General features: G+C 39.9%; 2 protein-coding genes across 4 annotated transcripts in view; one reads left to right on the top strand and one right to left on the bottom strand.

Moving 5' to 3' along the window:
* The window catches only part of PAQR9 (progestin and adipoQ receptor family member 9), an 8,436-nt gene extending 8,085 nt beyond the window's left edge, over window positions 1-351 (bottom strand). Inside the window, exon 1 of the mRNA XM_043999195.1 lies at window positions 1-351. This exon is cut by the window's left edge and continues 8,085 nt beyond it. Within this exon, the coding sequence (XP_043855130.1) occupies window positions 1-215 (215 nt within the window). The 5' untranslated portion in view covers window positions 216-351.
* A 44,537-nt stretch (window positions 352-44,888) lies between these two features.
* LOC122746492 (U2 snRNP associated SURP domain containing) lies at window positions 44,889-142,607 on the top strand. Of its 3 annotated transcripts, none has more exons than XM_043992129.1 (28): window positions 44,889-45,123; window positions 63,641-63,688; window positions 69,785-69,916; window positions 73,448-73,546; window positions 73,883-73,997; window positions 76,146-76,279; window positions 77,422-77,489; window positions 78,093-78,187; window positions 78,284-78,319; window positions 78,410-78,492; window positions 80,078-80,243; window positions 80,380-80,591; window positions 81,562-81,605; window positions 84,861-84,965; window positions 86,242-86,308; window positions 86,389-86,552; window positions 89,173-89,335; window positions 89,774-89,853; window positions 91,090-91,177; window positions 92,158-92,280; window positions 94,385-94,541; window positions 96,264-96,359; window positions 97,075-97,141; window positions 100,653-100,815; window positions 108,913-109,023; window positions 110,974-111,092; window positions 112,218-112,394; window positions 114,589-119,043. In XM_043992129.1, exons 1-28 carry the CDS (start codon window positions 45,079-45,081, stop codon window positions 114,725-114,727), a joined length of 3,096 nt encoding a protein of 1,031 aa, XP_043848064.1. In that variant the 5' UTR covers window positions 44,889-45,078; the 3' UTR covers window positions 114,728-119,043. The 3 variants fall into 3 exon arrangements, with proteins under 3 accessions (XP_043848064.1, XP_043848062.1, XP_043848063.1); XM_043992127.1 differs by having other exon boundaries at window positions 44,890-45,123; window positions 78,284-78,316; XM_043992128.1 differs by lacking the exon at window positions 114,589-119,043 and adding an exon at window positions 141,950-142,607 and having other exon boundaries at window positions 44,891-45,123.
* Window positions 142,608-144,179: the final 1,572 nt, after the last annotated feature.

Raw genomic sequence — 144,179 nt, 5'->3', positions numbered from 1 at the left:
AAGTCGTCGGGCACCTCGTCCCAGCGCAGCAGCGGCTTCGGCCCCGCCGCGGGGTCGCTGAGGGCGGGGGGCGGCGGCGACGGCGAGGGGGTCGGAGGCGCCGCGGCCGCCCCCGCGGTCAGCGCCGGGGAGGAGGACGAGGAGGCGGCTGGAGGGGCGGCGGACGCGGCGGCGCTCTTTGTCCCCGCGCCCCGGGGCTGGAGCCGCAGCGGCATGCTGCCTGCCCCTCGGGCGCGGCGCCTCCTCTCGGCCTCCCCGCCCGGGAGCCTCCCGATCCCGGCCGTCTCGGCGGCGGCTGCGGCTGCTGCTGCGGCGGCCGCTGCAGGTGAACAATACCTGAGCCTCCCGGCAGCCGCGCCAATCAAGAGCAGCAGTCGGTGCTGCCGCGGCTCGGCTCGGCTCGGCTCGGCTCGGCTCAGCCCGAGCTGCTATTGTCGTCTGCGGGGGCTGGCGGCCGCGGGAGGGAGCTTTGAGGGGGTGGGGAGGGGGGGGAAGGGGCGGAGAAGAGCCGAGCTTGCGGGGGGGGATTTAGCTCTTCTCCGCCTTCAGCATCCTTCCTGGTGGCCGGGCTCCCGGCGCGGCGGCCGCGCAGGCTAATGCTGCAGCTAACGCTGCTGCCGCTGCTGCTAATGCTAAGACTGCTGATGCTGCCGCTGCTAATGCCGCCGCTGCTGCAGCGCTGCGACTGAGCATCGCGGTAACTGCAAGCGCGGCGGCGGCCGCGGAGAGCGAGGAAGGGAGGGAGGGGGGAGCGAGCGGGGAGAGGGGGGGAGGTGCTGGAGGGAGCCTCCCCGGCTAAAGTTTCACCGCCCCTAGAGATAGAGTTTTCCCTTTTCTCAGATTCCCCCCCCCGTGCCCCCGAAGCGCTCGCCCAATGGAGCTCGTTAATGATTCATGGGGAGAGAGCAAAGGGTGCGGCCCACTGGCCTCTCCCCCCCCCCTTGGGAGGAGGGGGCGAGGGTCAGGCTGGGGATTCTAAGGCCAACAGCCACGCTGGAGTTCCAAGGGGACAGTTTGGGTCATCGATCATAGATGGGGGGAGGGCTGATAAGGGCTGCTCCAGTCTGGCTGCTCAAGGAGAAAGCCCCGGCGGAAATTTCGGTACCTGCAGCAATCCTAAGTAAAATGAATGAATTCCAAGAGATAACAGAGAAGAATCAGTCAGCACGGAATTGAGGTGGGGGGCGGGAAGGGGGGGAGGGGAGGCTGTAAAGGAGAGATGCTTTAAAAGTATAACTCGTCAGGCCCATTTTACAGGAAAACTGTGGATTTAAACATTTGTGCCCTTGCCCCTCTCTTCCCTTCCTCCCTCCTCTCTTTCTTTCATAGATCAAGGTTAGATCTGTGGTATCCAACCTATATAAATGTCGAGGTGGAACGTCAGGGTTAGCAAAAGAAGCAAGAGAGACTTTTTGCCATTTCTTCTGCAGTGTGTTTCCCTATACTAATTACTGTTCAATACTTTCAAGACCCCCACTCAATACTTATCTCCTGATTAGCCCTTCCTGTAGTTCAGATCATTTATTGTTTGGGTCTTAGTTAGAGACACAGAATATTAGACATGTAAAGGACTATTTCTGGCCCAGTATCCTTTAAATTACAAAACAGAAGTGAAATTGAGCTTTGTTCAATCTCGTTCTTAGTGCATATAGACTCAGGGAATATTAGACACATAAAGGACTTTAAATTACAGTGTCCTTTAAATTACAAAACAAGTAGAGTTGAGCTTGATGATTTCTAAGATCCCTTCCTGTTCTGTAATTGAAGGGGCATAGATTTAGAGCTATTAGGGACCTCAGAGGTCATTTCAAACAACCCTCATATTTTACAGATGAAAAAACTTAAGGTTGAGGGAGGATGTCACTTGACAAAGGTCATAGAGGCTTTAAAGTGACACACAACTGGGACTCAAAACCAGGTCTTTTTGAATTTAAATCCCTGCACCATCTGACCCCCATGTCAATAAATGTGACACAGACTGCATTCATAAACAATGCATATCCCTTTTCCCATCCTCTCTGCCTTGCTCTCACACCATAAAAGGTCAGTCAGGAGAGGAATTTTGAGTAGGGTCTTGAAACTATTGTTCCCACACCTTAAACTTTGGAAATCCCTCCTCTTGCCTTCTGTTTCCTTGAGACTTAGAGGATGTGGTAATTCAGGGAGGGGGTATAGAGTAGAAGGCATTTTTATAAACTTTGAGCCTCCAATAAAACCCAGCACTTGCCATGGAAGTAATCCTGGGCTCTTAAATGGTATGCCTGCAGAATTTAAATCCTAGCAGGTCCTACAGAGTGGGGAGGAGGATGTCTGCTGTCCTAAAATGAGCCCCGAGTTGGCTGCATGGGGATGCCTTGTTGGACAAGAGTCCCCCTTAAAGACCTTCTCAGAGAATTCTCACCATCTCTGTCAGGGTATTGACCGTGCACAATAATGAAAGTGCAGATACTGTGGCATTGTTAGCTACGATCACTTGAAGTTTTGCCATAATAAACATTTATTAAGTGTCTGCCATGGGCAATTCAGTGTTCTGAGAACTTGGGGGAGATAAAAGAAATAAAACATAGACCCAGAAAAATACTAATTGGAATATGAGTGCACATGAGATCAGATAAGAGAGAAATTACTTCCCTCTCGAGGAATCTGGGAAAGCCGTCTTTGGACTTGGCCTTAGTTGGCTTACTTTGGACCTTGAAGATTGGGTAGATCTAGGAAGATAGCAAATCAGCAGGTGGAGAGGACAAGGGATGGTGTTCCAAGTGCAAGGAATAGAATGAGCAAAGGATCAGAAGTGGTAAAGCCCTGGGGTATGTTCAGGGTACAACAAGCAATGAAGTTTGGCTGGAACACAGAGAACAGGACTGAAAGTAACATGAGATAAGGCTGGTGAGGTACGAGCAGGAAGACCAACCTAGCTGCACTGTGTAAAATCACTAGGTAGAGCTTGGAAGTGGAAAGAGCTGTATTGGAGTGGATGGCAGTCAAACTAATGAAAGCCCAAATGATCTTAGAAGGCAGTTGGGAACATGAGGGATTGATTTGGTAGGTAATTAGGAAGTAGAATTGACAGGATTTGGCAGGAGGGATGGAGGAAGAGCCATAAACAATCCTAGGTTTATGATCAAGTATGTCTGAATGAACAGTCTTTCCACTGACAGAGCTGAGAGAGTCAGGAAGAAGAGCAGGATCTGGAGAAATATGATCAGAGCCATTTTAATCACTAATCTCAGTCAAAGGAAGTTTGTTTGTTTGGTTTTTTTTTTTGGTGGGGCAATGGGGGTTAAGTGACTTGCCCAGGGTCACACAGCCAGTAAGTGTCAAGTGTCTGAGGCCGGATTTGAATTCAGGAACTCCTGAATCCAGGGCCAGTGCTTTATCCACTGAGCCATCTAGCCACCCCCAAAGGAAGTTTTTTTAAAAAAAAAAAAAACATAAGTTAATTTTTTAAGACAGTTGGGGTCAAATGACTTGCCCAAGGTCACACAGCTAGTAAACATCTGAGGCTGGATTTGAACTCAGGTCATTGTGCTCCAGGGCCAGTGCTCCATCCACTGTACCAACTCCCTGCCCTGGAAGTTAAAATGTTTTAAGTCTATGAATTTTAAATGGAGGCTTAAAGAAAGTGGCACAAATTACTGGAAGAGATGTCATTCCATCTGGGAGAAATGATATGAACCACCAAAAAAATGTAAGAGCAAGCCAAAAATATGGAGACAGTAGATAATAGAAGACAAATTAAAGTCAGTTAAAGGACAAATGAATTCATTTAACAAGTATTAAGTACTTCTCATGTAGAATCACCCTGTTTATGAAATGGGGAAGATACAGAGGTAAATGAGACTTGGTGGTGATGCTTTTGTAGGCAGGAAGGAAACAATCGTTTATTAAGCTCTAAGCACTTTACAGGTATCTCCTGTGATCCTTATAACTGTCCTGGAAGATAGGTTCGATCTTCAAACCCATTTCATAGTTGAGGAAACTGAGGCACAGGTTAAGTGACTTGCTGGAATCACATAGGCGATTAAGTGTCTGAGATCAGATTTTGAACTCAAGTCCTGCATTCTTATTCACTGCACCACTACAGGATCTGTAGTCTTAAATTGATATTGATATGTAGAAAGATTAAAAATATTCATTAGACTATAGGTCAGAGAGGGAGTATAAAGTGCAATGAAGTCAACAGGTGGAGGGGGGGGATGGGGAAGAAGAGCAATTGGAAGTAACTGAAAGACTGAATAATAAATGATTGATTGAATTCCATCCAACAATTATGTATTGAGCATCCTCTATGAGTAAGGCACTGCCACAGGGGAGGTGCCTGGGAATGCAAAGAATTTACAAAAAGTCTTTGTCTTCAAGAAGCTTTGAATCCAATAGACAAAAAAGAAGAGACCGTAAATACAAGGTAGAATATGAACAAGTGCATAAACAAGATCTGAAAGAGCTGAGAGATTGGGAAGGGATGAGAGAAGACTTCATGAAGCAGGCGGCCTGGGCTGACCTGAGAAGGAAAAGGATGTCTGCAGATGGGGATGATGGTATTTGAGGCAGTGATGTGCTGGTAAAGATTTTAACAACTGGCTTTCTGGGGGGAAATTGTATGCAGAATGTACTTGTAGTTTAAACTGCACTATTTTCTCCATTTCTTAAGTTTAGACGATCCACCAAACAAAAAGCATTGACTTGTAGCATTTGCCCATTAGTGAAGTGTAAACACTTGTCAGTGAAATTTAACATTTGGCCCTGCTGGTTCGATCTGCCTCTAGCAGTTTTCCGTCTGAATAAGTCTGATAGAGCCTGGTGCAAATGCAGCAGGATAACGGTGGTCATGGACAGCCAGTAGATTGCTCTGAAAAATGGGAAGTACGAAGGGTGATAGAATATGATAAGACTGTAAGGGCAGGTTGGATGCAGTAGGGGAAGGCAATGTATACTGGGCTAAGAAGTTGGTATTTTACTCAGATACCACTGGAGAGCAACTCTAGAGATGGTTTTCAGCAGAGGAAAAACACAATCTGACCCACCTGTGTATTTGAACAAGAAAAAAATGCAAAAATATGGAAATATCAAATAAAGGACAAATTAATTAACCTGTGTATTGGAAGGATTACTTCAATAGCTGTATAAGGATGGATTGTAAAGAAAGAATGGAAGCAGGGAGAAGAGTTAGGAGGATGTCATAATAAATAGTCTAGCCTTGGAGGCAGCTAGGTGGTGCAGTGGATAAAAGCACTGGCCCTGTATTCAGGAGGACCTGGGTTCAAGTCCGGCCTCAGGCACTTGACACTTACTAGTTGTGTGACCTTAGGCAAGTCACTTAACCCTCATTGCCCCTCCAAAAAACCAAAACAAAACACAAAAAATAAATAGTCTAGCCTTGATGCATGGTGCTGAGGGCTTAATCTAGTGTGGCTGCAGTAAGAGAAGCAAAGAAGGGCACAGAATTGAGAGAGACTGCAGAGGCCGAATGGACAGGGATTTGGCAGCCGATCAGACTGGTGGGGGAGAGATGGGGAAGGAGAGGAATGAGTCAAGGATGACTCAGGTTTTGAGCACAATAATGACATCCACAGAAATAAGAATAACTGCAAAGCAATTTGTAAGGCCCAAGTGATATCAGCCATCAAAAAACTTAATCATGCTGTGACATTTTCTCATCATATTGGCACTGTGATGTCCTAGAGTCAGGAATACTTGGGCTTGGATTCAAGCCTGGACTCTGACATGGGTAACAAATTGTATGACCCTGGATAATTTGCTCCAAGGTAACACTTCAAGGCTTGCAAATTACAGATGACTTCCTGGAGGGACTTTCCCTATCCAAGAGTACCTTACAAAATCTCCCACTCTCCTCCCCCCAAATAAAAACAAACAGGAGGTGCTTAATAAATGCTAGTTTAATTAAATGAATGTTACTATTTTGACTGAGATGATGCTGATTTAAGATGCCTTTTAAGTCAGTTCCAGTAGCTTGAAGATACAGTATAGTAAAACTTCGCCAATTCAGTCTTTAGAGGGCAGAAGGCTAGACTAAATAATGCTAGGCTTATCTTTCTTTATGTCATTCTTTTACATTCAGAGACATATAGTAACCAGAAGTAGGCTAACTGTGTGTTGCTTTAGTAGAGGATCTTAAGGGATGAACTTTAATGAATATATACAAAATGATTTGTAATTAACAGTGACTTTTGGGGTAGATAAATGGTTCTGAATTATAGTCATTCTCCTAATTAGTTTAAACATGCTCTCTGAAATATGCTCTCTTAATTGGTTTAGCAAATGATTTCTTCCTTGTAGTGCAAAGGTAAAGTTCAACCTATATTCTCCACTAGGTCATATTGGTGTGCTCCTAATTAATAAGGCTTTACAATTGGGGGGGGGTGGTGGTGGAATATTTTATTAGTGTTCTATTTTCCATTGTCTACAGCCTTATTCTTTTCATACCAAACCTAATATCTTTTGATCCCTGGACCTAAGGGTCTGTGCTAATTTGTAAAAGGGATTTAAGGCTCAGGGATTGCTAAGGCTTGCTTAGCAATAGTAAACCAGAATCTGGCAAGTACAAAGAGAATATGAGCCTGGGCATTTGTTTTTAATGCTCCTTGGCCAACCACATAGGGCTCTCTGGATAATACGTTCGACCTTTGATAAAACCTGTATTTATCAACATCACAGTTGCATAATCAGTACACTTAGACAAAGAGGACAAAATAAAATGATGGAAAGTGCACATTAAACACAATTACTTTTTATTGTTAAAAAAGGAAGGAAAATAATCACTGGAATCAAGAAAATACTATTTTATTGGGAGCTAGGGTCAGTTGTAACTAAGTGTGACCTTTATGAAGTTTTTTAAAATTCCGCAAACTACCTTGGAAAGTCAGAAACTTGCAAAGCATTCTGGTAAGTAGAAAAATTGCCTGGTGTAAGGTCTGTCTTTGAATTATTTCTCTCTTTTTTTGTGTGTTCTTACCCATTCTCTGAGAAAATAAAAATGATAGACAGTTGCAATATGGTCATGGATGCCCTCTGGTGCTAAGCTCTCTCTACTGCCATTGTTATACCTTACAAAGACCAAGCAAAGAAGAAAAAGCCACTATTCAATCTTTTATTGTTGTTTTAAGGATGACAAAATATCTCCTGTGCCATTGTTCCTGAACCTCATTTGTACTGTATTATCTTTTCTTGCCCTCCCCATTGACTTACAAAAATGTGTTTCCAAACCTCTGTGTTTTTACAAAACTTAACAACACTGACGATTAGGACTGTGTCTTTCCTCCTTTCCATATCAGTTAGGCAGGTCCTCATGAAACAGAAGCCACAGACTGATTTCCATTCCCTGGATGGTACATTGAGTGATAAGATATTCCTAAGGCAAAGCAAGACCTAACTACACAGCCCTTCGCTGAGAAAATCACCTTGTGTCACATTGGGAATCGAGCACAGTTCTTTCACGGTTCATTTTGGCCAGTTGACTACAATCATGGCATGATCAAAACAGAAATGTAAAATTGGATCGTGTTTACATTAGTGTGACTCCCTAGAGAGTCCCTAAATATTTGTGTCTCTGGGGTCCTTATCACCAAATGCAGCTGTATTTGGAAGCTGTCCAATTTAATTTATAACCTGGCTAGTTTGGGCAATTTTCCTATAAATACAATCAACAAACAGTAAGGTAATACATGTTTATTTCTTCAGTAGCAAAGTGGAAAGGTACTATTTGTAAAAATCCCCCAGAAGTTGGTGCTTCCTAGAGAAGCATAGTGAATGATTCATAAAGCCCTCAGAAAACAACTCATCGTTTTCTGTTGACCAAGCCCCAAGAAGCCTACTGCATTCCGGTCTACAAAGCTTTTATAAATGACTATAAAAATTTTCCAGATCTTAAGTTTCAGAGAGTGGGGTACTGAACCCTGTAGAAAGAAAACCACATTAGATATTGACCCTCCCCTGTTGGAGTTTGCTATCTATATGGCATACTTCCTTTTGGTAATTGGGGAACAGCCACAACTCTAACCAAGAGATTGGAATTTCCAGATGCCAAATTAGAGGTCTGTGTTTTGTTAAGACTGGAAGACAACCCAGTCAGAGTGTTCCCAGGGAGAAGATGGTTGTAGCAGCATCAGATGTAACCATGGCAACCCCTAGGGAAGCCTCTAGGAGAGATGCTCGATTCTGAGACCAGGTGGAGAGGGCTGGGAATTAGCAGTTGAAATTCTCATCTGAGACTATTCTTATTCTTACCTCTCTGCCTATTTGTGATTTACTCATTGTGATTTGCTGGGTGTTTTTGTCCCTTCCCCCAAAATGACAGCTCTCCCAACCAGGTTCCCCATAGCTTTTTTTTGTCATGGGTTAACTTTCTGCCAGAGATAGTTCCTTTAGAGAGTAAATTCCTTGGGTTCTTGAGTTTTCCTCACTTCCCCCTCCTTCTCTGCCTGACTCTTTCTATTGTATCCCAGCACACTAGGTCTAGTATACAACAAAAACTTTATTAGCATATGGAAATTCTAAGGTACAAGCAAAGTAAATTGCAAATACGGTCGGTCAGCCAGCCAGGAAACATTAAGCACCCACTTTGAGCTAGGTACTATGCTAAATGTTGGGTATACAAAGAAAGGCAGACGACACACAAACAAACAACCGCGTACAACCACACTATCGACAAAACAAATAGGAAATCAATAAAGGGAAGGCACTGGAAGTTGGTGAGGCATTAAAGCATCAAACAAATAGTCTTTTTCAGGTTGGCAGTATCCCTTGAGACATTCGGTGGCGGAATGCAGGGAACATGGAGCAAGAACACACTCAGATGTATAACCTTAGGCAAATTGCTTAAGCTTTTGAGCTTCCGGTCTCTGTGACTAATATCCTTTATGCTCACTGCCTCACTGGCTTATTTTAGGCATCAAGTAAAGTGATGGGGGGCAGCTAGGTGGCGCAGTGGATAAAGCACTGGCCCTGGATTCAGGAGGACCTGAGTTCAAATGCAACCTCAGACACTTGACACTTACTAGCTATGTGACCCTTGGCAAGTCACTTAACCCCCATTGCCACACCAAAAAAACAAAACAAACAAAAAAAAGTAAAGTGATGTATCTAATTTGCACTAATATGATTTGCATATAGAATCAAACCGTTTTGGAGTTGGAAGAGGCCCCTGTGACCATCTAGTCCAATCCATCCTGGAAAAAAAGCCATAAAACATTCTTACTACAACATAACCAGACAAGTCTTCCACCAGTCTTTACTTAAATATACCCGCCAAAGGGGAACTGGCTGTCTCCTCAGTCCATCCTACTTGGGGAATCACTCTAGTTGAGAGAGTTTTTCTTGACATCAAGCCTGAATTTTTTTTCTTTTTGCAACATCTACCCATTGTCCCTAGCTCTGCCTTCTGGAGCTATACAGAATGTCTAATACTTCTCACACATGACTGCCTGTCTGTATGTTTATATGTATGTATGTGTATATGTAGTGTATGTATCTGTGTATATACATATATACATGTACACACACACATATACACACATATATATGTATAAATGTATACAAGCACAGAATGTCCCTGAAGGCACTAGCACATGTGGAGACACGGAGGAGCCTACTTGTAAGAGTCATGCTGACATGGAAGTGCCTTTCTGAGACTTGAAAAGGTGAAGACATCCTATACCTGGTTATGGTCTTCAAACCACGGGATTAGCGGGAGCCTTTTTCAACTGACATCACAGAATTAGGGCTATCTTAGCTTCAGCCTAGGCTTGTGGGTCATTTCTTTTCAGCTGTGCTCCTAGCTGGACTCTGACTGTAGCATCTGGTGAGATACAGTGTGAAGGTGGAGAGGCCTTGGGGCCTTCTCCCCACTGAAGAATGGAGCTCCAAGAAACAGGCCTTGGTCCTTGGTCTTTATTCTTTTCCATTCTAGATCAATGGAGAGTGAGTTTCCAGGCTTCCCTGGTGTCTGGTTTTGTTCGCCTCTGTAACATTGGTACCTATAAGAGCAAGAAGTGACCTTCATTGGTGACCTTGGTAACCCAGCCCAGTGGTAGCTTCACTAACTCATCAAACAGCCATTGTTGGATATGAATTGGGTTGGACCAATGCTGAGACTGAGCTATATTTATACCAATGTGTGGTATAAAGGAGACTCTTTCCTCTCAGATACTGAAGGAAGGATTTATATTTCCGGTCTTACTACCCTTTAGAAGTAAATGAACCTAATCAACATTAAGTGGTCAGATAGAATGGAAGTCACTGGCACCTAACAGAGTGGGGTACACAGATGGTGGAAACTCAAGCCAATGGCAATAGGGAAGATATAAGGCCAACCCTCTTGATACCCTAGAATGCCAAAGGGCAGTTGTAGCTGGCCTGGCTCTAGGAGAGTGGGTACTGGCTATGTCCAGAGAAATAGAAGCTATCATGATCAATCATCAGGTGCCTCTCTTTTTAACTTCTAACTCTTATATATCTGTTGGGGCATGGGAGAGTATTACTATTCTTGCTAGACAAGCCTAATCTGAAGCTCTCTTTTCTAGGATCCTAAGGAAGCAGTGCCTATTACCGGATAGGACTCAGCATTATCTTACTTGGGACCTGAGGCCAAAATTATTGTCCTGTTAGAGACCTACCTTCCTTAACCAACCTCCTCTGGGCTGTGCTCACAGAAAATCTCTAACTGTTCTTCAGGTTATGATCCATAGCTTCTCACTCAGTTCCCCTGAGCTGAACCTTCTGTCAGCATTTTTTGAGATACATTATCCCCATCTCTAACCTTCCCATTTGCTTTCTGCCTCCTCTGTCTTGTTCATTCTCCTAAGACCTTCAAGTAGACTGTGACCCGAGCTTATTTATCTGTGCTATTTCAACTCATGCTGTATTCTCTTAAGCCCTTCTCCTCCAAAACTATGCTTTCACTTAGTTCTTCCCAACTTGGGCCCTTGGAATCATGAGCTCAGGTAGAGGTCCCACCCCCTTAGCAATGGCAGGATTGCTATATACCTCAGCACATTAAAGATTACCAAAGGTAGCAGTCCTTAATTTGCTTAAAGCGCCTTTAAAATACTTAATTCTACCCATTTAGTTATACCTTAACCAGCAATTTGAGGAAGGGGAACAATTTATGACGGTGTTATTTGCTTATAGCTGAGAAGTTTTGGAATATTTGGATTATCTTTAGAAATAGCAATCATACTATTTTGGGACACAGTGCTTGTGGCACAGTGACTTTGGTATAGTAGACAATAAACATGATATTGAAAAAATCTGGAGGTGGATTTACATGTGTGAAATATTTGGGGAATTAGAATTTTTTTTATTTATGAAGAACAAATGAGTTGAAAATTGAAAAGTCACTATTGGTCTGCAAACATAATTGCTGTCACCCTTCCCTACCTGAAAACCAAAAGATTCAATAAATTGTGTAGTATGGATTAATAACATGTCATGGAATGAATATGCCCAATCATAAAGTCTGTGCTGTAGGAAGCAGCTGAGGACTGCGTCTGAGAAGGATTCCAAGAAGAATGAGATCAGGAGGCTCAGGTGACCCTGGAATGTGATTGATTAGGTCTAGACAGAATTGTGCTTAACAGTTTCTTTCCAAGAAAACTGAACCTGCTTTCACCACAAGGGCAAGGTACCATCAAGATCGCTATGTGGGTGAAAAGTAAGCAACCTCCCTTGGATCGTCTGTGCTCTCAGTCCCATTTGAATGAATGCAACGATGGATTAACATATGAAAGAAAAGAGCTGATTAGTGTATCCCTCCATTTTAACTGAAATGGCGTGCTATTGGCCCACAGTAAATACATTGGATGGATGATGGTTTCATTTTAATTAAAGTAGCCTATTGCTGGAGCTACTGAATAACATACTGTTGTGATTTCCATTATCTCCAAGATTTGATATTTTACTATTGTTTAATATTTATTAAAGGTCTACAATTATCTAGGAGCTGGTTATTGAACTCATATTAAGGCTGAGTATCACATGCTCTACCTGGTCCAGACTGTCATGTGAGCAAATGTCGCTAGTTGCCTTTCGATAAGCTGCTTTCTACATCAGCCGTCATTCATGTGAGAGTCGGGAGAATTTCCTGTTAGCCTTACTAGTCTTTTCTCTACACTGGCATAATTTCTGAATAAGCATAATATGAGTAATAAATAACTCACATGGAAACAATATTTCATAGTTTGCAGAGGGTTTGCAAACATGATTAATTTGATCCTCATAACAATCCCACGGGACAGGCAGTGTAAGGACACTGCCCATTATGCCCATTATGCATTCTGTAAGGATGAGATAAGGAAACAGGCTCAGAAAAGCTACAAGACAACAATAATAATTGGGTGCTTTTACATTTGCACAGCTTTTTATGTATTATCTTCACGCCAACCCTGTGACAAAGATCATTTTACTATCTCCTGTGCTGAGAGAGAGGGTTAAGTGACTTTCCCAGAGATGAACAGCTAAGTGTCTGAGTCAGGATTAGAATTTGGGGCTTCTGGACTCATATCCAGCACTCTCTTCATTGTACCAAGTAGCCGACTTAGTCAAGGCCACAAGACTATTGGGAGTGCACCCAAAACTTTGAAAGATCAATGCCTTCCAACAAAACTTACAAATTTTAGAAATTCAGCATTAATCCAGGGCCCTGTTTTGAAATGAAAAACATATTTTACTCCTGTTTGCCTCTCAGAGCTGGTAATCCCTGATAAACTGCTCCAGTTAAGGCTATAGTAAGTCTGAGTGGATAAGGACCTTGATATGTATAGTACAAACCTCTAAAACAGCTGTACAATTTTGATAGTCTGTTGGAAAAGTTTTTCATTTATTTTTCATCTTTGGTTACACGTGTACATACATATATAATGTGTACATTTATACATCTGTGTCTAAAGAGAGAGTCAACACATAACCTAGCACCTGGTGATAGGAAAGGGTGACAGAGCTATAATTGTCATTCTAAAGGTCATTTCTAACAAAGTAGTTTGTATCAAAGAGAATTCCTAAATTCTCTTCTATTAATAGCACTGCTCGGCCATGCTACAGCCCAAAGGACTCTTACTTCAGATGCTCTCACACCGTGGTTTTTACCTTTCCTGAAATATGGAGAAGAAAATGTCAGCAGAGACAGAATTCCTTGAAGAATTTTTTTTAAAAAAGAGCTTTTTTCCCTTAGCCTATAAGCCAGAGTTTAAAAAATTTAACCCAGGTTATTCTCCCTAAAGATTTGCTTTTGAACTTCTAAAGCAAAGTCCCCTCCGAATTTTGTACCTTTCTCTCTTTGAAAGACATTGAGCCCTACTTTTTGCTTCAAAGAGCACTTGCTTCAGAGGAAAACTTCGAGTTTACACAGAGGTTAGACAGAGTGTTTCCCTGCCCATTTCCTAGCACGTGCAGGCACAGACCCAAGGAGGGGCTAGATTGGCAGTGCACAAGTCTGGGTATTTGCCTGCACTAGCTTGAAGCCAAGGTTTAGAGGAAATATCACTGATCCTGACCTCTCTGTAGTCACTGACACTGTCCATCATCATCTTCTCTCTTAGTTTTTGGGATGCCCCTCTGCCCTGGTTCTCCTATCTGTCTGACGAATCTTCAATCTCCTTTGCTAAAGCCTTATCCAAGTTGCTGATGATTCTCAAATCTACCTATCTAGCCTTCCCCGTTCTGCTGACCTCCAGTCTCTTACCTCCAAACTGCCTTTCATGCATCTCAAACTGGAGGTCTAGCGGACATCTTGAGCTCATCTTGTCCTAAATTGAACTCATCTTTCCCCCTAGACATTTTTTTTTAATGAGGCAATTGGGGTTAAGTGACTTGCCCAGGGTCACACAGCTAGTAAGTGTTAAGTGTCTGAGGTCAGATTTGAACTCAGGTCCTCCTGACTCCAGGGCCAGTGCTCTATCCACTTCGTCACCTAGCTGCCCCTCCCCCTAGACATTACCCCCTTCCAATCTTACCTATTTATGTTGAGGTCAAGACTACTCTTTCCAGACCCTCAGGCTCCCAACCTAGACATCATCCTGGACTCCACTATCTCTCACCCTCCATCACTAAGCTGTTACCAAGGCCTGTCGATTTCACCTTTGCAGCATCTCTGGAACATGCCTGCCTCTCTTCTCTGATGGCGCCCCTCTCTTAGTGCAGACCCTCTCTCACACCTGGACTATTGCAGTAGCCGCTGGTGAGTCTGCCCACCCCATTCCAATCCATTTTCCTTAGCCTCCAAAGTGATTTCCTTAAAACTCAAATCCAACCATGTCACCACCCTCAACCCCTTGCCCCGCCCCTCACTCAATAAATTCTAGTGGTTTCCTGTCATCTCCAGGCTCAAATACAAAATCTTCTATTTGGCATTTAGAGCTCTTCATAACCTAGCCTCTTTTAACTTTGCAATCTTCTTTCTTTCCCTGCCCCCATACTCTTAGATCTGGTAACACACAAGACACTCCATCTCTGGGAATCTCCTCTGGGTGGCCTCCATGCATGGAATACTCTCCGTTTTCATCACCACCTCCTGACTTCTCTAAATTCCTTCAAGTCCCAGCTAAAATGTCACCATCTACAGGAAGTCTTCTCCAATCCTGCTTAATTCTAGCACCTTTACTCTGTTGATTATACATCTCGTTTTTACATATTTGTTTGCTTCTTGTCTCCCCTGCTAGATTGTGAGCTCCTCGAGGAGAGAGAATGTCTTTTGCCTTTCTTTGTCTCTTCAGTGCTTAACACAGTGCTTGGCACATAGTAGGTGTGAGGCAAGATTTGAACTCAGGTTTTCTTGACTTCAAACTCAGCTCTCCATTGTACAACCCAGAGGCCTCAACCAATTCTGAATGCCTTTAATTGTATAATCTAGTGTACACAGTTTACTCTCATCTACCCTGGTGGCACAAGAATTTATCAGATGCTTTGCTCAGATCCAAGTAAGATATGCTACAACATTTACCTAATTCAATTCAGTAAATTTTCATTAAGTGCATATGACATACAAAGACAAAAAAATGAAACAGCCCCTGACCTCAAAGAAGCTAATGTTCTTCAGGGGTGGGGGAAACAGGGTACAACAAATACATAGGTGAGTGAATACAAAGTGATGTGAGGAGGGGGAGAACACTAAAACCTGAAGGAAAAGGAGTGGTAACAGGAAAGGCCTCCTGCCTGAAGCAGCATCTGAGCTGAGCCTTGAAGGAAGCTAAGGCTGAAAAAGGGGAGGGAGCAAACATTGGTCAAGGCTAGATGACCATCCATCAGGATGTCACAGAAGGAATTCCTACCCTGGGCTGGAGGTTCCATTAGAATTTGATGACCTGGGGTGGGTAGGTGGCATAGTGGATAGAGCACCAGCCCTGGATTCAGGAGGACCTGAGTTCAAATCCAGAAGACACCTAACACTTACTAGCTGTGTGACCCTGGGCAAGTCACTTAACCCCAATTGACTCGCAAAAAAAAAAAAGAAAAGAAAAAAAGAATTTGATGACCTCTGCAGTCTTTTCCAACCCCCAAGAGACTGGAATTCTCGCCCTCCTCTTCTGTACACATGTGAGTGACTGAGAACAAAATTGTAATATGGGCATTGTAACAAGAATAATTGTGGCATTCCCAGGCATAGGCCTAAGCAAAATAGAGAAGAAGGTAAAGCAAAGTTTTTCTTTGGGCACCTCCCATTCTCCCTCCAGGCCTCTCCGTTCTCTCTGGATGACTACTCTTCCTGCCATGTTTTTCTCAGCATCTTGCTCTCAACTCAATAGACTATCAACCCACACAGCTAAGGTGCTTGAAGTAAGATATTTCCTGGGAATAATTTATTGTAATAGGAGACTTAAAGATGAAGGAATCAATCTTCAAGAAATGAGCAGCGATCGGGGCAAGTATTGGGAAACAGGGCTTGAATGAATGCTTTCCCCATTCCACCATATGGAGTAGCCCATTTGAACAGAGAAAATTCACCTTTACTAGGATGTAGACATGTCAGTTAATATTTGCTCTTCCCTAAACATATCAGAGGCTTTAAAAAAATAAATTTACAGGGGAAAAAAGTACATGATGATCATTGGATTCCAAATTATTTACATTATTACTGCAAATTCTCTTTCCATCTTTATTAGTGTTTATACATCTTAACATAGTTTTAATTTGTGTATATACTCGTTTTCCTTTTTAACTTGGCTTTACTTCGTTTTCATGTGTTGATACAGTACATATATGTTTTATTTTGAATTTCTAGGCTGCATAGTATTCATCTTGGCTCTGTGATGTCATTGGTTTAAGGCATTCCAGTGAATGAGCTCCCCCTATCAATACAGATCAGCACCAACCGAATGAGTGAAAGGAGTCTTCATGAGATGCCTGAGCCACTGAGAGGTTAAATAACTGTCTGCTGACCTCCAGTATTGCATCTCCAACTGCCTTTCAGACATCTTTAATTGGATGTCCAGGCGACATCTCAAACTCAATATATCCCAAACAGAACTCATTCTCTTTCCTCCTAAACCCTCTCTTTTCCTCCCTTCCCTATTTCTGTGCAGGACAACACCATCCTCTTGGTACCTCACACTCATGGCTTAGGAGTCACTCTATATTCCTCACTGTCTCTCACACTCCATATCCAAGCTGTTACCAAGAACTACCAATTTCACCTCTGCAACATCTCTCCAGTACATATCCTTCTCTCTGACACTGTCACCCCACATCTGGATTATTGCTTGGTCTTCTGGTGGGTTTGCTTCTGGTCTCTGCAGTCCAATCTCCATTCAGCCACAAAGGAATTTTCCAAAAACTGCTGGTTTGATCATGTCCCACTCTCAATAAACTAAAGGTGCTTCCTTATTTGTCTCTAGGATCAAATACAAAATGCTCTGCTTGGCATTCAAAACCCTTTATCACCTGGTCCCTTTCTATCTTTCCAGCCTTCTTGCATGATACTCTCTGACATGTGTTGTTGGGTTTTGGTTTTTTTTTTTTTTTTGGTGAGGCAATTGGGGTGAAGTGACTTGCCCAGGGTCACATAGCTAGTAAGTGTTAAGTGTTTGAGTCTGGATTTGAACTCAGGTCCTCCTGACTCCAGGGCCAGTACTCTATCCATTGTACCACCTAGCTGCCCCTGACTTGTGTTTTTTGATCCACTGACAACGGCCTCCTGGATGTTTCACGAATGAGACACTCCATCTTTCAGTTCTGGGCATTTTCTCTGGCTCTCCTCTATGTGTGGAACACTGCCTTCCTGGCTTCCTCTAAGTCTCAAATAAAATCCCACTTTCTACAGGAAGTGTTCCCTAAATCCTCTTACTTCCAGAGCTTTCCTTCACTTGATTTGCATATATTGGCATGTTGTCTCTCCCACTAGATTGTAAACTCCTAGAGGGCAGGGACTTTCTTTTGCCCCTTTTCTATCCTCAGTGTTTAGTACAGTGCCTAGCCCAAAGTTGGCACTTAATAAATGTTGATTGCTTCAATCTGGGGAGTGTGGGTACTCCTTGTTTAAAGGGCCCTCTCATGCAGTGCAACTCCTGTCCATCTCTTCATGTGAAAATATTCTTTAAGGGATCCTCCCATAAGGCCTGAAAACTTTCTTCTGAGTCTCTGGACATTATGCTGATGCCAACAGAGTGCCAAACCAGACCTAAAGTTATTCCTTGCTCCTCCCCCATAGCCAACCTCCTCCTCTTTTCTCTTCATAAATCTCTCTAGTGACATGTTTTTACCCTGATTATTTCTGAGCAGTTCTTTGTTGGGAATGTGTTGCAGCCTGCTCTTGTGTCCCTGATGTTCCCCATAGCCTTTTGGGGGCACCTATAGCTTTCATGCTTTGAAAATGTGGTACTCCATAACACTGCCACACAGATTTAACAGACAAGTATTGGTGGCAAAAAGGCGGATGTTTAGCTTGGAGTCATTAAAAGAACTGCACAATTTCCCAAAGGCATAGTCAGCTTCTTTTTTTTTTTTTTAACTGGATTTGCAATTTCATTCGTTTAAGGAGTTCCAGTATATGAACTCCTTCTATCAATGCAGATTAGCACTTGCTCTGTAACTTGACTCACCGTGGGGCAGTGAGAGGTTAAATGACATAAGGTCACACCGCCAGGAGGGACTTAACTCAGTTCTTACTGACTCTGAGACCTTCTCTATCCCCGAGGTCATATGACCTTTCCCTATACGTTTTTATGAATAAACTCTCTGATGCTTCCACACACAATCCACAGCACACTGTGTGTCAATGTACAGTTAGCATCAGCACATGCTCTGTGGAAAATGCTTTCTCAGACACTGGAGAAAGTTCCAAGAAACGCACAAGAGTGCATTCCTTCCCTCAAGGAGTTAAAAAAACCCAAACAAACATTTTTTTCATCCAGACTATTTGTAGCCCGTTTTTAATTGTTAACAATAAAAAAATGTTTAATAGGCAACAATGAACTCTGACAATGTCCGTAGGGCCCGACGCAGGCTGAGTCAAAACAGAACTGTCTCAGTATCTTTATTCTGGGATGTAACTAAACTAAGGCCTCAGTCACCTTTAAAAGACACTGGCGAGATGGGCCAGTATTGTCTCAATTGTACTGATATAAAAATTGAGGTAGAAAGGTTCAATGATATAAATAAGGCCACAGAATGGTTCAATTGTAACTCAGGGTTTTATCTAAAAGCTGCTAAATCTTTTTATTATTAATGCTAGAATTAATCATTTGACCACCCACAGTATTCCACTAATGTGGACTTTCTTCTTTTTATGAACCCTTTTCACAAATCTAATTACTTCAGAGCAATGGTAAGACTGTTGAACTTGGCATCCCATGACCTGAGCTTAAAGGCCAGCTGACACCTAATATTCGTGGGACCGTGGCAAGGCCTCCATCAGCCTTACTTTCTTTATCTGTAAAACAAGGGGGTTGGGCTAAATGATTTCTTTTTTTTTTTTTTTAGGTCAGGCAATTGGGGTTAAGTGACTTGCCCAGGGTCACACAGCTAGTAAGTATCAAGGGTCTGAGGTCAGATTTGAACTTAGGTACTCCTGACTCCAGGGCTGGTGCTTATCCACTGTGCCACCTAGCTTGCCCAGGCTAAATGATTTCTAAAGTCGGCTTGAGCCATCATATCCACTCTTTCCGCACCAGGGAATTAGACTCCCTGAAACCACCTCCATCTTGGATAGGCGAGGTCTGGCATAACCTTGCTGAGTTGTAGGCTACCACAGTACTTCTTGAAATCTTCAGTCACATCACTACCCCTTTCAGCTCCCTTTTCTGGACTATCTTCCCCTATTAGAGTGTAAGTTCCCTGGGGGCAGATCCTCTCATTTTATCTTTGCTTCCCCAGCACCTAATTAGTCCCCTCGTCAACAAGCATTTATTAAGTGCTTATGTGCAGGCACTGGGCTAAGTGCTGGGCCATAGTACAGTGCCAGGGACTTGGTAGGCATTTAATAAATGCCTGTTGAATTCATTGAGTGAGATCACAGTTTCCATTTGGGTAACTGAGTATCCCACCCAGGAAAAGATCTAAGTGCTCATATTTGAGAAGCCCAAACAGATGGGTAGTATCAGAGAGTCTAAAGGGATCTCTAATTTCTATTTGAGGTTTAGAAGAATTCTTGGAAATAATGGCTTCGATAGAAAGAAAGTCCTTTTCATCTTTGTAATATCTTTGTGATATCTTGGAATAGAGCTCCCAGGCCTATTGGCATCTTCTCATGTGCAAGCTCATGAACAGAATCATAAGGTGATGGCTTTTAAGCTTGACCACAGAGAGAGAGCTCATTAAAAGTCTCACAGAACAAAAAGGCTCAAAGCCACAAGATTAAAAAAGATTCTAACAAAAAGCAACCAAATTTATTAATGTCTCCTGAGAGTTGTGGTCTAAACTTAAAAGTATTGTAGCAGACATACCAATCAGGTAAATGATTTCCCTCATTTGCTATTTCCTCTGAATACAGAGACTGAAAAATGTTTTCTTTTTTAAATTAAAGGGAAGAGAAATGTTTGATCTGTTTTGTAGAAAGTACAAATCCAGTGACTAACATAGTACCAACGCATAGTAGGTATTTTAATAAGTAGTTGGATAAATGATTGAAAGATCCCAAAGTACACCAAGAACAATGAAATGGTCTTTAGTAGTGGTGGCTCACTATATGGTGACAAAGTTAAGATTAAAGTAAGTCACAGAATAAATGAGTTAATTCAACAAACAGGTGTATGACAGTTTGTTAGATGGTGAAGATAAAAATGGGTTCCATCACTGCCCTCAATTTTTTTTTTTTTTTTGCAGGGCAATGGGGGTTAAGTGACTTGCCCAGGGTCACACAGCTAGTAAGTGTCAAGTATCTGAGGCCGGATTTGAACTCAGGTACTCCTGAATCCAGGGCCAGTGCTTTATCCAATATGCCACCTAGCCGCCCCTCCATCACTGCCCTCAAACATTGTACTGTGGGGAAGAAGGTAAGGAAATATAACGTGTGTAGACACATAGGGATACAAGATAGGAAATGATGGGGCAAAGAAGAAATCCAGACAAAGTATCCTAGGAAAATTTGAGGAGAGAAGAAACAAAACTTTCACAGCTAGGGTGAATGCTGAAGGCTTCATAGTCTAAGACTTGAAGGAAGATAAAGGAACCACAGAGGAGGAAATACAAAGAGAGTATGTTCTAGGCATAAGCAGGAGATGGCATACCAATGTTGGTCAGGCCATTAAGTACATGAAGAAGAGTAATGTGAAATAAAGTTGGCAAAGTGAGTCAGAGCTAGTGACCCTCTAGTATCACTAGTGGAAGTAGAAAAATGGAAGGCCTTAAATGCCAGGGTAAGGAATTTATGTTTTCCTGTAGGCCTATGAGCCATTGAACTTCAATTGTTGAGCAAGGACTTGGTTAGAATCATGTCTTAGGAAGAAACTCTTGCTCCAGAAATTGTTCCTTCTTTCTCAAATGTCTTTCATCTCTCCCATTCCACTTCCTTGTGTCTACCAATGTTAACAAATCTTCCCAAACTTAAAAGAAAAAGCCTTCTCTTGAACCTCCCACCTCCTCCAGCTACCAACCAATCTCTCTTTCTGTAAGTCACAAACTTCTGATGTCCACTTCCACAATGGTAACTCTTTCCTCAGCCTCTGACATTCAAGTATTTATTTTCCACGTTCTTCTGAACCAGCTCTCTCAAAGATTACTAATGACCTCTTAATTGTCAAATTCAGTGGTCTGTTTTTAGCACTCATCTTTCTTGACCATTCTGTACTCTCCAGAGTATTTAACACTGTTAATAATGCTCTTCTTCCTGACATTGCTGCTGCCACACAGACACCTTCCCCAACCTTTGCTTCATAATGAATAGAAGAAAAATGAATGAATGGAAAAACATTTATTATATGCAAGCACTACAAAAGTTAGGTATATAAATACAAAGACAAAGGCAGTCCCTGTCCTCAAGGAGCTTACATTCTAAAGATGGAAACAATCCACACAGGAATGTGATGGCTAAGGAACGACTTTTTGACAGGAGGATACAGGATGAAAAATCCTTTAGGGTACTAATCTTCAGTGTGGGCAGTAAGTAGGTTGGTAGGGAAGTTGTAGAGGAGGTAGCTGGAGAAGGCAGAGACACTATTTTTTCCTGGGGTAGTGAGGTGGCAAAGTGTGTAGAGTGACAGGCCTAGAGTCAGGAAGACATGAGTTCAAATGTAGCTTCAGACACTACTATTCTCAATATTGCTTCCTAGATCACAAATTTATGCCATCAGCTTCACCATCAGTCAGAAGGTGCTTAAGCATTTACTATGTGCTAGGCATATAAGGACAATGGATACAAGTAAAGGGCTGAGTGTTGGATTCAGAGGGTTTTGGGTTAGAATCCTGTCTCTGCCATTTATGAGCTATGTGACTTAGATAAGTCACTTCCCTTCTGTGGACCTTATTTCTTTCCACTGAGGGACTTGGAGAATAGCTAACATTTATATAAGTGCTTGAAGGTATGCGAAGCACTTTACCTATTGTCTCGATTCTCTTAACCACCCTGTGAGGTAGGTGGTATTATTATCCCCATTTTACAGATGAAGAAACTGAGAACAAAAGAACTTAAATGATTTGTTTCCGGTTAAGTATCCAAGGAAAGATTTTAACTCCAGACTTCCCAAACTCAAAGTCAGTCACTTTCTCCACTGAACTACCTAGCTGTCCTTCATTGTCTTCCTTATATTCATCTAGTATAGATTCATTATCACATCTGATAACTGTCTTTGTAACTCTTTCCCACTCTTCTTTAGACCTCAGCTAGACTGAGTTCTTACTCTTGGTTTGCTGCTGTTGTTGTTGAGTTGTTCAGTTGTGTCCAACTCTTTGTGACTCCATGGGTCATTGCATGGCATGCCCTTCTATTCTCCACTATCTCCCACAGTCTGTCCAAGTTCACGTTCATTGTTTCCATGACACTATCGACCTCATCCTCTGTCATCCCCTTTTCCTTTTGCCTTTAATCTTTCCTGGCATCAGGATCTTTTCCAATGAGTCCTGTCTTTTCATTATTTGACTAAAGTATTTAAACTTCAGCTTCAGTATCTGTCCTTCCAATGAATAATCTGAATTTTTAAAAAATTTCTTAGTAAATGACCTTATTTTCCTGAGATCCTACTCTATCCTTTTCAATAACTGGAAATCTGTCTCCATCAGCACTGTTACTCTAGGGGCCAACTGTTAGACTTGGTCTTTTGGGGCAGATGTAAAGACCCAAGTTTATAGTAATTCTGCCCTTGGAATTGTAGTGATGAAACATGAATGGATCATCTCCTTGTTAGAGAGAAAAAACACTAGTGGTCACTTTCTCCTGAGGGGCTCTCAGAGCTGTCCCATGCCCTCAAGTCATGAACAAAAAGGACACAAGGAAATGCAAAGGGAAGGGTCAACCCCAGGTATTTATGGGAAATAAGATTTGCTCAGCCAGATAGAGTCTTTAGTGGAATAAAAGTACAAGATTCGAAAAGGGCTGCCAGTTGTCCCCAGTGAGAGGAAGGCAAAGGAAGGGAATAAAGACTAACACTTTTGTCATATGTTTGCCCCATACTTTTGAAAAAAACACAAAAACCAAAAACAAACCCCAGCTTTATATCTCACTGCTTTATTTTTGGTCCCTTCTATCTCCCTGAAAGCCATGAAATGGGCCATCACCGATGATGCCGTTGCTCCTGTTGATGTTATGTCACTGTTTTGAGGAGATGGGGTTGGGGGTAGAGGTGGGGTACCCCGATCTCCCTTTTCTCAGTGTGTACTCTCTTATCCCTTTTTGTTCAGTCCTATGTCCAAACCACGTGATATTTCCTTGCCTTAGGAGATAAGCAAAAGACCCTCCAAATCCTAGAAGTCCCTGCAATTCCAAGCCATTCTTACCCCTCCATGGAAGATGTTTTAATTTCTTCTCCTTATCATGCAGTTGGAATCTTTTCTCCTTTGTGAGGCCAGATTGAGCCTGGCCTCTTAGTACAACCTTTTCCTGATTTCTTGGGACCTTTCTTCCTCAGTTATCTCAGTCTAACATTTTCTCTAACACCACACTGTCCCCTAGAGTCATTCTTTTCTTTATCTCTCCTTCCTTTCACTACTATCATTCCCACTGAAATCCAACTGTCAAGGGCCCTTCTCCTGTTTCTGCCCTGGGGAAAGGGGAAGGCCTAAGTCCTCCATATTCACTTAACTGGCAGAATGAGGAGTATCTTCCAGGTGGATCCTCCTTGTTGAACACCAATGCCCTGGGCCTTTGTGCTATTTTTGTAGCTCATATTGACATAACTAACATTGATTCCTGGCTGCTTCTCTCTATGGGGATACCCAATTTAACTAGATGAGTCCTTCAGGGAGACACAGGCGGCACTTACATGCGGATGAGGACCCCTGGGCTTTCAAAGATGCTGCAAAATACCTCATGAGGGAGACCACTTACCTGTCTCTCTAATGTTTAAGTCACTCATAGTCCTACTTCACTGCTACAGAATGATGGGGGTGGGAGGTTAATTGTCATCTCTAGCAACCCTCTTTTGCCAGGTTCCCTGCTGCATGTTCTGCAAACAACTTCCTCCCTCACAGAGGGGACTTGCCCAGTGGCATGTTCCCAGATGTTAAGCTCCAAGAACCTATCTATTTTCCCTTTGTTATATTCATTGACTTAAAGGTCAACAACTGGTTACCGGGGTGTGTATACACATGCACACGTATATGTATGTATATGTATGTGTGTACATATATGTGCATATACATCCCAGTGATAGCATTGCAAGGTCAGAAAGAGGTAAAAGTCGATTTATATAAAAATATGTATAGCAGCACCTTTTAGAGTAGCAAAGAAATGGAAAGAACTGATGCTCAACAAGTTTTTTTTTATATTTTACATGATTGTCAATTTCTGACGACTCTGCTCTTCCCTTATGTATTAGTACAGCCATATAAAGCAAATCAACATATTGACTAGATCTGAAAAGATATGCCTCTTTATACCCCTGAAGTCCACCATCTTTCTACCAAGAGGCATGTTTCACCATCAGTTAGTAAATATGCATTCCTTTTGTTGTTGTTTAGTAGTATACAACTCTTTGTGACCCCCTTTGGGGTTTTCTTAGCAAAGTTACTGGAGTGGTTTGCATTTCCTTCTCCAGCTCATTTTACAGACAAGGAAACTGAGGCAACAGGGTTAAGTGACTTGCCTAGCATCTCCCAGCTAGTAACTTTCTGAGGCCAGATTTGAGTTTAGGAAGATGAGTCTTCCTGACTATAGGTCCAGTGCTCTACCCACTTTGCCACCTGGCTACCCAAGCATTCATTAATTATCTCCTGTGTTTCAGGTACTGTGCTAAGCTCTGGGGATGCAAATATGGAAAAAAAAAAAAAAGGAAACCAATCTTTGCCCTTAAGGAGCTTACAGTCTAATGGGGGGGGGGGTGGATTGGAAACAACACACAAAGGAAGCTGAAAGCTGGGGTAGGAATACCCTGTACCCTGCTCAGGATCCAGAGAAGTACCACTAGGTAAGAAATTAATCATGCCTCTGAAGCTATGGTTGGTCAGTGCCTTGATCCGAGTTCTGAAGTCTTTCATTCATGTTTTCTTTACATTACTGATCACTGTGTAAATTGTTTCCCTTAATCCTTGCTTTGTTCTACCTCAGTTCCCCATCATCCCAAATTTCTCCAAGTTCTTCATATTCATGATTTCTAATGGCATAATAATATTCTATTTCTACATATCATAGGGTTTTTTTGGTTATTATCTTACTGATGAGCACCTCTTGTTCAACATCAGTTCCTTCCAGTTCTCTGCTACTACAAAAAAATGCTGCTATACGTATTTTTTGTATAAATTGACCTTAACTCAGACCTTCTAGGGTTATATGCCTAGCAATGGTATCATTGGGTCAAAAATGTATGTAAAGGGGGCAGCTAGATGGTGCAGTGGATAGAGCACTGGCCCTGGATTCAGGAGGACCTGAGTTCAAATTTGACCTCAGACACTTGACACTTACTAGCTGTGTGACCCTGGGCAAGTCACTTAACCCCGATTGCCTCACCAAAAAAACAAAAAAAACAAAAACTAGGCAAAAAACTGTATGTAAAGTTTAGTGCCTCTTTTAGCCTAATTTTAATCCTTCTTGATTGACTTTTTGTTTGTTTTTTTGGTGAGGCAATTGGGGTTAAGTGACTTGCCTGGGGTCACACAGCTAGTAAGTGTTAAGTGTCTGAGGCCAGATTTGAACTCAGGTCCTCCTGAATCCAGGGCTGGTGCTCTATCCACTGCACCACCTAGCTGTCCCAATTCTAATCCTTCTTACAGAATGGCTGGAGCAATTCACCATTCCACCAGTAGTGCATTAATACACCTCTCTTCCTCAAGCGAATGTAATTTCAAGATCAGACATTTGTGCAAAGTCAAGTGATTGGTGAGTTGGAACAACGATCAAATAAACATCACATTAAAAGAAATAATAAAGATGAGAAGAAATGGGTGCGATTACAGTCATTCTAACACAATCTATTTAAGCAAGATTCTGATGCTGAAAAAGGAAAGAAATAAAAGTAAAGACCATCCCTACCCTCATTGCCCCCAATTCTGATGGGGGAAGGATAAACATAAAAGAGAGCTGAAAAGGTGGAAAAGTCCAGAGAGTCAGTATCCATGCTAGGAGAGAACTAAACATGGCTAGCCAAGATACTTCCTCAAATGGAAATACTGAGGAGGAACACATCAGTCAGAGGTGGGAGCTGCAGTAGTGTCAACATCTCCAGGGTGAGAAAACAGGATGGGGGGTGGAGGTAAAAGAGTCTGGAGCATCAGGCTTAAAGCCACAATCATACAAAGACCTTCCAGTGCATACAAACAATGTTCAGAAGGTGGTGGGCTTCCCCCTTCCAGGAAGTCTTCAAGCAAAGGCTGCTTGATTGCTTGTCTGAAATCTTTAGAGGGGATTCTTGTTCACAAATGGGTTGGAGGAGATGGCCCCTTGAGATCTCTCCCATCTCTTAGATTCTGTCATTGGCTACATAAAGTTTGAGAGAAATATCATTCCATAGGCTTCCAAAGGCAATTTTGGAGTTGAAATCTCTGTAATGGAAAGATGAGGCACAGAATCCATTGCCTTTCTCGACTATCTTCTTTTCCTTTGTGAGGACATTTTTGCACTAGAATGATCAAGTGACTCCATGAACTCTCTCTCAGTGTCTTTGCCTTAGAGGGTCTTCAGGATGCTCCTCAAATTGGTTTTTGGTTGGTCAGAGAAGAAAAATGCAAACTCTTTGAGGGTAGGGGTTGTGTAATCCCAGTCCCTAGCACAGGGCCTGGTCCAAGATAGGCACTTAGTGAATACTAATTGACTGGTAGCTGATTGGTTGATAAATTTCTATTCTCCACCTGATCTATTGAACTTTGTATGATACTGTTTTGTCCCACTGAGGTTTGCATTTTACTGTTGAAAAGACTGACCCTTCCTGCCCCATGGCCTCTTTGCTTTCCACTAAGCCATGATAATTATTTCCCCTCCTTTTTCTTAGTAACTGGTTCCTTTTTCCCCTTTGTGACAACATTTTTTTTTTTTTGGTGAGGCAATTGGGGTTAAGTGACTTGCCCAGGGTCACACAGCTAGTAAGTGTCAAGTGTCTGAGACTGGATTTGAACTCAGGTCCTCCTGAATCCAGGGCTTTATCCACTGCACCACCTAGCTGCCCCTGTGACGATATATATAAAATTTTTTTTTTTTGCTGTATTTCAAGTAAGCCTGTTTCAAAGGTTTTCCAGAAATTACTTTTACCAACGCCAGGATTGTTTCAATTGCATCCTTTCCCCCCACAACCACCAATGGATATCCATGTCCAGTGCTACAGTTCTCTTGAATCACTTTATGCTATGTTTTTTTGGCTTTCCCTCTCTTTCTAGAAAGTCTTTCCTAATACCCTCGTGGTAAGTTTTCTCTCCCTCCTCAAATTATCATCCACTGATATATCTATTTACATGTTATATCTCCAAGTAGAGAGTAAATTCTTTGAGGAGTGAGACCATTTTTCATTTTTGTCTTTGTAGCCTCATTATCTAAGATAAAGTCTCACACCTATGACAGAGCCTTCAACTTCTTCAAAGGTGCTTAATCCCTATGCATCACTCTTTTACATGGTGGTTTGCTTACGTGCAAATTCTGCTCTTACTAAAAATAAGTCATATTTTCTCTCCTGCTAACATTTAGAACTCCTTTCAAAAATGTCTCATACAAAAACTTTATTTTGACATCTCATTTTGTTAAAGTATATGTAGAAGATAAGCTCCTTGAAGGGAGAATTGTTTTATGTATGCCATTGTACCTCCCATCACAGTACTTGGTGTATACTGGATTCTATCCTTGTTGATTGATTGATTGATAAAGTAAATCCACTACCACAAGCCTAGTTCAGCTCATTGTTATCTTCAGCCTGGAATATTGTTATAACCTATATCTCTGCCTCCAGCCCCTCCCCTCTCTAATCCAAACGGAACACCAGCACCGATTTTCCATCTACTCTGATCATGTCACTCTCCTGTTAAAATAGCTCCTCTTTGCCTGCTACATAGGTTCATGCTCCTCAGCAGATGGGAAACCAGCAAATTTTGGCACCGGGAACAAGTAGCACCGTAAGTAAAAATTTAAAGACAAATTCAGCTGATGGTGAAGGAAGACCCCAATATACAAAGTCCCTGGGTACAGAACCCTTCACAGTACCAGAGAGGAGCAAATCAGAGGTGTGAATAGCTTCCTATTGTAATTCATCATTCTTGCTAAGTAGATGCTGAGCTTGCTAGGTGCCTTGGCCCATGCCTTTTGCTCTTCAAAATCCAGAGTGCCTCCTAGGTGCAAGATGTCCTGTTACTATGGGTGATAAAGACAAAGACAAAGACTAAGGGGTGTAGGTGCCATCAGTGTCCTCTGCATTTTGGTACCCTGAAGCACAGCCCCAGCTGCCCCATCAAGGACTATACTCCCTAGCTTAGCATTTAAGTCATCAGTGATCTGACCTGAATATGGCTTTTCCAGTTTTATCTCTCATGCTATCCTACTTGAGTCCTACACTCAGTTAACTGTCCTCTTTGAGTTTCATTTAGTGCAATTTTGTCACCATTTGAGGTCCTAGTAGCTATGGGATGCTCTTCTTTCCCAATGCGTTTAATGCTTGTTTTTCGATCCAGCTCCTGCTCTCACATTAGCATATCCTGCAGTCTTTGACACTGTTGGGCACACTATTCTCCTTGATACTCTCTTCTCTCTGTAACACCATTCCATTCTTCTACTTTTCTGACTCTACAGCTCAACTCCACATAGTCCCTTTCCCCACCTACACCACTAATGATCTTGTCTTACCAGGCTTCAGTCTTGGATTACTCTCACTGTCTACTGTGGTTGTTCTTATTCACACGCTGCCGAACAAAGCTAAGGGGATCTCGAAACCATGCTAACTAGGTCTAATATAAATTGGTTATAGAATTTCAAATGGGCCCTCACTGAGGCAAGGTAATCCTTCCATACCTCTCTATTTGACTCAATATCTCACTCGAAGCCTTTCCAAACTTTTTTGTCAATCTTCAGATTTCCCATGGTTCCTCCTCCTTCTACTCTCTTATCTGGGACCTTTGTCTCATCCTTCACTAAAACATTGGGAGCACATGGGACCATTCTCTGTGAGTTCTCTCTTCTACCCTTCTCATCTCATATCCTTTTGCCTTTTGCAACTATCTCCTTCACTCTCACATGAAGAGTTGGCCTTTCTTCTTTTTTTCCCCAATCAAACAAATATTTATTAAATTCATCTAGGCACTAGAGATACAAAGACAAAAATGAAGACCCTCAAGGGTCTTACATTTTACTGGATGGGGAGGGGAGGATACACACAAATAAATATAAAACAAGGAAAGCTGAGATGGAAGAGATCCCTGACACTGGGAGAGGGACTGAAACAGTTTAATGGAAAAGGTGTTAGCTAAGTGTGAAACTCAGTTGCTTCTTTTTTAAAAATTAAAAAAAATTAATAGTATTTTATTTTTTCCCAATTACATGTAAAGATAGTTTTCAACATTCATTTTTATAAGATTCTGAGTTTCAAATTTTTCTCCCTTCCTCCCTTCCATCCCCCTCCCTAAGACAGCAAGCAATCTGACATAGGATATATATGTACAATCATGTTAAACACATTTCCACATTAGTCGTGTTGTGAGAGAAGAATCAGAACAAAAAGGAAAAACCACAAGAAAAAGACAACACCCCCCCCCAAGTAAAAATAGTATGCTTTGATCTGCATTCAGACTCCATTGGTTTTTTTGTTTCTTTCCTGGATGTGGAAAGTATTTTCTATCATGAATCTTTTGGAATTGTCTCAGATCTGAGAAGAACTAAGCCTATCACAGTTGATCATTGCACAATGTTGCTGTTACAGTGCACAATGTTCTCCTGATTCTTCTCACTTCACTCAGCATCTTCAGTATCTTAAGTAATACTTAAGTATTTCAAGGTTTTTCTGAAATCTGCCTGCTCATCATTTCTTACAGCACAATAGTATTCTATTACATTCATATACCACAACTTGTTCAGCCATTCCCCAATTAATGGACATCCCCTCAATTTCCAGCTCTTTGTCACCACAAAAAGAGCTGCTATAAATATTTTTGTACAACTGGGTCCTTTTCCCTTTTTATTATTTCTCTGGGATACAGATCTAGTTGTAGTATTTCTGGGTCAAAGGGTATGCACAGTTTTATAGACCTTTGGGCATAGTTTCAAATTGTTCTCCAGAATGGTTGGATCAGTTCACAACTCCACCAACAATGCATTAATGTTCCAATTTTCCCACATCTTTTCCAACATTTATCATTTTCCTTTTTTGTCATATTAGCCAATCTTATAGGTGTGAGGTGGTACCTCTAAGTTGTTTTAATTTGGATTTCTCTAATTAATAGTGATTGAGAACATTTTTTCATATGATTGTAGATAGCTTTGATTTCTTCATCTGAAAACTGCCTGTTTGGACCCTTTGATCATTTCCCAACTGGGGAATGACTTTTATTTTTATGAATTTGATTCAGTTCTCTATATATCTGAGAAATGAGTTGGCCTTTCTTCTTGTTGAGGCAACCCCCTCTACTAGTAAAAGCGATCCCATTTCATTGTCTTCTCCAGCTGATTTTCCCTTCTATCATCCCCACTCTCACTTATCTTCAATCTTTACATGTCTAGTGAATGCTTCCTTACTGCCTGCAAATCACCCTCAGAAAACCCTTACTTGGTCTGTCCATCCTTGGTAGCTACCAACTCATATCTCCCCTCTCTTTTGTGGAGAAGGTGTCTATAAGCTGTGCCTCTATTTCCTTTCCTCTCATGCTCTTCTTAACTCATGCAGTCTGGCTTGTGACTTCGTTCAACTGCAACTGCTGTCTCCAAAGTTACCAGTGGTCTATGAATTGATAAATCTAATGACCTTTCTCAGTCCTCATTTTTCTTGACCTCTCTTCAGCCTCTGGCCTTGCTGATTACCCTCTTCTCCTTGACACTTTCTTCTCTCCTGATTCTCCTTCTCCCTGTCTGAACATTCCTAATCAAACTCCTTTGCTGGATCTTTATCCAGGTCATGCCTGGCTACAGTGGGTCTCCCAAGGTTTGCCCTGTGTCTTCTTCTCCTTCCACACCGTTTCAATTGGTGAGCTCATAAGCTCCCATGAATTCAGCTATCATCTCTAAGCTGATTACTCTGAGATCTACTTATCCAGCTCTAACCTCTCTGCCAACCTCCACTCTCCTATCTCCAACTGCCTATTATACTTTATATTTATATAGGAATACATAAATATGCCCATTATCTTTTCAACTGGATGTCCTGTAGCCATCTTAAACTCAGACTGTTCAAAACTAAGCTTTTTCCCCAAACCTTTTCCTCTTCTAAACTTCCCTATTTCTATCAAGGGCACTGGGATCCACTCAGTGGGCCAGCTCACAATGTAAATGTCACCCTGGTCTACTCACTTTCACATTCCATATGCAATCTATTGCTAAGGCCTATTGATTTTACCTTCATAGTAACATCTCTTACACACTCTCTCTTCTATCCCCTGACATTGCTGCCCCCTGGTAGAGGTCCTCATCACCTGACACCTGAACTATTTCAATAGTCTGCTGGTTTCCTTGCCATGAGCCTCTCTCCACTCCAGTTCACCTTCCATTCAGCTATCTAAATGATCTTAATCAAGCACAGGTCCAAATATGTTGTGCCCCCCCCTTCATGACTCCCTTTTCCAGAATCAATTATAAAATGGACAGCACCTTGCATACTCCCTCCCTCTACATCTCTGCTCACTGAAATCTCCCTTCACTTAGGACCTTGCACGTATCAGGTTCAGTCACTTACTGTCTATGTGACTTTGATTAACTGACTTGCTCAGCCTGAGCCTTAGTTTCCTTATCTATAAAATGCAGGTGTTATATTCTCTGAGGTTCTAAATCCTATAAACCAATGAATTGAGTTCCAGCAGTTGTCAGAAAACCAAAAGAATTCTTTCTCAAGTTTTACAGTTGGAAAAAGAAAGATTTAAAAAAAAAATGTTAATGCTTCAACATGACCTTGATACAATAAGCAGAGTATGGAATTTTTTGAAACTCAAGCACACATGTATCATGTATGCCCTCTAGTGATTAAAGAAGACTAATACCATACTACCATAGATAAACCATCTGTGATTTCACTAACTACTATTTCATCTCTTAAGAAGAACAAGGTATCTTTATCAACAAAAAAAACAAAGCTAGGAAGAAGAACGGTAAGGCTGACAAAAAGAGGAGGAGGCAACAGAAGCAGCATCACAGGAGGCTTCATTAAATGAGAAATGGACAGTAAGAGAAGAAGAAATGCCCTCTCTGAGGTTCCCTGACCACTGCCAACACAGATCAAATGTGGTTTTCTTAATTGTGTCTTTGGTGATAAGGTGATAAGTTCTCAAAGTAGAAATGGAAAATCTCAATCAATAAATATTTGTTAAGTGTCTACTATATGCCAGGCACTGTGCTAACTGCTGAATATACAAAGAAAAGCAAAAACCAATTTCTGTTCTTTTCTTTTTTTCCATAAAAGTATTTTATTATTTTCCAGTTACATATAAGGATAGTTTTCAAAAGATTTTGAGTTCCAAATTTTTCTCCCTCCCTCCCTTCCCCCCCAAGACAGAAAGCAATCTGATATAGGTTATATATGTACAATCACATTAAACATATTTCTGCATTAGTCATGTTGTGAAAGAAGAATCAGAACACAAGGGAAAAACCTCAAAAAGGAAAAAAACAACAACAAAAAAAGTAGCAAGTGTGGTTCAATCAGCATTCAGAATTCATAGTTCTTTTTTCTGGATGTGGAAAACATTTTCCATCATGAGTTCTTTGGAATTGTCTTGGATCATTGCACTGCTGAGAAGAGCCAAGTCTATCACAGTTGATCATCACACAATGTTGTTGTTACTGTATACAATGTTCTCCTGGTTTTGCTCACTTCACTCAACATCAGTTCATGTAAGTCCTTCCAGGTTTCTCTGAAATCTTCCTGCTTATTGTACCACAACTTGTTCAGCCATTCCCCAACTGATGGACATTCCCTTGATTTCCAATTCTTTGCCACCACAAAGAGAGCTGCTATAAATATTTTTGTACATGTATGTCCTTTTCCCTTTCTTATGATCTCTTTGGGATACAGACCTAGCAGTAGTATTACTGGGTCAAAGGGTATGTACAGTCCCATAGCCCTTTGGGCATAGTTCCAAATTGCTCTCCAGAACGGTTGAATCAGTTCACAACTCCACCAACAATGCATTCATGTTCCAATTTTTTCCCACAGCTTCTCCAACATTTATTAAACAATTTCTGTTCTCAGAGAGTTCACAGGTTAAGGGGGGGAGACAACATGTGAACAGATATATACAAACAAACTATATGCAGGATAAATTGGGAGTAATCTCAGAGGGAAGGCACTAAGGTTCAGGAAGACTGGCAAAGGCTTCTTGCAGAAGATGGTAGGGAAGTTAGGAGGCTGAGATGAGGAGGGGAAGTGCTCCCAGCTAGAGGGAAGTTTTAAAAAATGTTCTAAGTTGGGGCAGCTAGATGGCGCAGTGGATAGAGCACCGGCCCTGGAGTCAGGAGTACCTGAGTTCAAATCCGGCTTCAGACACTTAACACTTACTAGCTGTGTGACCCTGGGCAAGTCACTTAGCCCCAATTGCCTCACTAAAAAAACAAAAAACAAAAACAAAACAAAAAATGTTCTAAGTTCAGAGGAGGGAATCTGCTCATGAAAAAAAGAAGGATCTATCTATCCATCATAATTTCCACAAAAATACTCTCTGAAACTGGTGAGATGGAACCAACTTTTGGCAAATACTGAGGTCTATCAACAATAGTTGAGCAACATACTTTACAGACATTTGTGTTGGTAAATGGGAAGTACTATGTTGGGGCTGGGAATACATAGACAAAATGTTTTGGGGCTTTTAAAATGTTTAATCCCATAATTCTGATTTGTTTCTTCCTCCCCTACAAGAATCCTATGAATAGATTTAGATGGTGTTCTCAAAGGATCTGAAGTTTCCTCAGTATGGAAAACTACTGGTGGGACATTTCTGACTGAATATGGATGAATGAATGAATGAATGAAAAATAATTTATTAAGTGCTTATATGTTCTAAAGACTTGTCTAAGGCAATGAGAAATTAATTCATTGACTTGTCCATATTGATGGAACTCCTTAATATCAGAGGTGGGCTTGAACTCAGGTTTTATTGGTTCTAACTCCAACACAATGCTATACTGCTTTTCAGATCCATTTTGTAGATGAGCAAATTGAGGTTCAGGGACTTGCCAGACAGTGATTGAACAGTCATCCAATAAGCATTTGTTGGGCACTTTCTGAATGTGCCAGGTACTGGGATAAACACTGTCTCACCCAGCTGGTTAAGTGTCAGAGCTGGCATTTAAATCCAGATCTCTCCTATAAACTTGGCTCCAAGTCCAGCACCCTTTCCCCTATACTACATTATTGTCAACAAGATCCATCACAGGTTTATTAAGGGCCTACTATGGGTTGGAATACAAAGACAACATTTTTAGGAATGCCTGTCCAGCAGCTGCTTAGGTGTGTGGTGCTGGAGGCAGCCCCAACCCCACCAGTGCCTTACCATCTTCATTAGTGAGCATTAGTGTAGGTGCTGCCAATCAAACACCCCATGGCACAATACCCTTCCTCCAACACCAAAGCACACCCTGGGCATCAGCTCACTTTCTTGGGCTTTTCAGCATGTCCTAGAAGGAGCTGCCACTCTCCCCTTGGCACTACCCTTTTGTAGCCCAGGTGGTAGGATTTGGCATGTGAATTATCCAATCAGATCAATAACTCAAACCCTTATACTAATAGACTCCTCCCCTTCATCCCTCTCCCTGCTATTCTTTTCCTAAAGTTCATGGTTAGTGGCACTTCTGTTAAGAGTTTGAGATGCTCTAGGATATCCTCAATCAAAATGTTCCACAGGCACCTGGTGATGTTAGGTGGGGGAGAGATCAATTTGGGAGTCATTTGCATAGAAATGTTCATGAAACCCCTTGGAACTGCTGAGGTTATGAAGAGTATAAGGAGAAATGAGAAAATGTTCCCGGTCAGAGCTTTGGGAGATACCCTCAATTAGGAGGTAGGAAATGGATGATGAAGGAGATGGAGGAGGAAAGGTCAGATAGGTAGAAGGAGAACCAGGGGAAGAAAATGTTAGGAAAGTCTAAAGAGGGAGAAAGTGGAGGGGGGATAAAGTCAAAAGAGTGAAGTGCTATGGAGAGGCTAAGGATAAGGATTGAGAAAAATCCATCAGATTTGATAATTAAGAGATTGCTAGTGACTTCAGAGAAAATGCAGAGGTAGGGGGGAGGGGAAGCCTGATTTCAAGAGATTAAGATTAGAGGGGAGATAAGGAAGTGTATGCAAAGATTTAGAAAGGGAGGCTAGATAGCATGGATTAGATGAAAGTGTGTGTTTAAGAATTCAAGAGATCTGACTAGGTTTCCGGACGTGGGGAAAGAGAGATGTGATAGTGTGATAAATAGTCAATAAATAGCCAATTATTGAGCATCTTGGAATACAAATCAGGAAAAAATCCCTGCCCTTAAGAAGTTTACAATGGGGGCAGCTAGGTGGCGAAGTGGATAGAGCACCGGCCCTGGATTCAGGAGTACCTGAGTTCAAATCCAGCCTCAGACACTTAACACTTACTAGCTGTGTGACCCTAGGCAAGTCACTCCAATTGTCTCACTAAAAAAAAAAAAAAGAAGTTTACAATGGAATACGGGAAATTAAAAAAAAAAGAAAAGAAAGAAAAGGATGTCCTTGAGGCTGTGAGGATTCACTTAAGATCAGATAATATAAATTAGTAGTGAACCTGGTTACCATGGTGATGGGACTTCCTCCTATTGTCAGGCCTGGTGCCTGAGCCCCTAATCCTGGGTAAAGTCCCAGACAAGGTTCTCGGTGTGTGAGCCTGTGGTTCTAGGTGAAATCTTGGCATGGAGAGGCCTGCTGTGGGGTGCCCAGTGATTATAAGGGGCCAAGTCCTTGTTGCTATTCTCATAGGGTTTGTTGAGAGAGGTTGCTGCCACAAGTAGCTGCAATCTTGGGCTTCCAGAGTCCAGTCTTGGAAAGAATTGTAGTTCTTATGAAGTATTAATGGTGGCTCCAACTGGACCAGGTACCTGATGCTAAAAGGCAGGTTGGAATGGTATTGTGACCACTCCCAGAGGAGTACTTACAACCTCCAAGCAGGACAGCAAGTCGGGGGCAGAAGATTGTGGGGACAAGATAGTCTCTAAATCCTGTCTGTGGGCTGAGAAAAGAGGCCAATGTCTCCTGGGTCTGGTGATGGAGGGTCCAAGAGGAGGAAGTGCTGGGCCAGGGTTTTAGCATTACAGAAGGCTTCCACCTATTTGGGCAACCACTGTTGTTCTGCAATGCTTGGCACAGTAGCAGTAGACTCCAGTGTAACAGTTTCTGATGGGGAGGGGAGGAAACCTTCAAACTCAGTCTCTGAACTGGGTTGGGATTGGGGTGCTCATTGTGTAACCTTTGTCCCTCATTGGGTGTTCTTTGTTTTGTGTGTGTGCTTAATTTGCATAAAGTGGCTGAGTGTTTCATGGGAATAAAATGATTCTTGGGGTCAATGAAGTTGTTTTTTTTTTTAATCAAAAACTACATTTTAGTATACTAACTGGTTTCCCTTGCAATCCTGTGCACTCCATTTTAGGCATTTAAAAACAGGATTCTGACAGTCCAGAGGCTTTATCAGACTGCCAAAGGGGTCAATAACACAAAAAGGAGAAGAAACTCTGCCTTAAGTTAACCAGAAATTTCTTGCTATAGAAGCCTCAGGCATAAGGGTGACATCTACAAACATGAAGGAATGAGTTGGAGAGAAAAAAGGCCTAGATAAATATAGCCAGGCCACTCTCTCCCATCCACCCCTCCCAATGGTGCTTGGACTGGGCTCTCAACTAAAAGTGTCCCCAAGCTGGAGAACAGCCTGTTCCCAGGTTGTCTTACTTTGGTATTTGTGACTTAGCTATGACCGTTCCCTCTCCTTGACACTTGGCATGCTTGATTTTGATCCATTCTTTTTTGTTTTGTTTTGGCCGGGCAATGGGGGTCAAGTGACTTGTCCGAGGTCACACAGCTAGTAAGTGTCAAGTGTCTGAGGCTGGACTTGAACTCAGGTCCTCCTGAATCCAGGGTCTGTGCTTTATCCACTGTGCCACCTAGCTGCCTCTATTGATCCATTATTTATATTATATTTTATTTTTTAAAATTTTTTTGGGGGGCAGGGCAATGACGGTTAAGTGACTTGCCCAGGGTCACACAGCTAGTATGTGTCAAGTACCTGAGGTCGAATTTGAACTCAGGTACTCCTGAATCCAGGGCTGGTGCTTTGCTATTGCACCATCTAGCTGCCCCCCATTATTTATATTTTCTGATGCATAAGGGGAACACTGCTCTAGGAAGGGAGGTACTGAACATTCAGAATTTATCCCTTCTTTGGGGTTTACCTGGCAGCAGTGGCTAGCTTTTACCCAAGATCAGTGAAGCATTTACACATTCATTCATTTATTCAATAAACTTATGTAAGACACTGGGTGAGGCACTCTGACCAGTTGGGAATGCATGAATGTTGAATGAGAAAAAGGGTCATGATACAGTTAATGGGAAGAACTTAGACTTCAGTTCAAATCCTGACTGACCTTTGCTTGCTTACTGACTAAATCTGGGGCATGCCACTCAATCTCTTGGGGACTCCTTTTCCTCATTTATAAAATAGGGGTAGTAATAATTGTAGTACCTCTCTTGCAGGGTTGTGTGGAGAAAGCACTTGGTAAAACTGCCAATGTTACAGGCATTTTTGAAAGAACAGTAGTGGCTAATAGGTATTTGATACTCATATTAAATAAGGGGCTAGTGAGGGAGTATCCAGCTGCCTTTGATGAAATTAAGTCACTTGGCTTTAGGTCCTGAAAAATCTGGAGGATGTGATGACTGAGCTAGTCAGTGATATTTGGAAGCTGAATGGGAAAGGTATTAGAGGACAGAGAGAGAGAGAGAGAGAAAGAGAGAGAGAGAGACAGAGAGAGACAGACAGAGACAGAGACAGAGACAGAGAGACAGAGGCAGAGAGAGACAGAGACAGAGAGACAGAGACAGAGATAGAGAGAGACAGAGAGAGCGAGAAAGAAAGAGAGCATGAGCAAGCAGTTTGCAGACTCTGGGCAAAGGAGCTGGGCTTTGATTCCTGGGAGTATTTTGGTGGTAGATGCTATTGCTCACACCAGTAAAATTATGACTGTGGGTACAAACCAGATACAGGTCATAAAGGGACAGGGGAAACCTTGTGATTTAATTAGTAGAGGGAACTCTCCAGTGAGGAGCCTCCCGTTACCTGTTCAGGTTCTCACAGCCTCTGGTTTTAGAGAGTTGTTCAGAATACCAAGGGGTTAAATGACTTATCCAGGATCACACAACCAGTATGGGTCAGAGGCTGGTTCTCTATCTATCATGGTTTTTATATTTGTTTAATCTGTTCTCATAGACAAAGATCTTTTAGGCCATAAGTCTACTAAGTATGATAATTTTAAAAATGGAACCATAGGTGATGATTTAGAGTGTTTTGATCATACTATATATTTAAGAAAATTATGAGGTGCATGGTGTACTGCAAAGAACATTACATTTGGAATCCGGTCCCAGAATCTCAGAGTTGGAAGGAACGTCTGAAGACATCTAGTTTAACTTGACCCAGAATCCCTTATACAGGATCTCCAACAAGCAGCTACCCAGCTTTCACACATAGTCTAGTGAGGGGGAATCTATCCTATTTTTGTATAGCTTTAATTGACCTTCCAAGGAATTGTGACCAAACTTGATGTATGAATGGGAGTCTCCTTCTTGTAAGTGTCTGCTGTGTTCTGCCAAATCAAATGTATTTTGTCATCACCAAACAATAGGCATGATGATATCTTATATTCTCTATATCTCTCAGTTAACTGGGAAATTATAAAGGTGTGATCTATAGTTTCTGATGTTCTCTCAGGAACCTTTTCTTTTTTTTCTTTGTATTAATAAAGTCCAAGATTTTCCCCCCATGCCTTTGGTATCTTTCCCTCCTTCCAGATGTCTTGTATAATGGTCCTTTACTGCTGTTACAATTGACTTGCATCCACCACAGACCTCTGGATACACATGGCCTAATCCAGCTGCTTTTCCTGATACCAAACCCGTCTAGTCCTTTGAAGCTTCCATCTGTTGTTCCTAGTTCTGTCCTCTGGGCCCAAACAGAGTAAATCTAATCTGCTTTAGTACGTCTGATCCTATTCTTAGAGGCCCTTTTATCTCCCCTTTTTCCATCTTCGAGACATGTCTTTCAAAAATACAGGTTGGTTGATGACATTGCTATGGATACACATCAGTATCTTGATTATCCATTTCCCGTTCTCCCTGCTAACTAAAAGCGTTTTTCTTTTTGTCTTCAGATTTTATTCTTGATAGATTTCCATCCTTCAGGGATTAGCTTCTTCTTTGGATTTCTAGTCCATGATCTCCTACCTAACATTCCTCTGAACTGTTTGAAATCTGTTCTCTAAAAATCTAGGATGTATCTCAGTCTTCTATTTCCTCTCCTCTATTAAAAATGCCAAGGTGCCTTCCTCCCAAGGTCACCATCATTTCTATTTTCAGTAATCGGTTCCTCCTTGTTGGTTGCAATTAGGTCCAGAAAGCACTTTTCATTGTTTCCTCTAATTTTGAAGGAGTAGAATCATCATCAAGTCAAACCAAGACATCATTAGTTGCTTTGCTTTTGGCGGATCCAGCAGACGTCTAGATTATTCATGTCGGCCACATTATCTTGTCTCTGTGTCACCCTTGTGATCTTTCCCAAACTCATCTATTTTCTCCCTCTGACCAATCTTTTGTCATTTACTTCTATGACAATATTTCTTGTTTTCCCCAACATGGTGTCCACACTCCTAGGTTTCCTCACATGATTTTGTCTTCATATCTGATGCTACTTTGCACCCTGCCCTCTTTAATCTATTCTGTAGCTGTTATTTTTGAATAAGGTGTACCCTTCCAAAGCCATGTTCTATTTATGGGTCAAAGAACTTATGGCCAAATATCTGCTTAGGTCCTTATTACCTTACAATGTGCTGCTGAGCTTTAAAAAAACAAAGACAAGCCGTACCTCTAGAGAGGGCTTCTAGATGGACATAGATCGTTCAAAGAAAACAGTTGGAGTAGAAGCTTGTTTTCTATACTCCTAACTTCCCCCTTTCCCCTTTCAGTGACGCTCTTTTCTTCAAGTGCCCAGCCCCTAATCTCTTTCAAACTCACTTCTTGCTAAAAACCCAGAAAGGATCAGTCATTATTATTATTATTATCATTATTAGATCACTGATTAATTATCTGTTTGTCTCTGTAAGTTTAAAAAAGAAGCACTTAAGCCTTTTAACTATGGTATGAAACTATTTTTCTTGTCAAAGGAATTTCAAGTGCCCCAAAGCAAGTAGGGGAGCACCCCTTGTTGGTTGGAGTGGGGTTCCCTGTTGTCTAGGATGTCATACTAAACCTTGGAGACAGACTAGCCTTGATGGTGAACCTGATTAGTCTCTTTGGATGGCTGTGCATTGCTTGGATAGGCATACGATAACTTTGAGACCTGGGCAAGCTGTAGCTACTGGTGGCTTATGTGAAGAGCTTCTACAGGCAGAGAGACTACGTTGTCAACTTCTTTTCCAGCAGTAGAGCCAGGGCCTGGGGCCTGGGGTCCTTCCTTCTTAACAAATAGCATGGCCTGTTAAAAAGAGTCCTGCATCAATCATCAAAAGGCCTGGACTGGAGACCAGCTCATGCCACGAATTAGCTGTGTAAACTTGCATGATTCTTCCCCTTTTCACCTTCATTTTCCTCATGTGTGAAATGAGGATAATAATAATAATAATAATAATAATAATAATAATAATAGTCTAATTCACTGGGCCAGCGTGAGGACCAAGTGATAGAAGTAAAATAGATTATAATAACAAGCATGATGAGCATATATATAATAGCATTAATATAAGGCTTTAAGGTTTGCAAGATAATTGTGAAGTGCTTAGGACAATGCCTGGCATATTGTGCTATATAAATGTTAGCTACTATTATTATTATCTTATTTCACAGTATTTTATGCATAGATATATATTACATCTATAATCTCACAAAAACCCTGTGAGGTTTTGTGGTTTAATTGTTTTTCAGTTGTGTCTGACACTGCGACCCCATTTGGGCTTTTCTTGGCAAAGATACTAGAATGGTTGCCCATTTCCTTCTCTGGCTTATTTTACAGATGAGGAAACAAAGGCAAACAGGGTGAAGTGATTTGGGCAAGGTCACATGGCTGGCAAGTGTTTGAAGTCGAATTTGAACTCAGGTCTTCCTGACTCCAGTGCAGTGCTCAATTCACTGGGCCACCTACCTGCCTTTTGAGGTAGGTGTTATTAGTATTTCCATTTTACAGAAGAAAAGTGCTATATGATTATAATTTTAAATATTATTTCAAGGCCTTGAACATAGTAGTCAAATAAATGTTGGCTGAATTGAAATCAAATTACTTGTATTACATATCATACATGGTTTGTGAGGAACAACCTAGATGGGAGTATATGACATGGCTTTTAAAATATAAATTGCCACCTGCATGTTAGCCATTATTACAACTAGTAATTCTAGTCCTGCCTCTCTCTTCTGTCTGCCTTCAGACTCCTGAGTGTAGGGATTGAGAGCTTTTCTTCATAGTGCTGTAATCGCTTGCACCCTGGGTCTTTCCTACTCCATCCTTGATTGTTTTGTCCCACCAGTGAAAGTCCACCCAGAGCCTCTTTGTCTAAGGTCTCCAGAATTAGGGGCAAGAAGCAGTTTCATATCCTGCTCTAGCATCCCTCTGGGGAGGAGTAGATCCTGGGGTAGGAATTTGGTGAGAATGAAACACTGAGGAGACTCAATCCTGGGCTGTGGGGGTTGACTGGGGAACTCTGGAGAGATTTAGATATTTGGTAGTTCAATCTAGTTCCTCTGTCTTTTAGAGCGTGTGTGTGTGTGTGTGTGTGTGTGTGTGTGTGTGTGTGTGTGTGTGTGTATGTTGTGGCTACTGTTGTTGGTCCTCCATTCCAATCTTCTAAGTCCAGTGGCAAGACAAAAACCAAGATGACTCCAGATGCCCTGGGACAAAGTAGATGACCTTGGCCTTCCTAAATTAAGGTCTCTTCCAGGTCTCAGTTTGTCTGAGGTAACACCCATTCAGTGACTAAGGGCTAGGTAAGAATTGAGACAAAAGATGCTGTGGCATCAGGGGAGACAAGGCATAGAAGGTTAAATTAAGTATGAACCTGGGAGGATGTTCCCTGCTAAAGAGAGGAAGGAGACCAGCCAACTACACAGAGGAAGGGCAGAAAGCAGTGGGAAATAAGGTTGGGTAATTGGGGTGGGAGCATATCATAGAGGCCTCGGAGACAAAGCAGAGGGATTTGGACTTAATAAGATAAGTAATAGGAAGTCACTGAGTAGGTAAATATGATAAAGCAATAAGGGGATGTTTGACAATGTTATACAGGATTACTGCAGGAAGGAGAAATTAATATCCACCACTGAGTTGAGCTAAGACAATGTTGTAGACATTTAGATCAAGTAGGGAGATACGACCTCATCTGGGGGTTACTAGTGGGAATGAAAAGAAAAAAGAAGCCAAGCCAAGGTACAAAAGAAATGGCAGGATGTGTCACCTGGCTGCATATGAGAGGAAGAGAGTAAAAAAGGACTCCCAAGTGGTTTCAAGCTTAGGCACCTGGAAGAAAGTCCCTTCAAAGTCCAAAGCTTCTAGTTTCCCTATATGCAAAATGAGGGTAGGAGAGGAGAGGATATTGTGAAAGTTCCTTTGAACTCTGAATCCTTACTGCATTCTATTTAGGGTAAGAGAAAGGAAGCCATTTAGGGAGTTTTCAGAATCCTTGTCAGGGCTGTAGACATACAATAAAGCATTTAAAATCAATCAATCAATCAATTAATCAAGCTTTGTCTTTCTCCCACATACTTACAATTAACACTGCCTCCCCCCATTAAAAAACAAGAAATGATTGATTATATGATCTTGGGCAAGGCTCTTAACCTGTTTCCTCATCTATAAAATGGGGATAAAGGCAATAAATACCTTTTCCACAAAGTTGTGAAGAAAACACTTTATAAAACCTCGGTTCATGGAGTACTAGAAGGGCCCTCAGAGGTCATCTGGTCCAAAATTCTCATTTTACAGAGGGCAAATGAGACCTAGGAAAGTTGTGACTCATCCGAAAGGGGACAGTATGCTTTTATTGTCTGTAAAATGTAAGACTAAATGAGCTGTCAGATCAGTAAGTCAGTAAGCATTTATTAAACACCTACTAGGTGTCAGCCCAGGGCTAAGCACTGGGGGCACAACGGAAGGCAAAATACAATCCTGGCCTTGGAGGAGCTCAAGATGAAATGGGGGAAGACAACAAGCAAACAAATATGGGCAAACTAGCTATGGAGAGAATAAACAGGAAAAAATTAAAGAAGGCACAAGGATTAAAAGGGATTGGGACAGGCTTCCTGTGGAAGCGGGTATTTTAGCCGAGATTTGAGGGAATCCAGAATGCAGAGACCAATGTCATTGAAGTGAGTGTGTGTGTGTGTGTGTGTGTGTGTGGTGTAAGGTGCAAAGAAGACTGGAAAGGTGGGGTGAGGAAGCTCGGTTAGGGAGGGCTTTGAATGCCAAATAAAAGCTTTTGCATTGATCACGGTGACAAGGAGGCCTCGAGTTTCCACTCGGAAGGTACCGTGATCAGACCCGCACTTTAGCAAAGTCACTTTGGAGGCTAGATTGTAACGGGGACAGACTCCAGGCTGGCTGACTGGCCCTCAAAGGCTGCTGAAATAATCCGGGCACTGAGCTAGACAGGTGGGAGCGTTGGAGGAGCCGAAGCGAAGGTGAAATGGATAAGCCTTGACCCTTGACCCCGGTCTAGTGCCTGCATCCACGGTGTTTGAGGCACTCGGGCTCGTGTGTGTGTGTGTGTGTGTGTGTGTGTGTGTAGGGGGGGAGGGGGAAGCCAATCACTGACGCCTCATATCGCAGCCCCTCATCCAGGGAGGCTGGGGTCCTTACCCCGGCATTCGTAAACTTGTTTCCCCCCTCGATGTCCTGACAAACGTCTCTGAACACAACACAACTGGCTTCCTTTGCAATCCTACGTATTTGTCCATATTTTTCCAAGTCTCGCTCTGAGAAGGGGGTCTTTACTGTGCTTCACCAGGCTGCCGAAGGGGGCTGCAACACAAAAGCTTCCGCGAAGAATGTGGCTGTCCCCAGCCAGAAAGGCTCAGAGAGATCATGCAGTTGCGAAAGTGACCAGGAATAGAATTAGAACTCAAGCCTTTCAGAGCCTCAGCCTCTAATCACTGGACCGCTGGGCTTCTGGGGAAGGGGCGGGGCCACGTCAAGAAGCTAGTAACGTCACAGATCCAGAGTCTCCTTCCGGCCCCTTACCAAATCGGCAGTCGGCTTTAATTCGATTTATCTTCAAAGCCTAGAGCATGCCATTCAAAGCTACGGTTCGGGGTCGCGTGGCCCGAGCTTAGCCCACACTTCGAGAGCACCGCGGGGGGGCGCCAAAAGAAAGGGACGTGTCCCAGCGTCATTGCGCAGCGTCCACGCGAGGCGCGCGCACCTCGTCCCGCCCCATCCCAGCCGCACGCCAATCGGCGTCCGGAAGGCAGGCTAGGCAGCACGTGACGTCCGAGCGCCTTCCTCTTTCCCGGATTGCGGGGGGAGGGGAGGAGGGAAGTGAAGTACCTTCCGCGGCTCGGCGTCTCGGCTCGCTTTCTCGGTTATCGACTTCTCCTCCCTGCAGACGCCTCTGGCGGGCCCCCGACGGCGATCCGCACGCACGGTCGGCGCTCGACTCGCTCCCGCTGTTGCCGCCGAGGAGGGGCAGGACGCAAGATGGCGGACAAAACGCCAGGCGGCTCGCAGAAATCCAGTTCAAAGGTGATTTCCGAGGGGACTTCTTGTGTCGGGTGGGGGCGGGGGTGGTCCCCGGGCGGCGGGAGGGCAAAGACGGTGGGCGCCCGCCGCTCGGATTCGGGCGGGCGGGTTAGCCCAGGCCAGGTGGGGGGCGGGGCGCCGCCGCGCCGTGGTGCGCAGGCTGCGAGGCCTGAGCTCTCTCCGAAGCCGGGCCCGGAGCCCTAGCCATGGAGCGGCGGCGGCGCCGCCGAGGGCGGGCGGGCCCGGGCGGAGGAGCGCGGCCTGCAGCGTCCGGGACCCGGGCAGGGATCGAGGTCCTCGCCCGTCCTCGGCGCCGCCGCCGCCGTCTCCTGGCGGGAGGCCCAGGCTCCGAGGGCGGCGGGGTCAGCTCCCGGGGGACGCGGGAATCTTTCCTCCCAGGCCCGGCCTCGGTCTCCCCGAGGCGCGGAGCCGGGTGCGAAGCCTTAAAGGGCCGGCGGCCCTCAGGCTCAGGCCCAAGCGGGCCGGGGAGCCTCCGGCCTGGGCCGCTAGACCCCCGGTCACGCTGGAGTTGGTTTTGCACGTGGGCCAATTAGCGAGACCGTTAGTCCCTCTCCGGGGTGCTCTGCGGAGGGCTGGTTTGGGAAGGCTGACCTCGGGCCCGCCCCCTACCCCCTCAAAGTCCGGGCCCTCCGCCCCGGGGGGGCCCCCGCGAGGCCGCCTCCTCGCCCAAGGTCACGCAGGTAGAGAGGAGCGGAACTCCTGCCGACCCCAGGTCTGACCCCCAGCCCCGTCCTGGTTTTCCTAGGGCATGAGGAAACGCCGGATTTCTTTTTGCCATTTGAACAGTGAATGCACGCTTTGGGAGGAGGGGGAAGGCAACAAGCCTTTTTAAAACTCCTACTACGTGCCGTGCGCTGTGTTTAGCTTACAAATGTTAAATCATTTCTAATAACGATGCCTCGGAACATTGGAGTAGGTGGGAGCTCTGGGGCCTGGCTCTTTGATCGATTCCCACAGTGGTTTGGTTCTCTTATAAAGGCGTTTAAATTCTTGCTGCCATGAAGTATCAGTGTAGCATTTTGGTGCCCTCAGAAGTCACTCCCTAATGTTTATTAAGGATTCTAAACATGCTTAAGCACCCCCCTCCCCCCCCCCCCCACCAAATTAGCTAAGGTGTAAACAATCTTATAATGGAGATGATGTCTTGTGGGGTTTTCTCTTTTTGAGAAGTAAAAATCCACTTGACAAAATGGATATGGTTTTCCCTTTACAAAAATATCTCATCCCTTGTCTGGCGAATGACATATAACAGGAATGTGAACACTGATCCTCCATTTAGATAACCTCAGTCAAACGATCTTTATGAAGAAAGCTGGGAGGGACCTTGGGTATCCCTTGGTCCAACCCCTTCATTTACAAATGAGCAAGACTGAGGCCCAGAAAGACTCCTCATTTTGCCCAAGGTCACAAGTAAGTAAGTGGCTGAGGCAGGAATTAGTCCCCAGACTTCAGATTCAGAAGGAGCTGTACTTCAGCACCCTTTTGCGTCTAAAAAAAAATTGTATTATTGCTTTTGTGATGTAGACAGTGGTTTTTGGTTCTACTATCCAGCTCCTTTGCTATATCCCTACTATAATCTGTAAGTACTATAAATCAGATTACAGTGTTGCAATTCTTTACAGTATCCCAGTAGTTTTAATTTCGTTTATTTTGAAACGACATACCTTTCAAAATATCCACTAGAACTTAATCTAAATTATTATCAAATATCCCCATAACCTTTGCATTTTACTCTTAAATAATAAAGTGCATTCTCATATGAAGGGACAGGGTCCCTGAAGGGGGTGACCCTTTTTGTCCTTTGCTGTGGTATGTGGAATTACTAGTCCCTGGGTTTGGGATTCTTCCCTGCCCATTTACTTCCTCTGAAGGAAAAGTACATAAAGTGATTGATTAGATTCTCTCTTGGGCCCCCATTGTTCATAGCTGCTCCCTATCTGTGCTTGACCTGCGATTCCAATAGAAAGCAGTAATTTCTAAAAGCATTCAACAATGCTAAAAGTCTTTCTACTTTTGTGTTTGTGTGTGATGTTAACATTAGGGGAAATTTAGGGATGCTCCATTTCTCCTATTTGTAGAAGATGGAAAAATAGTATGAACTGAAATAATTTTCTCTGCCATCTTGACTAACTGCTTAGCATTTCCTTATGTTTGAAAGTCCTTTCTCTAAAGTCCTTTCCATCTCTGCTTTTCTCTGATTTTATGTTGCTATGCTGCCATGATTTACACTGAAAATTGCAGAGTAATATGTATAAGCCATCAGATCCTCCTTTGATCTTTTCTTTTATGTGTTATCAGGCTACAGCTGCCTTTTCTGATTTCTTAAATATAGCAGAATCTGAAGAAGAGAGCACATAGCTTTGGGCTCAGCTCTTTGCAGAAGATGCCCAAATCTACATATTCAGCCCCAGGTGCTCCAGAGCTTCTGTTCCAGGTCATCTGATGCCTATTAGACATGTCTAAGTGGATGTGTCCTGTAGATATCTTAAACTTAACATATTTAAAACAAGGCTCATTATCTTTTCCTCCAAATCCACCTACCTGTCTTCTGAACATAAATACAGAAGAATTTATACAAAAATATTTCTGTCAAGGCTATCACCATCCTTCCATTCTCCCAGGTTCTTTATTTTGGTGTCTTTCTCAACTCCTCACCCTCACACCATATACTCCGCTAATCTATAAATATGTCATTTTCAAGCTCCATGACATCAGCTTTTGCTCACTTTTCTCTACTTAAATAGTCACCAGCTTAACTAAGGTTCTCATCATTTCTTTCCTGAACATTGTGATAGACTCTTTAATTGCTCACCCAGCGTCAAGTCTCTCCCCTCTCCATACAGCTGCCAGAGTGATATTCCTACAGTACAGGTTCTACTCACTAAAATAAAGTGGCTCCGAAGATTCACTATAGTCAGTTACAAACTCCTGTGGCATTTAAAGTCCCTCACAACTCAGCCCCAACCTACCTTTCTAACTTTTTTATTTATTACTCTTCATGTTCTCTGTACAGTCCAGCTGACGTGGCCTTGCTGTTCTTTACAAAGGATACTCCATCTCCCATCTCCATGCTTATTAAGTAGGATGTCCCCCTTGCTTGAAGTGCACTTCTGCCTCACCACCACCTCTTGATCATGGTGGCCCTTGCTTTAATTGAAGTGTTTATGGTGAGTAGGCTGAGGATGCTTCTTTGGAGTCATTAAAGCTGGTTGCTTTTCCCATTTCCTCACTAAAAATTGGAGAAGGAACAAAAGGCACTGGAGGTTCCCATGAGTTGAGTAAAACTGTAAGAACTATTGATATTCATTTTTCTAGATTGATAGAAATACTTTATCCCTCTATCTTGAAAACAGGGACCCACTCTAGTCAAAAGATACTTAGTGTTTTGCAATTGTAAATTTACAAAGTTCACTAAGGAGACAAATATGCCTAATATTCCCTTTTCAAAAATAACAACAACAAAACCCAACAAACCCCCAAACAAGACAGGATTCACTTTGCATTTAGTTTAGCTTTTATGTTCTGATTGTAAATTCAGTAGTATACATAAGTATAAGAAGTGTCTGGCACATAATAATCACTTAAGAAATTCCTGTCAATGTTTCCTTTTCCTTGAAGATACTGATGAGAAAATTTTTCAGGAGAAACAACTAAAATCAGCTTTTTAGTCACAAAATTCTCCATAGTAATTGACATTGTTAACCACATGCATGTAAGGTAGCTCTAGGAGACTTCAGGCTCCTCTGATGCTGCTGGTTTCAATTGAAGTTGTTTTGCTGCTGTTCCAGTATTAGAGCTGTTAGCTCTGGTACAGAGCCTATGCTTTTCTTGAAGACAGGACTGTGTAACTGGTATTGTCATTATAAGACTGACTACAAGTCTTTGTTCTTATTGCTTCTAAAAAGTGTGAGACTTCTCTATAACATGTAATAGAAAACCTCAAATGAGGGAGATGGAGCATAGGTTAGTGTGTGTAAGATAACACACCACAGGAACAGTCATTTTAGAAAAACACTTTGTTATTAAGACAAAACAAATTAGTGCCACAAATTGCTATCTTTATTAATAGTGTTGCATTCATTTCTTCACACAGCAAATACTTGTGTTTTACCTTGTTGCCATCCCTCTTGCTGACTATAGACTCCATTGGGGAAATCTCTTAATACTTTTGCACAGCAAGTCCTTAATAAATTGTTGCATTGGATCATTTAGTTGCCTTTTGTTTCAAAAGCACTATTGGGTCCTCAGGGGATGTATTAATAAGCCAATTAAGACAAGGCCCTTTCCCTGATGAATTTATATTCTAGCAAGGGAATTAAGGACAAATACAAACATGTAATGCTGATATATGCATACACATATACATATACACATATAAAGTAACTCAGAAGCAGAATAGAACATAATAAAAGTTTAAGAAAGATGTGCTATGTAAAATGGGAGAAAGGAAACAATTTTCTACTGGTTCAGTTGAGGTGGGCCTTGAAGTGATAGGATTTCAGAAGATGAAGGGGGGGGGAGGTGAGGTTTTTCTGATATAGAGTATAATGTGAGTAAAGGTAAGGAATTTGGCAAATGTTGACTGCACAACAGTCAGGAGTTTTTCCAGTTTGATTACTGTATAGCAGGAGAGGAGGGAAATAGGGAGATGAAGCTGAGAAGGGCTCAAATTCCAGGCACCCTCCTTGATAGGTAATAGGGAACCATTGAAAGATTTTGAGCAGAGAAATGATGTGATCATATTTCTTCATAAGGAAGATTAATATGGCGGCAGCGTAAAGTATAGTTTGAGAGAGAGAGATGGGTGATGGGGGGAAGATTAATTAGAAGACTGTTGAAATAGTCCAAGTGTGTTTAGTGAGGTCTAGTATGGGGCGGGGTGGGGGGGGAGAATAAAAAGGAGGGAATTGATATGAAAGATATTAGAGGTAGAATCAACAGGACTTGGAACTGAATAGATGTCAAGAGGTGATGGAGAAAAGGTCAGATAACATGGGCTTAGGTATGGAGCAACACTTTTAAAAAAGAACTGGCCTAAGGGCCAGGAAGATTTGGCTTCAGGTCTCACCTTTGACAGATACCGGCTGTGTTACCAGGGACACCTGACCTGAGGTCCTTGGATAGCTTTCAGGGGGTCCATGAACTTAGATGGGAAAAATCTACATCTTTATTTCTTTTCTTTTTAAAAAAAATTTTTATTTTTTTCCCCTTACATCTTTATTTCAATAATTTTTTTGGGCTATCATATGCATAAAATGCATAAAATAAATATGTATTTGAAAACATTCCAAGAAGGGGTCCACAAGTTTCAGACTTTCAGGAGAGAATAGATAGGAAACTAGGTCTAGGAAATGTACTTGGTCTTGGGAGAGGATGTTATTGTTAAGATAAAAGTATGGAATGGGGTTGTTCTTGAACTTGGAGAGAATGGGAAAGTTTTGGAGGAGCTGCTAAGCTAAATGAATGCCATAGGCAGTCAGAAAAAGATAAAAAAGATGGTGAAAAGATGGAGGCTTCAGCTAAGGATAAATAGCTTGATTCGTTTTATTTTGTTTTGTTTTGTGGGGCAATGAGGGTTAAGTGACTTTTGCCCAGGGTCACACAACTAGTATGTGTCAAGTGTCTGAGGCCGGATTTGAACTCAGAACCTCCTGAATTCCGGGCTGGTGCTTTATCCACTGCACCCTCTAGCTGCCCCTAAATAGCTTGATTTGTAGTAGGTTGAGTCAACATGGTTTTATTACCTTTTCCAGCAATGCTTGAAAAAGAAAGAGAGGGGGTCAGGTTTTATGAAACAGGTGAAAGTAAAGGGAATTTAGGATTCTAGGGTGCTATAGAGCCATGTTGAACTGGCTACCATCTGGTCCAAGCTAGGGAGGGAGGCAAATGGAGCTGGAAAAGTGGAAAGACAAGGACAATAGGGAAAAGTCAGGTCAGGAAGATAGCCTAGAGCCAGTTCAGTAGGAAGGAATGAGAGGTACAACATAAAGGTTTTTAGTCAGGGAAAATTTTAGAATTTGGATCTTAGAGGAGGAAGAGTTGTGAGTGGTTCTGAAAGTTCAAATTTTGAGTACCTGAAGTAGAGGGGAGATAGAAATTATCGAAATTGAAGATATAAAGGTTCAACCAATCAACAAACTTTTATTTCTTAAGTGTCAAAGGGTGATACAAAGACAAAAGTGAAAATATCTGCCCTGTGAGCTTACAATACTTTATCAAATTCATAATAAAAATGAAAAAATTTAACATCAACAAATGTAAACATTCAAATATACAAAGAAAAGAAAAAAGTATTGTCTGTGTATATTTATATATACATATATATATATATACACACACACACACACATATATATGCCTCTGTATTTTGTGTACAGTTTTTCATTATGCCCACCTTTTTTTGATATAACAGATTTTAGCATGGTAGTTCTTTCTTGTCTTGTGCCCCCTTTTGAACTTTCTTGTATATTCTGTTTACTTGTAAAATCATTTATTAATCTTTTTTCCTTTTCTTTTTTAGTATTGTGGTCACCCCTCTCTTTTTGGGGGGGGGCAGGCAATGGGGGTCAAGTGACTTGCCCTGGGTCACACAGCTAGTAAGTGTCAAGTGTCTGAGGCCGCATTTGAACTCAGGTACTCCTGAATCTAGGGCTGGTACTTTAACCACTGCGCCATCTAGCTGTCCCACCCCTCTCTTTTGTCATAAAGAAATGTAGTTAAGTAAAGTAGCTTCACACATTGAATCTAGAAATGGATATCTCATTCTGCTCTGGTTCATTACCTTTCTATCAAAAGGTGAGAAGCATGGTTCACATAATCAGACTTCTGGAATGGTAATTGGACATTGTTTCCTCCATTAAAATGTAAACTTATATGTAGGCACACTGCACACACAAATATAACGGCATACATTTGTATGGGTATACACACATATTTACACATACATGCATACAGGGGGCAGCTGGTGGCATAGTGGATAAAGTGCCGGTTCTGGATTCAGGAGGACCTGAGTTTAAATCCTGCCTCAGACACTTGACACTTACTAGTTGTGTGACCCTGGGCAAGTCACTTAACCCTTATTTCCCTGCAAAAAAAAAATTAAAAATTAAAAAAAAAATTCCTTCTGGCATATACATGCATACAAGATTTGTAGAAAATAGATACAAAGTAACCTTAGGGAAAAGACACTAGTATCTGGGCAGGTGCCCTTCATGTGGAAGGTGATACTTGAATCGAGTCCTTTTAAAAAATATATTTTTATTTTTTCATTAAATGTTTACCAGTTACGTAAGTTTTTTAAAAAAGCAGATTTTTTACAATTTTGAGTTCTAAATTCTCTCACCCCTCCCCCACCCATTGAGAAGGCAAGCAATATCTGGAGCTGAGTCTGGAAGGAAACCAGGGATTCCAAGAGGTTGGATTTGAGGAGTGAGAGCATTTTAAGCTTTGGAAAAATCAGTGTGAAGGTACGTGGTTGAGTGCTATGGAATGTCATGTGTGTAGAGCAACAAATCAGATGTGTGAAGAGAGAAGTAATGTAATAGCAGACTGGAAAGGTAGGAAGGGACTGGGATGTGAAGAAGAGCTTTAAATGCCAAATAGGGAAGTTAAATATATTTATCCTACAGAAGACAGGGAGGTGCTTCTTAGATAACTGGGTGAGTGATGAGTCAAGGATAATAATCTGAGTTTTCTAGGCTATCCTCATTTTGGACATTTTTTGCTTCTTCACTGTTCTCCTGAGCTAGATATCTCCCCCCGCCCTTTCAGCTTTCTTTTGTGTGGTGTCTTTCCTTATTAGAATGCAAGTTCCTTGAAGACGGACTATCTTTTTTATTTTTTTAAATTATTTTTTAGTGAGGCAATTGGGGTTAAGTGACTTGCCCAGGGTCACACAGCTAGTAAGTGTTAAGTGTCTGAGGTCAGATTTGAACTCAGGTCCTCCTGACTCCAAGGCTGGTGCTCTTTCCACTGCTGCACCTAGTAGCCCCAATTCATTCTTACACACAGATGCATTGAGGTACTGATGAGGAATCAGGTATATAACACATAGTTGCTGATATTTGTCTTTTGGGGGTGGGTGGCGGTTAATAATACTTTTTACTTTTTTCCTCATACATTTGGTTTCTAGTCCCTTGAGATCTTGAGAATTGATCCTTTGTGGTGTTCATAGTCACATTGCTAACTGTAAAATTTTCTTCTTTGGACTTGTTCTGGTACAGTTGCTCTTCCCAAATTCATCTTATGGATTAACATAACATAACAGTGATTGAAGTGTCAGATTCAAATATGATAGTTACTATTGCTGATGAACATTGATGAATAGTTAGCCATGGAAACTTAAGAGTAAATCTGGTTCATTTTGTGTTATTATATTTTTTTGTTCAAAGTTTTATTTGTAAATATTTTTTAGTTCTGGTTTATTTGCTTCTTATGACAAACTAACCCCCACCCCCCACCCCCACCCCCGGAGAAGCAAAAACTAATCTTCCAGCAATAGTCTTTATTTTAGTATGTACTCTAAACCAATTTTGTCTGTATTACATTGCTGCCCTATTTGCCTGTGAGGTGATTTTTGAATTCTCTTGCCCATGTTATTTTGGTGACTTGTTTTTGTTGGTCATTTTGTTAAACTTCTAAGAAATGATAATTCAGTATTCCATTTGTTTCCAGTTTTTCAGGATCCAGTTTGTTAAATAGGTTAGCCTAGAGTTTTTTTTTGGGGGGGTGTCATCTTTTTTTCTTCTGGGTTTGATTTTGATTGGTATGACTTCATGGATAGTTAATTGGGGAAATGAGTCCCATCATTATTAACAATTGTTCCCAGTTTTTTAGTCAATTTAATTTCCTATGAACTTTGTTGTTTGATATATCTAGTGCCTTGCAACTCTTTTTTAAGAATGTCTTCATTGCCCTGGAGTCGGGAGAACCTGAGTTCAGATCCAGCCTCAGACACTTGACACTTACTAGCTGTGTGACCCTGGGCAAGCCACTTAACCCCAATTGCCTCACCAGAAAAAAAAAGAATGTCTTCATTGGAAACAGTGTAATGGCATACTTATGTAAAGAAATATTGGGACTTAAGAAATGACAAAAGGGACAGGTTCAAAGAAACCCGGGAAGACTTACATGAACTGATGCAGAGAAAAGTAAGCAGAACGAAGAAAACTTAAGAAATTACTTTAATATTGTTTGAAAGACAACATACTTCTAACCTCTTGACAGGTGATGGATTAGAAGTGCAGAATGGGAAGCTCATTTTCAGACATTGTCACTGTGTGAATCTGTTGTTACAAGAGAGTTATTTATAGTATTGGGGGTAAGTCAGTTAATAAGATTGACTGAGCATGTAGTAAGTGATAAGCATTTATTAATAATAGTAATGGTGATGGTCCAGAGCTACTGAATGAGAAATAATTTTCTGGCCCCTGCCAATGTACAGATTTGTTACGAAAGGGCTTTTTTTTGGGTATACTAATAGTGAAAGGAGCATCAGTGTATCTTTGGGTCCCTACATAAAGGATGAAGAGGATAGGGTCAGAGAACATGAACAGGTAGGGTAGTGTTGTAACTTCCATGTTGAATTTGAGCCATACTTAGAAGTAAATTCTAGGGGCGGCTAGGTGGCGCAGTGGATAAAGCACCGGCCCTGGATTCAGGAGTTCCTGAGTTCAAATCCGGCCTCAGACACTTGACACTTACTGGCTGTGTGACCCTGGGCAAGTCACTTAACCCCATTGCCCCATTAAAAAAAAAAAGGGCTAATTATAAATAAAATTATAAAAAAAAAAAGAAGTAAATTCTACATAATCAGGATTCATCACTTCATATATAAATCTTTTTTTCTGCTTTGTGAATGGCAGTGTTGATGTTTGTCAGGTTCATAATAATAAAAACAAAAAATTTTAAAGGAAAACTAAGCTGACCATCTCCTGGCTAAGAGTCTTGAGTGATTAGCAGGGCCTCTGTAGGAGCCACTCTGGCTAGTGAGAGGCAGCAGTTGGGAGGAAGTGCCAGGTGAATTTGGAATCTGAAACCCTGGTTTTTCAGTCTCTACCTGAATGAGTTTAGGTCATTTTCTTTGTGGGGAGTGAAGAAATCTTAATTTTTAGTGCCCTTTTCATTAAACATCCTCTCTGATGGTTTTATTCACTCAATAAAATAATCAGGAAGACCTTGGTTTCTAGTCTCAACCCAAGATGTTTCTAGTTGTATGATTCTGGGCAAGTCACTTATCATTGATTTATCTATATCAGTTTTCTCATCTGTAAAAGCAGTTACCTCACTTTTAAAGGGATCAACTAGAATAATATATGCTTTTATATATTTTATATATTTATATATTTTGTTTAGTTTCCTGTGTATTTTCTGTGTTCCTCTCCTTACAATTTAGGTTCATTGAAGGTAGACTGCTTCTGTTCTTTGTATCCATGGTACCTGACAATATAGAAGGTCCTTAGTAAAATATATTTTGGTTTTATGTTTGTTTTTTTAAGAAGAAAGTATTAATAATAAATAGGTGTTGGGGCAGCTAGATGGCGCAGTGGATAGAGCACTGGCCCTGGATTCAGGAGTACCTGAGTTCAAATCTGGCCTTAGACACTTGACACTTACTAGGTGTGTGACCCTGGGCAAGCCACTTTAACCCCAATTGCCCCTCAAAAAAAAATAATAAACAGGTGTTGGGGCAGCTAGGTGGCGCAGTGGATAGAGCACTGGCCCTGGATTCAGGAGAATCTGAGTTCAAATCCGCCCTCAGACACTTAACAATTACTAGCTGTGTGACCCCAGGCAAGTCACTTAACCCCAATTGCCTCACCAAAAAAAAAGGTTCATTCAAAAAAAAAGCGTTCATTTTTTTAGTTATCTTTGGTGCTTGACACATCCAGCAACTTTGGACTCATTGAATACATTTTTCATGCTACACAGATGGGAGGCTTCTGAGTAGTTTATAAATCTTGATCTGTTTCATGTCTTGATCCCAAACAGTCTTTTCCAATATGTTTTTTGCCCCCCTCTGCACCAAAATCAACATGTTGGCTTGGTTTGGAGGAGCTTGTCAGGTTCTTTATAGATTTTCTATGCTACTGCATCCTTTGTAACAGAAGGAAGAAGCACATATACTCCGGTGTAGTCTGTTTACTTCTCTTTGTCCTGAGTAGAAGGTGAGAACTCCCAATTGCCAGACCAGATGGGCCTTTCTCATTTGTCATATTTTCTACAAACAGTAAAGTTTGACACTGTTGGATCACACTTTCTTCCAGGATACCCTCCTGGGTTTTTGTGAGGCTCTTATCACCAAGTTATCCTTCTGTGTATCTGGACCTTTTTCTCTCTCTTTGGCTGCATCATCATCCATATCATACTCCCTGAGTACCATTCCATAGGTTTAATTAGCATCTCTAAACAGGTGATTTCCAGATTGCTGTATCTAGCCTTTTGAACATCTCAAACTCAACACTTCCAAAATGAAATACATTTTTTCTTCCAAACTCAATCCTCTTTCCAACTTACCTATTTCTGTTGATGGTAGCACTGTCTTTCTAGTCACCTAGCTTTATGCCCTAGTATTACCTTTGACTCCCATTATCTCCCTCATCCCATGTATCTGCTCAGTTGTCAAATATGGCCTGTTTTTTTTTTTTTTAACTGTAGCATTTCTTGTTTTTTTTTGTATCTGACCCCTTCTCTCAACTTACAGCCCCCACCTTAATTTAAGTCCTTATCTCCTCTCCCCTGGACTACTTCAATTGCCACTTGTTTAGTCTCCCTGTCTCAAGTCTCTCTTCTTCAGTCTATCCCACACAACTGCCAGTGATTTTTCTTTTCTTTTTTTTTAATCTTAAAAGTATTTTATTATTTTCCAGTTACATGTAAAGATAGTTTTCAACATTTGTTTTTATAAGATTTTGAGTTCCAAATTTTTCTCCCTCCCTCCTTTCCCTCCCCCCTCCCCAAGACAGAAAGCAGTCTGATATGGGTTATATATACACAATCACATTAAACATATTTCTGCATTAGTTATGTTGTGAAAGAAGAATTAGAACAAAAGGGAAAAACCTCAAAAAAGAGAAAAAAGTAGAAACAGTATGGTTCGATCTGCATTCAGATTCCACAGTTCTTTTTTCTGGATGTGGAGAGCATTTTCCATCATGAATCCTTTGGAATTGTCTTGGATCATTGTATTGCTGAGAAGAGCTAAGTTCTATCACAGTTGATCGTGGTACAGTGTATGATGTTCTGGTTCTGCTCACTTCACTTAGCATGTCTGCTAAACTCCTTTGTTGAACGTTTAAAGCCCTTTACAGTTTAGCCATAACCTGTCCTTTCCAGTTTCTTTAAACTTTGTTTCCCTCATTCTATTGCTGCATTTGGGCAAATGGTCTTGTACATGTTACAAGAGTCTTGAAATAAGTAAAGGATTCTATGTGATGGAGGTGAGAAGGAAGAGCATTTCAGGAGTAGAGGCTAAGCAGTGCAAAGGCAAAAAGCAGATAAGGAGAAAACAGGAATGTTTGAGTGAATCCTACCTCCACTTACTACTGGGAGGCAGCTTGTAGTAACAGTGGGTAAAGCATTAGACTTGGAGTCAGGACTTGAGTTCAAATTCTACCTCAAAAACTTTGGGCAACCAAATCTTTACACTCTATTTCACTTTCCTCCTTTACGAAATGGAGATGAGAATAGTATGTACCCGTGAGGTCAGTGTAATATTTTAAGTTTTGCAGACCTTAAAATTGTTCTGTAAATGTTAACCATTATTATTATTATCATTGACTAAATTACTACTAGTACTACTACTACCAGTATTCCCCACTTCACCTCACTCAAACTTTCTGGCTGTCGTGATTTCCTACTCTGTAGAAAGAGGGAATTGTCCATATCAGTTGTAAAGGAGAACAGTGAAAACTTTAGAACTTTGAGCGGTGTAAGTGACCAACTCTAACTATAAAAGACTTGATGAAGTGTGTTTCCTGCTTCTTGGCACAGCTGTGGGTGCAGAATGAGGCATGCATTTTCAGAGATGGCCAATATGTTGATTTATTTGGTTTGACTCTACTTTATTACAAGGAAGGTTTCTTAATATGATACGAGGTGGGAGTCATCCTTACAAAATGAAAATAATGTTAGATTATCAGTGAAACATTTTGAAAATTAAAAAGAAACAAACTAAATCTAAAATAGAAAGATTTGACTAGATAGCCTCATATGCCCTTCCTAACAGTAAATCTATGACCTTTTCTTTTCACTTTTAAAATGCTGATGTTTCTGAGTTGATGGTGATTTTTTTTCTATTTTTTAAAAATTACATTTGCATGTGGCAGACATTTTGAATAGTTATTTTTTGAAGTGTTGGTAAAATCTGGGAAATTGTTAGGGCTGAACTTAGAAATACTTGTTCGTTAAATTATAAACTTAGCCACATGCAAATATTGAAACACAAAAACAAGAATAAAAATGAAAGTAAAAGCATAAATTTCCATTATTTATGTTTTTTTTTTTTAATGGAAGCTTTAAAAAAGTAGCAAAAGTGAATAAGTCAAACTTGGTGATAGGAACCTAGGTAGGAAATGCCTCCTGAGGAAAACAATTTGGGGATAAAAAAAACTTTTTAATCTTTTCATTCCCCTCCTCCCCCCATACTAATGGTCCCTTTTTATCATAATCCTTTGTGTTTTAGAGTTCTTTCCAGAAGTATCAGAACAAGTAGTAAAGTAATAATAAGTACTTATTAAATGCCTGTCATGTGCTAGACCAAGTGCTAAAGCACTGGGGATACAAAAAGAGGGGAGATAGTCCCTGCCCTTAAGGAGCTTACAGTCTAATAGGGGAGATAACATGCAAACATATATACAAAGCAAACTATATATAGGATAAATAGGAAATAACCTAGGGAAGGCACTAGAATTAAGAGCTGGAGAAGCCTTTCTGTAGAAGTTGTGGTTTTAGTCAGGGAGGGAGAATTTTCCGGGAATGGGGGACAGCCAGAGAAAATACTTGAAGCTGAGAGATGGAGTGTCTTGTTCATGAACAGCCAGTGTTGCTGGATGGAAGAGTGTGTTGGGTACTAAGGCATAAGAAGACAGGAGAGGCAGGAGAGGGCTATGTTATAAAGGATTTTTGAATGCCAAATAGAAGTTTGGATTTGAACCTGGAGGCAATAAGAAGCCACTAGAGTTTATTGAGTTATTTAGGAGGGCCTGAACTTGAGTGGTGACATTGTCAGAGAAGAGAAAGGGGTGTATTCAGGTGCTATTGCAAAAGTGAAATCGACAGACTTTAGCCGCAGTTTGGATATAGGGGGAGAGACAAGTCATAGTTCTTATCTACCTGCACTAGAGAAATATGCCTTTTCCTCTGGGTTATTACTGAAAATTCTTACTCATTTCCCTTTATTGGTATTTTATTCTAGTCTATAATTAGCAAGGTCACTGACATCTGAGAATGTATTTCAGTGCTTGGTTTTTCAAGGTAACAGTTCAAAGGCTAATTTTAGCTATAGATTTTCTTACTTTATTGCCAACTTTTCTTTTTAAGCTTGGTTATTAAGCAGAGAGGGAAATTGTAGAAAATCCCAGGGACAGATATGCAGTTAGAACAGAGTTGATAGAAGGGAAACTGAAAAGAAGCAAACCCTTCAACATTCTTCTTTGGTATTTTTGGTTAACATTCTTAATTTCCTCAAGCATTTATTGAATGCCAGGGAGGAAAGGAAAGAAGGAAAGGAAGGAAGCATTTATGTGCTAAATCTTTACAAATACTATCATTTGATCCTTAAAACAGCCCCGTAAGGTGGGTGCCATTATTGTCATTTCCATTTTATAGTTGAGGAAACTGAGGCAAATAACCTAAATGACTTGTCTGGGTTCACACAGCTAGCAAATGCCTGAGGTTGGATTTGAACTCAGATCTTCCTGATTCTAGGCCCAGTGCTCTATACCACTTAGTTGTAAAGCAGTGAAGGACCAGTTTAGCTAAGTGTGGTAATTCTCATCTCCAAGTTGGTTTCACAGCATTGGGTCTAGCAATTCTTTATTTTTTAAATTTAAATTAATAAAGTATTTTATTTTTTCCCCTTTACATGTAAAGATAGTTCTCAACTTTTGTTTATACAAGCTTTCCAATTTCAGATTTTTCTCCCTCCCCCCTCCCCTAGACGGCAGGTAGTCTGATACAGGTTTTATATGTGTGTATACACACACACACACACACACACACTAACATTAATCATTTCTGCATTAGTCATGTTATAAGAGAAAAATCAGAGCAATGATGAAAAACCTCAAAATAGAAAAAACAACAGCACCTAAAACAAAAGAAATAGTATGGTTCATTCAGCATCTATACTCCACAGTTCTTTTTTTTTTTCCTTGGATTTGGAGATCCTCTTCTATCATGAGTTCCCTGGAACTCTTTTGTACCATTGCATTGGTGAGAAGAATCTAGTCCATCACAGTAGATCAACACTCATTGTTGATGATACTGTGTACAATGTTCTTCTGGTTCTGCTCATCTCACTCATCATCAGTCCATGCAAGACCCTCCAGGTTTCTCTGAACTCCTCCTGCTCATCATTTCTTACAGCACAATAGTATTCCATTGTATTCATATACCACAACTTGTCCAGCCATTCCCCAACGGATGGGCATCCCCTCAACTTCCAATTCCTTGCCAGCACATAAAGAGCAGCTATAAATATTTTTGTACATGTGGGTCCCTTTCCCCTTTCCATGATTTCTTTGGGCAAAAGACCCCAAAGTGGTATTGCTGGGTCAAAGGGTATGGACAACTTTATCGCCCTTTGGGCATAATTCCAAATTGGGGTCTAGCAATTCTGAAATGCTTATGTCAAAAGGTTGCAGTCTGCACACTGGTCAAGGGAATACCCATGTGAATGAAATCATGAATCTTTTAAGTATATAGAGTACATACAAAAGACAGATCCTGAAAAGTTCTGAAGGTTTGATGAGAATCTCTATTTGGAAAAATCTCCTTTGTGGCGATTGCTCCTGAGTTGGGTCTAGAAGGAAGAGTAAGAATTTTAGTAGGTGATATCAAAGGACAAATCATTCCAGGTATATGGCGGTCCATAGGAGAAGAAATGGTACTGAAACAGTTGGGGGGATAAGAATGGGAGAGAGTGTTGTGTAGAACTTAGAGCAGGGGTTCTTTTGGGGTCTTGGGTCCCTTGGACAGTTTGGTGACACCTGTAGACTATTCACAATATTGTTGCCTAACTTCATCACTGAAGGAAATTCTAAATTTTAGTTAGACATTAGTGAAAATAAAGATACAATTGTTTTCTCATCCAAGTTTATGGACGCTAGGAGTACATGAACCTCAAACTAAGAACTCCTGATTTAAAGTATGTAGTGGGAGATGTGATTAAACTGGAAAAAAGGTGGGTTGGAGCCCGATTATAGAGAGCTTTACATTCTAAACTCAAGGAATTTGTACTTTTTAAATTTGAAAGGCAGTTGGTAGCTACTGACAATTTTAACACCAGTGCATTAAGAGAATTAAGTGGGTAGCAGTATGAATTGTGGATCAGAAGAGAGAGACTAGAGGCAGAAAGACCATTTTAGAAGATTGTTAAAATAGTTGTAATTTTAGGGGCCTGAATTCATGTAGGGGCAGTTTAAAAAAAAAAAAAGCATGGATTTGAAAAATGTTCATGAGGTAGAATTGACTGGAGTTTGCTGAATTTTTTGGGTGGGAAAATTTGGGAAGAGGAAAGAAAATATTTTTCAAGCAAAGGCTGATGACCTCTTGTATGAGATTTTTTGTGAATGTGTTACATCAGGTGGTCTCTGATGGTTCCTATCTATCCTCCAACCCTCCATCTCTTTCCCCTTTTAGTAGAGGGAGTCTGTAGTGATGAGATTAAGGTCTGTTTGTAGTAGTAACTTCTTTTGTTTAAAGAGGCTATTGAATACCCTTTGGTTACCAGTTAAATTGAATCAACTATTCTCTATCATAGGCTGGTATAGTAGGAAGACTACATTTTGGAGCGAAAAGAACTAGATTCAAGTACAGACCCTATTGTTAATCATCTGACTTTGGGCAAGTCACTTGATTTCTTTTGTAGTTTCCTCATCTGTAACATAAAGCCTTTATTTTAGATCCATTTCTTCTTGCTTAGTTCAAATGTAAAATGCTGGCCATCTTCCACATAAGAGCATTGGCTTTTTAAAACAACAGTCAATACCAGTAACCTGAGAACATACAACAAATTATTTGAATGGAATTTAAAATTCTAATTCATGTTTATTAGCCAATTGTGTGTAGACTTATAGAACTAAAAAGGCCTTTGGGGCTCAGATTAAATGAGCTGTCAGTTCAGATGAAAAACCTAAAGTACCTTCCCTGTGCCTGTGCTTGTGAGCTGTGCTTGGAGGCTCGGGATCAAAGATTAAAAAAAGCCTTGTCTTGAAAGAGTGAACATTGTACTCCTGACTTTGTAGGTACAAGAACAGAAACTTGTGGGGTAAGGAAGGATCTGTTCTGTGGGTGTTCAGTTTTGAGTTTCTATGCTGAAATCAACGTAATGGTCAGCAAAAAAAAAAAAAAAGTAATTTGCAAAGTCTGATAATTGATTAAAAATCAAGTCCTCACTGAAATGTTAGTTCAGGATTCTTTAGTTTTTGCTCTTACTGGTATCAGAGAGGAAAAGCCCTTATCATTCTGTACTGAGATCTTTTTCTTTGTGTCTAGTGAATTGCTTTTGTTTTTGTTGTAACAGTTTAGCACTGATAAGCAGATTGTGGTTTTTTGTAGTAATTTAAAAAATAACCTTTTTTCCTCTCCAGTCTATTCACACATTACTGCCATGGTCTTTGTACCTCTTCTCTCCCTGCTTCACAACCTTCAGTGGCTCTGTATTAACTGGAATAAAATACAAGTGCTTGAGCCTAGCCTTCAGGGTCCTCTATGGTCTGATGCCATGCTAACTTTTCCAAGCCTTGTTTTATACTAAATAAACTCTTTGTCCATCTTATCCTACCATCACTTTGAAATGCTTTTCTTTCTTCAAAGCACAACTCAGGTACAACTTTCTTCTTCTACCCAAATAAAGGAGATTTCTCCCTCTAATCTCTCATGTCTGTTTTTTCTTTTCTATACTTTGCCCATTCTAATGGCATATTATATTGTATATTATTTGTATGCATACATCAGCTAGCTGCTAAGTTGTCAGAGACTTAGTTTTCCTTTTTGATATTCTGAGTGTCTAGCATAGTATCCTGTAGGTATTTAGGATATAACCCATGTTTGAATTTTTTAATTACTGGGCAGGTAGTTAACTTTACTACAATTGACTTGTTTGAAATGCAACCTATTTGTATGTTGGGAGCTCTGCCTATATTGAGTTGTACTAGTTGAGAAGACATGCCAAGAAGGTTGGAAGGGTAAAGTCTACCAAGAGAATTGGCATGTCTTGTTTAGAATACAAGAAGTTTTTTCTGTTTTCAAATTGGCTTTTATTTTTCTTATGTTCACAGGCCAGATCATCAGACACAGTACATTCATCTGGCTCTTCAGATGCACATGTAAGTATAAAAGACAAGAATGGAGTAATTGGGAAAGAAAGTGAATGCTCCCTTACTGTTAGAACCTTTGTGGATATTACATTAAAATTTTGATTGTGATGTTGTTTTCTTGTGGATAATTCTGCTTTGTATGGTTTTTATTATTTTAGTAGCCTTATTTTTCATTTTAATCCTATGGAGAGAAAAGGTATTTTAAAAAAACCATAAAATCTTAAATGGTAATTCCTCTATTAAGCGCCATAACTGCAGGAATTCTTAGCCTTTTTTGTGTCATGGACCCTTTTGGCAGTCTGATGAAGCTAAATGACCATTTTTCAGAATAATTTTTTTTTCTCTAATTTTTCTCCTCAATTACATGTAAAAATTTATTTTAACTTTTTTTTTAAACTTTGAATTTCAAATACCCTCCCTCCTCCTTGGGAAGACAAGCAAATCTATATAGATTATATATGTGCAATTATGCAAAATATATTTCCATATTAGCCATGTTGCAAAAGAAAAACACAGACCAAAAAACCCCTCCAAAAAATAAAGTAAAAAACTTGTGCATCAGTCTGCCTTTAGACTTCATCAGTTCTTTCTCTGGAAGTGGAAGAGTATTTTTCATGATATTTTGTTGTTGTTGTTCAGTTGTTTCAGTTGTGTCCAATTCTTCATGACCCCATTTGGGATTTTCTTGGCAAAAACATACTGGAGTGATTTGCTGTTTTGTTCTCCAGCTTATTTTACAGATGAGGAAACCAAGGCAAGGGGACTTGCTCAGTCACACAGCTAAGTGTCTGAGACCAGGTCTTCTTGACTCTAGGCTTGTCCCTCTATCTGTTGTGCCACCTAGCTGCCCTGTTTCATAATAAGCCCTTCTGAACTGTAGCTAAGTCATTCACAGCTGATCATTATACAATGTTGCTGTACACTTCACTTTGCCTCAGTTCACATAAGTCTTCCCAGTTTTTTCTGAAAGCAACCTGCTTGTCATTTCCTATAGCATGGTAGTATTGCATCACAATCATATACTACAACTTGTTCTGTCATTTCCCCAATTGATACGCATCTCCTCAGTTACCATTTTTTGCCACCACAAAAAGAGCCACTGTCAATAATTTTGTACATGTGGGTCTTTTTCCTCTTTTTCTTTGATCTCCTTGGAATACAGACCTATTAGTGGTTTTACTGAGTCAAAGGGTATGCACAGTTTTATAGCTCTTGGGGCATAGTTCCAATTGCTCTCCATAATGGTTGGATCAGTTAACAGTTCCACTGAGAGGGCACTGGTGATCCAGTTTTTTTTTTTCTCTCACATCTCCTCTAATATTTGTCATTAGAATAATGATTTTAAATGCATAAAATAAAGTAGGTTTACAAAGAAAACAATTAAATTGAAATATAGCTATAAAATATGAAAGCAAAACAAGTTCCTGAATCCCTGCGGTAGGGCATTTTATGGTAAGGTGGTGGCTTTAATACAGTCTTTTTCTTTTTCTTTTCTTTCTTCTTCTTTTTTTTTTCTTTTCTTTGGCGGGGCAATGGGGGTTAAGTGACTTGCCCAGGGTCACACAGCCAGTAAGTGTCAAGTGTCTTGAGACCTGATTTGAACTCAGGTACTCTTGAATCCAGGGCTGGTGCTCTATCCATTGCGCCACCTAGCTGCCCCCCTAATACAGTCTTAAGTTGCAGCAGATCCTACTACACTAGAACAGCTTTGCAGATGGGCCTGGGGATGAATTATGTCATTGGAGGACCAGCCAAGCAAAATTTAGAGAAGTTTATCTCTGGGGTGTTGATGCATTTTGTAAGCCTAGGAATACTTTAAGACTGTTTTTCTTTCTTGTTCTTGTTCTTATTCTTCTTCCTCCTCTTCCTCTTCTTCCTCTTCCTCCTCCTCTTCCTCTTCTTCCTCCTCTTCCTCTTCTTCATCTTCTTCTCTTCTTCCTTTCCACTTCCTCTTCCTCTTCTTCTTCCTCTTCCTCCTCTTTCTTCTTCTTTTAAACAAAGTTATAGAAGGAGAACATGCATTTTCCTGACCATTAACTTTCTAGACACAGAACGTTGTATCAATATATGGTCATGGTTCCTTGCAGTTTTAAAGTATAATAGGGCAGTTATTTGGACATGGGGCCTAACAGGTTTTTTTTGTAACAAGCAAGATCTCTACTTTTGGCTAAAAAAGGGTTGCTGCATTTCAGGAGAGACTTTTCTTTTTTAGGGTTACATAAGCAAAAAATTTCTTCATCGTATTAGTCCAAGCTGTATTAGAATCAGGGTTAACAGGAAGCTAATAGTAATATAACCCAGTTCTGCTAATGCAGAGATTCAACTGATAGCATATCTTTGACATCTGGTGATCCAACCTCTGCTTTGAATGCTTCCAGGGATGGACAGGAAGCCCATTATTTTGTATGGCTAGACATTTTACTCCATTGTTGAAAGGTCTTCCTTTATATAAAGGTAAAATCTGCTTGTCTATAGCTTCTGATAATTGGTCTTACTTCTCCCATCCGCATTGGTACATTACAGGTGAAGAGCATTGGATTTGGTGTCTCAAAATATCAGTTTCAGCACTAATCCCGCACATAGGCTTTGTCGCCATAGACAAGTTAGTTAACTTCTGAGACTCAGTTTTCTAAATGAGGATTTTTGTAGGTATCAAATGAGATAATGTAAAGAATGTGAAGGGAAGTAATGGATAAGACCAGAAAGGTAGACAAGAACCAGGCTGTAAAGGGCTTTATATGCTCAACTGAGTTTATATGTCATCCTTGAGGTAATAGGTAGCTATTAGGTTTTATTGAGCAGGGCAGGGGAATGACATGGTCAGATCTATGTATGTTCTCTGGAGGATGGACAGGTGTGGGCAAAGACTTGAGACAGGGAAGCCTTCTCAATGGCAGTAGAGTCCAGGTGAGAGAGATTGAGGCCCTGAACTAGAGCAGTCATTGTGTGGGTCTGGAGAAGGGGACGAATGTGACACACGTGGAAGTTTAAAACAATTGCTAGTGGTTCAGTCATGGAACTCATGAGTGAGGAGTCCAGAATGTTACATCAGAGTTTCAAAGCTATAAAACTAGAAGGATGGTGGCTTGTCTTGCTATAGAAAGAAGGAAATTAGGGGGAAGAACATATTTTGGGAGGGAAGAAAATGAGTTCAGTTTTGTGTGTGATACATTTGAAATGCATGGAACTTGAAATATTCAGTAAGCGGCCTCTGATCAATTTCCAAGTGAAAGACTATAGGAAGAGGAAGCCCAGGACAGTCTTCAGGGACCCCCCCCCCCCCCCCAGCTAAGACCTAGGTTTGGTTTTTTTTTTTTTTTTGTGAGGCAATTGGGGTTAAGTGACTTGCCCAGGGTCACACAGCTAGTTAAGTGTTAAGTGTCTGAGGCCAGATTTGAATCCAGGTACTCCTGACTCCAGGGCTGGTGCTCTATCCACTGCGCCACCTAGCTGCCCCCCTAGGTTTGTTTTATAGAGCAGGGCTTCTTGAACTTTTTGAATGAGGCAATTGGGGTTAAGCGACTTTCCCAGGGTCACACAGCTAGTAAGTATTAAGTGTCTGAGGCCAGATTTGAACTCAGGTACTCCTGAATCCAGGGCTGGTGCTCTATCCACTGCGCCATCTAGCTGCCCCACTTCTTGAACTTTTTCTACATGTGACCCCTTTTTGCCTGAGAAATTTGCAACCCTATATGGGGTTGTAACCCACAGTTTAAGAAGCTAGGCTGTTGTTTGTCCTTCATTCTCCAAGAGGACCATGATATCATGGTGATGTCATGACCTTCAGTAAAATGGATTTAAGTGAAGGAGGGCTGTGCAAAGTCACCAACTTCACTCTCTCCAATAGAGCCATCTGGGTCCAGTGGCAAGATAAAACACCAGGACGACTGAAGATGGCCCTGGATGTTTTAAGACAATTGGGGTTAAGTGACTTGTCCAGGGTCACATAGCTACTAAGTGTTTGAGGTCAGATTTGAATTCAGGTCCTCCCAACTTCAGGGCCAGTGTTCTATCCACTGCCCTACCTAACTGCCCCTTCAGAAGCTAGGCTGCAGAAGAGACTGAGCAGTGGTCAGAGAGGTTGAAGGCTGATCCAAGGAGAATAGTGTCACAAAGTCCTAGAGAGGAGAGATTATCTAGGAGAAGAGCAGTCATGATAGGTTCACAGATTCTTTTTCATACAGTGATCTTCAACATTTCTCAGAGGCAGGTAATACATTGGGATAGTCATACATTTTGCAGAGGAGGCTGAGACTCAGGGAAGTTTTGTGATTTGCCCGTGGTTATACAAGCAAGTACATATAAGGGAGGATTTGAATTCAGTTTTCTTCTGATTCCAAGTCTACCTCTCTTGTCACTGCACTACTCTGCTTCATTTTGGTATCCCTGAAATTATGTAGGAAAAAGAGGAAGGCATCTAGTACTCTAAAGGATTTTTAGGAAGATGTGGACAAGGTTAGAAGAAGGTATGTTGAATTGGTGTCTGCATGACCTTTGTCATGCCTTCTTCTCTTCCTGCAGAAATATCACAGGTCCTTTAAAATATTAAAGTAGGGTATAGCCCAAGATTCCACATACTCCACCTTTTTCACTTGAATTGCTGTCAGTTTCAGGTTTCACAATGTTTATTTATTAAGTTGATCACTTTTATTGCTTATTTTTATTTTTATTTTTAGTGACTTGTATTGCTTATTTCAGGATGTTCTATATATCCCTGTGTACATTTAATTTTGTTGATTTTGGTTCATCTTTCTAGCCTGTCTACTACATCTTTTTGAATCCTGATTCTGTTCTCCAATCCATTAATGATCCTTATCAGTTTTGTTATCTCTAGATTTGATGAGCATGCCTTCTGGGTTTTAATCCCTGCCATTGATAAAATGTTCCAGCTGCCACTAATGCCTAGGGAAGGAGGTCATCCAAATAGTGATTAGGTGGTTGGTCAACTTGCCTGTGTGGGAGGGTCCCTGAAAATACAGTGAGAAAGAAAGGACAGCTACCAGGGATTCGGGATGGTTCCAGACCCCTGCATGCCACAGGTGGCAATGGAATGTTGCTTGAGGAAAGGGATTGCAATTGTTCTCTCATTAATTTTACATTGAAGGATATCAGGTGGAGTTACATTCATAAGTTGGTAGTTAGTTGATTATTGTCTTATGTATTACTCAGTGCCTGTTAGTCTAAATATTTTTGAATGAATGGAATGAATCAAGTGTCACCTTAAATTGTCACTTGGAAAAATTTGTAGCTTGTGTGATTCATAGATTTAGAGTTAGGTTCCTTAGAGATCATCACAATACAATCTCTTTATTGATACATGTAGTAAGTGACAAAGCCAGTATTTGAACTCAGGTCTTTGCTCTATAGCTTCTAAGATTCCTTTTGAATATTACAGCTGTCCTGATTTTCCTAATTTAGTATTGCTTAAGGCAAGGAAACAGAAGCTTAGTTTATGTGGATTCACTTATTTAAAAGTCATTAAAAGTAGCCATTTCAAAAAATCTCGGATGGATAGGCAGTGTGCTGTAGTGGATAGAGACCTGACTCAGAGTCAGAAAGAGCTGAGTCCATGTCCCAGTGCTAACCACTGCCTGCATGACCTGTGGAAGTTGCTTAAACTCTTAGTTCTCCATATACCTCTCTAAGGGTATAAGTCGAAGAGCAGGTGTTGTGCATTGGTAGAGGCAGTTGACTCATAAGTCATGTCCATGACTACAAAAGTCATGGACATTAAGGGAAGACAAGTAAGGGTCATGAAATAAATATTAAATAAGTGTTAAATAACCAATTCTGATCCACAAAATATTATTACTTTAAAAATTTTGAGCTTATGACCTCATTATTTTGCATAGAAAGATCTCTTTTACTGTATATAGGTTGTATATCCAGTCTTATGAGCTATATAAAGTGAATCATAAGGAGGAAGGGACAAACAGAAGGGACTGTATGTAGACAGTCTTCTTTCTCAAATGAGCAGCTTTTAATCTGCTAATAGGACCTATTGATTTATGCTTTTTCATGTATAGTTTTTAAGGAAAAATATCCTGCAAGGATATATAATTGTCAGCTATGATTTCTTTTGCTTTTTATTTTTTTTTCCTGAAGATGGATGCAGCTGGACCCTCAGATACAGATATGCCAAGTCGGACACGGCCCAAGAGCCCGAGGAAGCACAATTATAGGTCAGAAAGTACCCGAGAGAACCTTTGTGATTCTCCCCATCAAAATCTGTCAAGGGTGAGTTAGAAAAAATAATGTAGGAGTGTAACATTTATTCTGTTATAGAATTGGTATTCACTTTAAATTCTTCATACTGTTCATTATATTTAAAACTTTTATCTCAGTCTTGTTTTGTTTTAACATGTGTGGTTCTAATGTATCCTGTTTTTGAAAAGAATACTATTTTGCTTACATTAACTTGTTAGTGGAGCTTTTCGATTTTAATTTCTGATGAAATGTTAAGGATAACAGACTTGATTTATTTGAAACATACATATTAACAAACTTTTACTTATACAGATAGTTTAGGGGCCATTTCTTACCTTTAAAGAAAACAAGAACCCTTGCCTCCTTTTCTTCCTGGCCTAATTAGCTTGCAGAACATGTGTCTAAAAACCAACTTTTTTATGGTTGGCCCCTCAAACTGATGTCAATATGATTTAAAAGCTCTTTCAAAATAATATTGAAATCACTTTTGATTAGCTGTAAACTATCACTTTGTGTATAGTTCGATATCAAAGTTTAATGTAAAAGTAAAAACAAATCCCTTCCCCCACAACTACCTAGATCTATTTCCTTCTTTAGAAGTTACAATCTAGGGGAAGCTAGGTGGTGAAGTGGATTAAAGCAACTGGCCCTGGATTCAGGAGGACCTGAGTTCAAATCTGGACTCAGATGCTGGACTCATTTACTAGCTGTGTGACTCTGGGCAAGTCACTTAACCCTCATTGCCCCGGGGTGGGGGCCCCCTGGAAGAAATTTAATAACTACAGTAAAATACCAGTCACATTACAAATAGCATATTAGCTATTCAAGGGTAAGTGTAATTTGGGGATAAGAAGAAAATGTGTATTTGGATTTAGAGATCAAGGAGAGTATGTCCATGCCTATATTAGATCAGGTAATGGGAAAGCAAGAAATTCTCCTGTGATTAATCTAGGAAAACTTCAGAGTAATATTTTAAAAAATATATAAATCCAGGGGATAGCAGCTTATGGAATATGTCCCAGAGATGATTTGAAAGATGATTTTTTAGTATCATGGCTGGGCATGCCTCTCTTAAAAGCCCATTTTGATGCTTCTTGATGTGACAGGTTCTAGGTTCTCAAAGACTGTCAGCAGAGGGTAAACATGTTTTCCTAAGCTGGAAAGGCATTGAACGAGGGTCCCTTATTGGACTGAATATCTATCAGTGTATCACAACACTATTGTCCCTATTTTATAAATGAGAAAATTGAGGCCTGGAGTGGTTATTTGATTGCTTTGTAATCATGCCACTAGTTGAGTGATTAGAGCTTTGATTCCAACTTGGGTCAAGTCAAAGACTTTATCCACAAAATTTATCTTTGTTCCCATTTGGCTTTCTCTGTTGGTATCCCTTCACCCCTTCTTTTTCATCCCTTCTTGTCTCCTTTTTTGCTTTTACCTGAAGGTCACCTAGTACTTAGAAGGTATAAACTGAAGATTAGGATGATCACAGTGTCAGTGTTCATCCTTTTCCTTTTGTTACTTATATTTTAAGAAATAAAGACGTTGTAGACCAAGAGGAATGAAGCTCTCCATGTGGAATGCCAGACTGTTGGCTGAGTGATCCCTCACTCTCTGCTGTTCATTTGTTCTCTTGCTCAGGTTTGGCCTCTGAGTTGCCACACACTGGGCCTTTGCTGATGGGTTCATCCAGGGAGGCCTTAACAAGGCAGGCATTAGGTTTTGTTGTAGAGGAAGGGGGTGTTAGATGAGGGAACAGAGGTGTGTGCACTCACATGTTGGGAGAGATGGCTTGTAAATTGGTCCCTTCCTGGAAAGAATGATTATTAAATCACCATTTGGAAAGTTGGAGGACTTGTCTCTTAGATGCTGCCTCTGATGTTTATGACTTAGTGTGATATTGGGCAAATCACTTAATCTCCTTGGGCCTCAGTTTTCTCAGTTGTAAAATGCTCTATGATGTCCCTTTCCTGCTGTAGCCTGAAGGTCTACTTTGGTGAGAGAATTGGGAAGAGACTAAGAACTGCTTTAAAAAAGGCTAAAAGTCAAGAACAGGGTGAATATACAAATGATCCATGGAGACAAGTGGAACAAAATGGAGTTTAAGAGAAAATAAAGTAAGGTGGTATCTAATTGACATCTGTGGTGCAGAATTTTGCCAGTCGTGGTTAGGATACACTTGATGCACGCAATCTTGAGAAAGAAGTTCTAGTCAGAGTATATATGAACAAACGGATGTTTTTTTCTTTTCAAGAAATAAAAATGGAATTTCATACCTAAATTGAAATTTAAAAAATATTTTCAAGTCAGAAATAGCAACTGATTGCAGAATATCTTCTTTTCCTATGATTAATCTTTTATGAAAGACATCATTAAGATAGTTTTCAAACATACAAATTATACTATCAATTTAAGTATTTCCAAGATGATTTATGATAATGTTGTTAGGTACTCATATATCAAGTCATTAGAATAATTGGTTAACTTTGTTTTATTGATAAGGAAATGGTTGCAAAGATTACCCACTATTATAACTGGATGATTAAAATAAAAGGACAGTGCTCAGTAAACAATTTCTTATTGCTATTAAGTATTTTTTATTCCCTGTAACTGAAACATTTCATCCAGGTGTAAAAATGATAATGGCTTTAAATGATTCTGGCTTTTAAAATCTTTGCAGTTAATTTAGTCACTTTATGTTCTACAGTGTTTTGGGAAGGGGGTGCAATGAGGGTTAAAGGTTAAGTGACGTGCCCAGGGTCCAGCTAGTAAGTGTCAAGTGTCTGAAGTTGGATTTGAACTCAGGTCCTTTATCTTAAGTAGTTAGGAGATTTCAGTATTTTCAAATTGTAATTTAAAAAAATTAAATAAATTTTTATTGATATATTTTTCCTGCCCACATTATCCTCTCAGTCATTCCACAGAGCAAACACTATTTTTTTAAAAGGCAAAAAAAGGAAGAGGAAGAAAATGAGCATAACTGAGCAATACATTGGAAAATGTACTGAATCACTTGTGTGTTGTACAGTACTTCAAGATCTCTTATCTTTGCTAAGGGAGTGTGTGTGTGTGTGTGTTTCTCATATTTTTAGGTATATCATAAATTTCATTATAAATCCTTTTAGGTGTATGAGTATAAGAGGTGGGGTTTTCCTGCCTACTGTTTACCCCCTCTCTAGAATTTCAAATTGATGATTTAAAATGAAGAACCTATTTTGTGATATTTAAAACATTGATATAGGAAAGGTTTTAAAGTTGAAGTTTGTTTTCATTTTCTCCTTCCTATTTCTAAGTTCACCATTCTTCCTTGTCCTTCCCCTTTCACTCCTGTTGCATCTTCCTGAGGGTTCTCTTTCTTTCCACGGGCTTTCATTGTGTAGAGTGAAAGACCAGAGGGAAGCATAGGTCCCCTTCCCTGCATGGAGGACCTTGTCCAATGGCATGGAGCAGGGTGGCGGCCTCACTTGGTTAGAACTTCTTTGGGACTTAGACATCAGTTCTGAAAAGAGGTATTTTAAGAATTGTTTATATAAACATTTAACCTTGTTTTTCTTTGCATAGCCACTTCTGGAAAACAAGCTCAAAGCTTTTAGCATCGGGAAGATGAGCGCAGCTAAAAGGACTTTGAGTAAGAAAGAGCAAGAAGAACTGAAGAAGAAGGTAATTTGTGTTACCTTCTCCTGACCTGATATCTCTGCTTGTGACTGTGATATGTCTGAGGTGGGGAGGTCCAGCTCTGCAGTTGGGGCATGCATAAAAAGAGGTTTAATTCAGTATGGAAAAACAGAATTTACATTGATAATTGAAAGCATAGTTTTACTCCCAATTAGTAACTTCTGCAACTGACTGCACAGCAGTTGGTGGGGAGACAACATTATTTTTCCTGCTTGGGGATGGAAGATTTCAGCTGCTACTATGTATCTGGATCACTTACAGTAGGAAAGCCACACACTAAACTGTTAGTTACACGCTGAATTGTTAAATTTGCTTATTTAGGAGGATGAGAAGGCAGCTGCTGAAATTTATGAAGAGTTCCTTGCTGCTTTTGAAGGCAGTGATGGTAATAAAGTGAAAACATTTGTGAGAGGTGGTGTGGTTAATGCTGCTAAAGGTATGTTTGAATATGGTAACTAATTATTTAGCAGTCACCGTAGATTTTGATTAGGTAGCTCAGAATTGAAGTGTGTGAAAGCTTTTTCAGCACTTGTGTTTCAACTTAAGGTTACACCCAGGGGCACTGAGGATATGTCTGTACCTTATGCTAGGTTGGTGGAACTTGGGCCTATGCCTTCCTGACTCTAAGCCCAGTTTTCTAGTCACATTGCCTCTTAGTTTAAAAAAAAATAGTTTAGTATTATTATATATTGGCTTTTTATTGAATCTCAGTTCTCTGTTAACACAAATAATTTTTCTGAGAGAGTTTAAAGCATAAAATGACTGGAATGACCTTGAACTTGTCTAAAGCCTAGAACAGGAAGGACAACAACTTAAATTTCTATGCTTTGGTAGTTAATGGAGTTGGACTTTCCTAGTGAATTCCACATCATCATCCCCCATGCCTCAGTCAGTAGTCTTAATAAGCTGAGGTGGCTGAAAAAAAATTCATCCATTGTTAGCTAATTCATTCCTCATGAGCCTCTTCTACTTTTCTGAGCTAGTCCTCAAATGAAAAACACAATCCATCCCTGAATGTCTTTATGCAAAGCCTTATAAGTTTTCTGTAACTTAGCAAAGCTTTTGTGTAGAGCCTTCAAATACCCAGGGTCATGTAGATGCTCTGAAAAGAGACCAGAGGGGGACTTTAGTGAAAGCACATTGACAGTTTACAAAATGCTTCCTTTACAACTAGTATAATACTCATTTTAGAGAAAAACAGAAGCTCAGTGGAATCAGGCGACTTGTTCAAAGCCACAGCATTCCAGATGAGTTGCTGAGTTTGGCTAGAACCCTGATGAAGAGATAGCCATGGTTATTGGAATACAGCCAGAGCATAACTTTTTAGTTTTAGCTTTCCCACATATATTATTTCAAATTAATGAATCAGCAGTAATTTCAGATTCATCTCAAAGTAGGAAATTGAAAGGAACACATGGTATAATCCTGCTAGCTTTACAATGTACTTTGAAGTTGTGAAAGGGGTCACCGAACTCCATAAATAATCCCCAGGCTTCACTCATACATGAATTTGTTTCCCCCTCTGTATTTTCTGAGAGGTAACAGATGAAGAAAAGAGACTAATTAGAATTTCTTTCCCCTTTTTGTACCCTCTAGTAGATTTGCTAATAATAAAAAGGAAATGGCCAAAGTACAGACAGTAAGAAAAGGAAACAGCCACATGGTGCCTTTTGGTTTGAACTTTTCAAAAATTCTCTGTAAATATTTAGTAGAGAGATTTAAGGTGGTTAAACTGGCAAAGTCTGGTCTCTTTAAGGTTGGTATTTAAGGCCCAACACAATCTGATTTCTACCTTTTCTCTACCGTAACTCACTATTTCCCTTTAGGAGCTCAGTGCTCTAGCTAAACTGGTTTATTTGCTGTTTCTATGACATGTTCAGTACTTTACTTTACTGCTCTTCTCCACCACCTTGCAAATCTTAGCAAATTGAAATTCTTTTTTTTGCTGAACTCAAATAACATTTCCCTCATGTACTTTTCTTGTTTTATTTACCTTACCACACTAATCAGATGCAATCCTTCCTTTTTTGGAGGGGAATTAGAACTTTTTTGGTATCTCTTGTTTACTTTCATATTTATCTTTGTTTATAGTTAATGTTTATAGCTCTTATTCTTCTTACTAGATTGCAAGTTCCTTGAAGGCAGGGACTGTTTTAACTCATCTTTGTATCTTCTCTATTCCCATCTCTCCCATACCCTCAAACCCTCTGCCAACCTGGCACCATGCCTTGGACATTGTATATGTCAGTCATTGTTAATGGAATTGGAATTTATGTTGCAATAATTATAGGTGAGAGAGCCAACATATATTAAGTTTAAGCAGTTTTATTCTTGCAGTATCAGTAAAGTGGTTATGAGCAAGCAATATATTTCTTAGAATTGGAATTGTTTAACCAATATTGTTGGCTTTTGGTAGGTGTGCCTAATGTCCTTTTCTGTCCTCTCAGCTTAATAAAATACATATCTTGCACCTGGAATAGTGCTTGGCACATAGTCGGTACTTGACAAATGCTTGTTGATTGATTGAAAAACAGGTTTGAAACTTACTATATATTAAGCATTATCCCAATTTCTTAAATTATAGAAGAACATGAAACAGATGAAAAACGAGGCAAAATCTACAAGCCATCCTCACGATTTGCAGATCAAAAGAATGCACCAAATCAGTCCTCCAATGAAAGGCCACCATCCCTTCTTGTGATAGAAACCAAAAAACCTGTAAGTCATACTCAGAAATCACTGACCTTTCGTGTTTATATGGATGACCTTGCTGAGACTGCTTTCTGTACTTCCACTGTAAGCAGGACTTTGGTATTTTTTTGGAGGTGGTGAGTTTTGGCGTTTTCTAACCCAATAGCATTCACATTCAGAAGATTATAATATATTAGCATGTGGCACATGACCCTTGACAAGCTTTAAGCAGTGAACAGTTTCTACTTTTGCTTCTTTTAGACATACTGCTATGGCACAAGGATTTGCATTTTTCTTAATGTTCACACATTTGATACTAATCCAGTGGTTGGGGCTTCAGTTAGTGTATTTTAAGAATGCTTGGTTGCAACTTTATACCTACAGATTATTGGCTATATTTTATACAAACATACCATATGTTTTACATATAAATGAGCATTGTGCCCTTTAAAGTTAAGTGGGGGAAATAATACATGTGTTCTAAAAGCTCCCATTATTCATAATGTTTCTGGGATTCCTCATATGGAATATTCTTCAGAGCCTGTGGTGCATTCTTTTGAATCTATGCATTAGTAGCATTTCTTTAACCTTTTGACGGTGGATTGAGTTTTGGAAATAGCCAAAAGTCACCTGGAGCCAAGTCCAATGAATAAAAAGAGTGATCAAACATGGTGTAAATATATTCTTTTTAGTCAAAAGCAAGATACCAGGATAAAGTAATGAGATTGATTTTTGTTATATTTTGGTGCATTTTTACTGTCTAAACTGGCTTTGAAGGCAATTCTAAGAGGTGATGCAAAAATATATTAAGCAGTATCTTTTGGATAGTATATAATCTTCCAAAATGACTGCTTTGGATCACAATACTTATTTAGATGTATGAGTTTTGGTATGTTTCTTAAAAATAGCAAGATACTTCAGGTGTATTGGGCTAAAATTTTTCTTTTACCCCATTATTTTAAGAATAGGGTCAAATTTTTTTTTTTTTAGATACAGATATTTGACAGTATTATAAGCTTTATTTTTACCAGCATTATCTTATTAGTGAGTGACATTAAAGAAATCAGTGGCCTAGAGGTAAATATGGTTTAGAAATGGTGTAATTATTGAACCATTCGTTTTGTTAAACCTTCCATTTTCTGAAGCATAACCTGTCATATCCTTCATAGCCACTGAAGAAAGGGGAGAAAGAAAAGAAAAAGAGCAATTTGGAACTCTTCAAAGAAGAACTAAAACAGTAAGTTTTACAGTGTGGAGAATAACTATCATAGGTATATCAAATAGATATTTGAGAATACAAGGAAAGGCCCACACAGTATACCTATTAGTTATTACCAAATATTCTGTCATTAGGATTTTTTTCCTTTTGAGATTTTACAATTATGTTTTGTGGGGCAGGGTTTGAAAATGAACTTGTAATAAAATTCACAGTCATGCCTCTTTGCAATTTCCCATATGTGGGTTGTATTAAAATGCTTTACCTTATGGCCGGAGTCCTGTTTGCAGTGGAAAAGTGTATTCCTCTTCGAGGAAAAAATCAGGAGAGGACCCAATAAATTCAATAGTTGTAACTTTTCTTCTGTTTCAGGCTTGATATTAGTAGTATAGTTGGCAGGAGTTGCTTTTGAACATAATGAAAGGACTCAGTTATTTGGTCTGTCTTGTATGGCAGTTGTAGTTTGTAATCAAGTTCTTTAGTTCCTAAAAGTTCCTAAAAATCTTCCAACATGAAAGTAATCAAAGTTACCTTACTGGAATATAGCGGATGAGTAATTTTTTAAATCATTGTTAGGATCGTATTTTTTGACTCATTGCTAGTGATTTAAAATATTTTCAACAGAATTCAAGAAGAGCGTGATGAAAGACATAAAACAAAAGGCAGACTAAGTCGTTTTGAACCCCCTCAGTCAGATTCAGATGGCCAGCGTCGTTCTAGTAAGTAAAATTTACTTTAACAAGTGTTTTTGATAAAATAATAATTTAACCAAAGGTAAGGATGTTTTATTTTGTTTGTTTTTTTTTTTTTTTTAGTGGACGCACCTTCCCGAAGAAATAGATCATCTGGTGGTAATATAGTTTCTTGCTCTTTTACATGGTACTAATTCTGAACAGTGTTTTTATTCTGAGAGTTACAATCTTTTTTCTTTTTCGTTCTAGTCCTTGATGACTACGCACCTGGCTCACATGATGTGGGGGATCCAAGTACCACAAATTTATACCTTGGAAACATTAACCCACAGGTAATAATATAGACCTAAGCTGAATATTGCTGCATATTTCTTTTTGGAAGAAAACTATGAATCTAAAAAAGTAGATGGTTAACCTTTGAGGCAGTTAATTTCTGTACTGTGGAATATCATTGAATGTGTACTTGAAGCATTTGTAATTGTCAGATGTCCCTATAAAAAACCCATAATTCCCTTCAGATAGTGAGACAAAAACGTTTTTAATATGAACATAGTGATGTCATTGGTGCTTTTTGAAAAGGAAGCAACAACAGCTTTTCTGACAGATTTTTATTGATATTTGTTTGAAGAGTGTTGTTTAACTCTGTTATTAAAGGGAAAAGATATTTTACAAGTCGTTGTCAATAGCCTCTAGTAATAGTGATTTATTCTTTGGGTCTCTAGGAGCAATCCACAACAACTTGTTTTCTGCTATTTATGTAATGGATATCAGTAAATATTGCAAATTCCAAGAGAGTGCCCATATTCTTTTTTTTTTTTTTTTTTTTTTGCGGGGCAATGGGGGTTAAATCACTTGCCCAAGGTCACACAGCTAGTAAGTGTCAAGTGTCTGAGGCCGGATTTGAACTCAGGAACTCCTGAATCCAGGGCCGGTGCTTTATCCACTGTGCCACCTAGCCACCCCCCATATTCATTTATTATATTAAATATTGCTCTAATAAGTATACCATTAATTTGGAGTTGGAAACACTGCAGCTAAATTTTATATCTTAAGATTACTTCACGGTGATATAATTTTTTTTTTTTTTAGTGAGGCAATTGGGGTTAAGTGACTTGCCCAGGGTCACACAGCTAGTAAGTGTTAAGTGTCTGAGGTCAGATTTGAACTCAGGTACTCCTGACTCCAGGGCCGGTACTCTATCCACTGTGCCATCTAGCTGCCCCCACAGTGATATCATTATTACATTAATGACCAAACTTGTTTGCACATTATTTGGCTGATTGTCTATTATGTCTTGTCCAGTTACCTCCATCACAGGATTGTTCCTTACTTTTGAATTTTAGAGAAGGAATAAGGGATATTTTGTAAATTTTGCCTCTTATATTATGCTTGTTACTTTCCTTTTATATGTTTGTTGATATCCATATTTTAGAGTGTTTCTTAGGTCCCTTTTCTTATTATCCTTCTGGTCTCCCTTCTACCTTAAACAGTCTAAATATCTACCATAAAAATAGTTTTAATTACTAAGACACCTCCTACAATAAAATGACTTCCTTCCCTAGAAGTTTGAAAGGAGGAAAGCAGGTAGGGATGAAGGAATAAGTACACACAGTGAAAAGTCGTTTTGCTTTGGGTTTTTTTCCCCTTGCCTTATTGTATAAATGCTGTTGACTTTTCCCCACTGAATCAAGCTGGAGTGTGCAACAACTATATTATGATCTTACAGATTGGGAATGTGATTTTTAGTTGTTGATTAACAAAATTCATTCATAATAAAATTGTTTCAGTGCCCCTTTAAGGTTCATTGTAACAGAATTTGACCCATTTGAAGGAAGTTACAAATTCTCTATAAAAAAAATTCATAGTATGAATTAATGAGTTTTCATATGAATAAAAATGTGTATTCATCTTTTTTAGATGAATGAAGAAATGTTATGCCAAGAATTTGGGAGGTTTGGACCATTAGCCAGTGTCAAAATTATGTGGCCAAGAACAGATGAGGAAAGAGCAAGAGAAAGGAATTGTGGTTTTGTGGCCTTTATGAATAGAAGAGATGCTGAGAGAGCTTTGAAAAATCTAAATGGTAAGTAGCACTGATCCATCCAGAAGCCTTATAACCTTTCCACTGTTTTGAAATTAAAAAACCCACAACTTTTTTAAAAAATCCAACTGCAATATGAAATACTTGATTTAGTGAAATAATGCTTTCTTTATTGTAGGAAAGATGATCATGTCCTTTGAAATGAAACTAGGGTGGGGCAAAGCTGTACCTATCCCACCACATCCAATATACATTCCCCCTTCTATGATGGAACACACTCTTCCTCCTCCACCATCTGGCCTGCCTTTCAATGCTCAGCCTCGAGAGAGATTAAAGAACCCCAATGCTCCAATGTTACCCCCACCTAAAAGCAAGGAGGATTTTGAGAAGGTAATTTAAAAAATGTACATAGGGCCGCATCTAATTTGTAAATACTAAATCTTATGGTAGTTTTTCTTTTCTACAATTTTATAGAATTGTGTGTGCTTATCTGTTTGGTAACCCTTAAAGATACATATAGTCTGTTCCCTGCCTTAGCCCATGAAATCCCAGTATTGAAATGAGGCCTCAGCAATATCAGGCCATATTTTTGTTACTGTCACTCCTTTAAATCTAGTTATACTTTTCCAACCTTCAGTTATTTTTTCTCCCTCTTTATTCCCTGTTGTTTCAGGTTTATTATTTAGGTGCTACTTTTGCAGTATTTAAATTTATTTTGTTTTAAGAAACTTCTACTTTGTAATCAGTTGGCTTAGTTTTCAATTAGAATGACCTCCTAAATAGTTGATTTGTTTAGATGGCAACTAGCTGATGTAATATTTAAGGACCAACTAGGTGTCAGAATATTTTTAGGGTATGTGTGGTTTGTTAAAGCAACTAACTATAGTAAAAACATACTGAAGGGTGAGTATTCTTTACTTTTTTATAAACATAAAACCAACTTAATTTACAGTTATAAGAATTTGTTGGTTCTTTAATGAATTACACTTAAAATGACAGGGCTGGTTTTAAAGGCTTGGGAACAAAGTAGTAAACTTGTACGGTCCAAGGCAAACAGTTAATGATTTCACAAATTAAAATCCTTATCTTAGCCTTCTCAGTGTAGTACCGATTCCGGGCATTGATGTGCATTCTGGTAGGAATGTTCTGATTCTTGGCATTTAGTGAACATTCATGGTTCACTGAACACATCCATTTGCATATATGTAATTGCTTAGTGTATAACTTCACAGCAGTGATTGCCTGCAAAACTTATGATTAGATGTGTAGTATTTTCAATGCATATGTATATTTTTGCTTGTTACTTGTTAACAATACTCACATATTCTATGTTTATTATCTGATGTGACTTCATATACAGACTCTGTCGCAAGCCATAGTCAAAGTGGTTATCCCAACAGAAAGGTACATGTTTTTCTTTATTATTACTGATCTAAATATAGAAAATATCCCCTTCTGAATTAAAAAAATGGTGTTGAGGAAAAGGTAATGCTTGACTGAGCAATGGTTCCTTCCTCTTACTTATGGGGGGAATTGGGAATTTTACTAATTCATAATTTGTACTTTGCAATTTTGTCACTACTTTTCTTCCCTTTTAGTATGATATGCAGAATTATAGCTTTTGTAGAGGAGGATGTAGTTACTTATATTTGAAAATGGTGGTCAAATGGTATGAAGAGTAAATCTTCAATGGGCTTTTGGCATACTGTGGTTGCTTTAGATTGTGTGATGTTTCTACCTCATGTGCTATATAATTTTCTGTAATTCTCTGAATTACATGCATTTAATGTGCCACCTTGGTTGAGAACTTGGTAGAGTTATAGATTTATTTTGTACATCTCTTAAGTGATTTAAAAAAACATCTAATTATATTCTTGAGCACTGCACAGGGGAAGCAGTTCTTCACTGTGAAGATAGTTGGGTTTCTTTGTTTTTCTTTTTTCTTTTCGCCCCCTTTTCTCTATAAAGATAGTGTTTAAAAGCAGAGGTGTTTCTCTAGGTACGCTCTTGCTCAGTCAAGCTAAGCCTTTTCCCAAACACAGGAACACAACACTGGTTGGATAATAAATGAACACAAAAGAATACCAAATTCTCTTTGACATTGGCCTTGGTGAGCAACACCAGCTGAACTGTCTGCGGCAGCGGGGGACCAGGAAAACATCATGGGATGGATTGGGAAAGTATACAGTTTTTGACCAGACATTGGTACGATCGACTCCAATAAATGTGGTTTTATTATAACTGAGAGACATTTTTGTTTTTTTTTGTTGCCCAGAGTAAGATAATTGACATTTTTAAATAATGCACTTTAAACTATCTTTTTGTACTACACTGTTTTCATTCTGTTGTAAAACAGTCCCTTTTTTAAAAATAATAAGAACAACAGTTTTTTTTTTTAAACACAATTTTTAGGGCAAGGAGTTTGAGTAAAATTGTTTTAATAAGCACAAATTTAGGCTAGTGCCAGAAGGAGCTAATCATCAGATTTAGTGTGTTTTTTAAAAAAAGTTACTTAAATTATTGAAAGCAATTTAAATTTTTGATCATGAATGTTTAGGTATTTATCAAAGTTGCAAGCCTATTTAAAACTATAGTTTTTAAAAGTTATTTAGCATTCAAAGAGAGGTCTTTTTGCAGTACTTCAAAAAGCTTATGGAGAGGAGTATCTGTGTATGGCTCAGTTTATTTCTTTTTAAAAAATCTAATTGCTTGAGTGTAGTTTTGGTGAAAAAGTCTCAAGACTCACTATTAGTATAAACCCCTAGTTTAAAATTAATAAGCCAATTTCCACTTAGGATGCTGGATTTGCCAGTGTTTATCTTACAGTGGTTTTTTGTTTTTTGTTTTTTAAAAATTTAATCTACCTGAGTTTTCTGGATGTTTAGACTCTATTTGAACATTTGATGATGGGAATCACATTTCCCCTATCTTTAAGATGGCTGACACTAGCAGGAAATTGAATTATAATTTCATTATCATTTCCTTATACCTACCCCACCCAAAAGAATACTGTTAACTATATGAATATGGAAAATATTCTCAGTACTTGAACTTAGAACTACATGTTCTTGCAGGGTTCTTGTTCTTGTAAAGAAGTAAATACTTCTCTGCAGATAACTTCTAGAATAGGTTATCAACCTAAGGGATGCTTTGGGTCATTTGTTTTAATTGTAAAAGCCAAAACATTGTAGTAATAGTTAAAAATCTAGGTAGTCAACCCTTTTCCTAGTTCTAAATCTTTTATAGATTAGAAGTTTTTTTTCCTTTTAATCTTAAATTAATTTTTTCCCCACTTTTGTAAATATTTTAGTGTCCAGTTAAGTAGGTTTGTTTGAGAAATGTGAGAAATTAAGCTAATAAAATTTTATCTCTTGGTGATTATAATTATGTACTCTGAAGCAGGGTAATGATATAAAGCCATATAAATTGATAATTTCTAAAATAAGCCTACATTTAAAAATGTGTTGTAGCAGATATAAGAACACATTGTTCTGGCAGTATTAATAGGGTAAATAAATTATGTCTACAGTATACCAAGAGCCAATATCCTTTTGCTTTTCCCAATTAATATTTGTTAATGTTTCGGTCAAGAGACTGCTGAGTTCATTTTACCTAACTTTATATTCTGATACTTAAAAAATTTCAAAAGTAAATTGAGTTGTATCTGACAATTTTAGGACCCATTGTCAGATTTTTAAGAAATAAAATTGTTCTTCAGACTTGACAAACAGATTTAGAGGCGAAAGGACTTCTGCAGTACTTCGAAATTTAGCCCAGATGCTTGAAAAATTTAAGTTAAAACCTGGGAAAAACTTATAATTTGCTCCTTTTGGCAGTATTTTTAATAGAATGGGGTATTGCTTTCATTTATGACTTTATTACCTACAAACTATTGAAGCTGGAAGCCTCATCTACAAAATGGAGAATTTTTCATTCATTTCACAGATGTATATTATTTGTATTGTTGACCAAAGGGATGTTGCCTCTTTAAGGGTCAGATTCAATAATAATTCCATCTGGTTTGTATGAACCAGAAAAATATATGCTTGGTTCTACAATGATGTGTAGAGCTCATAAATGTTTGTTTTGTTTTGTTTTTTAAAATTTCTGTACCATGGAAATTAGGTGGATTTCTTATTAAATCTGGCCATATGCTTATTTACCTGGTAGTTTTGAATTTTTAGTAAATTGTAGCCATATATGATAGTAGCTACATACAAAATGATAAAAGTAACTCATTTGCCTTCTGCATTATCTGATGTTAGTTTAGTAATATTTTCTTGTAAAACTAGTAAGATAGCTTGTAAGCTTTCAGTTTTCAATTTTTTATAAATGATCAATACTCCTCCTTTTTAGTCCCTGATTCATAGTAATATTTTGAGTCAAGTTTTGAAAATTAGGAGTGACATTTCAGAAAATTTACTCTTTAATATTATCAGGATGTGTTGTGGTTTCCCTCCCCTCCCCTTACCATGCCCTCCCCTTCTCCCCATAATGCAAAGCATTAACATTTGCTCCAAATTACTTTACCTGGTATAAAATTCTGTATTAGTCAGCAAAATAATCGTTTCCTGCACAATTAAAGTAACTTAGGTGAAGTATAGTTTTATATAGTGGTAGGTCTGAATCCATTTTTCTTTAACTGTGTTGTTGTTATAGGAATTTGCTCGCACTGATACATCGAATGATAGAGTTTGTTGTACGTGAAGGACCAATGTTTGAAGCCATGATTATGAATAGAGAAATCAACAATCCTATGTTCAGGTGGGTGTATATTACTTATATTATATACATTGTCCTTGATTAATATTTGAAATTTAAGTTTCAAAAGTATATTTTTAAAATAGGAAAAGGGAGATTTCAGTAGATAAGAGGATAAAGATATGTTTGCAGTTTTTGTGTTTGGTACAAATGAGTGAATTAAGCAGCTTCATTATATCCGCAGCTAAAAGATAAAACCTGAGTTCCCATCACATAACTGTTTTGACTCAGAGCAGGGGTTCTTGACTTTTATTGTGTCATTGACCCATCTGGTGGTCTGAGGAGCCTTATGTACACCTCAAATGTATGCAAATAAAATACACAGAATTACCAGAGAAACCAATTATACTGAAATAATGCTTACCAAAATGCTTTTTAGAGAAATTCATATATTCCAAGTGAAGAACCTCAGATTCAGTAAAGTCTTTATAAGTAAAAAGTTATGAGAGGATAAATACCTCTGATTTGGTTACTCTGAGGGAGCAAAATAGTGAATGTCCTCCATAGTGGCTTGAAAACAGCCTTGGGGGTCAGCTAGGTGGCGCAGTGGATAAAGCAACGGCCCAGGAGTCAGGAGGGTATGAGTTCAAATCCGGCCTCAGACACTTAACACTTACTAGCTGTGTGATCCTAGGCAAGTCACTTAACCCCAATTGCCTCACGGAAAAAAAAAAAAACCAGCCTTGAGAGGAAAAGAACAGTGACAGGGTATTATTTGGGAGGAGGCAGTGTGGTTCACTTGAAAGAATGTTGGTTGTGAGCCCTAGCACCTACTATAGGTGTTGCCTTGGGTAAGTTAGATAACATCTATGGGCCTTAGTTTCATCATCTGTAAAATGAGGGGATAGAATTAGATGACCCCCTCAGGACTCTCTTCGATTTCAAGTCCATTGTCCTTCAATTTCTGTATGCTGAATTTTAGAGAACACACTTCAATGGATAGTGATGACCAGATAAGGTATTACTTGTTGGGCAGATGCTTTGAATAGCTTGATTTATTTCATTAGATTTAATTTAGAACAAATGTTTGAGAATAGGGCAGTTTTTATGACTAAATTAAAATTTATTCCTTTGTGAAGAATGTATTTGTGTATGATGACTGTTGTTGGTAAGATAATGAGATCAGGTCGGGGTGGGGGGAATTACTACTTTCACTTTCAGTGTCAGGTCTTGTTCATGGTATCTTTACAATAGTCAAACATCTCTGATTTATATATACATTTATTTGGGAAGAATAGTCAAATCATTCAATTGGAAATTTAAACTGTTTTTTTTTTAGGTTTTTATTTGAAAACCAGACTCCAGCCCATGTTTACTATAGATGGAAGCTTTATTCAATTCTACAGGCAAGTAGAATACATTTCTACTTTAGTTTTGACTTTACGTAAAGCCAGACCTAATTGTCCTATATTTCGGTGGTGTTTAGGGAGATGCTCCAACTAAATGGAGAACAGAAGATTTTCGTATGTTCAAAAATGGATCTTTTTGGAGGCCACCCCCATTAAATCCATACTTGCACGGGATGTCAGAAGAGCAAGAGACAGAGGCTTTTGTTGAGGAACCTAGCAAGAAAGGAGCACTTAAAGAAGAGTAAGCTTCTCTTTCCCCTCCTCTCCAGTCAAGAGCAAAGAAAACTCACATCCACTTCACCTTCACCCCTGCCCAACTAAGAACTAAGTAATGTTTGCCATCAGCCTCTCCTGCTTCTCTGATAAATGGTCTTCATTTTAGTGGAGTGCAACATGGTGCAATTGTTTGAGGCAGAAGACCTGGGTTTAAATCTCAGCTCTGCCACTGCGTGATGATTTATGGATCATTGAATCTTCAGGAAGTTACCTTATCTTGGGGAGGGGAGGTGGGGGGAAGAGGGAGGGGGACGGGGAGGGGGAGGGGATGGAATTGTACCAAATGACCTCGGGTCTCTTCTGCCTGTAAAGCATGTGCTTATAAGAAAGATGCTGGTCACTGTCCTATGTAACGTTGATGGATTACATGTGAGCCTTTGAAGAAGGGATTCTGCACTGCTCCACTGATCAGATCATAGATTTAGGGGTAGAGAGGACCTGAAAAACATCTGGTTTAGTACAAGCTCCTTATTTTATAGATTAGGAAACTGGGAGCAGAGAGAGAACTGACTTGAAACTAGGCACAGCTCTAGGCAGTGCTGGAGTCAGGAACTGAGTCTTGGTTCTCTAACTTCAGATCCAGCCTAGAGTCTTCTGTACTTCATTGTCTCACTAACTTTAGTCTTGATTGTTCTTACTACAATTTAGCTCCTTGCTGAGAACATCATAGCCATGGGGGCCCTGCATCAGACTCAGTAAATTCAAAATTTATGGGATTGATCATGACCACATCAGGAATTACAGCTATCCCCAGTTGGCCTCATGTCTACAAGAGCAGCAGCCAAAGCAGGGGAAGCTGTGTGAACAGGAACGAACTAGGAGCTCAAGTCTCAGCTCTTTCATTAATTGCCAACATTCCTGGACAACTCACTCAGCTTCCTTGTAAAATGAAAGGGTTGGACTAGATTGACCTATGATCCCTCCCTTACAACTCTAGGCAGTATGGTCCTGTTATCCCTCGGTACCAGGCAGAGCCTCTTTATCACACAGGCATTTTAATTTATAAGGCAACTATAATAACACATTTTGTAGTCTTTCCCTTTGCTCCAAGAAGCTTCTTGGAACAGTGACCATAAAACTTCTGTCATTCTTTTTTCTCCTTAGTTGTATCAGCCTAGTCTGACCTGTTCTCTGCCAGTTAATTTCTGCAACATTAGAAAATACCTTTCGGGGCAGCTAGGTGGTGCAGTGGATAAAGCACCAGCCCTTAATTCAGGAGGACCTGAGTTCAAATTTGACCTCAGACACTTGACACTTACAAGCTGTATTTCCCTGGGCAAATCACTTAACCCTCACTGCCCTGTAAAAAACAAACAAACAAGAAAAAAAAGAAAATGCCTTTTTATGCAAGGGGGCACCAAAAGGTCTTGGTTGGGGGAACAAGTATTTTTCACAGTTTTCTGTAAGCCCCATGTCATTATCACTTACAGTCCCTAAGCCTTTGGATACTATTTCAAGTCCATGTCTAAGATATGATTGTTTGTTAGAAACCTTTTCTGCTTCTGTAAGACTCACAGGATTAGGAGAAGTTGCTTTTACAGGGATGAGCAAGGAATGGGCTACCAAAAATCTCTAGAGTTCTGTTTTGAGAAGTAGAGGGTGGCTCCTGTGGCTACTTGGGATCATAGGATTTTACAGCTAGAAGATAAGTCTATCCCTCTTATTTTATAGGGGGGAGGACATTGAGACTCATAGGTAAAATGATGCGCCTGGGGCTTTATTGTTCTTGATTAGATATTCAGGGAGCTCTGTCAACCAAATGGGAAAGGGGCCTGGTGGGGGGGGGGGTGTCAAGGCCATGGGCACTGACCTTTATTGCTTAATCTATAACTCTGAGCTTGGTATCAGTGAATCTGCCTTTTCTTGTGTGTTGGCTCATTCAGATGTACTTCTTATATCCCATTGGTCTGTCTGCCAAAGGGAGTACTGAAGCAACACACAAATAATGTTGATATTACGTAGGAAGGAAAGAAAAGATAGAGAATTGATTCCTGTCCATGCTTCTCTGCTGCCTTGGAGTGTGGCTTCTGGGAAGGAGCTAGCTTTCAGGGGGGTTAGTCTAAAATTTTTTTTTTAAAGTGAGACAATTGGGGTTAAGTGACTTGCCCAGGGTCACACAGCTAGTAAATGTCAAGTGTCTGAGGCTGGATTTGAACTCAGGTCCTGCTGAATCCAGGGACGGTGCTCTATCCACTGCGCCACCTAGCTGCCCCTAGTCTAAATTATTTTTGACTTTAGCATTCATCACTGTTGCTTTTATCTAGGAAATACATTTATCAGGTAGTATCATTCTAAATATTTTTTACTACAATTTGTATTTTATAGATGTTAAAATATTTACTTAGGTGACAATTCCATAGTGCCATCTAAGTGACATTTTAATGCTTATAAGTAGGACTAAGTTATATGAAAGTATTTGGCATTTAGGAATCAAGTAAACAATCATTTCTTAAGCACCTGCTCTATGTCAGGCACTATACTAAGTGCTAGAGATACAAAGAAAATAAAAAATAGCCCCTGCCCTCAAGAATATTGCCTTCCAATGGAATGACAGTATTTACAGTTTGAAAAAAAATTTCTTTCAGGCAGAGAGATAAATTAGAAGAAATCTTACGTGGATTAACTCCTCGGAAAAATGATATCGGTGATGCAATGGTTTTCTGTCTTAATAATGCTGAAGCTGCTGAAGAAATAGTGGATTGTATTACTGAGTCACTGTCCATCTTGAAAACACCACTGCCTAAAAAGGTGTGTACGATCATTTTCTTGAGCTTTTAGATAGGTGGTGAGTTAGAAATCTTATGTCAGATCTAAATTCTTTGTAGTTCTTTATTATATGAAATATTTTGTGAAAAAGGAAGTTCTGTTTTGCTCTGTAAACTTGTTTCTCTTAAGGAAAACATTTCATGTTTTCCACACTTAATGTAAATTGTGAACAGGCAATTTTTATCTTTTACACGTCAGATTAAAAAACCTTGTGCAATGAAAATATAATTGTAGTGAGCACGTTTTTATGTTTATTGACAAATCACTAGAAAGTAAACAGGATTATCTGTTATTTCTTGTCACTGTTTGATGGAAGAAGCGTTATGTCCTGTTCCAGATTTGTTGTTGACCTTGAGCAAACTAAATTATTTTAGCTATGGCCATCATTGTGCATCATATTTTTATTTTTTTGTATTATAGATTGCCAGATTATATTTGGTTTCTGATGTATTGTATAACTCTTCAGCAAAAGTTGCCAATGCTTCATATTATAGAAAATTGTAAGTATAGTAATTTATACCTGTAATTTAAACAAAAGACACAAACTTATTAAATTTGAACTCCACAAAAGGTGTATTTTAAATAATCAAAACTATTTTAACCCTATCCCCATTCTAAAAATAATTTAAATTTTGTATTGTTTCATAAATACGGAGTTGCAAAAGTTTAGGGCATTGTTTTGGAAAATACTATTATTCTGGCACTTATTCTATTTAGTTGGTCCTAATATGGGTCTGTGAGGTATCTAGACTTTTAAGACAGTTGTAGTCATTAAAATAAGGTACACTTAAATAAGTCATATTAGATTTTACATCAACGGCTTCCATTTTATGTTTTTGGTGGGATCCTACGATTTGGAGCTGTAACAGACAGCTGATCTTCTCGGCCAACCACTCGATTTTACTCATGAGAAAACCCCCAAATCCGCTGTCTTCTATTATGTCTTACTCTTTTCATTTCCTTTTCCCACTAAGTGAAACAGGAAGGTTTTAGAAACATTTTCCTATTTCCCTTATGAGAATAAAACTTGTCTTTTTTAAAAAAAATGAATTGAAAAGTTTAGGCCAATAGGTTTCTGTTTAGGACAAAACTTTGTGTTTTATAAAAATTATTTTAACAATGTAGGCCGATGATATTCTTTTCAAATAGTCTGGGAGCATTGCTCCCTTGGGACTGAAGCAGTGTTAAGTACTGATTATAATTTACTGTTTCCACTCCTTGAATTAAAGAATTAAGTTATGCTTTTAAGATTTTTGTGGTGTAGTGGAACACAACTAGAAATCAGAAGATTTGTGTCCTTGTCCTGAATTTTCTATTTCCAGTGCTGTGTGACTTTCAGTCTGATAATTTAAACTCTGAGCCTCAGTTTCCTTATTTGTAAAATGGGGTTAATAAAGCATTGTTTATGAACTCGTCCACGGTTGTACTCTGGAAGACCAAACTTCCTTCACTGAGTCCAGTGTGACTTGAGTTGCAGGAATCACAGAAGCAACATCTCTTAAAGGACTTCACAAATTAAAATATGTAGCACTAAGGAGATAATACTTGTGCAGAAATTCAAAGATACTGCTAGTCCTTTAAAATTTTACAATTGTTGCTTGTATAATTTAGTAATTAGTTCTTGGTTTTTAAGTTTTTGCCAATAGGGATAAGTACTCATTGACGAGGATGGAGAAACAGTTGTATTTTATGACAGTTTCTGTTAGAGTTTTAAAATAATATTATTTGAATCACAGTTTTGAAACAAAGTTATGTCAGATATTTTCGGACCTCAATGCCACCTATCGTACAATTCAAGGCCACTTACAGTCTGAAAACTTCAAGGTTGGAGAAACAGTTGTATTTTATGACAGTTTCTGTTAGAGTTTTAAAATAATATTATTTGAATTACAGTTTTGAAACAAAGTTATGTCAGATATTTTCGGACCTCAATGCCACCTATCGTACAATTCAAGGCCACTTACAGTCTGAAAACTTCAAGGTATGTGCATAAATTTTGTATTTTGTTATAGATATATATATATCCTATATATCAGTCCTAGCTGTTTTGATAGAACCTTAAAAACCTGAACATCTCATGATATCTGTTTTTTCAGCATTCTTATGCCATTTTTTTTGGTGACAGTCTTAAAGTGCTATAAAGTTGTTAGTGATGGTGATATATGGTGTCTCTTCAGTTTAGACATCACAGCTTTAAGGAAAAGCAGTAAAACAGTTTTTAATGCTTCATAGAAAATGTTCTTGTTGAAGGGAGATGAGTAGGGATCTAGCAGAGATGATTTCATGAGACCATCTTGATAGTATTTATCATATGTATCTACTTTTAGAGAAGGGACTTTTAATAGGAGAAACTCTGCCAGACTCCTAGGCAGACTCTTACATTCTCCTTTTGATACTTCAGTTCATTAGATGCTATTTATTGAAATCAACTGGTCTTTTCTTAGGGAATATCCCACTTCGAATTACCTTTAAAGTTAATAAAAGCATCCTCATAATTCTTGAGGTGGCTTCAAATGACTTTATATGCAATTTATTATAGGTCTGAATGTTTTTGGTTATTTTATTTTTTAAAATAATGAATTCTTTGTTATCTTTTCATTTGTTTTTAAACAATCCATTATCTCTGATCCAAATCATTGACATTCAGAGCTAAGGAATATGGGAATTCATAATCTGGGGAGGGTGGAGACACTGCATTTTTTGGTTGGGTTTTAAGAGATTCAGGCCACAATTTAAGTGTACTAGCTTTACTTTTAATTTTCTTGATAAATGACTAGTGATTTCCTTTAATTATTCTTTTTAAGCAACGAGTAATGACCTGCTTCAGAGCATGGGAAGACTGGGCAATTTATCCAGAACCATTTTTGATCAAATTACAAAATATATTTTTGGGACTTGTAAATATTATTGAAGAAAAAGAAACAGAGGTAGGTCTCACTGCTTGTCTTTTGGGGAATAGGATCAGTTGCAGTGCAACACAACATGATAGAGGTTACAAAAGGATGGCCTTTAAATAATAATAATAATAATGTTAAAACACAAGACATTTTCAAAATGTACTTCTTTTAATTCATGCTATTTCCTTATGGCTTCTTTGAAGGTTGTGTGTGTGTGTGTGTGTGTTTTGGATGTCTTGAATTGGTAATCGTGATGATGTCACAAAGTTCATTTCAAAAAGATTTTACTTCTCTGGTTGTGATGTTGCTTATTGGGCCAGTAAACACAGAAACAGGAGGAAAAGGAGAATTCACCAGTGGCAGGCAGGAAGTTAATAGATACACAAGCTAGAGAGTAATTTGTAATCTTTTCAGCCTGTAGGGATGGGACAAGGCAACAGAGAAGCAGTGTAGTTAAGGCTGCTTTAACTGGAAGATGAGCATAGTCCTTCCCCTATCCTCATGCCATCTCCAGAATAGCCTCCTCACCCAGATACTTCTGGGAACTAAGCACAGTCTTCTTAGACTCTTTGGCCATAATCTTAGTTTTGTTTGGCCTACTAAAGGGGATTGAGGCTGATAGGTAGGTTGGGGCAGTTTTTACTTTGTCTTATTTGAAAGATTTTTTTTTTTTTTTTTTGGCGGGACAATGGGAGTTAAGTGACTTGCCCAGCGTCACACAGCTAGTAAGTGTCAAGTGTCTGAGGCTGGATTTGAACTCAGGTACTCCTGAATCCAGGGCTGGTGCTTTATCCACTGTGCCACCTATCTGCCCCTGTTAAGCTTATTTTTATGTAAAGAAAATACAGCTTACTTCACAGTCATAATTTTAGCCCTGGAAACAGCCCAGGAACTCTATTGGTAACATTGGGATTAGAAGTTTTTAGAATGATGGACTAATAATTTGAAATCTTGAATATAAATTAATATTGACCTCTTTAATCATTCATTCAACAAGCATTTATTATTAAGGTTCTAGGTACTGTTTTAGTAATGGGGTTTGAAATAAAAAGATTGGAAAAAATCTTTACACCAAATATTTGAATGTCTTATAGATGAGGTACTCTGCTAGTTATTGACATATGTAACAAGCATAAGAATTTTGAGAAATTTACAATATAAACATGTGAAAGTTTACAATATAGACATGTAACATAGGCATGTGAAAAGACAGCACGTTAACATTCTTCTATTATTAAGTATTAGATGCCAAATGACTGGTACAAATTAGAAGTAGTTCAGATGAGGGAGTGAGCTTTTCCCATTGTACAGAGTTGGGAAAAACTTAGTTGGACCTTGAAGAATGGAAAGACTCCAATTGGTTTTGGTAGGTTAGCATTTGGATTTAAAAATGATACCAAATTGTAGCTTGATGTTGTGAATATTTTTATGTTGCTTGTTGCTAACCAGAAATATATGTTGAATTTTTGACTTATTATTAGGTTTGTTATTATTGTTATATTTGTTATTATTGATTTATTTACCAGCTACATTTTTTCCTTGAAAAATTAATATTTGATATTGAGAAGAATACAGTGCATTTGACAACTTTGTGTGAATGTACATATGACTTTCATAATCCAGACTGGGCACACTTAAACTGATGAATTTACCGTTTTGAACAGCTTTATGATTACTTTAATTGAGCAAGATAAGCTCTAACTAAACTGATGTTTTAATGGGATCATTCTATAACTTTTTATTTTCATTGAACAGAACCCACCCAATTCACTTTTGAAGTAATGTACAAAAAAGTTTACCATGCCATTTCTTTTTCTGTTCATTTTGTCAGTAGACTAAATCTTAATTCATATATACTCTTTATCATTTGATTCAGCAAATATTTTTTAGTTACCTACTGTCTGCATAGCATTTTACTAATCCCTGGAGAAAAAAAAATGACAGTGGGTCCTTACCCTCTAGGAGTTTGTATTCTAGGGAAATATAAACTATAGACCTGTCCTAAATGTGGTGATCGGCATCCATATCTCAGTAGATCTGTACTAACTTGTTATTCTTGTGAAAGGTACTGTAAATGCCTTAGCAATAGCCAGTAAATACAGGAGGACATTAATGTGCCTGTGTGTTTTTGTAGGAAGTACCGGATGATCTTGATGGGGCTCCCATTGAGGAAGAACTTGACGGTGCCCCCTTGGAAGATGTAGATGGAATTCCTATCGATGCCACTCCCATCGATGATCTCGATGGAGTCCCCATAAAGTCACTTGATGATGACCTCGATGGTGTGCCTTGTAAGAGCAACTTTCCCCTTTGTTTTTATGTGGAGAGAAGGAAATGGGTGGACATGTAAAATTAAATAGACATTATTCTTAATTCATTTAGATAAAAATAGTGAATAATGTTACATAGGATTTTGTGATGAAAATGTTTTGTTTTATTTGGATTTTGTTTGTTACTTAAAAAGAAAAAGAGAGGGGCAGCTTGATGGTACAGTGGATAAAGCACCGGCTCTGGATTCAGGAGTACTTGGGTTCAAACCCGGCCTCAGACACTTAACACTTACTAGCTGTTTGACCTTGGGCAAGTCACTTAATAACCCCAATTGCCTCACCAAAAAAAAGAAAAAGAGCCCAGATACGCAGTAGTAAATGAGTTATAGGAATTAAAAGTTGTTGGCATGTGCACACATGTAAGTAGGGCTTCTTGGCTAGTGAGAGTTAGGAAGACCTGCTGCCTGGGCCTGTCCCTTCCTCTGGTGCTTAGGGCCATTCTACCACTTGAAGATGCAGAGCCTTGGCCATTGTGCATGGATAGAGAAGTGCAGGATTCCCATCCAGAGGGGGTGGGGATCATCCAGTCTAACCTTCTTGATAGATGAAGAACTGTAGACACAGAGAGCCAGTGGCAGAAGTGGAATTCAGACCTTTGTTCTTCCTCTTCTTCCCTGTATTGGAAGTAAGCATCCATTTCCTATAGAATGTACATTATATGTGTGTGACACATGTATGTGTTTCTCTTAGTTGCCGAATCTGATTGCCTCATCTTCATCTTTCTCAGCTTTTCTGTAGCATGGGACACTATTGCTCTCCTCTCTCTCTCTCTTTTTTTTTTTTTTTTGAAAAAACTTGAGTGGTTTGGTTTTTTTGGGGGGTTTTGTGGAGCAGTGAGGGTTACGTGACTTGCCCAGGGCCACACAGCTAGTAAGCGTCAAGTGTCTGAGGCCGGATTTGTACTCAGGTCCTCCTGACTCCAGGGCCGGTGCTTTATCTACTGGGCCACCTAGCTGCTGCTCCCCTCTCCTTTTGGAGATTCTCTATTTTCTGGGGTTTTGTGACCATGTTCTCTTACGTTTCAGGTTTGCAAATAGTTTTGCATATTTTTTCTCATTTGGTTGCTTCTCAGCACAAGTTTGTAATAATAGCATTTATATGGTACCTACTATGTTCCAGGTATTCAGTACTAAGTGTTTTACAAATATCGAATTTGTTTCTTGTGACCACCCTGGGAGGTAGCTGCTATTACTCTCCTCTTTTTTTTATAATTGAGGAGATGGAGGCAAACAGAGGCTAAGTGACTTTCTCAAGGGCAAACAGCTAATAAATGTCTGAAAGTCAGTTCTGAACTCAGGTCTTCTGACTACAGGTCCCAAACTCCATCCACTTTGCTACCCAGCTGTGAGATAGATGTTATATCATTCCCACTTTGCAGATGAAGAAATTGAGGTGCAGAGGTTAAATGACTTGCCCTGCAAATCATTAAGGTTGGTGGGAAGAGAGTATTTTCAGAAATGAATGTATTTTTAAAACAGCTTCAATAAACTGTGAGATAAACATTTTTAAAAAATCATTGATGATTGACACTTACTAGCCGTGTGACCTTGGGCAAGTCACTTAACCCCGATTGCCTCACCAAAAATAATGTAAAAAAATCATTGATGAACAATATAATTTTTTTTTAGCATTTCTCTCATTGGGTAGCTCCTTACTTAATAGTACAAATCTTTGCTTCAACAGTGGATACCTCTGAAGATTCAAAGAAGAATGAGCCCATTTTTAAAGTGGCCCCATCCAAATGGGAAGCAGTAGATGAATCAGAATTGGAAGCACAGGGTGAGCAAAATGCTAATTACTTGTTCATTTTTTCCCAGGTAAATAATAGCGAACATTTATGACACATTTTACAGATGTCATCTTGTACATGGGTAAGGGCAGGGCAGCTCTTGTTGTGTTTATGTAGCAGAAGTTTGGAATCAGACACCACAGAGCGTGCTAACTTCTAAGTAGATCAGTAAAAGCTCCCTGTCTTATTTTAAGCTGGCTAAAAATCTCTTAAGTGACATAATTTGAATGGAAAATGAAAGTACAGAATCACAAGAAATGCCTGTAGAAATTAGGAGGTTGAAAGAAAGGAGCCCTCCACTCTTGGTGAAGTTTCTCCCTATTCCTGTACTTAGATTCACTTTGTGAATTCGACAAACTAGGGTGTGCTCACGATATGTACATGTGCATGTAAACAATGTGCTTACGGTGTGTCCACAGGACTATGTGGAGTTTCCGATCAAACAAGGAATCTTCAGTTCAAGCACGAGAGTATTAGTCACTTAACTCATTCAGATAGAAATGCAATGTAAGTTTGAGTTAAGAAATAAACTTACATATTCCCATGAGCGATGGAATGCATATAGCACAAAGAAATGGCTGCTCACACTACACAGATAAAAACTTGTGTAATGCAAACCGCCAGCTCTAAACCTGGAATTCAGCTCTGCTTCTGCAGTCATGTTAATTTACCTTATGGAATTACATCCTTTTTCCCTTTATTCAGCCGTAACAACATCTAAGTGGGAGTTATTTGACCAGCATGAAGAATCAGAAGAAGAAGAAAATCAAAAGTAAGTATCTAGGATCTTAATGTGATCCATTGCTTGTGTGGGTGCCCTTTTTTCATTGGGGGGTATGCTTGAAATAATAGTGAAGAGGGGGAAAAACCGGGAAGGGGGATCATGTTCAGATCTTCAGTTATTTTCCCAGCACATGAGGAGCTTTTGGCTTCTGGTTCTGGTGCTTCTCATTTCAGCGAGCTTTTTAGTTCTGTAGTGTATTTGTTTTCTCCCATCAAGTTATGAATCTCACTTTGTAGTTCAGTATGTTAATTGATCAGTGGCGTTTCTTTCAGATCTGTTATCAAATATTGTATTGGGCTCCATGGAAAGTGATTTTTAAAGGAGTAGAGGGAATAGTGGTGTCATTCTCCATGTTATATGGGAGCTTGCATTCTAAACCAGGACTCAGACATGTATACACATACATGCACGTTGTGTACACAAGAAAACTATTAGGAAAATAGGAGAGACCTTCAACAAGAGACAGGGTGGATCTGATGGTGTCTAATTTTTTTGTCAGATGCATTTTGATTTTTCCATGGATTATATCACTTTAATACTAGAACTAGAATTTTAAAAATACCTTGAAAGACCAAGCAGCATAAATTGGCACGGTGCTTTTTTTCTGTCCACAAGGCAAAAAAAAAGAAAGAAAGAAATAGGGTGGAAAATTCTATTTAAAGTAAAATTATAATAATATTTTTGCATCATTTAATGTTTCCAGTCCTCCTAGTTTTAAATACTTTTAATATTTGTCTCTTGTGTATGAAATTGTAGTAATTTCTGTTTCAGAATCCTCTTTCAGGTTATATAGCTTGCTAGTATAATTTCCGCTTTGGGTTAGAGGTAACACTTTACACTTATCAGCCCTTTCTCTATGGCAGTATTGGAAGATTAAAGATCTCTATGTAAAAATAAGAAGCCCTTTTTTTTTTTCCTTTTTTTTTTTTTCCTTCCAAATGAGAGCTGGAACTAGAGACAGTCAGATTGGAAAGTGGGTGTATGCATTGCAAGGGAGGGGCCAGGAGGGAGTATGGAGAAATATGAAAAAGGAATACCAGCGTCATTCAGGTTTCTGGAAATGTAATAATCACTTGTGAAAATCAAGTTTTGCATGATTAGAATGTTCTTAGAAGAGAGATGCTTTTTCTAAAATTGTGAGTATATAGCAATGCTAATCAGCAATAACCAACTACATGGAATAGCATCTCCCAGAGCAAGGATGTGTCCTGACAGAGATACTTATTTTAGATAGGGCAGAATAAGCATGTTGATACACTTGCATGGTAGACTTCATCTTTTTCTTTAAGTGGGAGAGAAGCCTTTTCTAAAACATTTGAACTGACATCCATTAAGTCATTAAATTTTGATGTATATTTGATTTTGTTATTCTGAACCATTAACTTAGTTAATGTGTTTGAGTGTTGTAACAATTTTAAACTGAGACTTGAGATTCCAGTGACTTGTGATTTTTTTTTTTTTAGCAAGAAATCAAAATCATACTTTTATATTAAAACAATAGAAAAACAATGATGAATGTGAAGCTAGGCTTGAAGATAACAGTGACAAAAGGCTAAATGGCCAATATTTTAAAATAATATTTGAACCATCTTGATCTGTTTAAAAGGCTTGGGTGTTCTATTTATTTAAAAATTTAATTCCCATTTCAGTTCATATGAAAAAGGCTGAAGGATTTCTTACACACTGATTTAAGTTGAAAGGGTCTGGTAAAATAAATTATTTTGTAGAGAACTTCTTGGGTTATGAAAGACACCTTAACATAAACCATATCACCTTTTTTTGTTTTCCTGTTGTATTAGTATTCTCTACAACACTGGGATTTTTGTGTGCTACACTACTGCACTCTAGTGGCCAAATCTAGAATAGTATTTTACTAACTACCTGTATGGGAGATAGGGTGATCATTACTGCAGCACTGAGGAGCTTGATTTTAGAACAGCAAGTTGAAGCTTTTAGAGGACAGTTTTGTGTTATGGCATTAGTGTTGATGCTTAGACCTTTTCTTAAGGAAGGTTATTTTGTTGGGAATGTATGAAGGATGGTGTTTTGTTTTGTTTTTTTATGAAAAACTGGAGTCAGGGACCACTAGCTAAGGAGGCTTTTAGTGTAACCCAGGGAAGAGGTGATGAAAGCCTGAAATAGTGGTGGTAGCAGAAGAAGAGACAGATGTGTGAGGAAGGTAGTGAAGGTAGAGTTGAAAGGACTTGGCGACCAATATGGATATGATGGGAAGTACAGTGAGGGAGATGGAAGAGAAATATGACTTTGTAAAGTAGGTTGGAAATGTTCTCAGTATAAAGGTACCTGGCTACTACCCTAAATTTTAAGATGTAAACGCTGGATTATCAAATAGGACAGATTAGCTTTCTTTATTACTATGTTTACATTAATTATTGCTACCCTAGGTTATTATTTATTTTCAAAGCTCCTTTTAAAGCATATTATTCCTTTGGAAAGCATTTAGTATTTATAAATTATTTAGTTTTGATGACTGTTTTTGCTGTATGACACAGTAAATGCTTAATAAATGCTTTTTAACTGGAGTCAAATACATCTATATTAAAGGATTGTACCCGTTATAATCAAAACTAGATTAGTGATATGATTCTTGATCCTTTATGCCACTTGGTTACTATCTTTATAGTCCCCTGTTACCACCAAAAGATTGTTCACGTGAGGCAGTGATGGGGGTAATAACTTTTCAGGGATATAGAATAATATTGACAGTTTGTGTAGATCAAAATGTTGTGGACGGTGTCTTTTGAAAAGTTAATATTTAATATTGTTGCTGTGGCTTCTTATAGATTATGTGAAATTTAAAAAGGATTCCAGTGAACCATGGTGTACAAAGACCCATTTGGATGGATTTGATTTAGTATTTTACAAAGGGTATATGGGAGATTTACACAACACCACAAAAGCAATATGTGATTAAGTGTGCTTTTTATTACTTATTGGAATCAAAACTTTTTCAGACAACTTTTCAGAGAAGAGTTTTATAATCATAGAGAAAATATGATTATGTGTTCAGCTACCCTGCCCAGAGTTCTAGAGTGCAAAAAATAAACACTTAACATAATGGGAAAATCATTAATTTCGTAAACATTTGTTAAGCCTTTGCTAATTATGGTGGATGCTTAATGGTAGGGGAGAAAGAGAGGGAAGATGAGACAAGAAGGAAGTAGTCCTTGCCTTTGGAGAGTTTGTTTTTCTGGTACAACAGACAGATAACATGGGGTGGCAGAGAGAAGGGCACAGATATAAACAGAGAGACAGAGGGAGAAAGCAATTGATCCAAAATGGAGATAGATTTGGCTCTGAGAGATAGTAAAATATAAAGATATGTAGACAGAAAGAGAAAAAATATATAAGCAAGGAAATTGAGTACACAGAGACCAACTTGGAAGAGAGAGAGAGAAACTGAGACAGGAAAGGGGAGAGAACAGAAAGAATATGCAGTGATACTAATTTGAATTTGCTAACATTCTTATTCCCAAAGTCAAGAAGAAGAAAGTGAAGATGAGGAAGATACTCAGAGCTCCAAATCTGAAGAGCATCATTTATATTCCAATCCAATCAAAGAAGAAATAACGGAGTCCAAGTCCTCTGTTAAATATTCTGAAATGAGTGAAGAAAAACGAGCTAAGCTTCGAGAAATTGAGGTCAGTATTGGCAAGAGATGTGAACATAGAACCAATCCCATTAAAAAAAAGTTAACATTAGGTAATTTTGGTTTCCTGATTGTGGGTGATCTGTATTAGTTAGACAATACATTGTGGCCCAAATTAATTCCTCCCTCATGCCTGGCCTGCATACTGGAAAGAAGAACCATCTTTTTTGTTAACAGCTTGTAACATAGGTGATCTGTGTGGGGATTGTTATGTAGCTGAGATGTTGATTGGTAATTGATTGTGTTTGAATGAGAACAAAGGACTTGTCCTGAACTGGAAAGAACAGGGAAATTGGGCCCAGAAGATCTGGGTTCAGGTTCTAATTTTGCAACATATTCCTTTTATAATCTTGGCAAGTGGCTTCACCTGTCTGGGCCTTAGTTTCCTTCTCTGGAGAATGAACAGGCTGGGTATAATCATCTCTGAGTCTTTGTTACCTAAAGAGCCCCCTTCAGACTCATTTTGCCCCTTTTCCTTGTTCTTTCCTGTCAGATAAAAGGTAGGATACTTTATTGGGGAAAATTCTCCTGAATATCTACCCTCAGATTGTTAAAAAAGCTTCACAGGAATTAACATTTGTAGTGAAGCAGTAATGGAGTCTCGAAAGAATAAGGTTGACAAAAACCTAGTTCCTTATGTAGTTTGCTTTTGCTTTGTACCTTTCATTTATGTTATCTTATATCCTTTTCCCTAAGTGGTCATAGCTGTTAGGTTATTGCAAGATTTTTTCCACCCATTTCTCATACATAGTTGATTCAGAAACCACTGATAACATTTTATTATGAGCTGTGCAGTATCAGTAGGGTGTAAACTTTGGGTGGAGAGATCAGTGATTTTCAATTATTAGGTTCATGTGGTTTCCCTAGTGTGTTAGGGAAGTTCGTAATATTTGATATTGCGGAAATGGCAAATTCTTTATCTCTTTTCTGAAAAGTGTGACTTTAAAGTATTATACTTGTACTCTAAATTGCCCACAGAAGGACGTACTCTGTTAACACTATTTAAATCTGCCATGATAGAGTACCCATCCTAATACATTTTTAATTCAGTTTCTGGGGGTTTCTTTGCTCTTTTTAAAAGAAAATTGAATAGCTGAATTAGAAATAAATTTAAACAAAATAAATAGGTTAAATAAAAGGCCTGAGCTAGAAAATTCACTGGAAGAGAATTTCATAGTGAACCCTGAATTATTTCATTAAAATAAACTTTCTTTGCTTTAAAAAAAAAAAACCAAAACCCAAACACACCTGTATTTGGCAGGTGTCATGGTAGAGCAGGCTGTGACTGAAGCAGAAGTGGGGGGGGTTGGTGGTTGCCGCCATTTATCTGGCCTCACTGAGGTGTGTCACATGTGCATTTCCAAGATGGCCGTTGGGCCTCTTTGTATGCTACACGGGTTTATCAGAGCTATTTTTGATGGGAGTAATTCTCCAGTGCTTAGTGTACTTCTTTGATTTCTTTGCTGCTTTAAGTAAAGGATCCTAACTGTAATTTACCCTTTTTCCTGACTTCTACCTCTAGTACTGGGATCTGTCACTTTGGGGTGTTTCTGTTGTCTTGCCTTCCATTTAGATGGTTGTTTCTGCTTGGTTTGAACTGGGAACAGAGTCACAGAATTTTAGTGCTAGGAATAACTTTAGAGATCAGCCATTAGACTGTAAGCTCTGTGAGGTTAGAGACTGCTTCGGTACATACCTTGCACAAGAAGGAGACAACCGTGTGCAGCTGAGGGAGCTGAAGCTTGAGGAGAGGTGCCTTGTCTGTGCTGCTCAATGGCAAAGCAAGGGCTAGGACACACACCTCTGGCTTCTCCCTGAGGACTCATCTCACGTGACTTAAACTTGTTGCTGAATTCAAGAAATCAGAATATTAATCTTGGAACCCATTCAGTAATAACCAGGTTTGATAAAAATTGTATGTTGAATCAGTGAGTAAATCACACAGGTAGAAGGGACTCAGGTTCTCTCATCAGCTCAGAGTTTTTAGGGAATGCATGTGGTATAGGGTTGTATCTCTGTCCAAATAAAATCTCAAGATACTTTTAAAAACAGAATTTTAAATAAGATGGGGCAGAGGTTACTAAGGACCTGTGGTGTTTAAAATTTTTTTTTAAGTCATGTTCTACTTTCTGTGACTATTTGGGGTTTTTCTTGGCAAAGATACTGGAGCAATTTGCCATTTCCTTTTCCAGCTCATTTTACAGACAAGGAAAATGAGTCAAAATGACTTGCCCAGGGTCATAGAGCTAGTGAGTATCTAAGGCCAGATTTGAACTCAGGTCTTCTTGATCTCAGGCGTAGTGCTCTCTGCACTGTGGTGCTACCTAGCTGCTCATAAGGACTTGTCCTCATGAGTAAATTACATTGTTTTAGTTGGGACTTTGGGCAATTGCCTGAGGTGTTGCTTCTGAGATGTTGAAGGAGAATATGTAATGTGGTGGGAAGAGTTTAGATCGGAATCCTAGTTCTTCCACCTGACATTTTTGCAGCCTCCCTAGGCCTGCTTCTTCATCTCTAAAATGAGGGGGCTTAAATTTAGATGTATTTTCAGTTCTAAATCTGCACTCCCCTTATGTTTATCCTGGAGGAGAGATTATTGAGAGGAGATATGATAATATTTGAAAGGCTCTTGTACATATTGCAGTTTGAAGTTGTTCAGGGAAAATATATTTTAAAAATACAGACAAAATAAAACCTGGGATTTTAAATCCAAACAGATATTGGATTATTTTCCTGGTCCCAAGTCTAGTATTTCCTAGCATGCTGTTGGATAGTCTGTTTGGACTGTTAGGGGTGATGTTATGACAAGAGTACTGGACCAGGAGTCTGGAAACCAGGACTCTTATCCTGCTTTGGACACTCTCCAGAACTTCTCATTATTTCTGGATTTTTGTTTTTTCATCTATAAAACAAATGGGTAGGAATAGGTGATTCTTATCTCAAGTACCTTTCCAGGTTCTAAAATTCTATAGGCACAATATGGCAACATTAAAAAGGTGCTGGGCTTGGAGTCAGGATATTCAGGTTCAGGCCTTGCCTGGACATATCCGAATTCTGTGACTATGTTCAGGTCACTTCCCTGAAGCCTCTCATCTTTGAAATAGGGATGGGGACTAGACCTGACTTTGCTGGAATGGGGACTCCTCTATAGGCAGTGCTTCTGTTTGTGAAGGTCAGCAGCTCTGCCACTGAGAGTCCTAGAGAGTTGTCTAGGGCACTGAGAGGTTCAGTGACTTGTCCTGGGTCCCACAGCCAGTATTTAGAGGCCCCAGGTCTCCTGGCTCCAAGATCAGCTCCATATCCACTAGGTAGGATAATACCTGTATTGCTTTTCTTAAGGATAGTTGTAAAAAATGCTTTATAGATGTTAGAGTATTAATTATAATACTTCTGACACCATTATATTGTGCTGTGATATTACAGTTCTTTTTCTCATTCTGCTAATCTGAACAGTTTCAGCCTGAGATTGATGCTTCTTGCTAAGACTAACTTTTCTTTGTCTGCTTTGACCTTTGACAGCAGTCAGTCCTCTTCTCTCTTCAATCTTCAAAATTTTCCTTTCTTATACCCTTGTTCCCAGCTACCTACAAACCTGTCTAGGTCTGTCCTTTACTTAATTATTTTCCAAGTATTCCAAGTTGGGCAATAAGAAACAGGTGCTTTATTATTGGAGATTGTAGCTCTGACTCCAGGTTCCCTAGCTCTCATTATGAGGATTTAGTAAATTTTTCCCTTATTTGATATACTTTGTACTCCTTTCTATACAAATATTCTATTTTACCTTATATTTACTTGAGTGTGTCTCTTAACTCCCTTTATTCATTTGCAAATGCCTTTTGTACATAGAGTGATTTTTGAATAAATGAATGTAGCATATACAGTCATTTTAGGTGGAAACTTTTTTTCAAGTAATAAATTTTCTATCTACTATTAGAATTTCAAAGTAAACTCAGAGTGAATTCAGAGCAGTAGCTATCTTAAGAAAAAGAATGATTGGGGTGTGGGTGTGTAACTATCTTGTGAGATTTCCCTGTGGGGGTATAAAACCCTGTGGAGCCCCAAGCTCAGGGTCTTTTCAGGTCCTACCCCTGACTGACTGGCTTTGTGAGATAGGCCCTCTCTCAATAAACCTATTTTATTCTGTTTGGAGACTTTGTTGTTTCTTTTCCTTTGTTGGACTAGAAATTTTTGCAACTATCTCCACTATTTATATATCACAGAACTGATATGAAATTGAGTAGAAACTGGATAGGAAATGCCAGAATATTTTCTAAATACAAAAACATTTACTCAGGCATCACTGGGTAAGGATAGAGCTATTCCAAATGAATGAATTTTCTAGATGGCTGATGCTTATTCATTTTGGGTGCCAAAACTTTAAAAAATGAAAAATCTTCTATTTTTGTGTTTGGTTTTTTAAAAAATAATACTTCTGGAATATAACTTATTTTCTTGGTGACTACAAGCCCTTTGTGAATATCAGCTATAGTACTGTAAACACTATAACACAGTGATGTCCTCAGAACTTATTTAGATGTGTAGAGAGATGACTCTTGGGTCCCTTATATTCAATGACTCCAGACTACTATTTATTGTTAGTGTAATGTAATGTAATCTACTTCTTACCTTCTAATTTGTAGCATGTGAAACCAGGCAACCAGATTTGCTAGAATTTTGTGGAAAATAAGAGTAAAGGCTGTGGGTGCAGGCCTGAAGTGCTGTTCTTTGAGGTACAAAACATAATTTATGCCGGGCACACTAAGAGATCCTCATAAGGATTCAAATACTGCTATACTGCCAGCACCACTGAGGCTTATTGTACGGTTTTATCCATTACTGGACTGGGGTTCTGGAAAGGTAAATCTTGCTCCAAAGGAATGAAATGGGAGTGGGGTTGACTAGCATTGTACATTAAGTAAATATGATTATGTGAGGAAACTCAGTAATTAGAGGAGAAAACATGATTGGAAAGCCCTTGGGCAAAAATGAGCATAGGTAGGAACCTGCGAGCTATTGTCATCTGAGCATGCTCAGATAGATGACCTAGAAAAAAGGCTACAGTTGAGAGGTTCAGGACAGATCATTGTCTTGGCATATTGGTACAGTGGTTTGCTGGCGCGCTCTTTGCCAAAAGCAGAGTAGCTAATAACACTTTGGCTTGCTTAATAAGTCAGTCATCAAGAATTTATTAAATGCCCACTTTGTGCCAGCTGCTGTGCTTGATGAGCTGGGCAAATGAGTGCTCCAGAAAGATGTACATGTATAAGATCTTGTTCATAAAATAGGTATATTCAGAATAAGTATCTGCAGTCAATCCAGTACTTAGCACGTACCTGCAGTGTGCCAGACTGAGTTCTGGGGATGAAGGTAGAAAGAATGAAATTATTTATTCATGAGCTAATGGGGTAGGCAGCAAGTACTTCTTTAAATGTATGTAGTATAAATCTAAAGCTAATAAGTACAAGTAGATACAAAGTAGTTAAACACAAGGTAATTTGGGAAAGGACTGTAGAGGAGGCATTTAGAATCAATAAAAATAGAAAGTAGTTAGGAAAGGAGGGCACAGGCATGGGCATGATCAGGAAAGGCTTCATGTAGAGATTGTTCTTAAGCTGTCTTGAAGAGAGAGAGTCTCTAAGGTGGAGGCGAAGGAGTGTATTCCAGTTATTATAGGTGCAGCTGGTGCAAAGGTACAAAGAGGGGAGATAGAATGACAAGTGTAAGAAGCGGAGATAAGGCTAGTGGAGCTGAATCATAGAGTCTGGAAAAGGGCAGTCATGTATAGTGGAGCTGGAATGATCCGCTTGAGCCAGACTGTGAAGGGCTTTAAAAGTAAGGTGAGTTTCTGTTTGTTCCAAGAGGCAATGGAGAGCTGATAGACTTTATTGTTAAGGAAGTGATGTGGTAAGAGAAGAGGTAATGAGGGACTAAACTCAGGTGGTAGTAGTGGAAGTAGAAAGAATGGTTTGGATGTAAAATAGTTTTGACACATGCACATTGCAAACTTGGGAAGGACTGTGGTGCCTTTGACAGAAATGAAGAATATGGACAGGAAGAAGGTTTGGAGGGACAGATCAGGAGTTCTTTTGGACATGTTGAGTTTCAGGTGTCTTTATCTAGGATGTACAATTTGAAATATCCCATAGGCAGTTGGTGATTTGGAACTGAAGCTCAGTGGAAAGACTTAAGTTAAATCTGCAGTTAGTGAGTTATTAGCATAGAATTAAAACAAGAAAGAGTATGCAGAAGAAAAGGTGCAGAACAGCCTTGGGGAGCACTCCCATTTGGGGATGGGGCATCATGATGTGGATAAGTCAACCCAAGAGACTTGATGGTTACCATTTCATTGAGCTTTGCAAAACTTTGCAGACTTTGTCCTTATAACTCAAGTGGTAAGTAAGTACTTTAAAGGTATTATCCATATTTTATAGATGAAGAATCAGGCTGAGAGAATTTATGTGATTTGCATACAGTCAACCAACTATGAATGCCGGAAGTGAAATTTAACTAGGTCTTCCCTGACTCAAGTCTAGCAGCACTCTTTTCCCTTAAGCATACTGATTCTTTTTAAAAAGGTAGCAGAATTGGGGCAGCTAGGTGGTGTAGTGGATAAAGCACCAGCCCTGGATTCAGGAGGACCTGAGTTCAAATCTGGCCTCAGACACTTGACACTTACTAGCTGTGTGACCCTGGGCAAGTCACTTAACCCCCATTCCCCTGCCCTCCCCCCAAAAAGGTAGCAGAATCAAAGAGCCACTTTATTATATCTGATTCCCATCAACCAGATACCTAACCAGTCATTTTAATATCTTTTGGTTTAGTTTTTATCTTTAAAACAAAAGAATTGGAAGAGGACATTCATATCTAAATTCCTTTCCAGCCCTAAAGTTCAGGTGGAAATAATGAGTATGTTGACGGGAAATGACAGTCTCATCTTAGAAATTGTGATAAGAAAGAAAAGCTGGCCCTAGATTTTTGTAGAACAGATTCCTAGTGGTTCAGAGAAAGGCTTAGATACGATCTCATGGATTAAACTTTGTCATGACACAAGCGGGGGAGTGGGGGGGTGGGGGTGTGTGGGGACATATCGTTAGTAAAATTTTGAATAGAGAGAAACATTTATGATGAGGTGGAAAAAGAGAATTGTCTGGAGACTCCTGTGGATGCACGGGGAAACTCACCAGCCAGCATAGATGTTTTTAGACTTGTATCAAAGATGAGCATGGGCAGATAAGAATTTGAATACAGAAGTGGGCACCATTCTATAAGAATGATGTCCAAGTACTAAAGTTCCAAGGCATTGAGCTGGGCAAGGGCAACTAAAGACAACAAAAAAGAACTTTTTGTTTTTGAAACTTTATTGAGGAAGATAGGGTTGGAATGGCCTCTGTAGCCAAGATGATAATATTTGGATATTCGAGGAGATCAGATGGGTTGTTGCCCATGTTTCCAAATTAATTATTCCAGATGTCTTGTCAAATGTTTGTGTTGTCATTTCCCCCCAGCAATATGAAGTTGGTAGTGCCAGAGCTGGCTGATTCTCTTTCACAGGTGGGGAAACTGGATCTCTGTCTCAGGCAGGTTGCTGTGACTTGTTTAATGTAACCAAGCCATAACATGGCCGAGATGGATGTAAACCCCAGGTCCTGCTCTTCCTCCCTCCTGACTATGGGCACTCCGCTCTGTCTTATCTTGGACTTGTTTCTCTTGGAGTCTGAATTAATTACTCGTTAGTTATATTTGTTGTCAGCTAGGTGGATAGACTCATCTTCCTGAGTTCAAATCAGACCTCAGACACTTAGCTGGGTGAACCTGGGCTAGTCACTTATCCCTGTTTACTTCAATTCCTCGTCTGTAAGATGAGTTGGAGAAGGAAATGGCAAACCCCTCCAGTATCTTTGCCAAGAAAACCCAAATGGGTTCATGAAGAGTTAGACACGACTGAAACAGCTGAATAGTAACAGTTATGTTTGCTCGTCTTCATAAGCTGGACAGGAAATAATGACAGTGGTGCTTGGCCTCAGGAACCCTTTTCTCGTTGAGCTTCTGGTAATGAGGACTAACTTTTAAATGCCCTTTTATTCCACAGCTCAAAGTGATGAAGTTTCAGGATGAATTGGAATCTGGGAAAAGACCGAAAAAACCAGGGCAGAGCTTTCAAGAACAAGTGGAACATTACAGAGACAAACTTCTTCAGAGAGTAAGGGGATTTCTATATTTTGCTATTTGCCTGACTAATTAGACTAATGGCCTAGAAGTTTTATATCTTTTTAAAAGATTAGAAATTGGCATATTTATGTTTCTGTTATCTGAGTTGTAAACATCCAAAAGTATATGACAAAATTTGGCATCTTTAGAATTCTATATTAGAAGCCTTTTGAAGTGGGCAAAAGGGTTTTTATTAAGGGGCCAATGTAGCCCCTGTCATCTACAAAGTTATAATAGACCAATCTTTTTAGGTATATCTGTGAGACCCTGGGAGTGCCAATGGGTGGTATTTTGCTTGTGCCAGTGTGAGACAGTTATTCTGGGGCTCACTATAGAAATGGTACAAAGAACATGAAAGCAATTCGAATTGGTGAAAATTGGGCACCAATACCAGCTTGCAGAGTAGCTCATTTCTCTTGATGTAATTTATCCTTTCAGAAGGACTCTGTGTAGTGCCCTTGTAGAGAGTAGGTATGTATGTATTTAAGGACCAAATTTCATATGACTTTGGGTGTAGGGACCTGGACTGACTACATGGACCAGGAGATGTTATGTTGGTTTTGGCTGCTTTGTCAAACTAACAGAGCTGGGAGTGATGAATATCATTTTGTCTCCCCTCTTGTTTCTCTCTGTCTTCCTTCCTACCCTCCATCCCCATTCCCCGCCTCCACCAAAAAAAAAAAAAGCTTTTATTTTTCTTTCAGGTTTTCACAAGGCTAGAAGTTGTAGAGTAAGCAGTAATGGGGGCAGTTATGTTTACTTAAAAGTTACTTGTTTTAGGAATCTGACTGAATTTATAATTAGAAACAGGATTTTGTAACAATTGGAATGACACCACCTGCTGGAGAGCTACTGTAGGAAAGCCCAGCTATGAGGAGAAGGTGCCTGAGGGCAAGCCATGCAGGCTTTTCTTTGGCTTCAGGAAGTGATGTTTGCTTGTGGGAGGAAGAAGGGGCGAGGCTTGGCTGTCTAGCCCTCTTTCAGCAGGAGAGTCTGGTGGAGAGTAGAGCGGGAAATGCGCTCTCCCTTTAATAGATAGATGAATCTAGGCCTTTCTCTTTCTCTTCACCAACTTCTTATTCTCCTTAATAAATGCTTAAAAGTCTAACTCTTGCTAAAGCTTATAATTTATTGGCGACCACTCATTAGATATTTTAGATAGACTAGCTAGAATTTTAGCCCCTTACAATTTCTACGTGTTATAGTACCCAGTTTCTTTATCTCCATTTATATTTCTGATACAAATAAACATGAAATGTTTTCAAAATTGATAACTAAGCCACTGAATTGACTGAGTAGTATATGCAATTTTAGGGAGATGGTGATTGAGTTTTGTAGTGTATGAAAAATTATTTGCCTCCAAACTTATTTTTTCACTAGATGTGATGGTAGCAGCTAAAATTTACTGGTTTAAAATCACTAACAGCTGTTCTAGAACATAGTTGCATCTTGGGCTCTTCACACTTTCTCATTTTACTTGGAGAAGGAAGGAATTGTTTTGAGCAGACTCTTTTTCCTCCTTTCAAATTTATTAAATTTGTGAGGTAAATTTATATTAATATAGAGCTAAGTGAGCCTTGGTAGGGAGTGTAAAAGTGCTTCCTTAAGTTACTCAGTACCCACCTGCCTTGTTCATTCCATAAACATTAAGTCCCTACTATGTGCAATGCACTATGAAATAGGACATAGGAAAATGAGTAAGAAATTGTCCATGTTCTCACGGGAGATATTGATAGAAATTGGGGTTTCATTTGGAATTGTAGAGTAGCATGTAAGCTCTCTACGGGCTAGGACTGTTCATTTTGATCTTGTATCCTCTTTATGAAATACAGGACACACAGATCGAAAGATTGCTCAGCTCGTTGATCTCTTCTCTTAAGTTGATATTTGTGAAATGTGACAGATACCAGCAAAACTTTTTAAATGCTTTTTTTCCTTTTAGGAAAAGGAGAAGGAATTGGAAAGAGAACGTGAGAGAGACAAGAAGGATAAAGAGAAACTGGAATCTCGATCCAAAGACAAGAAGGAAAAGGACGAATGCACGCCGACAAGGAAAGAAAGGTACAGTAGCCTTTGTTGTTGTGCTTTCCGGAACAGGCTGAAGGTCTGGGTTGGCGTGTTATGTGACACTTTCCTAGGCTCATGGAACTAAGGCTAGAAGGGCTTTGGGGGCCGCCTAATTCAGCATCCTCATCTTAGAGATGATACCGAGGCACAAGGGAATCACGGCAGCAGCTGGAGACATGATGGTTTGGTCGTGGGCTCACTTGGCTCTTGCCCTCAAAGGGTGCCAGTGTTACTAGGAGAATAAGAGAGTGTGCTGGGCTTAGTTATGCTGCCGTCTTCCCTATTTCAAGGCTTAGCTCGTATCTTTAGTTCTTACCTCATTGGAGGAATTTAGTTACAATATCATGTACCAAACCCAAGACTCGAATGACCAAAACAACTCACTAGATCTTCCTTATCTCCCAGATAAGCCGCTCTTATAGATTAATGTGTCAATGATGGCTGCCTTTAACCTGGAAGTGGGGGAGGAGGAGAGAGGAGTCTTTGCCTTCACTTCCACACTTCTGGCTTCACCAAGTTACTGGATGTCAGAAATTTGCTTCTCTTTGAACCCTCTTGCAGCCTAGGGTTTCTTAATAGTTGTAAGGGACCTTGAACCAGAAGATTTGGGCTTCATCTTTTGAGAGATATTTGAACCTTGGCTAGCTGCGGCTGAAAGCTTGGTGAAGGAGATACACATATGCATTATATGACTATGATTGTTCATGGCAGACATTCTTATTCTAAAGAAATCTCAAAGTGAAAGTCAAACATTTCATATGCAACTTTGAGATTAAGTTCATTCCTCTTGAACCAAAAATTGATGTGAGTGTCTGCCCTGTGTTTATGTTACTGCTTCATATGAAGTCTGGAGCTGATCGTGTTTTGTATAGCATGTACTTAGTATTAACCTTTTGCTCTTGAAGAAAAGACTGTATTTTTTGGTAATTGATAAGAAATGATATTTGGTTATAAAAGCCTTAATTGTTGAAGAAGTTACTCAGTATGTTGGACTTGAACTACTGATACTAAATAGCATTGATGTAGCAGTTAAAAGTAGTTATTGGTAGGAATTAGCATTTAATATACACAGCCATGCATGACCAGTTATTGAATATTTTGGCTCTTTTTTTTGTACAGGAAAAGGCGACATAGCACATCACCTAGTCCCTCTCGGAGCAGTAGTGGTAGGCGAGCAAAATCCCCATCACCCAAATCGGAGCGATCGGAGCGATCAGAGAGATCTCACAAAGAGAGTTCCCGTTCCAGGTCATCTCACAAAGATTCTCCTAGAGATGTTAGTAAAAAGGCCAAAAGGTAATTCTGAGTCATTTCTATAAATTCAAGTCATAAAAACAATGCATTTTATAGTTTGTAGTTGGTTTTTTTTTATCATTTAAGATTTTTTGCTATTTAACAATTCAGGAGAATTGTCAGTAAATGTAGTTCTGTGAATTATTTTGCTCTCATTTTCCTTGATGACTTTCTTAAATGCTTTGCATTTTAGATTATTCAGTTTTTCTCTTGAGAAAGCATGAGGAAAGTCTTTTGAGCGAAAAAGGGTCAATAACCTTCAGATCCATATATTAAGCTTCTCAAATGAATCTGGAGAAGAGATTCCTTCTTCCCCTCCCACTGACCTTTGCAGTTTCTGTAGTGTGCCAAGCCTTTGCCATGAAAGAAAGAAGACATGTCTAAATTATTTCTTTACCTGGGTCACCATCTTCTTAACACAGCAGCATCACAGGCAAGAATGTGGGGCTGATGCAAATATTTGCACAAAGGAATCTCTTCTTGATTCTCTTCTTTACTTAATGAATTCTGTAGTCTGTGTACTTTTTTCCTTTTTTTTTTTTTTTTTTTTTACTTTGGTCTCCACAGACAAACTTAATGCAGGAACATTTCATTTTTTGCCATTACTAGAAACTTGTCAAATAACTGAAATATTTTCTTTTGGGGGTGTCAGGGCTAAAAAGAAGTCTGAGAATTTGTCCAATACAGTTATAGTCTGCCTTCTCAAAGCATTCTGGCCATACTTTAACATGTTCTTGGAGGCTCAGGGACGCATTGCAGTTATTGTAGCAGTGCTGTTTATAATTGGTCATGCCCTCAGCCCCTGTGGACAAGCTCAATGGCTGTAGGCTGCTGTGCTTTTTTTTTTTTTTTTTAAAGTTCGTGTGTCTGATTTTTATAGTTTTTCTCTTCTCCCTTACTGTCAGCAAGTAATTCTTACCACTGTCAGTTTACTTTCTAGGATCCTTCCTTGGCTTTTCCCTCCCCACAAGATACCTCCTTTTTCTGGCTTGATGTTTCTAATCTGCTGTGGGATGGGAATATCTAGGTCCCTACAAATGCATGTACACCCAGAGAATATAGACTGTCCGTCTGTCCTGGGGACGAAGCATATGTATTTGATTTCACACGGACTTTGGGGTCTTTAGTTTTGCTACTGATAAGGCTTCTTTGTTTTCAGTCATGTACAATTGTGGCTTACAGACAAATGAGTTATTGCATTCAGCCCTTAGTCAGAATGACAGCATTATTCATAGACTATCATGGATGTAGAGCTTGAAGGGATATCTAGTCTAGCCTCTCCTTTTATAGGGGAGGAACCTGAGACTGATAGAGATTAAGTGTCTTGCCTGTGGTTACAGTGCTAGTTAGTATTACAGGTAGGACTTGAATCCAAGTCCTGAACGCTTACTATACCATGCTTCATTTGTTGCATGAGTTTGTGTTTAGTAGCTTCTGGATTTTACATTACTATTTGTGTGGAGATTAGAAATATAGGTTATTTGGGGCCTCTTAAATTGTAGATATCTAAATGGTAAATTGTCTTATTTTAAAAAATCTGTTAAAGCAGAAGTTTCTTTTGGTTTCTCTAGTTTGTCTATTGCTAATAAAATCATAGGGCTGGAATGGATTTCAGAAACATCCAGTTCTTGTTCTAGATGGATTGTATTGTATTTAGATGATCATAGATGAGATTCTGCCATTTTCTAAACTGTAGAAATAAAAACTATGTAAACTCTCTCTTGGTAATGCTTTTTTTTTTTTGTTTCTTATTCTTCATAGTAATAGTACTTTAATGACCCATGTCACATCACTTTTACAAATAATGAAATTATGAATTGAAGTGAGGAATTGAGAGAGAACTTAGGCTCTTACTTTCTGAGGGGAAACTTTTATTATAATGAGAAATATGCATATTGGGCTGTACCACAGAATTCACTAGGATAACAGATCTATTTTGATTTCATATCAGATTAAAATAGCAATTTTTGGAGGTTATAGCTTGCCTTATAAAATGGCTTGCTTTCATAGTGTACAGGATAATAGCGTTTCCTTCATTTTGAGGTAGTTTAGAAATGGAAGGGTGGTTATAACATTTTATGGAAACTAAGTATTTTGTTTAAATGATTTTTTTCATTGCTCTAAACTGTGGGGTACTTTAAACATCTAAAATAGAGTTCTTACCTACATATTCATGCTTGACTTCTATTTTTGACAGATCACCATCTGGTTCAAGGACACCTAAAAGGTCTAGGCGGTCACGATCTAGGTCCCCTAAAAAATCAGGGAAGAAATCCAGGTCTCAGTCTCGATCTCCGCACAGATCTCACAAGAAGTCAAAGAAAAGCAAACACTGACAAAAAAAAAATTCACTTTTTTTTTTTTTTACACAATGCTGTCGCTTACTGGAAATGCGGTTTTTGTTTTTGTGCCTGAACAAGTCTGTTTTAAAAAAAAAAAATCAAATGAAAGAGCATTCCTGAATTTTTTTTGTGAATGCACGTGTATACTCATGAGTAACTGCATCTGTAGACCTGTCATTGTTTTATATTGTACAAAAATATCTTCATTGTGGCTGTTTCTCAAAATGAAACATTTTTTGTGTTTATGAATTTCATCAGAAATGTGTGTAACTGATCTGCTGGCAGTAGTGATATTTTGTTTTAGGATGTTGTGACCTAGCAAAAATAACACACAGATGTTTTTCCCCCTTTTGTAGCTTTGACAATTTGAATTAGATTTCAAATAAAATCTCAACAGAAAATTAAGATGTTGTTTTCTTGCCCCATTGGTGACAGTGAGTTCCATAAAAGTCTGCTAAGTGAGTTTGCCACCATTCATATGCTTTTCCTCTGTGATGCACTTTACAATCCCTAGCGTTCTGAGCAGCTATCCCTTAGTTATATTAAAATAACTGTCAAAATTAAGGCAACTGAGAAAATTCTGTGGTCATTGTTCCTAAGAGGGTTCTGAAATAACTTGGATTTCCTAGACCACTTTGGTGCCCAGAAAGCCAAGAATCATAGAAATGGCATGCTTGGTTAGGCTACTACACTGCCCACAGGCAAAGCCAAAGTTGATAGGATTGTCTTTTTACAGAAATAGTTTTAACACAACACACATATATAGAATAAAACATTTTTAAAGAAAAATATATGGAGAGAACTTGAATCATGGGCTTAGTTGGGTGTGAACTGTTGTATAAGAAATTCCGATTAAGATAGGAAGAAATAAGCTTGGAGACCAGGTTTCTCTAGCCTTTCTCCCCCTCTCTGACAGCCAGCACCTCTTGGTGTATTTTTTTTTTTCATGCCCCTATTTTGAAGGTTGGTATCATAAAATATTCCAGTAATTTTTTTTCTTACTGTTAATCACCTCAATCTAAAAGAAATGAGAATGGTTTTCAGTTCAGGTAAAATAGGAAAATATATTAACTTTTCAAAACTCCTAAGCCTGAGTGTCTCATGTAGGATGCAATGAAAAGCTCATTTAAGCAGCTGGTACCACTGGGAAGTCATAATGTGCTCTGAGCTGGGAGCAAGACTTCCTCAGTACAGCAGAGCAGATATTTGTACAATGTTTTTATATAGTAAGCATAAAAGCCTGGGGTCATTTTGGATCTTAGGTCTGACAGATAATAAAATTTGTCTATTTTCCTTTAATGGTTTTCATTTGGGTGCTTAATTGTATAGTTGGAGGTGGTGGTGGGGTGTGTGTGTGTGTGTGTGTGTGTGTGTGTGTGTGTGTTGGGAAGTAACTCCTCTGATGATGGATTGTCTTGATTAGGATACTTTGAAAAGAAGCTTTATTTTAAACCTGTTTTCCACATTTTAAAAACATTCTTGCAGGCATGTAATTTTAAATGTACTATACTTGTGAGGGAGTAAATGTATTCGTATCAACTCAGTGTTGGCAGGCCACTTCTAAACTGTGCAAACCAATAATAGATGGCAGTGAGCCCATCAAGATTATTTTCCTTAATGGCTCTTATCAACATATAAATATTGCTTGAATAGGCATTCACTTATCTTTTGTGCTTCTGTTCAAGCATTTTGTTAGGGAATGTTAATTGTTTAAAAAAAAAACACTGAACCATTAAGAGGCTCAAAATTTGGTGCTGATTTCTTTTTTTTTTTTTAATCAACATAAGTAACTTTTTCTACTCTTACTCCATACCTTGGAGAACTTAATTTTATGAAACAGACCTTGCTTAGCAAAACCTTAGGGATAGCTGAATCTTTGTGCAGTGCTAAAGATAGGTAGCTGGTAGCCTCTGCATTATCTTGGGTAGTGGGGACCAGAGTGCAGACTTGCAAATAACATGCCAAGCAGATAGCAAGAAATTGTGTGTGTGTGTGTGTGTGTGTGTGTGTGTGTGTGAGAGAGAGAGAGAGAGAACTCTGCTCTACAGAAGATGAATGAGTGGGAAAAGTATTGAGGTAACTTAATTTGGGGTATTTGTTAAAGCTCTGCTTGTTGCATTAGAATTAAGCAGCTCTCTGTCCTGAACATAATTATTAGACTTTATTTTTACAGTAGATATGACTAACATTTCTGCCTTTGTTGAGGACCATATTTTTCTAAGTGTTGACATGCTGTGTGAACAACAATGGAGGATGTGTAGTGAATCTAGCAGCTTTGGTTTTCCCCAGAGCACTTTTGTTAGGGTTGTTGAATTGTAAAAGGTACTGGTAAGTTAGTTGCTTTTTGTTAACTTGAATGAGAAGTTAGAGCAAGTAAACATGTTTCTGTTGTTCTGACTCTTGAGAATTTGATATGGTAACATATTTGACTGTATTTTAGAAAGTCCCATTAATGATCAGCCAAATGTCACAAAACAAGGAAGTTCTGAGTTACCTGCTGAAGTTTACACAAGTAAATGAAAAGGTTCTCACAGCCTTTCACCAAGAGGAAATATTCTCCCTGATCTCCCCATTCAGGCCCAGTAACCATGTATCTTCTACAGCCAGTTAGGAAAGAAAATGCTCTCTTGGTTTCTTCTCTTGCAAGGGGGAGCCAAATTCTCTCACTACTATGCTTCTTGGGGTTTCGAAGGAGGGCTTCCCTACTGGGTTTTTGCTGCTCTGGTCTCCCATTCTTATTTAGGTGAAAAAATCAGGCTAAAAGACATTCAATCTGCTGCTTACCAAAAAGAAACCCCAAGGATACAAAGAAGCATGTTTGGGCAGTATTTTTCTATGTTTCTATATATGTTGTTGGTAAATGGCTGGGATTTTCGGACTTTTGGGACCCAAAAGATGTTTTTTATTGATTCAGATTGAAAAAAAAAAATTCTTGTATGAGCTAAGGTTTGCAAAAATTGCCCTGACCTAGTTTTATTTTGTATGGACCGTGCCTATGGGGTTAAACCGAGACTTGCTCCAATTAAAGAGCCTAGTGGGAGAACTATTTGCTTACACGCTTTTATGTGACAGCTGTTTTTTCTTTAAGTTTTAAACTCTTTACTGTTGAGAATACTTTCTTAAAAGACCCTACTAGTCATCAGACCTGACTTCCTTAAAAAGTCTTGACTTTCATCTTTATATGTAAATTCGAGGTTCAGAGAAGTAGAGCCAAAAGGATATTTTTGCCACTGTGAAAAAAAAAAAGATTATTTATATTGCCAAAATGCGTCAGACCGGTCATCAGAACCATGACTTCTTCTGCCAAAGTGGGTTGCTTTTAAGGCTGTACAGCACTACCATTCCAAGATATTCCAGTTAAGTAATATGCTATAAACACTGTTTGAAGAACTCAGGCTGATGAGTTTTATTCATTGAAACACCTTTAGATACTAAAAAATTTTAAATGACTTAAGCCAACTACAGTGAATTTAATGCAAACATTTCTGAATAGTCTGTTTTTTTAGAAAGTATGCATACATCCTTTTTAGTTTAAAGGAATACACTATTTGTAAAAATTCCCTTTCATGTTAAAGGACTTGTCTAATATTCCTACTTCACATGTAAGATTTAGAGGAGCTTATTTGAGGATTAGTTCATTATAATAATTTAAGCATTGAGTTGTTTTCCCACCGTCTTCCAAGATTGATTTTAATCCATCATTGTAAAGTCCCAGTGGGAGTGTTCTTAACCTAAGAATCTTCTTCCACATGAGCCACATCCCAATTTGAAAACTTATTGTCTCAGTGTTTGACTCAATACAGCTGTGAACCTTATAACATTTAAGTATCAATGCATTGTATGTATAATTGGTTATATCGTTTTTTTAGGTGAATAGATAAAATTTGGCCTAAGCTCATTTTCATATGCCTATTTGTGCTTGGAGTATTGATAAAGTTTTAATTCTGCAATCTCTCGTGTGTTATGCCTCTGGTGGTGGCTTTGAAACACCAGGGAAGATAGGGAGTTTTTTAGAACTGAGAATAAAGTAGTTGGAACCAACTAAACTGAAATATTCTCCATAATTCCCTATGTTCCCCTTTTCCCCACCTCCCAAGATGTTTCCTTCCACTGAATTTCTTCCATAATAGAATCTCTTAATACAAGGATTAAGGTTCCAAGTTTATTAAAGGAGATGTTCTCCATACCAGACTGTCACTTTATAGTTTTTCTACTTAAGGATTATATGATTGAAACAAAATTGTGAAATTTCCCTTTTGTTGTTTGTTGGGCATAATTACTTTAATAAAAGTACATTTTTTCATATCAAATTTATACTGTTCATGTAATTTTATCCATGTAGAACTTGAGCCTTTTTAATGCAAGCACAGTAAGCCATATCTAATTAATGTCAGCTGTGTGCCTTCAGCAATTGAACCCTAAAAAGATCTTTGTCCTTTGTGAAGCAAGCACTGCACCATTTTTTATCTGTTGCAACCAGAAAGCTAGTACATTTTTCATGGTAAGAACCTTAGCATTCAACTTCAAGTACTTATTTTTGTGAGCTTAGTTCACATCTCCCCACCACCATCCCCTCAAGAATGCTGACTATTACAACAGTAAACTCATGACTGGGAATTTTCAGGTTTTTCATTGGTTCCTTTTTGAGCTCAATAATGTTTTCTTTTAAGGATTTTGGCATTTTAAAACAGTTACTTCCTTAACGGGGCTTGGAAAATAACTGCCAAAGTGGCCTATCAGCATTTTTTTGTATTTTGAATAAAAACTAAAAAAGAAAGAAATGTAACTGATCATAAAAACATGCGTAAGCACTGTACACTCTGGCTACATCATCTCATTAAAATGCCTTGCAGTTCCAACTTTTGGTTTCATGCCCTATGTTTTATTTTCATTGTTTTCTGTTTCACTGCAATACCGGGTCGAGAAATTATTTTATAGTTTGGGGGTTATATTAAGTAGATTTCCAAAACAGGCTTTAGTTAGTTTTGCCCTTTTGTTTCCCCAGAAGTTTGCATAGTGCCTTGAACATGGGAGGTGCTTAATATTTGTGGAATTGAATTTGCAGAATTGTTTAATGGGTATGACTACAGTTGAAACTGTCCAGCAACATAATTCACTATATTTAACATGTCGAAAGTGCTTAGATGAAGAGAGAATTCACTCACGCCTTTTAGTTTTTTCCTTCATTTATATTGCATTGAAAATAAATTCTCAGACCCAGAAGTTTGCAGTACTTTGGAGTGAACATAATGTATTCCTTAAGACTAATGTGAATATTTGTACCTATAAGAAATAGAGCAAAATAAAGAATAACAAATCTATAACTGTCCAATTAGTAGGAGGTTTTCCTTTTAAAAACTTTTAAAATCTAGTTAATTCGTATTTGGTTTAACAGGTTTGTCATAAACACACACGAAATATTTTGTCATTTTCATCTGCAAGTCATGCCAATTCCTAATCTGCTACTACTCTCTGAATTGACATTTATGTTTTAATCATGGTGAACAGCCCTCCACCCATATTCTGGTCCATTTGCCTAATCCTGATATGATTCTTAAAGTGTATGCCTGCAGAGGGCAAGCTGTAGCAAGCCCTGCCAAACTTGAAAGGCTTTAAACACAAGATGCAGTGATAGAGGAGGGTCTGTCTTCTGAGGACCAGCCTCTAATAGGTAAGGCCCATACTGGGGGGGTGTGGGGGCTGAGGGTGGTGGGGTTGGCCCAAGACCCAGAGAAGTCACAAAGTAAGTAACTATAGTCTTCTGATGCCAGGTATCTGGCCATAGCAGGTCGTCAAGCTGTTTAAAGGGTCGAATTCTGTGCCCACACAAATGAAATCAGAGTTCCCTTGATGAAGAAATCAGAGCCTTGAAAGGTTGAGAGAATGTGCTGCTTTTTGTATCCCAGAGATTTCTTTTCTGTATTCCAGTTACACTAAAGATTTTTTCTCTCATAGGACCATGTAGCCTCCAGTCCTTAGATGCAACCTAAATGTAAACTATTAGTTTACTGATGTTGCCCATGGACAATCTGCTTGGGTATGGTACCATAAAGGAGTACTTTGTATTTGTTTTACTCAAGATCAGAGGTTTTTTAAAAAGTGTCTGTTTGTGTCTGTGTAGATACACATGCACATGTATGTATATGTAAATAAATTGTTCAGTTCCCCAGTATGGGGTTTTCTTGGCTGAGATACTAGAGTGATTTGCCTCTCCTGTAAAGGATTAAGGCAAACAGAGGTTAAGTGATTGCTCAGGGTCACACAGCTGGTGAAGAGTGTCTGAGGTTGGACTTGAACTTGGGTCTTCCTGACTTTAGGCCTAGTGCCCTGTCCACTGAACCACCTTAGCTGCTTTCATATCTGGCATATTTATATATATATAAAAATATATTTATATAAATAGATAAATATATAAATTAAAATATATATGTACACACACATATAACATGTATATGTGTGTATATATATGCACATACATACACACATTGCGTTATGTATTTGGGGGGTGTGTGTACACACACACACACACACACACACGCAGTTTTCTTCCAAGCTGAAAAGCAATAGGCACAATTGTCACAAAATGAGTAGACAGAGAACAATATCCTTAGATGAGTCTGCCAACGGGGTCAGTTATATAACCATTATTGAACCCTTGATGTGCATTTGAAAGTTACAGTTTGTATTTTCAGATTATGTGGGAGGAGAGTATTAGATGTTCCCTAAAACTACAGTAATTTACTTCCAGAATGTTGAGCTAAGCCACATAGCATTTGAAAAGGAAATTAGACTTTAAATTCTGAGAAATAAGGGCTTAGTAGCAGTGTCCTTGGGACTTTCATAAAGCCCATGGATGGGTACATTTCAGCTTCACAAACAAGAATGTGGGTGACCAAAATTTTGATGGAAATTGCTGCCTGGTCTCACTGGATAGCTGTGATCCTGAAACAGAAAAGAGGAAGCTCTCCTTACTTCTGGAATCTAAAGGGGGCTACCTGACACGTTCAGTATTTCTGTTAGACGAATTTAACCATCAAAAATAGTTTTCCATTTCGACATGTTTTACGTTGAATTGTGCTGTGCTATGTGTAGATAGGTGGGTAGTTTACCAAGGGAAAAGGTCTTCTAATGGCTTTAGGCCACACTCTTAATCTTAACTGCCAGAATCTTAAATTCTTCCCAGGAGTGTAAACATTCAGGAGCAAAAATCTCCAGGATTGACAGATTAGGAATATCTTGGAGCTGGAAGGTGCCTTATGCTTATAGAGGCTATTGGGTTCTTTCCTCATTTTTGAGGCCCATGGAAGCAGGGGTCCTTACCTATGCTGGGGTTCCATTGTCATGGTAAGAGTTTCCTCTTTGTTTTCACTCTAGTTTTTCAGCTGGAATGAGATTTCGTAGCTTTGTAGACTTCCTAATCTTAGGGGGATGGCTACTCTGCTTTCTGTTCTCCCACGAGTCTTCCATCCTGGTTTATTTTAATAATCTGTGGTCAGTACTGAGTCTGAGTGGTGAGCAGTGTGTGAAACGTTGAATGTGGTCAAAGGACATCCCTTGTGCTTATTTCTCCAGAGATGTGATCTGCCCCTTGAAACGTGGTAGATTGCAGAAGAGTGATATACTTAATTCATGACTGAATGTCTTCATAGAGATATTGTTTAAGCAGCGAGAAGGTACACTTTTACTTCGTCCTATTTATGACCCACCTGAATCTTTTCTGTGGAGGCAGTTGGGATATTCAAAGTAGGTTGAATTTGGAGCTGAAAGACTTGCCAATCATCAATCCTGCCTCCTCCTGACCCTGTCACCTTGTGGGAATCACTTTAGATCTCTCAGGCTCAGTTTACTCCTCTGTGAAATGGGAGATAATATCTCAGGGAAACTATGGTAACCATATAAAGGAATTTTAGGTAAAGCTCTTGGTGACAGAACTAGATAAATGCTAGGTACACATCTTCCTTACTTGTAGCCATCCCATGTTAATGTGAATAACATTACACAAAGACTTTTGGAAGGGAGTAATAAAGGGTGACAAAATTGAGAAGGACTTTGCCACCTGGGTGTCCAAAGCCCTTAGTATTACTCCATTATGGCCAACTGGAGAATTCTCCTGTGGCTGACTGGGCATCCTTTGTTGCATAGAGGACCTGAGAAGCAGTGTGCTATGATAGGTAGAGGAGCCTGTCTTGGAGTTAAGCCCCCCGCTCTGGGCCCTAGGTGACTCAATAAGAGAAGAGGTCCTGATCTGTGTCTGGGGAGGGAGTTTCCATACCAGGAATTTCCCACACTGAAGAAATTTGTCTGAACCACAGTCACAATAACATTCAAATTGTGTTTTAAGGTTGACTTTTATCTGAAGGGTTCAGTGACTTGGGGGGAGGAAAAGATCTACACACACGCGTGCGTGTGCGTGTGCGTGTGCGTGTGCGTGTGTGTGTGTGTGTGTGTGTGTGTGTGTGTGTGAGTGAGAGAGAGAGACCAACCTTTAGTAGATATATCAGGCACTGTGCTGAGCACTTAACAAAAATCCCATCTGATCCTCACAATGATGGGAGGTAAGTATTATTATCCCCATCTTACAGTTGAGGGAACTGAGGCAAGCAGAGAGGTTCATTGACTTGGCCAGAATCATCCAGCTTAGTATTTAAGGCCAAATTTAAACCCAAGTCTCTATCCAATGAGCCTCCCAGCTTGGCCAGTTACTCGGGTCCTCCAACTCCCATCATTGCCAGCCCAGCCATCATTAGGAACATTGTGGTGTATGTGATGGATGCTTGTGTGGCCAAAGAGAAGATGTGAGAAGGCTTCCTTCAAGGACAAAATCTATCACTGTGTAAAGAAACATTTTGTGCACACACAGAGAGTCAAGCCTGTGGCTGTTCTTGTCTCTTACAGAAAACTGCACCTTATCGCTATGTGGTCAATGATCAAAGGAACCCGCTCTGTTTTCCTTCACTTCTTAAGGTCATTCCACTTTTTGGTATCCAAATAATGGCCCGTGGTCAGTGGGGGAAGAAGAGAGCAACTTCCCAAGGCTTTCCAATGAGCCTGGATTTCCTGTGACTTACCTGACTCCATTGGCTACTATTGATCCTGAACTCTTCTAATGAAAAGGCATAAGAATGTGGTGTCCTCTATTGAAAATATTAGGAGTTTCTTCCCACTCTCTTGATGCTTCTAGAAAACAATAGGGCATTACTTTGTTATGGTGCTGAGGCTGGAGTCAGGAAGACCCGAGTTCAGATCCAGCCTCACTTTCCTCAACTGTAAAATTGGGATATTATTTTATGGCACTTTCCTTAAAGTGTGCACTCATCACATTGCCTGGCATATAGAATGTACTTTTAATAAACTCTTATTCTCTTTACTTCCCCTGCTTTCAAATTTGGTACATTTTTGATTTAACAAATATAGCAGGGCAGCTAGATGGTGCAGTAGATAGAGCACCGGCCCTGGAGTCAGGAGTACCTGAGTTCAAATCCGGCCTCAGACACTTAACACTTACTAGCTGTGTGACCCTGGGCAAGTCACTTAACCCCAATTGCCTCACTAAAAAAAAACAACAAAAAACAACAACAAAAAAACCCCCCAAATATAGCACCTGCTCTGAGACCCTAATCTCAAACTCCCAGTCACCCTCGACAGTCGAGTCCCTGGAGCACAACAACAACTTCCTTCCAATGCTCTAGGGGGTAGCCCCGTAGGGGTGGGGCTAATCTTTCTAATACCGTAACTTATGCTCTGCCTTCAACATATTTTGTTCCAAGATCCTCATCGAGAATCAATTTAACCAGCTGGCTTTCAGTGGCTTTCAGAAAGTAAGTGTAATGTTTTGCACATGCCCAGATCACCTAATAGGAGGCACCTACTTGGGAGATGCTAGGGACCCTCTTCTGGGAGATGTTTCTGCATTCCCCTCCCATGTGGGTGGGAGCAGCTTTTTCCATTATCTGCATAATCAGAACAGGCTGTGCCTTGTTCAAAGCAGTCTCTGTCTCCCCTTTCCTCCTCTCTCCCTTTCTTTCCCCTCCTCTTGCCTCTTTCCCCTCTCCTCCCTGTCTTCCCTTCATTTCCTCTCCCCTGCTTTCCCCCACAAAACACAGCTAACTTCCTTGAGCTAATCCAAATACTGATCCTGTCAGAGTCATTCTGGTTAGTCCAAGGACACTTGACATTTAAAGTATTTGATAGGTTGGTTGAGACTTGTTTTAACTCCTTAAGGTTTGGGGGCATCCTTTTGCACAGCCATTTATTAAATACTCAAGTTATGCCAAGCACTATGCTAGCCATTGGGCATACAAGGACAAAAATCAAAGACTCTATTTTCAGGGAGTTTTCTTTTAGAACGGGGTGTGTGGGGGGGAATAACTTGTACCCAGGTAAGTATATTTGACAAAGTAGGTAGAGACAGGGACAAAGGGGAGAAGGTAGGTCTCAGGAAAGGGCACTTGAACTTAAGGGTTAAAGGAGGGTTAGGAATCTACCGCAGGCTGGCTCGTGTAACTATGGAGAGAAGGGGAAAGGTACCTTGATGAGTTGTGGGAATTTCTCTTCACCCAGTTTAACTGGAATATAGAGTGAGTGAAGAGAAGGAATGTGTCCAAGGCTGGAAAAAAAAGGCTGGAGTCTGGTGGTGGAAATTCCTACATGCCAACTTCTTATCTGGCTGGCTTGTGAAGATAAAGTAAGATCAACCATCTCCGTACCTCGGTTGGATTTCTTAAGGACTTTGTCATTTGAACAGCTATCGATCACTTATCATACAGAGGCCCTCGATAAGTAGAACATGGGGCCTAGGGGTGACTTTCTACAAAGAGAATCAAGTTTCCATTATATAGAGAAGAACGAGTGATCAGTGGAAAATGTCTGGGGACCTACTCTGCCCAACTAAGAACTTTTTATGATTGCTGTTGCTACATTTTTTTAAGGTGCCTTTATTCATGTTATTCTCCACACCTAGAATGAAGGAATGCATGGATGAGGAAGCAATTATTAGTCACTTATGCTGTACAAAGCACTGTGCTAAACTTGGAGGTGCAACTAAAAAAGTTAGACCATCTCTGCTCTCAAAAAACTCACATTCACAAGGGCAAGACCCCCCATATAGAAGATTAGAGCTACAAGTCAGATGGGAAAGTCCCATGGTTCTTGGGGTACAGCATCAAAACAGATGGGAATCCCGGGGCAGCTAGGGGGCGCAGTGGATAGAGCACCGGCCCTGGATTCAGGAGGACCTGAGTTCAAATCCGGCCTCAGACACTTGACACTTACTAGCTGTGTGACCCTGGGCTAGTCACTTAACCCCAATTGCCTCACCAAAAAAACAAAACAAAACAAAAAAAGCCAACAAAAAAACCAGACGGGAATGCCTCTTCTCTAATACCATTTCCCCTGATAAAACCACATCTGGTTTAGAGCCATTTCACAATGCCAAGGACTTTGGTAGCAAGCCCTTGCTCTTCTGGGTCTGCATTAGTTGTGGCTGGTAAGAAGGGAGGGGCTGCATCACCTGTAGACATACTTAACAGGTTGCATCCCCACAGGAGTTGTTTCTCTACATGATGCTTATGGGGATTGGTGCACTGCTCTTTCCAGGGCTTTTCAGGTCAGGGTCCTGGACTATCTTCATCAGGGTCTGAAGGGAGATGGTGGCAGTAATTTACCTCACCTGCAACATGCCGCCCCCTGTGGGACCCTCAGGGTGCCTTGCTGTTCAGCCAGACTGGTTTGTCTGTGTTGTCGTTGGTGGATGGCTTGCCTAGATGATGGTGGCAGGGGCTAGGCTGGAAGCAGGACCACTTTGGGGAGTGGTAGTGTTACTCTTCTTGGTGTCCTTTGACATGCCTACCTGCCTGTTGGTGGCAGCTGTTCAGCGGGTGGTGCTGGTGGTCATGAAGATTGTGGCTCCTCAGTGGTAGCTTCAGGGGCTGGGCTGGAAGCTAATGCTATTTCCAGGACTCTAGGTCTCTTTATTGAAGTCTGAGGAGAGGTGCTGGCGGAGTTGGTTGTAGAACAGCAGCATCTGTTCAAACCTGTGAATATCTATCATAGAATTTAGAGCTGAAAGGGACCTTTGCTAACATCTAGTGCAACCACCTCATCTTAGAGCTGTGGAAACGGAGACCCAGAAGGGTCCAAGGTTATCCCAGTAGCAAGTAGCAGAGCTGGGATTCAGATCCAGGTTTTCAGGAAGCACATCCTCTTTTCAGCAGAGCATATTGCCTCTTATAAACTCCGGTGTACCTTATCATTGAATTGACTGTGCTTGGTGAAATTTGCTTGACTTTTTCCCTTATAAACAACCTCATGCAAAATTTCCTGAAAGTAATCCTCATAACTCAAAAAAGAGATGGAGAAAATGAAGAACTCTGCTATCCCCCATAGACTATCATAACATTCTTTTGTATTCAATCAATAACAATATGTACCAAGCATCTTGGACAAATGTTTATTTTTTAAAGAGCTGGTAATTTATATTGTACAATCAATGCTAATTGCTCATCCCTTCATCTTTAACAGTTGTATCAATACTGGATGAAAGCACTAACAATTAGTGTATTATGCTGCTGTTCACAGTTTGAGGAATGAAAGGAATCAGATTGGTTCCTCTCCTTACCTAATGATTCAGAGCATTTAGATATTCCTTTTACTCAGGACCCTGGGGATTACTGACCTGGTTTGGGTGAATGAAGATACCCCTGCCATGATAATGGTCCTTGATGTGGCCACTCCTTTATGTTGTGACTTGACTCTGAGCTACTCATACTTTCCACCCAGGGCTTAGATAAAGACACAGGTATCATGGGGTGCCTACCCAGTGTTCTGATGTCACAAAGAAAAAAGGGATAGCTGATGAAATGGCAGATAGAATCAGGATTCCAAAAGAGCTTGACAAAGATCTGTATGCATTGTCTTCCCTCTATTAAAATGTAAGTTCCATGAGGCCAGGGACTGTCTGTCTTTTTGCTTGTCTTTTCTTTTGTTTTTGGTGGGGCAATGGGGGTTAAAAAAAATTAATTTCCAAAGTATGATTCAGGAAAGATAAGGTGAGATGGTTGTTCACCTGGAAAACTACTGAGGGTGTTAGTGAATTACAAGCTCATGATGAGTCAACCATGAGACACAGTGGCCCCCGAAAAATAGGATCTTAGATTTAAAGTTGAAAGAGACCTTATAGGTCATTGAATCCAACTCTCACCTTATAGATGAGAGAATTGAAGCTCATAGGGGTTAAGTGACTTGCCCATGTCACATAGTATCCTAAGCAGAATTCAAATCCGGATCTCCCTAACTCCAAGCCCAATGTGATATCCAGTCCACCACAATGCCTGTAATGTAACCTTCAGAAGCTTTAAGGGCATCATGGTGTCTTGGACCAGGGACCAGCCTTGCCCGGATCACAGCTGGAGTATCATGTTCAATTCTGGGCACTACATTTTAGGAAGGACATCGGCAAAAGAGAAATTGCCCAGAGGAGGGTGACCAGGCTGGTGACTGATGGGACTTGTGATCATGCCATGTGGAAGCTAGTAGAAGGAACTTCAATCTGGAGAAGGACTTCAGGAGATGAGGTGATAAGACTTACTCTGCTTGTCCCCAGTGGGCAAAACTGAAAGCCATGGATCAGAGTTGAGGAGAGCCAAATTAAGGCCCGCTGTTGAGAGAAACTTAGAGGAATGGGCTATGGGAAGGTGGGGATCTCCTTCACTAGAGGTCTTCAAACTAAGACTGCATGACCACCTTGATATCAGGACGTTCCTCAGTTTTTGCCTTTTGCATGGTTGGCCTAAGCAACAACTCAAGTGTTTCAGAGAGGGAATAGAACATGCCTACCCCCTTCCCCCTTGCCCTACCCCCTCTCAGGATGTTCCTATTAATGCTTATTGACTAAGGACAAGACAAAATTGGCTGCTTGATTGACTAGGACTAACTTTTGGTAGGGGCATGAAACTAATTATTTAAACTTTAATGATTTAATTAGCTACAAGAATGAAAATAATGGCATCCCCCAGAGCAGGATGCTAATAAGGCCCAGAATGTGTGTGTATTTTTTCTCTAGTCACAGATGGTGCTCCTGCCTATAGAGCTGTGTGTGTATAAAATATACACGTATGTATATAGGGAAGGAGAAGGAGTTTGTACTGCAGCTAGCTGGCTCTCAAATGTACACTGCTGGGCCAATAGGAAGCAGCCAGGACAACATGGATGGGTCAGTGCAAGTCCATCACTGTCATTAACCAAAGAACTCAGAGTACTTATCCAGCCAGTCCTGGAGATTAGACAACATGATGGTTTCCCCTAAACTCAGACCCTGAAAATCAGTCTAGAGCTATGTGTTTAGGATCTAAAGGAAATGAGTCTTAAGAGGTATTTCTGGAGAATTCTTTCTGTGGAATCCTGTGTTGGTAGGAAACAGAATAGGTGTAATGTCAGGAATAAGCCATTTCCTCACCTAGTGGCATGGATTTTGGGAAGAAAGAACAAGAGCTCAGGATCCAAATATGGAATTGATGAGGAGTGCCCAGTAGAGATCATTTAGTCATTCGCCCCTGTGCAAAGCTGAGACTATGTGTTTGATCACCTGAACTCACAACTGCATACAATTCTGTTTGTTTATTTACTTGATTATTATTCATTCATTCATTTGCTTGTTCATTCATTCATCCATTCCTGTTTATTTGTTTATTCATTCATTTAAGATAATAAGCATTTTTTTGGGGGGGGTGAGGCAATTGGGGTTAAGTGACTTGCCCAGAGTCACACAGCTAGCTAGTAAGTGTCAAATGTCTGAAGTCGGATTTGAACTCAGGTCCTCCTGAATCCAGGGCCGATGCTTTATCCACTGCACCACCTAGCTGCCCCTGATAATAAACATTTTTATTTAAAGTTCTGAGTTCCAAATTCTATCCCTGGTTCCCTCTCCCCTCTCCCTTCCCTGAGGCAGTAAGCAATCAGATATAGGTTTGTACATTATTTATGTAGAGGGACTGTAATGTAGCACTTCCCATGTAGCAGGAGATGGGAGGTGGCCCCACCTGGTCGGACTTGAGCTTTGACCCCTTCCTGAAGGACATGCACAACCAGAAGCTCCTAGTTGGTCCCTGGGTGCCCCCGTCACTAGGGGAGCTGTGTCACAGACTGATATCTGAGATTGGAGGAGCCGGTACCCTCAGTCCCTCAGTTAAGCTGTAAGAATTGTAGAGGAGCGCTTCTATTTTCAGAATCAGAATCTGTAAACATTAATTAAGTTCTTGGGGCAGCTAGGTGGCGCAGTGGATAGAGCGCTGGCCCTGGATTCAGGAGGACCTGAGTTCAAATCCGGCCTCAGACACTTGACACTTACTAGCTGTGTGACCCTGGGCAAGTCACTTAACCCCAATTGCCTCACTAAAAAACAACAACAACAACAAAAACCATTAATTAAGTTCTTACTGTTTGCCAGGCACATGGTAAACTCTGAGTACAAAGAAAAGTATAAGACAGTCCTATCCTCAAGGGAGCTCGCAGTCTGATAGGTCTTATCTGTTTGCTACAAGGGTTTTGTTTTGTTTTTCCTATTTTTTTCCCCCATTACGGAAACAGGTGGGAGAGAGAGAAAATCAATTTTTGTTAACTAAAAAAATTAAATTAAAAATAAAAAAACATAAACAAGCAGGAGCTCGCTCCTCGATAGAATAAAATAAATTCATTTAATGTGCAAATAAAGAAAGAAGAAAACTCTGCCTTTCTTTTTTGAGCCTGTTACTTAGGGCATAGGTAGCCTCTCCCTTGGATTCCAGTAAGGGAGAGGTCAGAGGTTCCCTAAGCTCTTGGTTTAATTTTACCATTAAAATACCAGTGTGCACTTGACTTCGGTGAACAGGTTAGGGGAGAGAAATAGTGTCTGGAAAAAAGATAGGAGGAAAACACAAGAACCCATGTTTTTTGTTTGTTTGTTTGCTTTTGCAGGGCAATGAGGGTTAAGTGACTTGCCCAGGGTCACACAGCTAGTTGTGTCAAGTGTCTGAGGCTGGATTTGAATTCAGGTCCTCCTGAATCCAAGGCCAGTGCTTTATCCACTGCACCACCTAGGTGCCCCCAAGAACCCATGTTTTTATGTGAGGCAATTGGGGTCAAGAGACTTGCCCAGGGTCATACAGCTAGTAAGTGTTGAACCCATGTTTTTGATAGAAAATGTTTCTCCCTTCTACCCATACTGGTGGCAGTGTGAGCCAGATCTCCTAAGGAGAGGATGGGCAAGCATACAGGATGTTTGCCCCTGCCTCCCATGCGACCTTGCTCTTTCAATCATCCCTGCTCTCATGCATCTTCAATCTTTCTGCAATCACAGGGATTCTTAACCATTTTGTGGGGGTCATGGGCTCCTTTGATAGTTGGGTGAATCTTTTATTTTGTAATAAAGTTTTCAAATGTTTACATAATACATCAGATTGCAGAGAAACTGATTATATTAAAATACAGTTATCAAAATAAAAAAAAACCCCAAAACACCAGTTAACAAAGTCTAAGTTAAATACCCCCAGTCTACTGAATCCTTCCCCTCAGCCTATAAGTATATTCAGATCTCCACAGTACTAAACAACAAGAAAATGATTCCAAAACAAAAGCAAATCCCCAAACTTCCAACAAAACCTTCGTTTGACCTGGCCACTCCTCTGAGCTGTTCTTCTATTTTTGATTTTCCCTTAAACAGCCACACTTCTAAAAAGAATAGTTTGCACTTGCTGCCTCTCCTTCCTCACCACCCACCTCTACCCTTAGTCTTTTGCAATCTGGTTTCCATCCCCACTGCTCTATCGAAACTGTTCTCTTCAAGGACAGTGGTGACTTCTTTCTTTTTGTTATTGTTCAGTCATGTCCTACTCCTCGTTACCCCATTTGGGGTTTTCTTGGCAAAGAACTGGTGTCCTTTGCTATTTCCTTCTCCAGCTCATTTTACAATTGAGGAAACTGAGGCAAACAGGGTGAAGTGAATTGCCCAGGGTCACCCAGCTAGTAAGTATTTGAGGCCAGATTTGAACTCAGGAATATGAGTCTTCCTGACTCCCCAGGCTCTGTGCTCTATCCACTTCGCCACCTAGCAGCCCTCTTTCTTTATGCCCTTTCTTTTCTGCCCTCTTCCTTTTGATCTCTCTTAAGCATTTGACAACATGGACCAGCATCTTTCTGAGTAGTTTCTTCTCTCTTGGTTGCTTTTTTTTTGGCTAGGGCAATGAAGGTTAAGTGACTTGCCCAGGGTCACACAGCTAGTTAAGTGTCAAGTGTCTGAAGCTGTATTTGAACTCAGGTCCTCCTGAATCCAAGGCCAGTGCTTTATCCACTGCGCCACCTAGCTTCCCCCCTCTCTCTTGGTTTTAATGTTGTTATACTCTAAAGTTTCTTTCTTTTTTTTTTTTTTACTTCTCTGATCGATCCTTTTGTGGTCCCATTGGCACTTCATTCTCCCTCTGATCTTTAAAATACTTTCTGAAAATATGAGTGTTCCCCCAGATTCTGTCCTTGATCCTTTCTCTTCTCCCCTTCCATTTATCCCTTCTGCTACCTATCTCTCCTCTCCTCTCCAGGTATCTTACTGTTTATCTCATATGATATTCCATTTCTTGTCCCCCGTCAAATTATCTTCTATGTGTGCATTTGTTTTATATCTACACATGTGGGCAAAATATATTCATGTTGTCTTCTCTGATAAGCTCTTTGAGGGTAGGGCTGCTTCTTTTCGGTCATTGTATCTCTAGTGCCTTTCACAGTGTCTGCCATGTCTAGTCAAGTCAACAGGCATTTATAAAATGTTTACCATGTGCTGGGAATACATATACAAGTAAAATAAAGGACAGTTTCTGCCTCCAAGGAGCTTATATTCTCTTTCGTTTCTTTTTTTTTGGGGGGGGGGCAGGGTATTGAGGGTGAAGTGACTTGCCCAGGGTCACACAGCTAGTAAGTGTCAAGTGTCTGAGGCTGGATTTGAACTCAGGTCCTCCTGAATCCAGGACTAGTATTTTATCCACTGTGCCACCTAGCTGCCCCCCAAGAGCTTATATTCTAATGAGGAACTACAACAGGTTAAAAAATTAAAAAGTTCAGGGAAAGAGTCATGGTAAAGAAAGAAGTCAGAGACTCAGGGACAGAGTCTAGAGAAGAATGGAGTGAAGCTGGCTGACCTGGACATTTTCCTTTTAACGGAGGTTTTGGGAGGAGCCGACTAATCAAAGGAAGGGGCCACAGAGGAAGAGAGAAGTCCTGTGGAGAAAAGACCCTATGACCTGGTGAAGAAAGAAACTGAAGAGAATCAGGAAAGTGTCTCAGCCCTGAACCCAGAACTTAACTAAATACTCATCAGTTGATTGGTGGACACCCTCTTCCCATGTATTTAATTACCTCCTCTGAGCAATATTGTCATCAGCTGGTATTTATAGCTTACTCCATGCCAGGTTCTGTGCTAAGCATTTTACAAACATTTTCTCATTTTATCCTCCCGACAACTATAGGAAGTAAGTGTTATCATTAGCCCCACAAACACAAGTTAGGTGACTTACACAAGATGACACAGCTAGTAAGTATCTGAGACCAGATTTGAACTCAAGTCTTCCTGACTCCAGGCCCAGGGCTCTATGCACTGAACCACCTAGCTGTTTCTAGAAATTTCTATTTCTCCTTCCAGTTTTTCTACAAAACTCTAGCTGGGTATTTCCATTTCCATTCTGGGTATCTCAACCTGTATTTCCTTCCAACATGCCAATCTTCAAGCAACCCCGCCCCTCTTTAGATTGTGAGCTCCTTGAGGACAGGGATGGTCTTTTACTTTTCTTTGTCTCCCCAGGCCTACCATAGTGCTTGGCACAAAGTGAGTACTTAATAAATGCTTATTGACTGACTGATCGCATCATCTTCCCCACAAAATCTGCCCTTCCCTTTAGATTCTACATTTCTATCGAAGGCGCCCTTCAAGTCACCAAGGCTCAAGACCTCTGAGTCACTGTTGTCTCTTCCCTTACTATCCAGTCTTTCTGTTCCTCTCCTGTCCCACTGCAGCTACTCAAGGCTGTCATCTGTTCTCACCCAACGGGTCTTCCTGCCAAAACCTATGATCCTCTCTAACATATCCTTCCCACAACTGCCAAAACAATCACCCCATGTCATCCACCCATCCCTGAATGTGTCTCTCCAGTAGTTCCAAAACTCCCCATGGTTCCCTGTTTTCTACTGAATGAAAGACGAACTCCTGATGTTCACGGGCAAAGTCCTCCATGATCTGGCTCTAGCCAAAAGGGACTCTTCTTTGATATATCATTGTGTCTGTCCCCAGAGCTGAGCACCGTGCCCAACACATTGTAAAGACCTAATAAGTACTTATTAATTGGCATTACTTAGAGTCAGTAATGTTTATACTTACATTTTTATTCGCTTATAAACACGTACTCTACCTTCTCATTCTAGCCTTTCTTGTCTCCAGTTCTTTGCCCATCTCCATCTACTACAGCCTTTCCCTTCCTTCAAGGCCTAAGGTGCCACATTTCCCATGAAGCCTTCCCAGACTGACCTCACAACTCCAAATTTCTCCTAGTAAATTTTCCTGGGCCTCTCCTTTGTGCCTAACTCATTATCACTTGGTTTTCACCTATTTGTAAGTTCTTTGAAAGTAGCATCTGTGGGGGCAGCTAGGTGGCGCAGTGGATAGAGCACCGGCCCTGGAGTCAGGAGTACCTGAGTTCAAATCTGGCCTCAGACACTTAACAGTTACTAGCTGTGTGACCCTGGACAAGTCACTTAACCCCAATTGCCTCACTTAAAAAAAAAAAAAGTAGCATCTGTATCTCCACTGGTTAATATATTGGTTTGCACATTTTTTTTTTTTTTTCTGTCATGGGAAGAAGGGATAGACCTTTAATTCCATCGATGCAAGGAACTTCTGTTGTGGAAACTCCCTCCTCTGAAGTAGATCAGCAGGAGCTCACCTGTCATTAATAGTCACAGGGAAGCTGCTTGTGTGACGAGAAGTCACATACCTTGCTCACAGCCACACAGTTAGTATGTATTGGAATCAGGACTTGAACCCAGGACCCCCTGACTGACCCTCTGTTCACTGTGCCACACTGCTTCTTGCCTTGCTCAAAGTAGGTACTTAATGAATGCCGCTAGAATTGAATCGACTTCAGGCTAAGGATAGTTCTGTGTCCTCAGTTTTGCTACTGAGGTTTCAGATTTTACTTCAGATATTCTGAGGTCCCGCCTTAGAAGCCCGTATCTATGTCAGAGGTAGAACTAGGTGTGGGCACACTTAGATGTATGATCTTAGGGTCTGAGTCTCTGGGGCCATTCCAAACCTGGAATAGATTTCTAAGCCAAATTCAACCATGCACCTTGATCACAGGGACTTCAAAACTGCCCCATTTTAGGAGGGTAGACATGGAGAACCCCAGAGCCTGACTTGTGCCTACTTAGATATGGGTCAGATTCTGACGTTAGCCAATCACCTCCAGACTGATGCTTTTCATTTGTATAAAGTACTGGAGCATTTCTACACCCGCCAGGGATATTAAATCGCCTTGCCTTCCCCTCCATCATGGGCATAATCTAGTGGGTTAATAACAGTGCCATGCAGATCTCATTTCTTTGGTCCCCTGGCGGAACTAAGATATTTTCTATAATAAGGACTCACAATCATAAAAAAAAGAAGCTATAAAAAGATGATTGTTCTTAGGAACTTGTTAATGATGAAGAAAGCTCTGTTGGAAAAGCTAAAAAACTGCTCTAGCTAGAACTTGCTTTCCACGGTCACATTTTACATTCCTGTGAGCTAGAACTATCTAAAGTAAATATATTTTTAAGGAGAAAGGCCTCTTGAGCAGGGCGGACAGGGCAAGGGAATATTAGAATTGGAAAGGGCAGCTAGAGATGGTCATAAAACAGCATCTCTTCTTGAAATAATATTGAAAAATGTGGACACAAATTGCTTAAATTCTCCAGTGAATTTTGGAAGGTGTGGAGTGCGGTGGGCAGTGATAGGATGGGTGAAGGCTGAGCTTCATGGAAACCAGAGAGTCATATTGGCAGGAGATTGGTAAATGAAGCTTCACATGGACAGTGTCCTGTGGACACTGAAGAACGTGGGTCCTTCTCTCTTTCAGTTGTTGGCGGGTGCATATGAGCACCAAGGAAGTACAAGTAAACGAACCTCAGTCACTACCTCCCAGAGAAGCACGTGGTGATGTGCATAGTTGGTCCCCCTAGCTTCGAGGGCCTTCCCCTTCATGGCTGCCTTCCACACACTCCCATATTTGTCTCGCATGCACCATTTTATCTATTGGTTGTTTTCATCATTGAAATATGATGTCATTGAAGGAGGGGACAGTTTTTGTTCTTTCTTTGTGTCTGTCCCCAGATCTGAGCACAGTGCCTGGCAGAGTATCTAGCACATAGTAGGCCCTTAATAAATTCTTATTCACTAACTGATTGAAAAGGTAACTAGGTGGTGCCATAGCGCAGAGAGGTAGGCCTGTATCAGGGAGATGAGTTCAAATGCGACCTCAGACACTTAGTAACTGTGTGACCCTGGGCAAGTCACTTCACCCTGTTTGCCTCACTTTTTTCATCTGTAAAATGAGCTGGAGCAGGAAATGGCAAACCACTCCAGTATCTCTGCCAAGAAAACCCCAGTGAGTTCATGCAGTCAGACACGACTGGAAAATGGCTGAGCACAAAAGTAATTGAAGCCTGCCTCTGGCCCAGGAGGTCTTACTTTGGACTCCATGGACTTGGATCGGAGAAAAATTTCCATCTTTATTGACACGTAACGTTTCCTTCAATTCTGAATAGAGACAACAAACATTACTCTGAGGAGTCCTTCAGCAAAGATATCAGTGACACAAAAAAGATCATACAGCCCTCCCAGTTGTGTGACAATGGCCGAGGCTCGTCACCTCCCAAGTCTTATATTCTGCATCTCTAAAATAGGATTAAACAGGGGGCAGCTAGGTGGTGCAGTGGATAGAGCACCAGCCCTGGATTCAGGAGGACCTGAGTTCAAATCCGGCCTCAGACACTTGACACTTACTAGCTGTGTGACCCTGGGCAAGTCACTTAACCCCCATTGCCCCGCCAAAAACAAAATAGGATTAAACATATCTGTAGTCCGTATGGCTCAGGGTCATGAAGATCGATGAGCTGACTCATGTAAAACACATGGCAAACCTGAAGATGTGATATAAATAGCAGTTGTCATCATCATCACGCTCATCTCTTTTTATTGAATTCAGGTAGAAACAATCCTGGGAAGTTACTATCCTGCTATTTGTTTCTCCTTTACATTTAACGTTCCAGAGAGACTGTTGAACAGCTTGATAAAATAACCGCTTTGTGTAATCGAATAAAACGACGGGGATGCAAACATCTCTTCTGTAAACTCTGAGAGCGTCTTGGGGACATCTTCCCTAGCAGACAGGATGACAAGGACGCTCTGTCTGTACTTCATCTTGTTCCTCCAGGACTTGATATTCTTCTGCTAGGTCTCTGTATTTGGACGGATTTTCCTCTTGTGTTTGTTGGAGATTATGAGTACTCGGTATGGTGACAGCTCTTCAAAATATCGTTCTGAAATTTTTGTGGCTCGGTTGTTATTCAGGGTGATTTGTGGGGAAACAGTTTTGTCTGTGATGATGGTCTAGTCCCAATCCAGTTTATTATTGAATTCTCAACTCTTTTTTTTTTTTTTTTAGTGAGGCAATTGGGGTTAAGTGACTTGCCCAGGGTCACACAGCTAGTAAGTGTTAAGTGTCTGAGGCCGGATTTGAACTCAGGTACTCCTGACTCCAGGGCCGGTGCTCTATCCACTGCGCCACCTAGCTGCCCCTCAACTCTATTTTGAGACCTGTGTTTCTAATGTGGGACATTGTTGTCTGTTAGTTTGTGGAAGATAGTGAGCCCATGTATAATTTTAGTCACCAGGTCGTGTCTTGCTGGGTATTTAGTTGGTGCTAAAGCTTAGAAGAGCTATTGCACAGTTTCTAAAATTTCCTTACATAATTCATATTGATCAATAAGACTGGGTTCCAAGAAGATTTTTTGTTGTCTGACTCTTCATGATCCCATTCGGGGTTTTCTTGGCAGAGATACTGGAGCGGTTTGCCATTTCCTTCTCCAGCTCATTTTACAGATGAGGAAACTGAGGCAAAGAGGGTTAAGCGACTTGCTTAGGGTCACACAGCTAGTAAGTGGCTGAAGTCATATTTGAACTCAGGAAGATGAATCTTTCAAACTTAAGGCTGGGCACCAACCCAGCTGCCTTCCATAAGAAAATCCCATCTATAATTTCTGCAGGAGACAACCTGATCTATATCTTCTTCTTTGGGTGGAGGGGGAAGGATGACTCTCTTTTGATTTCTTTGCTTCTCAAGCCCTTAAATAAACTTTTTAATGATTTCGAATTGCTTTTTTCCCCAGCTGCTTTGATTGTTTGCATTGTGTTAACCTTTTAACTTTTGCTTCCAACTGCTAATAAACAGAATCTAGAATTTCTAATACACTTTTGTTTCCTACATCCTGTTCCACCTGTTTTTGTTGTTGTTGTCTTTAATTAGGCAATACCGCATTCACATATTCTTCGGTGAATACCACCTAGATGTTGATTAATTGATGACAGAGAGGAAGACCTGGGTTCTAGTCCTGCCTTTCATACATACTGGTTATGTAACCCTAGGCTAATCAAGCCCCAAGCTGTAAGTTGGAGATCAAAGCTGAACTGCACAGGTACAAGGTATTTCCTCACTGGCAATTCCTTACAGCAGTGAGAGCATCAGTCTTACCAAAACCACATACATGTATACAGCTTCTTCCCTGTATCCCCTAAGTCAGCATGATAGAAGCATCTATAGCTGGAGTAAGAAATACGTCAGAATTTGTTACAGGAGAATCTTGGTACAGTCCCCTGGGTGAACAGTTCTCATCCTCAGAAGTCCCAACAGCTGGACTGGATTTGTCTGAAGATAGAGGGGAAGCTCAGACGGATTTGTTTCACATTGAGAGCCGACCCCTCTGCTTGCCCAGGGTTAAACTCCTTTCTCATTTCCTGGCCATCTTGTTCCTATGCTGATGCGGGGAGATGGTAGGGGGAGGGATCAGGGTCAGAGAAGAAAACAAATTCACTTACCTCCAGAGTCAAGGACCTACATTTGGCTTGTTATTGGATTATTCTTTAAGTACTCTTTTTTTGGGGGGGGGCAGGGCAATGAGGGTTAAGTGACTTGCCTAGGGTCACGCAGCTAGTAAGTGTCAAGTGTCTGAGGCCGGATTTGAACTCAGGTCCTCCTGAATCCAGGGCTGGTGCTCTATCCATTGTGTCACCTAGATACCCCCTGTAATTGCATTATTCTAAAACGTAGATAGGGGGAATAGGGGAAATCCTATCTAAGGAAAGGCAGGAAATACGTTTTAGAATAATGCAATAACAGGGGGTATCTAGGTGACACAATGGATAGAGCACCAGCCCTGGATTCAGGAGGACCTGAGTTCAAATCCGGCCTCAGACACTTGACACTTGCTAGCTGCGTGACCCTGGACAAGTCACTTAACCCTCATTGCCCCACCCCCCAAAATAAAAAGATAGGATTCTCTCTGGATTAATGTATTTTATGAGTTCTGTTTGGACGCCCATCCTTCCCAAATTCCATTGAATGAGAGTTCCTTAGTATCATAGCATCAGAGAGTTAAAGCTGCAAGGGGGGGGGGGTGCTGGAGCTAGTTTAAGAGGCTGGAAGAGCTGATTGTTAAATGCTCAGTGTAAACATTGACACCCTGGAAATCTACAAATCAGGGCTTGATTTATTATTTCGCTGATTGTCTAGCCTTAAGAAAGTGATGGAGAAAATGTTTAAAATGAAGATTAAAGTTAAAAGTGTATCATGTATATATTCCCCCCTTCCCACTGGGTTGTTAAACATCTACCAACATGCCAATTAGCTAAAAGCAACCTCAGATGCCATCTAGTTTAATCCTCCTTATTTTAATAGATGAGGAAACTGAGACCCCAGAAAGATTGAGACTTGCCTAGGGTTACACAAATAGTAAATAAATAGTAGAGCTGGAATTTGAACCCAAGTTTTTTTGATTCCCAATCTGGCACTTGTCCTAATATACCACACCGTGCCCTCTTTCTGACATAGCATGAGTTCTCTCTGGGTTTCTGATCCCAGGGGGGACTCATAGTATCTTTTTCCAATGGCATTGGTTTGACCCACCATTCTGGGTAAGTTTCTTCCTACTATGACCAGTTACTAGTTACTGCCATCAGTTACTAGTGTCCCAGTTTCATTTAAACACATAACATTGGGGCAGGTAGGTGGTGCAGTGGATAAAGCACTGGCCCTGGATTCAGGAGGACCTGAGTTCAAATTCAACCTCAGATACTTGACACTTCTAGCTGTGTGACCCTGGGAAAGTCACTTAACCCTCATTGTCCCGCAATAATAACAATAACAATAACAACAACAACAACAACAACAATAATAATAACATCCCTTAAGTTTTAGAAGGGGATATTTGAGCTGACTCAGACTTGGCACAATTTCTTACTAGCCTGGCTCCCACCAAATTCACGTCCAAATGTGCTGTCGCTGCTGACTGACTCATCATGCCAACTATTTCTTGGCTATAGACATTTAGCTTCTGCTGGTCTTACAGAGTGGGGCATCCCCTTTACATTAACAATACCTACCTGTGAATCATGGTAGTAACTAATTCCTTCTTTCAGTTGAACTTGTCTTAATTACTTCTTATATTCAAATCATGGTGTACAAAATTGATTTGAAGACCTGTTTCTCGCCACTTGTCCAGTATTCCTAGTCAAATGGCTTTGTCTCTTGGTGATATTTCATATATTTCACAGTCTTTGAATCTGATGTCCTGGGTTTGGGTCCTGACCTAGTCAGCTACTAGCTATGTGATCTCATGGTAACGTTTATATAGCATTGTAAAGTTTGTTAAACACTTGGCATGTGTTGTCCCTCTCCATCCCCCTCCCTCTACCACAAAGTAGGTGTTGCTGTTATCCCCATTTTATAGATAAAAACTGGAGGCATCAAGAAGTTAAGGGACTTGTCCAGGGTCACACAGCTAGTAAGTGTCTGAAACAGGATTCAAACTCAGATCTTTGAAGTCTTAAACACTGTTCCACACAGCTGCCTGTCCTTTACAATTCACTTTCCATATATAGATATTAGCTGCCTCAGTTTTTTAAAAAAATGACAGGATTGGACTAGATAATCCCTAACATCCTTCCTAGCTCTGACATTCTTTGGTTCCCTGATATTCCAAAGGAAGTTATTGTAATTGAGAAAAGAAGCAATGTGTACAGATCAGTTCTTAAGAGACCTTGATCCTCCTGTATTCATATCAGTAGCTTACTTACACACACACACACACACACACACACACACACACACACACACACACACACACACACGGCCAAAGAAGAGAAACTAGAGAAAATATTACATAATTGAATGTTTGCTGAAAGGGACGAGATCTCTTTTCAAACTTTTATATGGCATTATTGTAGATATTAAAAAAAAATTCTTTATCCCAGGTGGTCTTATACTTTTTTTGGGGGGGGTCTTTTTAAAAATAAGTTTTTATTGATATCTTTTGCTTTTTACATCACCACAGTTTCCTCCATGTCTCTTCTCCTTCCTTGTCCCAGAGAACCATCCCATATAATATAGTGTTTTTTAAGAGAAAAAAATCAGCATCATTGATTAATATATTGTTTTAAAAGTCCAAAAAATATGGGGATTGTGCAATGCTAGTGGACCACTTTGCAAAGGGACAGAGTGGGTGGGAGTGTCTTCTCATATCTCTTATTTCAAGTCATGCTTTTTCTTTATAATTTTACGACATTCAATTTTAATGTGTGTATGTGTGGTTATTCTTTCTGTTTACATTGTCTTAGTCACTGTCTGTATTGTTTTCTGGCCTCTGCTTATATCCCTCTGCATCAGTTCATATAGATTATGCTCCTCTGTATTCATCATTTCTCACAGCTCAGTCAGCTCCCATTACATTCATGTACCTATAAACAATTTGTTTAACCAGCTCATAAATTCTTAAATTCATCCTAATTTTGGTGCAAACTCACTTTGTGTGGGCTGGATGTCTACTTAAGGGCTGAAAGTTCCAAAATTTTGACACATTATGGTATTTCTTCACTGGGTTTTCCCCTTTATCCAGATAAAGAGAGCACAGTAATGCACAGCTGGGCCAGTGGACGAATGTGGTGAAAGACTTCAGCTGCCAATCAAGGAGTGAGCCCAGTGAATCCAATGGACCCCCAACAGAGACACCACACCCTGAGAAGAGCCCAGAAGCTCTTCCCAGAGCAAGCTGCCTGCCCCTGTCTAACAGCTGGTGCTCAGCACTGAATGACCAGCTTGGCCCAGTCTGGCAACAGTCTAACAGTAGCCTGGGAACATCTCTGCCCAGTGGCCAAACTACCTACCCCATTCAGCCCAGGAGCAGCTGAGCGTGGCAAAGAGCCAGCTCAGAAGCAGAGCCCAGCAGCCGATTGATCTTTCCAGACCTTCAAGGAGTCAGCCCAGCTGATCATAGGAGCAATTTGTCCATCGCTACTGCCACATCTCATGGAGAACTTCATGAAAATCATCCAGAGAAAGAATGGCTCTTGAGGCCCGCTCTATATTTCCAGAGTTGTAAGCTGTCTTGATAATTGTATACCCTGTGTATGTCTCATTGCTATTGTACTTTATGTTTGTGACCACGTTTCCCCTCCTTGACCACCTCTCTGTATGTATTGATAGGAGAGTACACCCTTTGTTTAGAAGAAAATGCTTTGTGAGTGCTGTTCTTCCTATGCCAGTTGAGTAAATTTCTTTTCTAAAGAATTAACTAAGTCCCCTGGCTAATTGTTAAAGGGAAGCTCACAGGTGGGGACTTGTATTAGTGTTGGGATAGTCACCCTAAGGTCACTCCTAGACCTGAAAATAGTAGCAGCCACTCCACTACAGATACAACTTCTGGGACCAAATCAAGTTGGGGGGTGAGCCCGGTGTAAGTATTATATGAGAATAATAGATATGAAGTGTTTCATAAACTATAAAATACTCTACAGCATTCCTTTACTAAGTTCACTTCTGTGTCTGGCATAGCTGATGGATGAGAGGCTCCCTTGCTTGCTTGAAGGATTTGGTGTCCTGGTTGCTGTATTCACTAACTGCTGGGCTTAGTTATTCAGATCTCTCTCAGGGCTGGTTCCTCCCTAGACTTAGCTAGACTTAGCTCACCAGCTCCTGTTGTCATGGGGACCTTGGATGTCTCTTTTGACCTTTTTTTTTTTTTTTTAAGTTTGGCAATTGGGGTTAAGTGACTTGCCCAGGGTCACACAATTAGTAAGTGTCAAGTGTCTGAGGCTGGATTTGAACTCAGGTCCTTCTGAATCCAGGGCTGGTGCTCTATCCACTGTGCCACCAAGCTGCCCCTCTTTTGACCTTTTGAAGCTCACAAGGTTGTAACCAGTCCAATCCATGCTTAATATTCCTTCACCCAAGATCAGGAAGGCAAGACACAAGAAGTAAAAACACTGTGCATTCAGAAGCCATGCGGTGGCTGGATAGGAGAAAAGGTATGAGGACTCCCCCACTCCTCACCCCGTACCTACCTGGGGCCCACAGCAGGTCTTGCCTCACTTGACACCAGGGAAGAAAAGAAATCACCTTTTTTTTTTTTTTGTTCACAGTGAAGTCAGCAGACAGGAAACAGTCATTCCTTGCTCTGAAATAACCATAACATGTTTTCCACATGGATATTGAAAATGCTGTAAAGACTGGGCCCTCATGGGCTAGTCACACCCTCCCCGCCACTGACCCCACTCCCTATTACATATAAAAAGCAAAAACCAAGCTGTATAGGCTTGCTGTTTTGTCTACTATCCTTTTTTCCCTCTTCTTTGTATCTGGAAATATTCACATTTGTTGATGTCTCTCAAGTTCACAATTTATTGATCACATTTTTTTTAAAGGAGTAATCCAGTGGGCCCTAGGGAATAGCAGCAGACAGGGATGCCGCAGAGTCATGAGGAGATGCTGGGGCTGATCACTGCGGGGATGCAAGCCAGCAGCAGTGGAGTGGCGGGAGGTCGCCAAGGGAGTCCCTGGGCAGGTGGAAACTGGAGCCAAGGTACAAACCATACAAAAAGTGAATATGAAGTCATTTCATTAGAGGGTGGGGCACCCGTATTGAGGGGGATCAGGAGAGGTCTCCTGTGGAAAGTGGCGTCTGAACTGAGCGTTGAAGGAAAGGAGGAATTCTAAGAGTCAGAGAGAAGAAGGGGGCAGAACCTTCCAGCTGCCAGAGACTGCTTGGATATGGCATCTCACGGATGAGGAATTACCAGCAGGATGGGACATGGAGTGAAAGGAAGCACCGTCCAATAAACAGAAAGGTA

The sequence above is a fragment of the Dromiciops gliroides genome, chromosome 3, assembly GCF_019393635.1.
Source record: "Dromiciops gliroides isolate mDroGli1 chromosome 3, mDroGli1.pri, whole genome shotgun sequence".
In the NCBI taxonomy this organism is placed as follows: domain Eukaryota; kingdom Metazoa; phylum Chordata; class Mammalia; order Microbiotheria; family Microbiotheriidae; genus Dromiciops; species Dromiciops gliroides.
The sequence above is the reverse complement of the archived record's forward strand: the minus strand, read 5'-3'. Positions and strand labels throughout refer to the sequence as shown.

Coding starts and splice junctions, on each gene's coding strand:
- LOC122746492 (XM_043992129.1), top strand. CDS start 45,079: ATGGCGGACAAAACGCCAGGCGGCTCGCAGAAATCCAGTTCAAAG. Junction 73,998..76,145: donor TGTGGTTAATGCTGCTAAAG/GTATGTTTGAAT, acceptor CTTAAATTATAG/AAGAACATGAAACAGATGAA. Junction 81,606..84,860: donor GTGGTTATCCCAACAGAAAG/GTACATGTTTTT, acceptor TTGTTGTTATAG/GAATTTGCTCGCACTGATAC.